The sequence below is a fragment of the Aphis gossypii genome, chromosome 1 (genome assembly GCF_020184175.1).
Source record: "Aphis gossypii isolate Hap1 chromosome 1, ASM2018417v2, whole genome shotgun sequence".
Lineage (NCBI taxonomy): Eukaryota > Metazoa > Arthropoda > Insecta > Hemiptera > Aphididae > Aphis > Aphis gossypii.
The window spans coordinates 53880866-54025044 of NC_065530.1; the positions used below are offsets into that span (position 1 = coordinate 53880866).

Genomic DNA, 144179 nt, shown 5'->3' on the forward strand with positions numbered 1-144179 from the left:
TGAATGATTTTGGTACTCATTACAAAAATTTAATATGGATCATCCTAAAATTTACTAGTGGTTTCTTTACCATGTAACCATCGGCATCATCATCATGTACTTAAAATAGTAGCAATGTAGCATTGATTATAAATGCTTCCATGGTGTTTATATAGGTAATCAATCAAGGCCGTAGCCGGAAAAATATTTTGGAGGGGGTTAATGTATAAATATGTTATATTATGTAATAACATATGAAATTCTAACTATTCAGTCTTATTTCAAAAATAATTTCGGGGGTTAGGGTTCAAACTACGACCTTGTAATCAATGGTAATTGTTGATATACGATATACCTAGGTACTGTTCAATGTTTTTATTACATTGCTGCTATCCTCGTGGTGAAGATTTTTCACAAGAGCACAAATGCATAATTTGAGGAAAAGTGCACAATAGCACAAACATACAAATGTATAAAAACATGTGCGAAGTACTAAAATACTATACAGCTGTCATTACCCAACTTCGCCCACAAAAAAATAATTAAACATAAATACGGCGCTTTATTGGTTTTATTACCTATCTCAGGACTCAGTTAACGAGCGAGTCGGCATCGGTATAATATATTGTAGATACATTTAAATATTAATCCCGCTTTTTAATTTATAAAATAAATATGCAACGAATAATTCACGCATGCGTAAATAGGTATCGATTTAACTAACGAATTTAAATGAGAGACTTGTCGCTAATATGTGTTTTAAATTGTTTACACAGGCGAGATAGCCTATGGCTCTGTCCATAATACGTGAGCTAAATTTTAAGGGGACCATATTTTCTTGAGATCTGGATGACTTAGACGAAGTAGAAGTCCTTATCAAAATGATTACCGGTGTCTTGATAACCCGAAATCAAATTGTTATCATACTAGTAACTAGTACCTAAGTATTCTTATGGTTTTTGTAGTAACTAATAGGTATACTTAAGGTGGGTTTTCACTACACACGTGTGCGTGTACGTGCGTAGAAAATTATTTTCTGTGATTGGTTGGTATACACTATACATGGTAAGCTTTTGGTATACCAGAAAGTTTATACGTTCCAACCTATCACAGATTCACAGAAAAGTATTTTTATGCACGTACACGTATGTAGTGGAAACCCGCCTTTAATAAGAATTTTATTGAATAGCGGTAAAATAGGTATCTAGGTAGATATATATTATATTGCGGTTAAGTGTTTGTGATGAACCATGACCGTGTTAAAGAAATATACATTTGAAATTATTAATCAATATTCAATGCATTATAATTAGTCATCACTCATTATTCAGTTATAGTTTATTTTTATATGTTATAATTTATACGAACAAGAGAACATTTAATAAATAATTTGTCTTATACAGCTTATATTATATGATTTTAATACCGTAGAATAGAAATATATAAAATGCCTAAGTTACTTTCTAAAAAGAAAAAGAACGATAGAGAGCTTTGCCAGATAATTGCTACTTCAATCACGGAAATAGTACGCGATAGTTTAAATCCAACATTCAGACAAACTTATTTCAACACCATACAAGTATTACAAAAATCGTGAATAATTGATAATATTATATTAAATACAAAATTATAATTAATATTATAATAGTTTTTAGACATTTAATATTACTAATATGATTTAGATTTTAGTATTTTATATACCTAGGTATCTACATCTAACATTATTCAATCGAAATTAATTATTTTTGTAATCTATATACTTATTAGGTTACTAATTCAACTGACGCTCAAGAGTTCTTGGAAAATCGGCTTTTAAATGTATTGGGTGTAAATAAATCTTTCGTAAGTACCTACATAGTATCATTGATTATATAGAATAGTTTATTCTTATTTATAATATGATAATCTATTTATACCTATTGGCTATTTATAATTGTCGAGCTGTAATAATACTACCTACCTACTAAAAGCTAAATAAAATAATAATAATAAAAAGAGTATAGTAGGTACTTTAATAATTTTTTAAAAATATATTTCGAAATATATATTCTTTCCAGTGATTAAACAATGATTGATTCGATTTTAGGAAAACAATAATTTTGAGACTTAAATTTTGATTCCTTTTTAGTTTAGCGTATGAAATATTTATAGTACATTTACATTGTTTTTATTAAAAATACAGCAATTATTTAGTTTACTTATAGAGTTTATTTAGAACTTAGGTATTCAGTTATATATATTATGAAATTTATTATTAATATAGTTAATACTTTGTACTTTTATAATAAAATAATTTTTTGCCTTAACGTATATTATTATAATATATTAATATGTATTATAATTTACGTTACGCAATACAATTAAAAAATGTATGTATTTAGATTAATTTTAAATCATTATTTCCTAACTTTCCTATACTTTCGGTGTTTCTTAAGGAAGCGACATTGTTCCTATTCTTTACTCCGTCTAGCCCATGCGTCTCGAAATCGTTCCACATATTACTAAGGTACCTATGCTAACGATATAAATGTACAATAATTCTGGCCGCAAACAGTGTCTGAAATGTTACAATTTTCCTAAGTATGATCCAGATCGGGTCTAAAAGATGGAAAATAAAAATAAACCATTCCAAATATTCTTTTATTACCTTTTCACTAAGACCAAGTGACTATCTCACTTATTAATTAATAACATAATTCAAACAACTTCTGTAGTCAAATACTTAGGTTTAAGTGGTTTAACATTTGACAAACTACTAACTCGGGTTATTATACATCCTAAAAATAAAATAAAATCATTTAACTCTAGACTACATTTGCTCTGCCCACTTCTTCGTTTCAAATTAAACATCAGCAATAAATTGTCAATTTACAAAGCTATTATAAATTTATAAGACTATAGTGTGGGCTAATGTCACTTATGGTATTCAGATAAGGTGCTCCGCCAAACCCTCAAACTTGAGAATTATCCAAGCTTTTCAGTCCATGTACCTTCGTCAAATCTTCTTTGCTCCACAATGCATACAATAAAATACCAATTTTATAATAACGATCTAAAAATCCCAACACTATCTCAATTGACTTGTACATGCAAACAAATGTAAAGATTGTAATATTATACTTTTTTATAAAATAAATAAAAAAAAGAAAGAAAGAACTTTACTATACTAACCTATTTGATATTTTGGGTCTGTGTACTGGTTTATACGGTACGTCGGCACGTCGCACGTCGGTGTTGACTTATAAATTTTTAACTGCTCCAATTCTCGAGATAATAGTAACATTATAGTACGAAGTAATGTTATAATAATAAATTAAGTACTAAATTATAATATGTAATGTATACGATTATTGATGTTTGCTTTATGTAAAAATTAGCTTAAACTACCGTATTTAAAATATAGCGTATTACCAATAAAAATATGCGATGTAATATTCTTAAATAAGTAATGTATATTATATGCCAATAAACTGGTCATCTCCACTCAGAATCGTTTTTTGTATGAAATGATTCGTCATTAAATGTAAATTTAACACATCTGTATTAAAGTGAATAAAAGTGAGTTAATACTCAATGATGATTATGCACTTAAGCACTAGTATAAATAGCAGAACGAGTATCTCGATTTTTAATTAATATACCTATTATAGTCAATAATAAATTAATATATTAAGCTATAATGATAAATTGAAAATAAAAATTTGAATTCTTCGGAGTATGTAGTAGCGATCTATAAACAATAATTAGTAAAATCGTCTATAATTTTTATCAGCAGAATCAAAATAATATGAACGTCCGTCGAACATATGTCATTGAAGATTATATTGCTACAAAAATGTTGTGTTCATCCGATACAGTAAATAAACATAAATATTCAGAAATGATTTCATTAATAAAACATCTTATGAATATAAATTCCTGCAAATCAGATTAAAAAAAAATGAAACTTTTCAATTATCAGATGTGTATCTTTAAATTCTAGAGTCTAAAGTCAACGTCTAGTTTATGTTTTATTATGAATCAAGTTAGTGTTAAATTTACTTTTAAATTAAAAATTACCTCAAAGAGAATGAATAAGATAATTTTTATTGAAACTTTGAAATTTGAATTTTGTGTACCTACAACATTTAAAAATCCTATAGGTACATTTAAGACGATAAAATTGATACTTAATAGTGTATATTATATATTAATATGATTTTATAACTTTAATTTATAAACAAATAACAATTGTTAAGTAAAGACATTTAGACATAGGTACCTACTACCCAGTTATAAATAAAAATTTAGGAGTATTCCTATAATGTACAACAATAGACAATATAGTTAATAAATATATTTATGTAAGACGGTCAATTGTATATACTTGTTACGATTTAATCATTATTTTTATAAATTCTAAACTGAGTGATAAATGTATAAATGTAGGTTATACAGGTATCGATTTTACAATGATATATATATATTTTTGTACATCGTTTTCATGTTGTATACAATGCTTCAATATTTAACACTGAAAGTAGTTTCTGATATGATAGCAAATTGTATCTTATTGGTATTGTTGGGAAGTTAGAATTTAAAATTCTCAATACTTACGTAAAATAAACTACAAACATAAAAAACTCTGCTGTACAATTGATTACTATTATTTATGTGTTAAATTTGAATCCAATATTCCAATGACAGGTATCAATGTATATGAAAAACGATTCTGAACGGAGATGATTTCTCAGCCTACTATATAATTTCTATTTTCCAGAGGTTGCCGGTTGGTATAAAAGGTGGTTTATGTTTTAATGGCCTGAATACACCAAAATTTAAGTCCTTTATAATTTTGTAAGCCAAATTAATGGAAAATCTTGTATTAAATGTTCAACTCTTAGCTAGTTATACAAAATTTTTTATGAATTATACCTACAAAATAATTTGCAAATATTCATGAGTTTGATGAATTTTTGTCAATATTTGAACTTCAAATGTTAATAAAAAAAAAATGTGGCAATGTATTCTTATAATTTTTTAATCACTATAAGAATAACCTGCAAATTTTCCCGATTTTGACGTATTTCATGAAAATGTAAACTTAAGATAACATTTATGCATAATTAAAAAATAAATATTAGGTATACATTGGATAAAAATAAAATATACCAATTTAAATGCATTGTTTGTACTCACTTCTTCTTAATTTATAATATGTCTCAACAAATATAATTATTATTGATGACAGGTGATTCAGGACTGCCAAATTTTCATACCACCTTAGGGGTATTTAGCACAAGCGCATTTTTTTATAGTAGTATCACCAGCTGCCTTATTCCACTTATACCACTTATATATAAGTAGTATATATATCAGTGACTTATACTTATCAAAGAAATTCTTGATCATTGTTTTTGGTTAGGTTTATTATGGCTTCGCTATCCAATAAATAATATATCACAATAAATACATTAGATAAGTATAAATAATTAGTTTATTTATTGATATTTATTAATACATATAATAATCTAAAATAATAAAATATTAATATAATAAAATATTAATAAAATTATACGACCTAACTATCCGTTAGTTCACTTGGAAAATCATATACGACTGAATTAATGAATTTAATAATAATATGTGCAAGGTATCTTATGAACAAAAAAAAAATATACATTTAAAATTAAAAAACTTAATTTTGAATTTATTTGCTTGACTATACTATCAGTATGGTGTAGGTACTGAGCAAAATTACAATATCTTATTTATAATAATGCACTGTCAATCGACGCTGTTTATCGTTTCGTAGTTACTTGATTTTGTGGCGAGATTAAAAAAAAAAGCATGGTCAAGTGGATACCGCTCTGCTGTACATTAAGTGCCACGTGGATCACTATTATACATAGGAGTATTAATTTTGAATCCAATGAATTTTTAATAACAAAATTACTTGTAAATTTTAGTAATTTTGACGTGTTTCGTAAAAATTTGAACTAACAACGCTTATAAAAAAAGAATTGTGACTAACGACTTTTGATTTTTTTTAACTACAATAAGAATAATACTTATAAAAACCCTTGTATTCAATTTTTAAGTTTTTTTTGGGCATCTAAAATTTTTTATAGCTTAAAAAAATCCAAAATATTTTGAAAATTTAACTGTATATATACAAAACTAATGTAAACATTCGGTGAAAATTTCAAGTATTTATAGTGATTAGTTTTTGAGTTACAACTATATAAAAAACTCGATTTTTTTGAAAACTACTGGAAAATGTATAATGCAAAATTACTTTTGACCTCGATAATGCACCAAGGATATTTACTTTGTCATCGGAAACTACCCTCGAAGTTTGAAATTGAAGCATTATTATTTATTTCGACAAGTTATGCTGTAGGTACACAGACACAAAAATAAAAAACACACAATATCATTGTAAAATCAATACATTCATCACTTCGTTCAGAATCTAAATTGAAGAAAAATAGGAATTTTTGTACAAAACATTTTTTGAAAAATCGATTTTTTTTTGATTTTTTTATAACTCAAAAACGAATTATTGTAAATACTTTTAATTTTTACCAAATTTGTATACTAGAATTTTCTATTCTTAGTTTAATTACGTAATTTATAGTCATTTTAAATTGTTGAGTTTTTTACGAATGTAATAATTTCAAATATGAATAATTTTAGTAATTTTATGTAAAATTATACTTATTATTATAAGTGGAATGAAGTGATGATAATAAGGTGTATCAAACGTTAAATGCATTTTATACTAATCTATAAAACAACTATTCGTTCAATATGGATATGAATAAATGATATAATATTATATCTGCCTATAATATTTTTTAAATGTATTCTAGTATTTAATAAATGTCTGCATAAATCTATAAAATGAAAAATATTGGTAACCACTTACCTATAGTAATAAATATTCTTCTTTTATAATTATCTCAGAGGATAAAAATAAGGATAATATAAAATTTTAGAATTACAGGCATCATATTATATTGAATTTTCATAAATACTATAATACTTTTTAAAATTATGAGTGTTTCAGTGTTTGATGTTAGAAATATAATTATTAATTACCTTATATTGTTAAATATACGTATAGGTATAATACACAGAATAATTATTTTATCGTTAACTAGGTAATCGTAATATCTTACCTAATACTTATAGTGTTTATAAACTATTGGTATTTTACAATAATTTAATATTTTTGTTATAACTATAAGTAATTTATACATGGATACCAAAAAAAAAAAAAAATAATAAAAAATGAATTTCAACTAGAGAAGATGCGCTACAATTATGCATTGCATTTGCAAGTAAATGAAATCCAAATTTCTTTTAGGTATATAAATGTGTCTGATAATATGGATATCTGATAAGGATTAAGGTAGTATATAAAATAACAATTTACATTTTTATTTAAAAGTAATCCCTATAATAATTTATTAAAAACAATAAATTAAAATAAATAAAGTATAAATAATTAAAAAAAAATATACATAATTAATAGGTCAGACTACTATGGTACAAAGTGTATTGTTATACAAACAATAGGAATAAATATAAAGTATAATACTCAGTAAAAAAAAAAAAAATATTTATAAATGTAATAAAAGATTATCCTAATAATCCTAATAAGAAGCCAATGCGGATCTGCTGTGTACGTTTAAATGGTCAATTTAAAAGACGAGATCTTTGTTTTTGATCGGATTGAAATCAAAGGAGAGCTATTTTAGACATCGAAATATGAAACTGATCAATTAAGTTATTTTTAAGTGAAAAAGTTATTATTTAATTTGTATGATCGGTGGAAACTGGAATTTAGACTTCATTACAAGCCAAATAGAGTTGACGACAGTCATCTCCAGATCGTCCACGTCTTCCGGCGTCATAATATACTTCAAAAGGTGCATTACCAGTTCTTTGCAGCAAGAAACTTGTTGCATATCTAGAATAATAAATTATTTATACTATTATTATTTTGAAACAATCAATCTTATATAAACCAGTATAACCAATACATTAAATCAACACCTAATATTTTCAATAAAAACTAAAACTTAGATATATTAATAAACATTATTTTCTTACGTTCCAAGCTGACAATATATGGCACTAGAACTTGATGTTTCGCCTGAACATTCTTTGTTAGCTTCGCATACAAACTTCTGAGCGCAAACATCATTAGCCGTATTCATTGTTTTCACGTATCCCTAATTTAATAAAAAAAACATTATTATTTTTTATTTCAAAATAAAACACCAATATAAAATATCTTACTTTGAACATGGATAAGCTGGCTACAGCAGCATCGGACATAGCGTCCTTTTTACCCAAAGATCTAGCTGACATAGATCTATGACTGAATGATGTTTTCAAAGCATCCAAAAGATTCACAACGATATTGATAAACTGTTAACATTACGTATTTATTTAATACATTTTAATTATAAATTAAGGTTTGTAAAAACATTTGCCTATAAAATGTTAGTTTGGGTGGTAGCTAAAGCAGTGTGTGGGTGTCTTACCTCTCCAGCTTGTTTGGCCATGGTGGCCACTTGATCGGGATCCCTGCTGCCAAGTACTGTAGATAAGACCGCCGCCAATACACCCTACGTACCGTGCCACCATATACCAATTCATTAAATATTTATAAAAAGAAGGAAAGCATGTTTTGATCCTAAGGACCGGGGACTTGAAGCTTAATATTATTTTTTTTATGAATATTAATTTATTGTTCACATATTATATTTTAATTTTAAATATCAGTGAGTATATTTAAAATGTGTATAATTTACATTTTGTGATATATATATATATATACATAAAAGTAATAACTAAACTTAAATACTTAATACTTCGGAAAAGTAATCTAAAAATAACTACATAGAAAAGATAAGCAAATAAGTATAATTTATCGATTTTCTTCACTAAAAGCCACAATATTCAAATTTAAAACTATATTATGATATATTTAAATAAGCAATTATTCGTTTTTGTTGATCTAAAAGTTTGTTACAAATATATTATATTTGTAACAAACTTTTAATGAATCTATTTTACTCATTATTGACATCTGCAGTAGAATATCGTATTAATGTAAATTTGATTCAATTTTGGAAATTGAAATTAATTTACCTACCAAAATGATTTCGATTGTATAGAAAAAATAACAATTACCAAGTTTATTGTATTAAAACAAATTTAAAAAAGTAAATTATAACATTTGATATAGTATTCAGATCATTTAAAAAGCGGAATGTTGTTTTGAATCATTTACTTAATACTATATACATTTAACGACTTACCTAATATTAACGTATTATATAGTCAGAAGCTAAATATTTATACAAAATAGTATTTTAACATTAATATTTAATATAGTGACAGATTATAGAAGGTGTATTTAAGTTCTCATATACCTATTTTAACCCCCGGTCCAAAATTATTAATTTATACATTTTATTTTATTTAATATATGGTTCAAAACTACGGAAGTATTTGACATAATATTTTAATCAAACGATAAATATAAATAAAATTTATAAATTAAAGCATTTAAATATATTTTTTGAAAATTGAACCATCTATTATAATAAGTTTTAAATAATATATACATTATACATAATACAGTGTTTATTTTAAAATTATTAATTACCTGCATTGGAGAAGAGTTATCAACTTTATCAATTCCGTCTCCCGCTGCATTGCCACCGCCCAAAAATGCGGTTAAAATTTTCAAACCTACAGATAACAAATTAGCCCAAGGTGATGTTGGAGCTATAGCCTAAAAACAAAAATTATAAATTTTTAATAATCATTAAAATAATTACACATTATTATATTCCGAAATGTTATAAATCTTATTTATTTATAATATATCAATTTAGATTTTAGTTTATGTATACCTGATCACCGTCCAAAACATCCGATTTGCTAGGTCCGGCGGCTGCACTTGCTGGATTGAACAGCATTTGCATAATCATTCCCAAAACACTACTCCATGAAAAACCACCTGCGGCATCTTGCTAAAAGGTAAAACATTATATTGTATTTATTTTATATTTTTTTTATTTTTACAATCGTGTTTTGTTATCTAACCGATATAGAATTTGTTTGTACATCTTCCAAGTCATTACGATCTTCTACAACTCCTGCAGTCGATGACACTACTTTTTTGCTGGCGTTTGGTTTTTCCACAAATTTTCTTGCGTCTTGTTCAAGTTGATAACTTTGATAATTTCCTTGATAGACGGGACGTTGTTGTTCATATTGATTTTGTGCTTGGGAAGAACGATGTTCTTGTGGGTAGGTTAATACGGCAGGTGCCATCAATGTGGTTCCCATCAGGCACAGGAAAGCCCATCCTATAGCCTGTTTGTTGGCCATAATTTGATCTGTGAAAATAATATTATATATTTTTAACATAACATTTTAAATCTGGTAGATGGTAGACTATTAGTTAACTGCTAGCTATCTACTATTAATTTCGATATAATATATATATTTTACCATCCATGCATATTTAAATTATTAAATAGATACAGCTTACAGATGCGGATTAATAAAAATATAAAAATTCAAAAAGGTATTGTTATACCTAATTATAAAAATTAATATGTTTTTTTTTAATATATTTATTCATACTTAGTTTATCATTAAAAAGTATTATAATAGAATCTTTCTCTTTATTTTAATATTGTTATATATTTTTATACATAATAATAAAGTGATAATACTAAACGATATCTGCAAACCGGTTTTACAGTATTACCCAATGTATATTATTTGTGCAACTTTCTTCTAGTCTTATAAATTGTTTTGTCTTATTAGTTATTTAGAGTTCAAAAACCTTGGATTTCATTCTTCACATTTCAACGTCAATGACCCTGATCATTGAAATGTATTATTATTAATAACATATCTTCGTAATGAATATTACATTTAATACAACAATAAATAATAATTATGACCTACGTTAATATATTATGATGTATAGGTATACCTATGTGTCTTAATTCTTACAAACTAAAACTATAATAAGTTTATCGGTACTAACGAATTGTAATTTCTTCTGAAACAGTTGGTTTTGTATGTCGTGGGTTAGATAAATTCACACAATTCATGTACAATTTATTTATTTCAATAGTCGTCATTTGACATTTATCATAGCCCATAGGTACCGTTAAGATTTGTCTTGATAGTTTAAAACAATAATTTATTGTTACATGTAATAATTATAAATAAATAACATACAAATGTTATACGAATTACTAATGATTAATGAATATTACGAACTATATTTTGCATAATCGGTTTAACCGCCTGTAATAGGTATAATATGAACAAGATAATGATCCACCAATCACCATTATATGTAATTTTAAACAGTAATAAATACCGCTCGGACATCAACCACTTAGGTTAATGGGTGTGTAGGTCAAGACTTATTAATTTCATTTTGCCAATATCTACCTACTTATCGATTATAGTATAGTGCTCATATATATTATTGTACCAATAAAAATTATGTTTATGTGGTTATGTACCGATCTTCGATAAGAGAAAGAAATACTTTCGTCGTGGTTTTAGCATTAGACCGTGAAACATATTAATATAAATATATATACAATTTTTTTATCGTGGATAATATTTTAGTAGGTATATATTTAATTGTATTGTCTTGTTCTGTCTAGACGCTTAGAAAGTAAACATGATATGTAGGTGATCCTATCTAAAAAGTAAAAACGTATCAAATCAATTGTTTTAAAAGGAAAAATAGACGTATATCTATTTTTTTATGCATCACACACTGCAGTGGATGAGCTTATACCTATAATAACAAATAGCAATAATATAATAATATAATGTAAAATGTATGCCATGCAGATTTGGATTATACGTACATTTGATTTCTATGGGTTAATTTTTATGGTAATGGAACGAAATTACTAGCTATTATAAATTATAATTTATAAGATGTATTAATGTTCGTATAAAATTACGCTATGCGCTCAGAACAATAGATTAGATATTATGCACTGTGCACATAGTATGAACAAATATAATTCTAATTAACATAGTTTTTTCTTCATTGTCTTTATACTTATAACTATTAAATATAGCATTTTTAATTAACCTAATTCAACGGATTATACTGATAAACAATAAAAATAAACTTATTTTTTTTTTGATCGGCGTTTTCGTGGATGCTTTTTATATTTTATTTACATATTTTTTACTATTGTAATTTAGATAATTATTTGTATTTATAAATACAAATGACAATTATACATTTTTTTCAATTATAGGAAGTTATTAATTAGTTGTCAAATAATTAACTTTTTGACGTCCATATAAAATTGAAAAAAAAAATGATAAAATAAAATAAATATAATTGTGTATTAAAATAGATTCGCAATTGAATACTACTCAAATTTTGATAGTAAAATTATCTTTCGGATTATTTTTCGACTATTATATGTACACTTGACATTAAAAAAAAATTACAATAACGTTTCAATTCAAAACCATTTTTACGGCCATTTTACTTTAATTTTTAAATCGTGTATTCTTTATTTACTGGAATATTTTTTAATATAATTTTAAAACAATGAAACTGTAATAACTGAAATGTAAAATAAAATTTTGTATTTAACAGAATATGCACTTAAACATTTATATCATACATGAATTTATACATGATAACAATTCTAAATATTAGGTACTATAACCTAAAAAACGATAAAAATTGGTATTTTTAAAACATTGTAGTGTCTGAGATCCTGGAAATGCAACTACCAACCAAAAGTGGCCCACGATTAACCTTGACCACTATTGCCTGTGTCACGCACACGCAACAATAACCAAGTAACCCACATAGTCCGGTCAGTTACTTTCATTTAAATAGTAAATACCTAGCATACTTTTTCTTATTTAAAGACTGTCCCATCATTGTTTTTACTTCCTCATATATTAATATATAGTTCGTTGACCTAAATTTTGATAAGTTTTTCTAATAACTTGTAAATATTTCCGATATTATATAATATGTATATTAATATTATAATATTACATTCTATAACTCATCATATCTCTGTAGTATTTACACATACTTAGGATGATGATCTTATGATTTAATTTCAATTATATACAAATACAAACTATATTGTAGGTATATTATGATTACATAATGTGATATATATATATATGTATATAAAGTAAAATTAACATACATTCAAAGCTGAATTTATGCCGACAACGTCTAGTATTAGTCATGATAGCAACTTTGTCGATAGATGTTTTCTTTGTACAAATTTCACTTTGTAATTGGAACCGATATTTATGCCTATAGCCTATGACACATAGTTGTTGGGAGAAAGTTCGGTGAAATCATCTTGCCGACCTCATCGTATAGACCGGTGTATATACGGCGTCGAGTGAATCATAGATATAGTATACACGTAAAATAGGTATTACATATTTTATAAGAGTAGGTACATACATATTATAATAATTTACTGCAGTTTTCAAACGTTATACATACCTAAGTACTATATTATTATTATTTTATTACTGGATTTTTATAATTACTTTATAGACCGAAGTGCCAAATACCTGAATAGACTGACCGTTTAATATATATACATATATAAGTATATAGTTATAAATCGTAGTAATACATACCTAAATAATTAAAATCCGTTTATTTTATATTATTATCGTATTAATAGCGCAATTACAATATGGACATTTAGAATATAAATTGTATTATAGATATTTTACATATTATAATATATAAAAATAAAACACGTAGATTTAAAACAAAATTTGTATACACACATAGAAAATTTAATGCGCATATTTTTAGTCTGAATGTAATATAATAATAATTGATAGAAAAAGTTTCTTATAAAACTATAATACAAATAAACCGTTTAAGTAACAACATAATGTATATTATAACTTATAACTCATAATAATATTATATTTTATTTTTTTGTTAGTTGTATAAATATCATAAATTTTTCGGACATTTAACTAAAATATTATTTATATTATATAAATAAATAAATAAAATATCTACTCAATACCATACCATCCATGTTATTTAATTTTAAATGTATAAAAATCCTTAAACCTTTATAAATAATAATATTATACTATTATTAGTGTATTGAGTATTTTAAAATCGAAGTAAAGAATATGATTATTATTGTCTATTATAGCAGTGAAAGGAAATAGGTTACTATTAAATTTATACTGCGTTTAAAATTTAAATATTAATATTAATATTATATTATTATTGGTCTTACCTGCGTTAAAGTCTCCAAAATATATTCTTCTCTCTGTTGTCAAAGACAATATTATTATACTTATGAAACTATGCAGTAATATTTAAAAATAAAATATATTAACTTGATTTTAAACAAATGTATAAATTCAGCAATCTTGGAACTACCTTTTTTCTCGGACGGTTACTGCGACGCGACTGACGGAAGGTAAATGGCCCCTGTATAGAGTGCAACCGGTTCTCATTCCGGCAATCCCTCCTTGAACTTGTTCCGGCCTCCGCGGGTGACCCACATTTCAAGACCACCACTACCATTATTTATTCTTAACAAACGTATCGTAATGATGGACGTTATTAATTTTATTTTTAAACAATTTCTTCCGTGTCAAAGATTAAGACATGGATAAATACGAATTGATTATAAAATAGAGACCAAAAACAATAATATTAATATAATTTTTTTGTTCTATATAATATTATATTGACAATAAAATAATATATAATTAATTAATCGTACGAACATTATTGTTATGCTGCAATTATTAAACATTTTATCAAATTTTCATGACTAGTAAAACTGGATATTATTTGCTATAAAACAATTATTTTTTGTTCTCGTTTATGCAACTCCGTATACACAGTATATAGTTACATATATATATTTTTAAATTTTAATTAGGCTATAAGGGTACAATCATTACAATCTTCAGTACAGATTTTCGTAGATTCATTGTATTAATAACTAATAAGTATATTATACATATTATGTATATTATGGCAAGAAGAAGATAAACAAAATGGGAAATACATATATATCTATGAACAAGAAGTCATCGCCCAATAATGACAAGCATAGCTTGAAATTAAAAGATTAGTAAAAATTATATTCCATTTGAATCTATATATATGATGATAAAGAATTACAAAGAAAAAGGTATGAATAAGTTTATACGATATGAACTTAATGAACACTGTGGAATGATTCCAGTGGTTTCTATAGTCTAGGAAAAAAACGTCTGTAGAAAAGTACAGCTACACCCTTGATTGGTTTATTGGATATTATTGTCATGAGCATTGTGAAGGATTATTTCATTAAGATAAAGTTTGATTATGGTTTGAAATATTTGAATTTTATTTTAGACAATCTATGCAATGTACCTAAATAAAATGTTTAGTTTTTAGGCTATAGAAAATTTATTTTTTGTAAAGTATAAATTATTTAAATTACAAAGATCTTGGAATATGACGGTAACACATACTTAAATTAATAATAGAACTGAAGCATTTATACTGCAGAAAATCATAATATTATATTATATACTTTAAATGTTAAAATGTATAGGTACATATTATGATTAGTAATTAGTATTAAACATTTATATACTATATTCCTACATTTACATGACTGTAAATATATTAGGTATATGCAATTGTAGCTATAACTGTATATTATAGTATACTAGAATAATTAATATACATAGGTAACTATACTCTATAATATTCAATACATATCAAATATATAATAATGCATTTAATTATGTTTATAAATACTCAACAATCGCCTTCAATTACATGCTTCATCTTGAATTTAAATTCAAGCTATAAACCAATAAAAAATTCACATTGTACAAATTTCTAATGAGACCTTTTTGGACTTCCAGACTGCAAATCTAAGAATGCGTCAAACCTATTCAAACGCGCATCATCCAAGTCTTTCAGTTAATCATTCTTCGTCTAATAGCCTCTGCACTCTGGTACGTAATAAATGAATTATTATAGTATTATCTATATAGGTACTTAAAAATGGAATCTGTTATCTGTTTTAACTAAAAATTTTAAAAAATTTTAACATTTTGTTTTCTCGCATATATATTTTTTAGGTTTGTAAATAATAGGTATATACTGATATATCATTTTTTAGAAAATATGTAATATTAATAACATTTTATATCAAAATAATAAAATTTTATGATATTATAATTATCCGACTATTATTATAAATGCAATATAATGTATTACATAATATATTAAATTCAACAATTAAATGAATTATAAAATGAATATTAAATATAGAATTAATATTAAAAATATATACATTATACATATTATTATTATATTATATAATTATATCACAGTTATTTATTATTATACAAAAAATAAAATAATTTTAATAACCTAATAAATTGCTAAGAATTCTACCTTTATTAAATATTTTATTTTTTTTATAATTAATAACTGTATTTATAAACTATTTATTTAGTCACAGTTTTGTCTTTATTGACTATATGATTGTTATAATTATTAAACTAATTTTTTTTTACAAAAATTGTTACAGATCATGTATTCTTTGCAAATTTATAGTAATAGCAAAGTAACGTTTATTAAATGTACACCGGATAGGTATACCATATGTAAGTATAAGGCACTAACATTTTTCACCTACATATAATATTTCATGAATAAAGTCATTATTTGTATAGGTACAGTTGTGGAATACCGTAACTAATATCGTTAAATTATATTTTTAATTTTATTTCTATGATATAGAAAAATAACTGGAATTGTATTGAGGACGCGGTTTTTTCATGCATTTTAATATCCATCTAAATCTGACTGTAGCATAAAATACTCTTATTTAATGAAATAATTAAACACCTGCAGTGTGTAACGAGGGTAAACAATACACAACAACAATACATTTTACAATGAGTATAAAAATATAGAATAAATAATTGTAAATTAAAAACAGATTTAAAAGTAAACAAATTTCATGATAAGATCATCACAGATAAAATAAATATCTAACTGAATCATTATTATGAACCATATTATGAAGCCACTCAATATGATACTATCTGTCTACCTATACGTATTGTATGTTATTAAGTTATAGGTAACTATATGTATATTATATAGTAATATGAAGAAATTAATGAACTTAAAACGCATATTATAAGTTGACTGTAATGATTAATAGTCTAGTACGTATGTACTATTTAAAAAAATAGTATTACTGATTATTATAAATGATAATACATATAGATTATACCAAATCAATAATATATTTACATATTATACTACTAACACACATTAGGTATATTCAGTATGCACATTAGTGCATTATATATTACTTAATTCAAGTTATATATAGTATAGTACTCTTTTCTTAGCACATAATTATTATCTGGAAAGTAATATAATTTTAAAAATATAATAATAATAATTTAACTAAAAAATAATAATTGTTTTTGCAGCCATTATATAATATTATTTGCATAATCACCATTAAATATTTTATACAATTGTTTTTGTTTTGTTACTGCTGAAATATACATATCTAAGAGGATGTGGGATGTCCCACATATATTATGATGAAACAAACACTATCACCGAAAGTCAATCAGTGGAAAATTAACGCACCGAATAATAATAATACATTAATATCAAACACATAACATATTTTTCTTGCAGTGAACTTCCTTGTGATTCAAAACACAACAAAAGTATGTAAGGTATGTTATGTATTTAAATACAAATTTTAATGGTTTCTCTTTTTTCTGTAAATTATTAAAAAATATTTGAAAACAATGACAAGTAAAAGCGTAACATAGGTATATGTTTCATAATAGTAAACATACATTGTATTGCATGTTAACATATTTAAATAATTTAACTAATTTGAAAAAATGAACATTAAAATAATCAAGTTATGTAATCAACATATTTTATTTAAACAATAATAACGATATAAACTTATTAGAACACGTTTTCTAAAAATTAAATTAAATTTTGGATAAGTAATAATACATAATTTCAAACTATTCAATATACCTAATATATGGAGAGATCATATTTTAAAAGATAATTTCAAAATTAACTTCGCACGTAAAAATATTTTTTTTACGTACGATATAATTAACTCGAAATATAATTGTGTTATTCGTATTAAACACCATAGCGTTACGGTACGAACGAGACAGGCACATTAATTTCACAATTCTTGAATGAGAGCCATTATACCAAATACGTAGTAATAAGTAGTAATATCTGTATATAAAAATATAATAATATAATCTTTAAACGATTTATTATGTCCCGTTTCCGTGTATAATTTCCGTCACTTTAAATAATATATCAATTGACAAATAACGGATAAAATAACTAATATTGTAGATATACTAATAGACATTAGTATATATATATATTATATATTCATACTACGTAATATACTTAAGTAATAGGATCTATTTTATTACAGTGTTTAACTATAAAGTTAGTAAATTACTAAATTATAAATATAAGCCAAAAGTATTTTAATTATTTTATACCTAAGCCACTAAGTATCTCATAAAATGGTTTTTAAGTATTGGAAGTATCAAGTAAGTGCAATGATCGCTTCCTACCCTCATGGCTCATGCTGTCTAGCATAGTTATAGAGTACCAGCTACTATATGTATATGCATACAAATCGCAAAATTGTTCTATGTTCCTTATAAAAAAAAAAAAACAAACATTTGGCCGTTTTCACATTTAAAATAAAAAATAATAGATATATAATTATACAAATCAAATAAATTATAAGAATCGCATCGTCCACTCAATCAGTGTGAATGGTTTCGAGTTTTCAATTAATAATTTTAAGAAAAATAGTTTATATAAATAAACTATTTATTCATCTACTTTACCTACTTTCCAGAATTTAAATAATTTAATGGTAAAATTTCAAAGTTGCTACTTAACTCAAAATCATTAAATACTTAAATAGAATAATTATTTTATTGAAACTGTTAGTCCACAATTCCATTGAACAATCGAATAATTTTAAAAATATAAAATAAAGTAATGGAATTACTAACAAAACGAAAAAGAAAATATGAAAGCAAAAGACTATATCTTTGATAAGGTCAAACAGTTCAAGTATCTAAGGAGAAATAAAATCCTGAACTGGGAAGATTGAAAAATAGTGACTGTGATAACTAAAATTCTTACAGGCCTGTGAAGCAAAAAAAAATATACATATACGAAACAACGAAACCGGAGTTTGTCAATAAATAAACTGTAGGTACAATATACAACAATATTATATACAATATAAATATAAAAAAAATATAAACATTTTGGCATTAAAATTATATGTGTTTCCTTTTGAAAGTTGATCAGTTATGAAGGATGAACTCGATTTTGGAAAATATTTCAATTATTTTTGACTAATTTATGTTATAAAATAATCACTTTGTAGTAGGTATATAATAATATAATATTATAATGTCTGTAATAATATATTAACACATAAAATATATTATATAAGTAATATGTGTATTATATAATAATAAACAATAAACATACAACAGTTATACAGTCATACTCATACATCATAAATGTTTAAACTTATCTACATTTGGAAAAAGCGGATATAGTATTGGTAACCTGTAAACATATTATATCAGTAATTACTTTTTTGAGTGGGCTTTATTTAAACGGAACTATTATAGAAGAATGATTCATTAAATTTGAAAGCTAATATTGTAACATTTTAAAGATGATTCAGAAATTCAGAAACGTAAGAAAGTAATTAACACTGTTACCAATTTTTCAGAAAAATAATTATTATACGATCATGGTACCTATCATAAGTCCAACTTATAAAGCAGGTATTTAAAAATATTATTTAATTTAAATTTCAAGTAATCTATCTATATATAATCACAATTTTATTTAAACTAAAAAAATATGTTAAAAACTTAAAAATAATATTTTAAATTTCTATTTTTATTAACATTTCACAAGTATAGTTACAATAAATTTCTCGACAATTAACATTTTTCTTAATTTGTAATTTTATTTCATTTATTGTTGATTTATATAATATGCAAGAATAACGTACTATAATAACGTAACCTTTTAGAATTATTTAAAAATATCTTCTTTGAAAAAACAAAATACGTTTCGCTGTGAATTCAAATACAATAATAATTTTTTAATCGGGAAATTAAGTTTTATGAATGATTTAATACATTTCTACTTACATTTCATACAATTATTGTAAAATAATTGTAAATAATAATAGACAATAGTTTTATTGTTCTAAACTTTTAATAAATCCATAACGACCATCTTTCGATCATAACGATCCATAATTTAAATTTATTTATGTACTTATAAGTATTAATATTTTGTTTAGAAATATTTAGCGCTAAGTAAATAGGTATCTGAAATCTATATTCTTTAATTATAATTTATATAATGTATTGTCAGGTCAACTAATTTAAGACTAAACTGTATTAATAAAAATTAATATAATATTTCATTTTCTTGTAAAGATGAAGAATATTTTATTAGCCGATGGCCGATTCTAAGGCTGATGCATACTATATTTTGTTTCGTGGAACGAGGGAAAGCGATCATAATGACTTTCTTCAGTATAGACCGGTATAGATGTATAATAATAATGAATGGTTAACTTTTTTTTATTTTTATTTTTTATGACAAATCAGAAATTCCTATGTGGGAAATCTGTATAAACCCGTACGTGAGTTTAGCTTTCTTATGTTGTAATTATCCATGTGCAATGTGCACCCATAAGTTACATTTACGGGTAAAAATTGAATTTTTAAAAATAAAGAATTTTTTTAAATCATATAAAAAAATATTTTGTAGATATAATTATTATTTAATTATAATATACATAAATTAAAAAATATAATTATTCGTTAATTCTTGTATTCATCTAATTATACAAGTATTAAATAGGAACTTACATATATTTAACTAATAAGATCTTGTAGTTTTATTATAAACAAAAAAGTAATTTATATCATTACGAAATTGTTAAACCTAAAATAGTCATAACTATGTTGTAATTGTAACATTATAATATATATATTATGTTCTAAAGACATAATACTATCGAAAACATGAAATTCCGGGGTATAAAATAAATTTGTAAATATATTTCACCTGTATGTGAAATTTCAATTTTCAGTCCATTTAATGTATTATGTTTAAACTCTGAAATATACATAATAGGTACACGTATATTCTATATAATACTTTCAAATTCCAGGAAAAGTGTGAGTCAAGGATTTTTAATGAATTCCAAATTTATTATTCAAAAATTATACAATTAAATAATTGATGATTAATTTATTTTAGTAATCTATCAAAATGTCCGGTACCTACTATAGATTTAAAATGTTGAATGATCTTATGTGTTATGAGTTTATGACTTATGAAACCATTTCCATGTAATTTACATTTAATATTAATAATTATTTTAGTCTAAATTAGACCGTTCATATTTTATAGCATTGAAGTTTTTGACATAGCTTATATAGTTATACAAGTAAAAAATGTTCTTTAGTCTTTACTAACTATTTCAATCAAAAAGTTCTAAAAAACATTATAATGTCTTAGATTTAGATTTTTAGTATCTTGTATATTATAAGTGTAAATACAGATTTAGTAAACATAGTGAATAACTGAATATTATGTATATTTGTACACTGTACAGTGTAATTATCTGAATTGACTGAATTAAAAAAAAAAATTATTCGAATATATACCTATACAATATACATATATTATTACAAATTCAGTTTGATTTTTCTGTACTAATGCATAAAAGAGGTTTAAAATAATACCTAACCTAACATGAAGTTTGAAAGAGAATTAGTCAAGTTGCACGAGAGCAGTCCGGCAACCGCTAAATAGTGCGACGAACTCGCCATACGTCTGTGATACTACCTTACTTGATAATATTGATACCCATTTTACACTTACCATAATTACCGCTGTTAATGTTGTTATTATTTATTTGTTTTTTATTATTATGACTATTATTTCAATGTTACATGTTCTATGTGACTATGTACCTACTAGCTATTTATTAATTTATTCAGTATTCACTATTCTCTGTTGTAATTATTATTTTTACTTGTTTTATTGACAAGCTGAAATAAGCATAAATAAAAATATTATATTCATTTAAATAATGCAATTTGTTTATACCTACTGCTGTAAAGCATTTTTGTTATGCTTTAGTATAAATGTATAATTATTATTGTAATATTTATCTGGCCCGTTCTGGGTGGGCATTGTAATTTTAATAACGCAAACCCGAATCTGTAGTTTTCTGAATAGTGAAGATATTTAAACGACGAATAAAACAAAAATAATATAATAAAGTAAAAACTTACAATTTTATCAATTTTAGTATAGTAAATAGTTATACGAATCTGTTGTTTTATTGTATACATATTATATAGTATAAACATTCAACATATTATACGATATACCTATTTGTATACCTCTAATAAGTAGGTACGTGTAACAAGAGTGCACGACGAATTATCTAACAATAAACACAAATTTTACGTAAATCGATTGGCGTTTCAAAAATTAATTTTAAGTTATTTATTTTAGTTTAATTAATACTATTAAATATTTTAATTTTGAATACGATTATCCTCATAATAGTATGGACATTTAATCTTCCACTTTTAGCCTATGATGCTTGTTTCTTACATTAAACTTACTTCCTATAGAATACATATAGAAGATTACTATCTACTTACTATATAATAAAGGAATTTTTTATTTATATAAATATATTTTGTATTATATATTATACTATATCAACCTAGATTTAATGGTGTTGTGGCATGCGATCATTCCGTATTACCGTTACGAAGCTGACCCACCTATGTGTATATGTGTGTAGTGTGTATCTTCAAAAAGCGCTTGTAACACACATTCCATTCCTTCCTCTCACCCAAACACAACCGGTAATCGTATGTACGATGATAATAATTAGTGTGTGTGTGTGTCGCCTCGCAACCTAAAGTGATGACCCAGAAGTAAGTATATATACTATAAGTATAGGACATGGGTATATACGTATTATGTATAATCGCCGTTGTGATTTTCTTTTAGTACACTTAATTTCGACGGAACGGCATTAACGTTCCGTAGTCCAACAATTTTGAGTGCCGGTTACTATATATTATATTTTTATATATGTATAATGTAATATTAATATAGTATAAAATATAAATACTAAATAGTATATATATAAGCTGTAGCCCGCTGGAGCGCAGTTTTATCAGTGTCAAATAGTTTTATAAATAATTCTTTAAAATTCACCTACATATTATATTATTTTAGAAATATTTTGATATAGATACGTTTTCTATTTGTTTCAAATTGTACGACTTTGTTAATTTTATACTATATATATAGAACAGTTATTTTATCTCTTTCTTTATTAAATCCATTAATAATAAAACGTTTTATATTATTAAACCATAATCATACTGATATTTAAATATTTAATATTACTAATCGCGTATTGATGTATACAGGAAAATTTTTTTTTAAAATTTCAACGTTTCAAAATGTATCAAAACAAATTGAAACACGAATTACGGTTACAAAATAAAATTACACACAATTTACGTCGAAATTCTTATTTTACTTAATAGAAATATTTTATAGGTATTTAATTTTTTCTGCAAAAGTTTTACTCGATTAATAAGTCTTCATAATATTATTTCATACAAAATCATTGTAATATCCTATCGTATTTCTTTATTTTTTTAAACCTATAAAGGTATGTACTTTTACACAAGCAACTATATAGTATAGAAATATGTGAGTATATATTATAGGTATATGTACCTAAAATACCAAATATTATATTATATTTTACTTATTTCTTTTACGGTCTACGCAATCAAGTATCAACTATCATTATAGTTGAAATTCATTTATAAACATTTTAGATCATTATTCTATTCTGTGTTATTATTATATGAATAAAAAATAAATTACCCGACAAAAATGATTTAAAAAAAAATATAATGCGCTTTAAGTTCAAACCAATTACTAACATACATTATTCGAAATTAATTAAGGTATAGATATTTTGGTTTAATTGTGAATATTATTATTATTAATAATAATATTATAATCTGTATTTCAATTTTCAGTTACAAATTATAATATAGTTATTCATAAATGCGTGTATTTTAATATGATATTGTAATAACATAATTAAAAATATAATATTAATGATTTTTTTATTATTCCCCCCTTGTATTAATCCTATATGATGGTCAATGCTACCTTAGTTAAAAACTTTTTTAATGTTTCATAGTTTCAATTTTTATTCTTTAGAATATTATATTAACTGCATTTTTGGTTATAGGTAGGTAAATGGAAAGTTATTTTTTATAATTTATTTTAAATTTTAAAGAATATTATATCATTTTTTTAAATATTTAGATTAGTATAATATATTAAAAGAATTTTTGTTGTGATTAAATTTACTATATGAGTGTTTATGGGCATACTATACAAAATAATTTTACAGTAGCATACATACAACATGCTCATATACTATACACTGTCATTGAATATTTTGATTATAAATTGATCGTATTACCTCGATAAAAGAAAATTGTATTGAAATTGTTGTAGTTTTGATAATTTTGAAAAATGTTAAAGCATTTTTTTTATAATTTATACTTCTTTAAATTATTAATTTTTCCTAGTACTTTTTAAGGTCTCATATTTTATCTTAACATACTATTAGTTTCTTATAAAAATATAACGACGATAATTTTTAAATTTAATAATTTGCTTTTCAATTATTCTAAACATTAATTCCTTTATTATATTCGATATGTGAAATATAAGTATAAAAAATATTCATAATAATATGTATAAGTATTTAAGTTATTTAACACTGCACGAGTGTTTACAATTTTTTTCAGGTGCACAGATTTACCGTTTTTAATTTTTTAGTTTTTTTTTTTTATTATTTATCAAATAACAGGTATAAACTCAATGAACTATCATGAACAGGTTACAGCGATCATAATATAACTGTCCAAACGCGTAAAATAATTATAACCTTCTAAAGTAAAAAACATCAAGTATCTGCTAACACTTTAAAAATAATAATAAAATATAGTTACCCTGATACCAGACGGCAGGCTCCATAACTATTTAACTATATATTTTATTGATTATATATTTATACCTATATGAATATATTAATTAAATATAATGATGTACAATATTGTGTTAAAATGTACCATAGTGTACCTAATACGATTAATATTATGAATTAATATTGTTCAACATAATATAACCCATATATAGGTACCCATCTGCCATAATATAGTCATATAGGCTTTAGAGTTTAAACAATAATATACTATCAGCAGTTATTCTAAATAAGATCAATTTTAAAATTAACGTAAGGTAACGTTAATGATAATTTCTTTTTTTATAAAATACTATGTAGCACATTTTATATTTATATAAATAAGTTCCTATAATAATAAGTGAACGCACGTACAGATATTTGTAATTACAAAATCATTACGTTAATGTCGTTAATATTTGTTTTTAAGTTCTACATACTTACGATACCTACCATAATATAATAATAGCTGTTTTTCAACATAATAAAATAATACTATTTGGGTTAATAATTAAATTCACCGACTCGACCTATAGTGGATAGATAGGTATTCTGTAAACGGTATATATATAGCGTACCTATTCTACTTTTTATTTAATTAAAGAATAACGGTGCATCATGTTGATGGATTTATAATTTAATTTTTGGATATACTTTTTATTCATCAATAAAATATACATGTACACAATAATATTACATATGTTGTACAACACCATTAAACTAACTATATCAACACTGAATTTTATTCACAAATTAAAAAAAAATATCTACTAACTATACTAAGTCAATATGATACTACCTAGGTATATTATGATATCCATCCAGTATTAGATCAGGACATGGCCTGACCCGAAGTTTCACCCACGAGTATTTATGAAAAAGTACGGGTATTTTGTTTTTATCTCACTTTGCCGTCGTTGCAACAACATACCTATAAATTATAATACCTGCAGTGCAATGGTACCCACTGATATTTTTATTAAACAAAAAAATCATAGCTGTGTACATGAGATTCATAAGTTTATTTTATACAATTTCAGCGTTCATAAAAGCCCGTGTTAGTGAATTATCTACTGCACAAATAATGTTTTTGATAATCTTAGTTCTACCAAAATAACATAATGTTGTTGCGAGTATGTGAATACATAACATGCATTTAATTTTGCTCCCAGTGAGCTGATTTTCTTCAGCGGGCGCCCCTGAATTATTACCTTTTTAATATTTAATTATTACACTACATCATTTATAATGCTATTATTAATTTTATACTTATTATAACTTATGAACTTTAATTCGATTAGGGTAAAAGGTGTTTTGGAAAAAAAGATTACGGGTTTACGGACTTTCGAGAAAAATACCAGTAGCCTTATATTATTATTATTATAATAAAAGAATACAGACGATGAGTTAAAATTTTGATTAAAATGGGATCTTGTTGTTAGTCACTATTAACCCCTTTATAGCGTGTATAATGTTTATTATTTATACGTATATGTATCAAGCCACCAGAGAACATACAAATAGGTAATTGTTTTTGGGATGTCATAGTAAATATTGAAAATTGATTAAAGAAAGGGGACAATTATGTCATTCTTCTGTGGGATATTTGCTTTACTTGCAGCTTTAATTGAATGAATAAACCCTTTTGAGTGCTAAAAATATGTGTGAAAAAAATTTGCGTATCTGATATCTGAATAGTTTAATGTCTTATTGAGTAGGGTATCATAGGAGGAGTACACAAAATATATGTATTTTTTTTTTAAGAGACATTTTCATCCCCGCGTGACCCTCATAAGTCTTGGCACCATTGAACAATGTTTGGCACTTGCATTGGTATCAGTTAAACGATAAAAGAACGATTGGTTTAAATCACAGATATATATACTACATTAGTATATATATCTATGGTTTAAGTATAAATGTATATTAAATCTTTATATTGATAAAGCATCTTTTTTTTTGGTTTTTAGCATTACACTTTTGCTTATGAACATGCTTTTTTTATATACGTACATTTTTGTTTAAAAATGTCTACTATACAAAGACACAAAGTGTACAGAAATTATAACATTTTTAATACACGATTATATTTTTACTTAAAATACTTAAAAAAAAAAAAGTCACTACTATAATATTTTAAATGACTGCAAGGCACATAATAATGCAATAACCTGTGCGGCTGTGCACCAATCCGAATCGAGGATAAAATTATTCATTTAAAATAATCGGTATGTTTAAGGTGATCGGATACTGTAGAAAGTGTACAGGTACCTATACTTAAAAACTATTTCTATATTATACAATGCATTTATGAGTTTGTTCATTGGACAAATAAAGATCGACCAAAAATTAAAAAGCGATAGTACTTTCAGCTATAATTGTAAGTATGAGTAATAGCCAACAGGTAACTAGCTATATATATATTTTTTTGATTCCGGTGAAACATAATAGTATAATATGCCATAATAACGAATAGTTTAGGTGCTGACAAGTCACGCGGCTATTATATTTATATAGATATACTTACCGACAAATTTCACCGTAGAACATCTACGGCAACTATAGGTCAATGACAAAAATCGGAAAATTAATGCATTAATAATATAATTAGTGTCTATATTGGTTTGTAATTTAAAATATTCGTAAACTTTGAAAAAACATGACAATCGAAAATTGTAGAGTGAATAAAATAAATGTACCATTCTGCGTTACAGTTTATATATATTATGTATAATAATATTATACAAATAGTTGGTAAAGTGGAGCATTATAAAAATAAAAATAATTTATTTATTATTTGATAATACAGTAATGAATCCAAAAGGGTTTCATTGGGAAACCAAGACCCTCTTTGTAAAAACTAGAATTGTTTATTAATTAATTGTATTATACCTACCTATTACATTTATATAACATAATATATATTTCATTATAAAATATCCATCGATATTTATCATTTTTAATTATACATATCTCCACCGTTATGTATGATATTGGTTTTTACATAATATTTTTTAATCATGAATTTCATAAAAAAAATAATAACAATAGTATAATTCTGGCTATATATACTTTTCTAAATATTTTCAATATTTATATACAATATATGTTTTAAATCTACAATAATAAATTGTATTTTCTTATACTGCTGCAGCGTGTTCTACTTTTGTGACACAAAAAGTGAGTAAGAAGATGATGTATCACCACCACGTCATATATCCTAATATTGAAATGTGTTGATATTTTTTATCCGTCATAAAACTTCTTTATTTCTAATATAACATATAATAACAACGAGTGAAGAAATTGATCATTTACACATTTTATACCTACATTATAAAATATAATAATAATAAGTATTCCTATAATAGTACATATATTATAATGCAGGTAGGTATAATACATTTTGTCACATTCGAAACACGTGATACCGCTATTTTTCAATTGACTTGACGGACATTATCCTTATACAATACAACTATACACCCTAGAATCCTACAATAAAATGTAGAATGAAAAATATAATATAATATGCTATTTTGGTGGTACCTAATGTTACACATAATATTAATAATACCTCCCATTAGTCTGATAATTTTTACAAGCAGTATAATTTATAAACGCCTATGCCATTGTACAACGAAATACCCATCTACATCTCGTCATGACTAATTTTAATTTCTATTTTTAAACACACCACAAATCCGCAAAAACTACGTTTTTTAAAACAATAAAATAAATACCTATAATATTTTTAACATATTTGTATTATTATTTATTGTATATTACACATTTACTTAAAATTCTACAAGTAACAAGTCTACACACATTTATTGTTAAATCTGTATATTTGTATAGAATGTAGTCTGATATTTTATCAGGCACACTCGCACACTACTGCACCAGGAAATTACATTAAGACCAGAATATATTGTATAATAATATTATATTAATATTAGTATTGAAATGAGCTACGAAAACGTACAGACATTTTATGGTAGGTATACTATAATATTAATATAGTTGTAGCTTCGTCTAAATATATTTTAATTTAATGTAAGTTATAATAATGAACAAATAGTTATTATACTCGTATAAGCAATATTAAGTTAGTACATAGGTATATGTATTTAATATTTTTATTTTTTTCTTATGATTTCTTATGATATGCTCATTTGTCATTATGCGATTATTTGATACAGACAATTGATTATTGTTACTGTTACTTGGCTAGGTACTTCAATGGGATAATAACAGTATAATATTATAAACATGCCACGTTTACAGTTGTGGGCTTGCAGCTATATTTTGATCATTTTCATATATCACAAATGAGTGCAACCAGTGCAATGAAAATATTACAAAACTATATTATTTTGGAAAAACAAATTTCTTCATATATATACTATGTATTTTATTAAAACATTTATACAAATACCTATTTGCAACTTAAGTTGGATACACTTTTTATAATTTTTCTTACACAAAATTTTTTTTAGTATAAGGTAATTTATAATAAGATGGGGGGAGGGTATGTATAAAAAGTAACTTTTAATTTTTTTTTAATTAAATTATCTTAAATAAAAGTTTAGTAGGTATGTACCTAAAATATATTGGCGTATCATATTTTTGTATTTATAATACTGGACACTGGTATATAAAAAGTCTATAAAAACGAAACATGCATATAATTTGATGCATATAATATATTACTGTATAGGAAAATTATTCTAATATTTATATAAAAAACCCTTACTTCGAACCAATGTAATTTTTTTTAATAATATTATTTAGGTATTATTTATTATATATAAGTACCTGTATTAATAGTATTATTATTTAGGTTAAATAGGTTGATATTAAGTAGGTGTCTTTTTATTTTTATTTTAGTTATAAAAAAAACAAAAATGATTGTATGAGTTCAATAGGATGAAAATTCTTACACACCTTGCAGTTCGTAAACATGGTGTAAAAAAATATAGAAACGTGTATTATTAAATTTTGTTTTATTAGGTAGGTACATAGTATATAACTATCGCTTAGTAGTTTTTATGATTATATTATTATTATTTGTTATTAAATATATTTTTCATTATTTAAAAATATGGAGCACGTGCCTATTTAAATCTCTAAACGTCAAAAAAAAACATACCAATTTTTATATTATTCTACAGGTATAATAGGTATATATTTTATAAATATTGAATAACACAAAATATATGATTTAGATTGGTACAAAAACATAAAAGTGATCTCATTTTTACAATAAAATTAGTCTGCAGATGTCTAGATGGTACATATTTTCAGTAAGTTATCTCGAAAAATTATTGGATTAGTTATGCACCAGTACACTACAGTTGTTATAATAACAACAATAATATAAAAATTATTATGTTTATAGCAGTATGAAATATAATTATTTTAATAATATAATATGTATACCTATAGTATTGTAAAAATGTACATAAATATAGTGCAGATGTAAGTGTAAAAAAAAATTAAATTGTAAACCTTTAATATAAGTATTTATAGCTTTTAGATATGATAAATACTATATAAAATATATTTAGATTCCTATCACCTATATACAATAATACAGTTTATTGTATAGTTCAACTTTCGTACCGTTTTATATATGACATACAGTCTTGTAAAGTATTTGAATAAATATACTGTCTTAGACATATTTATATTTGAAAATCAAATATTTTTCGAAATTCAAACAAATTATTCGTCAGTCGTCAAATATTTTTCGGAAAAATGTAATACATCATTTATATTTGATCACTCATAAACGAACGATACAAAAATGTCTAATAATACCTAATTAAATGTAAAATTACAATATTAAATTAGTAAATATAAAATTAATTCTCGCCAACCGATTAGTAAAAGGTAACATGATAAAAGCATTTAAATACTTACATGCCTGCAAATATTTGTATTTGTTCTTATATACTTTCTCAATGTATCAATGTATATATAATCACTATTTAAATACAATTTAAAAAATATTTGTTACAAGACTGATAACTTATGTATTATAATGACAAATAATGAAATGTGATAAGGCATTTAGGCATGTAGTAGGACTAGTAGGTACTTCTGACTAGGCATAGTGTATAAAATGCTTTAAATGTACTGTTATATATTTTCTAAGATAATACATATTAAATATAATAAATGATAAGTCGTATTACCCTCCTCACGTTTGAGTATTATATATTATAATACATTATCTAATACATTTAATATATAATACAGTAGGTATATATATAAGTGGCACCTACTCCATATATCCACTAAAGTACTAAACTATACCGAACACAGGTACTTATTGTATACTCGTTCTATGTTTTTAAGCTTTTTAACTAACAAACATTTTCACAGTGTTTATACTATTATTTTTATACGTGGAAAAAATTTAAAAATATTCTGATTTTTATGAAATATTTATAGACAGTTGAAAATTTCCTTTTTTTTATAGTATTTGATAGGTACATATTTCAATAAATATCTTTAACTTTTTGCTCGGTAAAAAAAATTAAGTTGTTATTAATATATACTCGATATATTATAAATCTAAACAAAAATATTTGTAAATTATAAGTGTTACTCAAGTGTTATTGTAACCCATTTCGTCAAAATTACGAAAATTAGTTAATTATTTTTTAATTAAAAATGCCTAAAATGTTTTATATTCATAAGTACCTAAAGGTTTAAAAATTAAATGCAAGATTCTTTATAACTTATATGTTTTGTTATCTACATTAAAAAAAAAAATTCTACTGGAAAGTCAAATTAATTTTTATCAGTGTTTGAAGTTCAAGTTTTAACTATATGTCTGTATACCTACGTATGTATATTCACCGTAAGATAATAATTTCTCCTTAAAAGATTCTTAATATATTTGTATAAGACTATTAAAAAAACAAAATGTTCAATTTTTTATAAATATATATATATATGCATTTTAAGTTCACAATTTCACTTCATTTGTCAAAATCCTAAAGCCTATATAACCTAAACCAGGTTAGGACGGTTAGGTGAACATACCTAACATTATATAGGTAATTATAGAATTATATCATAACAAGAAACCTAAGAAACTTTAAAAAGATTTAAATATTAAGCACATATTTATTTTGTTTAATTGTTTTCTTATGACCGTTTATTACAATTACATTACCACAAGGGATTAGAATTTAGGTACCTAAATATTAAATTATTAATTATTTACATTATTCTATTTAATACATCACATCATATTATATATTATGTGTATTAGGTGCAACTGTCAAATATTAGTGTCAATTATTATAGTTAAATACCCATGTTATTATATGTTAAGTGGTATAAGTAAAGGATTGCCGTTTTCCTTGATTATTTTTGTTTTTTTCCATTTTTTTTTTTTTTTTGACCCTCCGAAGGAAAACTAGATACCGTTTGCTTACATAACTATAACATAACTAGAGTATCATTTCCGGCCAAAATAGCGAAACAATAACCGCAAATTAATAATATAGCGAAAATATTGTATATTTTTGGAATACGGTTAATTTATTATATAATATTGTTAAGTTATTATAATAATTTAAGTACCTAGATATTTAGTAATATTAATATTTTAAATAAAACAATTAGGCATTCAGTGATAAATTATATTGTAATTAATGGGGATGTCGCTCAACTGTATTATCACTATTATCTACAAAGTATTAAAAGTAGGCATCATTCCTATTTTCCAACTGTAAACAGTACACATTTTTACAGTATTAATAACTAGTGACGTATTTATGAGAGACTTTGAGGATAGATCTCACGCATGACTTTTTGTTTTACAATTTGTATCCCAAATAAATAGGTACATATTTCCTTCCTAATATTACGGTCATAATTACATTGATTTATAAATTATGAAAATTAAAGATTTTATTTTATGCTTAGAATTATGACAAAAATTGTTTAATTAGTATTCTTAATTCTTATACAATATAAGTATATCATATAGGTACACTAGCACACTACAAGTTAATTTAATAGCATACCAATTTTTTTATCATAATAAAATTTAATTTAAATTTATTTCATATTAGATGTTTACGTACGCTAGAAAATTATAGGTACAATTATTCAAATTAACAATTTCTTATTTTGATAATGTAGGAAAACCTCATCTAACGGCCGACAATAAGCGCGAAATATTAGATAATACGTCCTCACTCCTCACGAAAAATCATTAAAATATTACATTATGGGTATATTCTGTTATTTAGATATATCAATAAGTACACATATTTTATTATGCTTCATTTCTCTTGCCAACCGGATTCTCATATATTATACAGCCATATACCCCCACCTAATAATACCGTTATGGTATTATCAGCTTTAATAAAATATCATTGCTGCAGATCCAGTTACTCAGCATGTATATATTTATAGATACACGAATACACATACATATTACATATACATCTGTATACAATTGAAAATTAGTGTTTAGTATTTGAAAATAAATCATTAAAATATTATTAGCTAGAAAACTTATATAATTCACTATAATATACTAAAAACAATATTAATTTACAAAATATTATCAGCATTTTCAAAGTATAATCGAACAAAGTCGTGGGAAGAGGACTGCATGAAGTTGATCTCCAGAAATGGATTTTAGCTTATATATATGTAATATGTATACCTACCTATAAGTCCCGGCTATAACCTATGTATGTATCTACATTAGATACATTATCTCTCATTAGAATTTAAAGTGAAGATGCTATCTTAATTACCATATTGATCTTGCACTAAAACTCCATACATAAAAAAAGAGCGATCAAGTGAGTAACGCTCTGCTGTACAGTAGGTCACTATTATTTAGGTATGTGTTAAATTTGAGTCCCATGATAGATATCATTTTATACGAAAAACGATTCTGAACGAAGATGATTTGTCAGCCTAAGATATATTTTCCAGTTGGTGGTGAAATTTTATAAATGTTCTCAATTTTGACATTGTAAAAAATTGAACTTAAAACGCCTATAAAAAAAAATTTGTAACTAACGATTTTTTTTAACTACAATAAAAACAACTTATAAAAAACCTTGTATTAAATTTTCAAGTTTTTTTGAGCACCCAACATCTTTTTATCGACACTTAAAAAAAAAAAAACTTCAAAAAATCGAAAATTTCTGTTGTTTATAAATATAATTCAAAAAAGTCAAAATATTTTGAAAATTTAGCTGTGTAATAGACAGCACTAGTATAAACATTTGCTGAACATTTTAAGTATTTAGTGATTCAATTCGTTTTTAAATTACAGCCATTTTTTTGAAAACTGTCGGAAAAGTTTTACTTTTAACCTCTGTAATACAGCAAGGATGTTCACTTTGCCATTGAAAACTACCCCCGAAGTTTAAAATTGAAGCATTATTTCGACAACTTATGCTGTACACACACACAAAAAAAACACATCATTATAAAATCAATACATTCATTACTTCGTTCAGAATCTAAAAACAAACAAATACCATAAAAAAGATTCAAAAATAATTCTTTTGAACTACCTACCTATATAAATTAATTAAGTGTGTAATAAGTTCATACCAAAATATTGTTTTTCATGCACATAAATTGGATTACCTTCCTAAATAAATTATAATTATATGAATAGTGGGATAGTGGGTACCTATAACTGTTCATACAAACATTTACGTGATGGTTTTAATAAATACGATACACGTACTCACTTAATATTATATAATACAGGGTGATTTATTTATTCTTTTTAATGTTGGACTACTCATTATTTTAGAAAACATAAACTTTTTGAAAATACTTAATCTAACAATATTTTATCATTATCATTTTTAAATTTCATTCTTTTAAAGCTTCATATTTCGAAGCAGAATTACTGAAGGATTATTTCAATCTATACAAATTAAATTAAGGACAAGTATTTTATTAGCTATAAGTACTTTTAAAGTTTTAACAGTAATACGTAACTAATAAACGAATGTAGACTATGTGTAAGAAGTACTCCTAATAATTTCTACTTTGGAATAATAAGGAATTAAAAACGTATATTGTCTTAACAAAAATTTAGATATTTAAAAAATAATAATATCAAAATACATTTTTAACGGCTAATGAGTGTCTTACATTAAATGAATCACCCAGTATAACAATTTTAATTTATAATTAAAAAACTATATGCGTATATAGTTCGTAACCCAACCGCTATTTAGGAAACAAAGTATACACATTACACGTCCTATTGACACACTTGTTAATTATATTATTATATACTTTTATATAGAATATACACTAAGTGTCTAAGCAATACACCATGCCATATTAAGAATGGTTTATGCATAAATATACGGCCTTATTGTATCTTTAAGATACGAACAATTTTTTCACTATATTGGCCATATCCCGGGAAATATTATAAATCTATAAAATTATTATTAAACCATAGTAATATATTGACTATAGATAATAGATAATATAAATTGAAATTATTGTTGCATTCACACTATTTACAGCATGGAGTTTAGCATATCTAAGAACCTTCCAAGGAATTAAACCTCGTTCTTGACGAAGCTGTAAAATTAGTCAATTTTATAAAGACAATATCTACAAATTTGAGAATGTTTAAAGCTTTATATGAAAACATTATGAGTCTTCTTTCAACTTTACTTTTTCACGCAGAAGTTAGAAGGCTATCACGAGGCAAGATACTTACCTGTTTATTTGAACTAGAACATGAAGTCCAAATAATTTTTGAAAATATTTTTTCAATTAATTTACGAATAACACGACTATAATTGGCTTCAGGCATTTGCGTAATTACCTAATATTTTTTTTACAAATAAATAATTCAGATTTGGCTCTTAAAAAAAATTCCCTAACAATTTTTTGGATCCAATTTCATTGGATAAAATTAAATCTATGGTTGAAAAAAATATATTTTTGTATGTATTGAAAATGATTAACCTGAGGTATTAGAAACATTAAGTACACAACATTACACAATTTTCTATTTGAAAATTAATTATAAATGATTCAGAAAATTAAAAAATCATAACCAAAAATCTGAGGGCTAAAATTATCATTCGAAAAATAATTTTCCAAACCTGAATAAATAAATAATTTGTTTTTAAAATCCATTTAATGAAAAACTTTTTCAAAAAGCCATATCTCTATCAATTGTAGAATAAGAAAATTTGATAAAATTGTCATGTGACATAATTTTAAAAAGTGAGCTTTTAAGGAAACAATCAAACAACATTCATTTTTGATAGATATTAGAAATTAATATGACCAATTCTCTAAGATAGCAATTGAGTTCCTATTATCTAATAGAGTTGATCGAAAGAGCGTTTTCATTGTACATCTTTATTAAAAATAAGTATAGAAATAAAATAACTCCACTCCAGATTTAATTTTATACCTAGCTTCATTTGAATCTGATTTTTTTTTAAAAAAACTATGTAATTCGAAATAAGGTCAAGGATTACACTACATTTTTATATTACAATTTTTTTTATTATTTAAATAAGTAAAATAATTAGTTAATTTTTTTTTTGTGTGTGTCTAATAAGACAAAATGTAAAGATATATATTATATACATTACCTATAAACCTGTAAAATATTGTTATTTTTTATTTAAATATTAAGAGTATTTATATGAAAAAGTTTAAAATTTAAAATGAGGGGTACAATTTAACAAAATATTAAGCTTACAGGTATAAAACGAAAAAAAGATTATAGCCTAAACGCCTATTACTTTAATATAATTTTTATAATTAGGTAGGTAATAGGTATCAAATTAAAATTTATTTAGTGTTCTGCTCAAAGCAAATTGCTGGAAATCGCCAATTTCCATCAAAACACTCCATTGTACCTATATTATTATTTATTATATAGCATAGATATTTACACCCAGTAAAATAGTTATTATTTAATATATTACATATAACATGATCAATAATATTTTTGTAAAGCAAATTTAACTAACTGAATTTTGAACAGATATATCACCACTTACAGACATTACGTTTGACGATATTATAATATCATTTGACTCGCATCACTTGGCCGAATTTAGTTTAATTATTTTATCACAATCGTTATGTTTTTCAACGCAATGCTTTGCATTTCCTTTGACTTGCTGCCAGTAGGACATATTCCACGAAAGCCATTTGTGGGGTGGACTGTGGCTACTTTCCTTCACCTGACGCTGCATATAGTGTATGATTGGTGACAAGCGACAAAGCAGTAACTGAACACACGGCATGCCCGACGTCAATTGTTCAATTAATAGATCTGGTAACGTTTCGTCAGTTGCATCGTCCATCATTGATTTGATCTAAAATAGTTATAAATTTATAATAGTTAGGTATACTTACAACATATAGGCGCAACTGGAAACGAAATATTGGAACTGTTGAAGGTACTAAAATGATGACTCTCAAAAAGCTGACTAGCTGAGAACAAAGCCTCAAAAAAATTGTAGGTATATAATTATTAATCGATTAAAAATGTGTAACTTGTAATTTGGTCGACTTGGGAGTGCTACTATCCCTAGTTGCGCCACTTAATACTACTACAGTAGGTACAAGATATTTAATATATTGCGAGTGCAATTTTTGTATACGTGCAAAATAATCAGATATAGTGTTCATTTCATACATATGGATTATTCATAATCCAGTCGATCGGACGGCCATCGGGAAAAATCTGATTTTTTTGGCTAGTACCTCTATAATTAGTTGTTCCATAATCAGAAACAGTTAAAACCTAAATAATAATTATACATAATATATAAATATTTATATTTATACAAAACACTGTTGTAATTCAATAAAACAAAGATAACTTACAATTTGTGTTAGAAGCACTAATCCGTTTACTATAAGAGTTTTTAGAGCATTGGTGCCATGTCCGATGGCGCCTGATGCTGCACGAATCAACAAAGTTAACATGTTAGATTTTGTTTCGACTTTATTATCAACGATTGATCGACCCACTAAGTCGGCCACAAGTACAGACATATTTTTCCAATCTTGACATTTATCTACATTTTTATTTAAAGACAAACACTGAAGTTCACTGACTATACATTTCAGGATTATTGATAAGACACAAATTTTAAATAAGAATCGCATAATATATTCTTATATATTTTTTAATATTTAAAAAAAAAATCAAATATCTGAAAATTATATTATAAGTATAAAAAATACAACTCCTCTGACCATTTGTCATTGCATAAATGAATTATGCTGTACATTTCTAGCCATTTGTAACGTCCAATTATTTAAGCCACCAAACCATATGAACAGTTATGTTTATAAAATACATGACACTGTCAATTAATATTATAATGTTCATAAGTTCATAACATCATTTTTTATAAAAATATATACAAATAATTTTTACATAGTTTTTGTTCTTTATAACTATAATACATTTTTTTCATTTATTAATAAAATAAACATTTAAATACTTTCATTCCTAAAATTCATTATAAAAATAAAATTGTAAATTAATGTCAAAAATATTTATTGTAAACATTTAATATGGAATAATATATAATAAAATATAAAAATGATTTAGAGCAATACAGTCTTATTAAACTACTAAAGTACAATGGCAGTATGGCACAACATCAAAATGGACGGATTTGTATTAACCACTATTTTTTAACTAGTTATTATTATCATTTTTCTTTTTAATAAAATTGACTGTTGTGGACTATAAACCATCACAGATACATTAGTTAATTTATACATCAAAAATAATTAAAAATACTTTTAACAAGATAATTGATACAAATTAAGCAATGAAGTAATGCAAAATTGCTTACACATATTATAATACCTTGTTTTAAATAATATTTAACATAAAATAACTTATAATTATTAATTCTAATGAATGGCATAATTCAATAATTGTTTCCAACACTGACTACATACAAAAACGATTGTATTCATTAGGAGCAGCGCTTTTCAACCTATGGTACGCGAAGAAAATCTCCCCTTATAAAATTCTATACATATAGCATAAAAAAAAGGTCAGGTAATACATTCAAATGTTCAAACTGTGTAAGTGGTAAACAAATTTAACAAGGCTGAGAACCGCTGCATTAGAGAACCCATACTCAAGCTAAAAATATACATAATTATGATTTTTAACAAAGTGAAAAAATATCAAGTGATAATGTTATATAAGATCTTGTAGCACAAAAATAAAATATACACTTCTATTGCTTTGATACTTGCTTTCCATAATTTTGATTTAACAATAAAATATCACATTAATAATTATTAAATATTTTTTTTATATACAACTTAGTTATTAAAATATTATTATTATTATTTATAATTATGATTTTTTTCATTAAAAGTGAATCACTTATAAAAAAAAAAAAATGTATTAAGTATGCACCATCTCTATGAATAATAATTACTCTAATAGAAATATTGACATGTTAAAATAAAATAGAAGTAAACACTTTATAGCATTGTTAAACATTGTAATTCATCTAAAAATTTGTGAAACGAATACATAGACTATGAAAAATGAAAAACATACAGACACAGCTTTTGTTTAAGTTTTTTAAGACATTTAAATTTCAATTTCTTATGTATTTAGATTAAAATTTTGATAACTCAAATGATATGTCTTCAAAAAATCTCTTAAATTGCCATTGGGAAAGAATACAGAAGCATATTTCTAACCTTTTTATTGATATATTTCATCCATTAACTTCAATTACCATTATACTATATAAATTTTAAATAAAAAGAAGTGAAGTTTTGAGGATATTACTTTTCAATCATTCCCTCTAATCACAAACTTAATTTATAAGTCACAATTAATGCATGTTATTCAAGAGTCCTTCAGCAGGGAAATTTTAAGTTTAAATAAAATAAGATTAAATGTATTATAAATTATTTTAGGTTTATATGTAAATATAACGTTTCTATAGATCTAAATATTTTCATTATTTAAAAAAATACAATTCACATCAATAAAACAGATCAGATTCATATTACAATTATAAAAATTTAAGTATTCTATTGTTATTTTATAACTATATTAATTTGTCTAAATATTTTATCATTACCAATCCCATTATCCTACAAAATATCACAGTTATTAGTTTTGAAAGATCATCAAAGGTATTAGAAGAATAGTAAACAGAAATAAAGGAGTTATGTTCAGCTTACATAATATTATTGGGTTCTTATTTGATACTTAAAATAGTATTTTTATATATAAAATATCCAACAATATCAGCCGTAATATATTCACAAACTAGTCATAGCAGGTGGATGAGCATATGCTTTAGGTATGAAACCGTATTTTCTTGTTTTGGGAGCATAGGTCCACAACCATCCTTCAACCATTTGATTGTCAAGATCTGCATATATCCATTCACCACGCTTCACTGACAGATCATCTGGGGCTTGAGGCTACAAAAAATGAATGGATTCATAAGATTTGAGCAAACCAAATGTTGGTTTTAAAATAAATGTATTTAAACATACCTTATAATCATACAGCATTACCATTTCAGTACCATGAATTGCTGGATCATCATCAGCCACACAAGAGTTTTTACGAGGTCGTGCTCGTGTAACTGGAGGTAGTCCAGTATTGGTTGTACCAGCACACTGATTATTATTCATTTGATTTATATGCCCTATTCAAAAATTACTATTATAATATTGCAACATAATACATCATAATTTATTAACATTATTTAAATTATGTACCTTGTATTATATCAGCTGGGTATACAAACCCACTAGGAACAAAACCTTCCTGTCCATCACTACGAATAATCCAATACCAATCAGGGTCTTCTCTGTTTAATACAGTCACAAATTCTCCTCTCTCAACACTTACATCATTCTCATCTCTTGCTATGAAAGTATATAACACAATGTAACGCCCTGCAGGATCCTAAAAATATTTGTCAAAGACAGTATATCATATTAAATTTAATTTTTGTAATTCACAGAAATAGTATGTTAAAAAAGATTTCATTTTTAGACCTAATAATTTCATAATAATCAAAGAATATTATTTTAATTACTTTAAAAAAAGGTCGAATCTCAGGATGTGAAGAGGCACTTAACAAAGATGCCCTAGAGCTACTAATGTTCTGTTTGTTTTGATTTTTATTGCCAAAACTTTCACAATCAGATAAATCACCACAATTGCCTAGTAAAACAATAAATTCTGTGTTATAAACAATATTGTAAATGCTAATTAATTGTATATACCATGTTTTTGTTGCTCATTGATTTCAACTTCAACAACAGTTTCAGTTGGTGTGGCAGCTGGAGCACGTGGTAATTTCTTTTTGACATTATTTAAAGCTATTTCACCAAGTTGTGAATTATAAGGAGTACAATATGAATGAGGTATAAAACCTTCTTGACGACTGTCTTCTGCAATTACATATACCCAGTCATTCTCTCGATATAGGATGTTGACCACCTAGAAAATAATAAATAAATAAATAACTTGTGGATAAAGAAAGGATGAAAAAATAATTATAAATTTATAAAACGTTAAGTAAAATCTAAAAAATCATTAATACTTATAAGTTATTTAAAACAGATTTTTTAGTTTAAAATAATAAATTGAACAAAATAATATCTAAATATAGTAAAATTATAAACAAATACTAAAATCAACATTTTGATTACAGTCATATTGTTTTAGTATTGAAATATTATATAAAAAAAAAAATAAACGTAAGTATTAAAAAAAATCTTTTACTGTTATAACAATAAATAAATACACAAATAATAAAATTAATATGTTATGCTAATAAACATAATTAAACTTAAAAATTATCATATAAGATTAAAATTGATAATATCTTAAATGTGTAGGTAGTTAAATAATGAGATCGGGAAAATTATTAAGCCAACAAAGTATTTACTATTTAGTTAGGTAATATAATTATTTATGCTAGGCGATAGTGTTACCTACCTACTTCATAAACATACAATATCTAATGTTTATTAATCAACTTAATACTTTTTAATTTATCATTAGCTAAAAATGTAGTGAATAGTTCTCAAATATTATTTCGTGTAAATATATAATTTACGTTATAATACTTATTAAACATAGTTGATGTTCTAACCTGGCCTCGTTTCACAGTCAGCTCATCATCAACACACGGTGTGAAATCATGAAGTACAACCATTTTACTATCAGGCGACAATCCATTTTCTTTCTCAATTCCAACACGCACTAGTGTTTCAATCGATGCACTACCAGTAATACGCCCCATGCCAGGAACCGGTCCATTAGTGTTGGTTCCTCGTAACACTTCTTTATCTAAGTCACTAGTAGAACCACCTGCAAACAACAATTAAAATATAGTTGGATGAATATATTAAGAAAAATAAAAAAAAATAAAGCAAAGGGCCCCAGTGGAAACGATTGATTATGTTTAAGTTGAGTTGATAGAAGGGTAAGAAAGATTAAATATTGTTGTTCATCATACTTTTTTTCTTCTTGCCTCGGCGTATTCTCACGGGACACAAAAAAGCCATTATTGTTTATTGGCTACCGCGCATACTAGTCGTATACGAATTTGTCATATAACTGATCTCCTGAGATGTGAATCCGTTTTTCCGGCTCGGGAAAACCATATAAACACGAAAGGAATCCAAGAGCAGAAGCTAAACCAGCCAACTGGTGTAAATTATTTATTGACAATCAATCATCATTATTATTATCCGAAGGCGGCGGTGGTGGCAGTCGAACAGGTTTCCGGAATGGTGATAATTATTATTATGACCTGGGAATTAGATGAGCTTGAGCTGCTTGTACAGCTACTACAGCTGGATGCTGGAGCTGGACAGTGTATCAGCATTCAGCATTTATGCGCGCCCAAGGAGATTACGAACGTTTAGCCGCCAATTACATATCCATAGTCTTTGATTCTTTGGTGTTCCAACGCTACCGATGACGTTGCATCGATCTTATGTTTACGTACACCGTTATTGATAATAACAATCAAAACGTGTCACTACTTACGACAAATAGCAATAGGTAAATATCCAACGATTTATGTGGAACAACCAACGTTGCACATATTACATTGTAAACTCTTCGTGAAACGTTCCCATTTATTCACATTTCACTTCTCGAATTTCTTTCAGTACTGTCACTCATCGTTCTTTTAAGTAAATTAATCTCGGGTATAAAATTGTCACGTATACTAACGAAAATCTTGTTTAATCCACAGAGCACACGCAGAAAAAAAATATGGATCAAGTAACAAAAGTGTTGGAACCTGGACGCCAGTTTTCTAAAGACTCTGTTAGGCTGGTTAAAAGATGTACTAAACCTGACCGGAAAGGTAAGCACGATTTTTATTCCATTTAATAACTCTTTGTTATTTGCATGATTCACTTTTGTTTTAGAGTTTCAAAAAATCGCAATTGCCACGGCCATTGGTTTTTGTATTATGGGTTTCATTGGTTTCTTTGTCAAACTTATTCACATACCCATTAACAACATCATTGTGTAAGTACTACCTTTTTAAAATAATTGTCTACAGTTAATTTTACATTATCATGGGTTTTTCTATTATTAAGTTAAAAAAAGCTCACATATCATCAATAATTTTTTTTCACCATTTGATTTCATTCATTCAGATAATGAAAATATTTTACTGTATTAAATAGTATAATTTTAATATTGAATGCTCCCATAAATTGTATCCGTTAAACAATTAATGTTCAACAGCAAATTTGCGTTAACATAATTTATTTATTGTAATTAGTTTTAATACTTTAATAATACTTTAATAAATTCAATGTTAACCTATTGTTAAATTTGAAGGTGAGAATATTATTGATTTTATTTAATAATAAATATTTATTATATAATATTATAATCAATGATATTATTAATGCTCTTTGTTTTTCTATAATCTATGTCTTATTTTTTAAGCGAGTTTTAAGCACGAACTACTACACAGTAGTAGTAGTTTGTGGTTTTAAGTATGTACAATATTAAAATTCTCTTCATTCATTAAAATTAAATTCAAAAGATTTCATAGGTAATTGTCTTACTTAATCTGTTAATGCATAGGCTATTTTACTTAAATATTAAAACTAACAACACAAACTCAAATTTATTGTGCTGTGCATTTGTTTGGAAGATTAAGACAACTTAAGAGGATGTCAGCGCACTATTTGTTTTCTCTCTCAAGCCCACGCGCAACATAGACAAAACACAATTACACAATCATTTTTTCCATGTTTTTAAGTAATCTTAAAGTAAAATCACCCATTACCAAAAAGATAGATAATAATACTTTTGAGGGAATGACATATCGATTGTATATTTAATTCTTATTTGACTTTCAAAATAAACAAAATAATGTCGTAAATTTAAACAATGTTTAATTTGTTTTAAGACCACATTTTGACAAATTGATATGTCATTCCCTCAAAAATATTATTCTTTATCTTTTTGTAATGGGGGTTTTTACTCTAAGATTACTTAAAATCATAGAAAATATGATTTTTCGTAAATGCGTTTTGTCTATGTTGTGTGTAGGCCAGAGAGAGAAAACAAATGGTGCGCTGACATCCTCTTAAGAATTCATCACAGGTTCTTGTTAAAATTTTCTCATATTTTTAGAAATTATAAATTTTCGTATTGTCTACAATAATCAGAACTAGATTTTTAATAAATTCCTATTATTAACTTTTTTTTCAAAAATTATAATCCTTATTCTACCAATCTAATTTGAATTGTTGGGCTGAACATGAAGAAAAGCAAAGTATAATTTTATTTAAATGAATGTATGAAAATTAGATATATTTATCGGTCTTGTAATATATCAATTATATTATTATATTTCATTAATTTTTAACTTTTTTTGATATTTTTTCAGAGGATCATGAAGTGTTAGCGATTCAACTTCTCTATTTCCTGAAAACAACCTTTCTTGATGATAAGATGTGTATAATTCACAATTTTTGTTTTTATACTGTGTATTAAATATTTGTGAACATCATTTATATTTCCCTTGTTCATTTTAGTACATAGAATTTATATATTTATTTATTGTTTCTAAATATGAATTTTAGCATAATTTATAATAATCTAATTGGCATGTAAAAAATAAAATACTTTATTATGAACAATAAAATTAAAAAAAAAAAACAATTTTCCACTTAAACTTGTCTAACAAATTGTATAATTAAATAGCTGAATAATCCATGTAACACATATCACCCTAATCTTCCAGTTTCTTATAGACTTAACTATTATGAAGATCCAAATATTGATGTTCCAATTATGTACACTGGACGGTTTTTATACTTTTTTGATATATCAAATTCAATCTGAAATAAATATTCATAAAATAATAATATACTATTGTAGATTATGACGAACAACAAAAATGTTAGAGAAATAACAATTTAATTCTAAAAATTACTTCAGTTATAAGTTGCTTGTTTTTTTGTTGAATCAACTTCAGCTTTGGAACCAATTGTTCATATTCTTGAGCTAACTCTTTTTTTTTATTAGAAACGGCTATTTGAGAATTAATCATTTTCTCGACATTATTGACTTTTTGAAGAAATATTGACTCCAATTTATTTAGATATCTGTTGGCATTAAAACAAATGAAAATATGAATTAAAATCCAATATACAGAATAGTAAATGGGGCCATAATATGGTATATTATAAGAATTATTTGTCTATGGCCAAAAAAATAATATTTATAATAAAATTAACTGTTAACATAATGTTTAAAAATATTGATAATCAAGAAGATTGTCTTCCTGTGTTGATTGAAAATTCTTCAATTACATTATTATAATAATACATTTTGATAAGGCTAAATCACTTGATATTTTATTATGACTAAGCTATTTATGCCAGTATTATAATTTATGGTAAAATTAATAATATAATAAAAATATATTGTATTAATTGTAAAAAAATAAGCAAAGAGTAAAACTTGAGACAATGATAATTAAAAAATAAATGTCCACTAGAAGGCAATAATGCAACCCACTAATACGGCTTTGATGGTATATTAAATTTACCTTGGTGAATGTTTAATTTGCTGCAAATGTTGTACAACTGGATCATTAAGCTTTTGTTTCACTACTTTGATAATGTCCAACATGGATGTAATCTCAGATTTAGATTCGTTAATTTCTCCACCAGAATGGACTGATAATGCAGAGTTTGTTTCATTTGATAATTCGAGCAATCGCATACTTAAAAATGATTCTAACTATAATACAATGGTAACAATATAATTCTACTACATGATAAAAATGGTATCATATTGTGTGGTGTCTTACTTCTAAAATATCATTCATAAATTCATTTTTTGTTTGAAAATTATCTAATAAAGTCAAAGCTTCATTTCCTCTGGCAATACTACCATCAGTTTGTACATTTTCAACAACGATTCCACTTTCTTCAAGAGAAATACCATAATCAATGTCCTATATACACAAACAATAAATATAAATGTTAAAAAGTAAAAACAAAATTAACTCAAACAAATTACAAACCTCAGATACATTTTCCAAGTCACCCCAATCAATTTCTTCATCAGCAGTTGTATCCTATAAATTTAATACTCTCATAACCTTATTCTTTATTTATACACAAATATAAAATTGCATACTTTAATATCTTCTTCAATTGTCAGTACAGGCTCTTCTATTTTACTTGGTTTTTCTCCATATAAATATTCATAATAGGTAGTATTACCATTGTCTGAAAGTATATACTAATTAAATATCACAAACAAACAGCATAAAAGAAAACAATAGTTACTCAAAATATATTGAAGCATTGGTAAATTTATGTCTGAACCTTGAATATTTGTTATAAATAAAGAAAAATATGTATTGGCTTTCTTTAAATTTTTTACATGTTCCATAACATCATCATAAACTTTTTGAAGTTCACATAGCCGTCCTATAAGAGTGCGTTTAAAACTGCTGTTGTCATCAACTATAGAGAACTGTTTCCGCAATGTTTCCAAATCTTTTTTACAGGTTTGAATAGATTTAGTGTAATCTTCAATCTTTTTATCACAATCCTATATAATATAAATTATTAGCTTGTTAGTTATAAACATTAAAGTACCATATTGATAATTGTAATAATTTACAGTTTGTCCAGACTGTAATTTAGCTATTTGTTTCTTAACCGCTGGTATATGATATTTGATATTTTGTACAAGAAGATCACAAGCCTCAGCCAGGTAAACATTATCTTTTAAATACAACTTTTCGATTTCTAACCAATCCTTCATTCTTTGTGAGCCATATGAGCCGAACAAATTTTTTGTATCTGCTTCTGTTTCTTTCAATATTTCAATTATACGTTTACAATAGAAATAATTAATATCTAAAAAAAATTTAAAAGAATTAATAAATAATTAGGTACCTAAGATTTGCAAAAGTTACACTTTAAGTACTTACATGCCCCAGACAACAATTGTACTATCTCATTGTTTTCAGGCATATCTTGTATAGCTACATTGATTTTTTCTCTTATGGGTTGTATGTGTGAATGCCAATCTTTTTTACAATGTTTTCTGCTCGTAAGCCATTCGCTTAGTTTTTGAGCATGGATTTCAATTGGAATGTGACTGTCCTAATTGTACATAAAATAATTATGTAATAAATTCAAAGTTTAGTAAATATATCCAAAAATATGTAGTGGTAACTATAATTTTAAAACTGATCCACTCACCATACTTTCTGAGTTCAAAAACAACAATAGTATTTAATGATATCAATATTGTAGGTCAAATTGTAAAACGAAAGGAGTAAAGACTAGGAATATTTTTGATTATGTTTCAAAACCAAGACCACAAATTCATTAAATTTATGGTATTCTACACTATATCTGGCATTTGATAAATGCAGTGATTGTGAATGTGAATGCGAACGACGTAAACTGCCAAGTGCCAACTGGTGACTTGTCAGCGTCTCAGAGTGTTCGTGTGTTGAAGTCGGCAGTTCGGCACAAGATTTCTTATCAATATTTTAGTAGTTACTAGCAATCTGGCAAACTACGTCAAAAAGTCACATGACAAAATATAGCCACACTAGAATAGATAATAAATTATATATATATTATATCATGATTTCAACCATGGTATGCACTATTTGCACTGTGCTCAATGCTGTTGCTGTATACGTTAACTTGTGTCTTGTAAGTTGTAACACAGAATGTGGTTGTAACTTCTAACTTGTAGTCACTACAACTTACTCACTAACTACAAGGCATCAAACCCTAGGGTTGTTATATTTTGTATTCGATTACTTTGCTTAATCAATATTCAATACACATTATAATTACAGAAATCTACAGACTGTACTAAATTATATTATATACTTTATTAGTTCATTATAGCGTAGTGAAGTGCAGATGAATACATTGTACATTATTAATATAATTATTTAAATAAAAATACTTTTAAAATGATTTATTTATGGGCCTAATATATGCAATATTATATAAACAAAATATTAAATAGGCCAAAACAATGATTCTTCATTCTTATCTGTTGTCGTTATTATGTTTATTATTTTCGGCGTAAAATTGTAATTTGAAATTTCATATTTTTACTGGAAACATAACTAACTGCTGTTGTACAGTTCAGTTCTTCATTTTATTTGCATTTTATTATAATTTATATTGTGTTACCATGAATTATTCCGCCTCGAAAACTCGAGTAAAAGAGAAGATTCGTTATGATGTAGATGCCCATCGTCAGAAAAACAAACAAATACTTTTGAATTCGAGACGAGGAGTTAAAGTTGAGAAAGAAGATAAAGAATTGACTACTGAAGACCTGCAAAATATGGCACTAGAAATCAAACGTGGAAAAAAAATTACTGTTAAACAATTAAAATTGTTACAAAATGCTTTTCTGGATTACTTAGATTTTACTGTACTGTTTTATAATACTCCAGGGGCCGTTGATTCCTTACTTCATCTTGCCTCTAGTAAATTAATATAATTATTGTTCTGATTATTTTTTTAATTTATCTGGTTGTATATATATACTTAGTATTGTTTTATTTAATTCTAGGTAAAAATGAAGAATTACAGTTAGCAGCAATTGAATGTTTTGTTAACATGGGCTTAGGAGAAAAAAAAATATGTTTCAAATTGACAAAATTAATTGCACCATACTTGATGATGTACATCAATCATTTGAATTTTAATATATCGGTAAGTTTATGACTTAATTATTTACATTTTAATTAGCAAAAAAAAAAATTAAAAAATACTTTAAGACGTTGACTGCAAGCGGTCATCTGTAATTCTTAAATTTTATGCATTTTTGACCGCCGAGGACCATAAATGAATTTGGTTTTATACTATTAACTTTTCTATGGCGCTACAATAATAAACTAGAATAAGGACCGTGGCGTAGCGGGAATCATTACAATATTTTTGAAATAATACTTTTTTTTATTTTTCAATTTTTTTCAAATATATTTATTATACAAATTTGGAAGAAATTGAAAAATATGCTTGGCGTTAGCGTTTAACAAATATCTATTGAATTACGGTAGGCGGCCATGTGGCGGTCAACGTGTTAATATAGTGAACTCTTGGTTATCTGTGGACCATGATTTTCTGTAAGTTATTACAGTAAATATGTACAATATACTCAGGGAATATCTTTAACAATTTCATTAAAGTGGAAGAAATCTTAAAAAATTTGAAATTTTGAACAAATTTATTGTGTCTACTGTAAGACTAATATTGTTACTGATGTGTACATATTATTACATTGTAATATTGCATATAGATTCAACAAATCATTGTAGTAAAATTAAAACTGTTTAATAATAATATATTGTTTGTTTAATATTATTTTATATTAATTATTATAGCATTTTTGTTTTAATTTGTGTTCTTCTTTTGTTATAAATATTAATTGCACAATTCACTTATCCACAAGTAGGTAATCGAGAGTTTAATATGTATGGTTATTTCATTAGTTTTTATTTTATAGCATTAAATTAATTTGCTCATTAGTTTTTCCACTTATAATTATTTAAATGTATTTAAATAAATGTTCAATTTAAAACAATAATTATATTTAATGTGATGTTAAATGTTGAAACAAATAACTATACTCTGTTTGCTGAGAGACTAGTACTACTTAGTGCATACTTATGACAAAAATATGGGCGCTCTGTCAAAAATGTTTTGTATACATAGTGTGATGCAGAATGTGGTTGAACACAACATATGGGTTGCAATCACTATAATAAAACGTGACACAATCAAATATTTGTTCAAAATGTTTCAATCATTTGTTGATTGTTTACATCAAGGTGTTTATAGTTTAAGCAATTATTAATTAAATATTTTTATTTTTTAGGCTAGGTCTATATGGACTCTTGGTAATTTAAGTGATTCTAGTCCAGGTGCATGTAAATTGCTTCAAAATCAAAATTTCTTTGGTGCACTGATTGATCGCTTAGAAAATTCAACCTGTGATCAAGTCATTTATGATACCTTTTATACTTTAAAACTTTTTCTTAAAAACTACTTGCAACATTTACCGTAAGAAATATATTTGAAAATTAATTACTAAAAGGTATAGTTTATTGTTTAAAATTAACTATATATTTTATGTTATTAGGATTGATGACTTAAATAAATTGCTACATGTGTGTTATAAACGATTGGATACATGGAGAGAATCATTTTGGATAGTGTATCAAATTTCTTGTTTTCAAGACTCTGGCTTGAAAGATTCAGATTGTATATATAATTTATTTGATGCTTTAACTGAAGATATCATCGATATAACATGTTTAGTGCCTATTTTAAGAACATTTGGTAATATTATAGCTAAAGATTCAACTGATAATTCAGCACATAAATTTCTTCATAGATTACCACATGGAGAAGGATCTATCATAAGAGATATTTTAATTAATAATTCAAATTATGATTTAAGTGATGAATGTGCTTGGTTGTTAGGTAATGCTTTTAAGGCTATAAAAATGAGTGAAGTTATTACGAACAAAACTAATGCCTTTGAAAAAATTTGCGGTTACTTTTTGTTATGAATTTGTATGTATAAAAATTTTCAATGTTAATGAATTATGTATTGATGTATATTTTTTAAATTGTTTACCTATTTATTTAACTATTTATACATGGTATGTTAGTACATATATTTTTTATTATTATTATTTTTAAAACTACAATAAAATATGTATACACTTTATTTTTATACATAAATTTATTATACCTAATTTTTTTTTTTTTTTAATGTTTAATCTAGTTAATACACTATACTCTATGTTGCAAAAGAATACACACGGCTTGCTCATCTAAATAACTACAACACATTCAACTCCTCTATCATGTAGTTACCATTTTGTGTAAGAATTTGCAGCAAAATATTAGTTTTGGTCGCTGCCGTATTCATGGCACAAAGCAGGGGCGGATTTAGATATGTAGTAACCTATGGACAAAATATGTTATGGGGATCTAAAATAAATAAACAGGACAATAGATTTTTGATAATTGTATGGTATTCAATTTGTAAACAATAATTTGTAAAATTCTTTAAACTGAATTGTTTTTAAAATTGTTATCTATGTCCTATTGTCATACTGATAATTTTTAACAAATTAGATTGTTTCATTTTCAATTTCTATATCATTTGACTGTTTATTTTTTAAGAAAACCAAATCATTTGTTAACCAATTCATAAGAAATATTGAAACTATGGGGCCCTCACGACTGTAGCTTCTCTCTATATCCAGCCTTAGCACAGAGTATATGTAATTTATATAGTGTGTGTTATAATATATTTTAATCTGTATTTATTTATTTTTATTTATAAAAATTATACAATATACTCATGTTGCGTGTAATGATACACTATGCTGAGGATAGCCAACTTGTGGCTCATGTTTTATTTATAAAAAATCAAAATTGACTTATTATTGTTATGAGTTTAAATTTTATTGGTGAGGATTTATAAAAATTTATCAAATCATAAAAAATTTATTTATAAACATTTTGGCTTTTGGCATTATTATATTTGTTCATTTTGGTCACATAATATATTATATCATCAAATTAAATTTAGGTTTAAAAAAATAGATTAAATATTATAGTAAATAAGAATTATCGATATATATTTGATTTTTATAATAAATAATATTAAATAATGTGAGAATGTTAATACTAAGTTTAATAATTTAAATTGTGAATTCATCTGCCCCTATGAACCGGTTCAATGGGACACTTTCTTTCATTTTTGAAGAAACAATAGTAGTGAGTGGGCTGTGGGCATGTATGGTACACTTATCAATTCTTAAAAAAATATAGACATTACAAAAAACAAACCTTAAGTATATTCAAGATAAGAATAAAAATAGTTAAATTTGGAATTAACTAAAAATATATTGTTTTTTTTATAAATATCTATATTTATTTATATTGTTATAAAAATTTGTTTTTCTGATCAAAAATAATTAAATAACAGAATTTATTAGAATTTATGGGTTTTTACACAAACCCTGACATTTGAAGAAACAATTAATTATAATTATTGTAATTTATTAAAATGTAAAATCTCAATGTTTTTTTGTTTTAATAAGATTAGGATTTTCACTGAACTTGAACAAACTTACAATATATTTCACAAAGATATTTTAATAGTGTTGCCAATGTTTGAGTAACTATTAAAGTCATCGTTTTCAACCTATCCAGCATAATGAGTACCTAGCAAACCTGTATAATATGAGAATCACGAATGGTTATAATCACAGATTTATAAAAATATCTGTGGTTTTAATAGTTCACTGCATCTGTTAGCTGCTGCTACATCCATCAACTGTACTTATCAATTATATCCACGATTAAGAATATCTTTGATCATGATTACCTGTATCCGTTCAATTTATTGGTTAAACACTGCTTTTCTAATAAACGCAACAGCGTGACCATAACCAAATTATAGTCCTTAGTCCTAGCCCCTAGGAGAAAAAGAACAAGGATGTTACAAGGAGCTTCTCAACACAGCATTGACAGATGTAGGACCTAGCCAATATATCTCGGCACCTTCACGTCACTCACTTTTGTACAAATGCTATAACAAATAGCAAAAATATTTCAGCTGTAAATTGACTTAACAATCATTGCAATAGGTACCTATACGACTCAAATGATAGACAGTAATCACTAAGCACGCATGCTACACTATATTAATGACGAAAAAAATTCCTATTTGAAAATACAATTATTTTTTAAATAGGTATATGATTTTATCTTAATCACAAAGAAACGAACTATTGGTAAATTTAACATATAAAAATTGAGTTGTAAGTACTTTTCTGGCACACTATCCGTTAAAATTGTTTTATATTGGCAAATATTAAAACGTTTATTCAGTTTTGAAATAATTTATTGTGCTTCTATACCTACTTTATTTTGACTAATGCCAAATCTGCATTTAAAATTAGCTTTGTAAAAGTAAAACTATAAAATTTTGTATTTTCTGATTTTTAACTAAGATCGTATATGGTAACTTATATTTGTATATATTTGTATTTTTATATTTGTACCTATATTATAGGCTTATAGCCGTATAACCCGTATAGGTATCTTAGTTTTAAGCAATAAATAGGTAGGTAATAATCATTATTTCAAATAATATTAATAGACTATACGTATTATAATTTAGTACTAGGTAGATGTTTATTTATCTCAAGGCTCAAAACACGGTAATGACATAATGCTTTTTTACTAGGAAATGAAAATTTAAAGTTAAAGTAGGTTCAGTACCTGTCTGACCCAAATTACCTATATAGAGATTTTGCATTTCATCGAGTACCTAGGTAACCTAACTTATTAATCTTTATTAGGTAGATAAGGTAAAATATAGTTCTAAAAAATTGTATAATTATTCCTACAGAAATAATTTAAAAGATTTAATAAATAGGTAAGTATTTCTTTCTTTTAGATTATTCTTGTAGCTATAATAAATTAAATCTCTTTTTGATTGGAGTGGTTGAAGGGGGGGATTTTGTCCCCTCACGGCTAGGTATTAGGTTATCATCTGCAGCTGAGTCCTCTTCTAGTTTTGTTTTCAAATCAAACATTTGTATATCGTAGGTTAGCACCAAGCTTTTTTAAGATTTTTTCACAATAAAAAAACAATTTCACTAGAAATTCTGTAGAAGACTATAACAAAACTCAGAGGAATATATTATTTATTCCTCTAAAATCAAATTTCCTAATTGCAAATAGATTAACTATAAAACATTTTAACTGATTACGTATATACATACTATATAGGTAATAAAAACTAAACGTGATTTGGGTATTACAAAAACATAATTAAACATGACTAGGTTACGTATGTAAATACTATTAAATTAAAAGAGGGAAAATAATAAGTGGAAATTTTTCTCATAGTCTTTGAGTCAACGGCAAAATCAAAACTTTCTCAATTTAAAGTGTAAGATATGTAGATTACCTACCCCGTTTACCATACCTTCCAATACCTACGTCACTGAGTTGATATGTACTATAGTACTATATATATACTAGATTGTCTCTGTCTGTATGACTTAAGTCATTTATTAAATATACAAATCAATGCTTAAGTATATAGAAGTATATAATGATGTATTTACTATTTTCTTACATGATGCGATTCACTAGATAAACTCGCTTCTTTTTTCTCCCCAACAACGAATCTATTTAAATTATAATTTTTTAAATTTGTAAAATTGTATGTAGCTGGTTTACTGAAAGACCATACTTTCAAATATCTAGAAAAAAAAAATATTTAATTTCGGTCATTTAGTTTGTCCCGGTTAATAAAAATTGAGAGAAAATAATATTTAATATTGTACCAGGTATTTAATAATAAAATATAGAATAATATTGTACCTACTGTGTATTTTTATGATTATTTTATATTATTAGGTAGTTATATTATATAAAAGGTGTGTTACTGTGTTCATTTTTGAAAAAAACGAAGTTGATGTTATCATAGGGATGGCCATTCCTTCGATGGTATAAAAAATAAGTTTTTAATAATACAGTATATTATAGTACTAAGTATTCTTGAAAATTCCAAAAAATCAGAATTTAAAACAATTTAGTAGGTACCTACTTACAAAAAGTAATAATAAAACCTCATTTCTCCTCCGACTGATAAGTTTTAATAATTTACTGTCAAGTATTTGAAATTAAAAATAATTAATCTGGTATGTAATCAACGCATATATTAAAGACATGGCTAAGTATATTTAGCCATTATTAAAGGGCGATTCATTAAGTAGCAAACATTCACCTCATTTTTCCTTTAATAATGAATTTAAACTTTTTCTCTGGTAAAATAAACTATTATAGATATAGTATAATAGTAGGTAGGTACCTACCTAAGTATGTAATCGTTTTTTTAATTTTATCATACAATTTATCGATAATATAAAAACCAATCTATACAGTTTAAATCGTTATAATATCAATAACGATTTAATGTAGGTAGGTATAATTATTTAATAAAATAATGGAAAGAAAATGATGTTGGAAATTTTGTCCGTTTTAACTTTTAAGTTTTAAGGTTTACGGGTGGAGTAATTAGGTATAATGATACATTCCTATAATCAACCATTTGATGCCACCTGTCTGTTTATTGTTCAAAGTCGTTGATATTTCATTCGTCATTAGCCAATATAAATTATTAATACTTTATACCTACCTAATTAATAATTTGATCTAGAAATAATTAAAATACAGTACTTGAATATTATGATCTAGAAATAGAATACTTAGGTACATAAAGTATTTCATTTTCACTATTTTTTGTTAATTCAGAAATGATTATTTGATTTTAATTAATGAATGATGATCTTGATTATTATATATTGATATATTCTATATTATGTCTATATCTATTCAGATTTCAGATAATAGGTAAACTATAAAAACTTAAACCTTGGATACATCCACTGGATTTGCTTAGAAGACTTGAAGTAGTAATGTTGGCTTCGTATTGATTATTTATAAATATCGCTCAGCTTTGTAATGAACAAAGAAGACCCACCCTTTCCCTTTATGCGGAGTTCAAGTAACTATATGGGGCGATTGTAAACTCGGCCCGTATATTTTTTTAGGTAAAAATACTATAGATGAAAACTCGGCCCAAATTAGAATGTACATATAATTTTCTTATAATATTTTTGAGAACCATTTAGCATTACTCAAAGGATACAACAAGGAGACGATTCTTATTATCCTACAATAATTATTTTCATTTTCATATTATTTATAGTGTGAAATTCGTTATAAAATGTAAGTGTGTACCTATTTGTAAGTGTAAAAAATGTAAAAATATAAGTAACACTGTTGTGTAAAAATATAAGTGAATAATTGTAATGTTATAATGTATAAATTTATTTTTTTTAAAGTAAAAAGCCATGTGTTTAAAGTATTCATTCACTGATATTTCCTTATTTTTATATTTTGTAAGTATTCTTTCTAGGAGTTATTTTTTTAAAATTAAATTATGTCGCGGTTATTATATTTTATTGGTAAATAATATCGGGCCGAGATTACAACGGACATTTTTTTACCTGAAATTTCCGAGCCGAGTTTACAATAAAAAAGGTAATCGTGGACTCAGTTTACATGTGCCTAAACATATCCTAACAAAATGCCTCACATGCAAGGAATTTAGGGAAAAGGCTAAACTATCAGAATACTAGTATATTAAGCTATGATTACAATAAAATTTATTATTTAATAAAAAGATAGTTTATTATTTACGTATGGATAAATATCTAATATAATACATACCTGATAAATATTATATGACGTTTTTACATTATTAAAATCAAAAATAATAATAATAATAATCAATAACATATGTACCTATAAGCATATAATAATACTACCTAATAATATTTATATAGTTATATACGTAAAATTTTGGCAATGGTCAGTTTCAAGGTTTGTTCAAGATCACCCAATTTTGAAATTGGCAATAGCCATCATATCTATAAATAATAACACGCATAAAAATAATGAGAACCTCCTAACCGTCGTGCAGTGACTGGCCACTGCTCATAACATTGTAGTAGGTCCCGCGTGAAAAATAATTATCTACAAAAATGACGACCGTCTTCGCCCGAATAGTAAAGTTTTCAATTGCCTACCCAGTTACCAGGGGAATGGCTTCGTATGCAGTGATATGGCCAACCGGATGTCTAATACAACAATTGGCTTTTGGAGATGAGAAATTTGATTTTGCCAGGGCAGCTCGGTTTGGACTATTTGGAGCATTTTATGTAGCCCCGACTTTAAACGCATGGCTTACTGTTGCACGTTACTTATATCCAAAGAATGATCTTCGTAGCGCAATCATAAAAGTGAGCTAACAAGATTCAATACCAAACAAATAGTTTCAATAAATAAATATATGCATACAAATAATATTAAGATTTATATTTATTAGGCACTTTTGGAGCAAGTAACATACTCGCCGTGTGCAATGGTGAGCTTTTATTTTGGTATGTCTTTACTAGAAGGGAAGACGGTCGAGGAAGCAAAAAAAGAAGTAGAAAAAAAGTTTTTACCAACATACCAGGTACAAATTTGATAATTGTTAATGGCTACCAAAACAATAACAATATAATTCACAAAAATAATCAAATTTTAGTTTAAAATCCTTTAAAAAAAAAATTAAGATAAATATTTATAAAAATTAAAGATTGATGTTGGGAAATTTTTTTTAAAGCCATTATAAAAACATTAAGTAACTGAAAATAGTTTAAGTGCTAGTCTGAAGTTATTCAAAGGTATCTGTATTATCAATAAAACTATACATTTTAGTGATATAAAATACAATTTTCTTTAAGTATTACAGTAGATATAATAGCAATAAAATCTATAATTTTGATTATTTTTCTGTGGCCTATTATAAGCCACGTCTTATTATTATGTATACACTGTATACAATATTACAATATACACATGTGTACTTAAAATAATTTTATGATTTTATTACAACTATTAATATCTATTATAAATTCAATGAGATAATAAATCGTCACTTTTCCTGATTTAATTAAAATTATTATTTATAAATTATTTTTATTAAAATAAAATGTTGCTCTATAATATCAAATTTGCTTAGATTTATTTGTGAAGATAATGGTGAATGGATATAAATAATAGATACAACCAAATTCTGTATATTGTAAAACATCAAAAAAATATTATAAAAATTAAAAAGTGACTAGAACAGAATTATAAATTTAACTTAAATTAGTTAATATTTAACAGTCATTACTTATTAGTTACCAATATTTATAAGTAATAAACTCATTTTTACTTTTAAAAGAATGAATCAATTTTTCCAATTTTCCATTGCATTTTTATGGTTTATTTTCTTGTTTTAAAAATTATATTAATCAGTAAATTGATTAATACGTCATTATTTATTATATTACATGGTTACAACTCTATTTTTCAAAACAGGTTGGTGTAGCAGTTTGGCCTTTACTACAAGTGTTCAATTATACAATGATTCCAGAAAAAAATAGGATTCCATTTGTTAGTCTATGCAGTTTAGCTTGGAGTTCATTTTTAGCTTACATGAACCACTGTAGTGTTAAAAAGGAAAACATGTTAACCAACAAATAAAGAAACAGAAGCATTCCAAAAAAAAAAAAAAAATTATATATATATTATCATAAATATAAATTGTGTGTATTATGTATATTGTATATTAAAAAAAATAACTGTTAAATAGTAAACATATTTTTAATTGTTATAATTTTATTTATATACTTATGGTTCTGAAAACATTGAAACCTGTTTGAGCAGTACTTATAAGAACACCAGTTATTTGAGGATGCCAATGAAGTTCTTTGATATGTTCTTGTCCTTGATGAATGAACAAAAGCTGTGGTGGAATTTCCTAGATAAAATAATTGAATATTTAATACCCCAAATATTATTCAATGTAGAATACTTTTGATTTACAAGTCTCTTTTTATAGAATATCAGATACCTGTTTACAAGGTCTGTACACTTTTATGTTATACTTATAATAAAATACAATATTTATTATACAAAAATATAATTTTTATATTAAATTCATTTTTAATTAATTTAAAATCTGTACTTTTATGTCATCTTGGTCATTAGTAGTATCCCTTTCAACAGCTAAATCCCAAATTGCTATTTGATCATCATCACCGCCAGAAGCAAACACAGAACTATCATCTGGACTCCATTCGACTGTTGTAATAGCACTAGTATGGTGTTTGAATATAGCTAGTTCTTTGCCTTTCTAATTTAATGATTTACTATTAGAATTATAATATTTATGTGACATATTAAATATACTATAATATAATTATATACTTTAAATTGTCTTAAATCCCAGATCATAAGTTTTCCATCATCACCACCAGAAACAATTAATGGTTCTTTCTTATTCCAGTTTATGACATTAATATCATTATCATGAGCATCAGAAATTGTCAACATATTAGCTTTGTTTGGTGCTAACCGTGTATCCCATATTCTTAGTCTGATAAAAAAAAATATATATATATTAAGATGTAGAATCATTTGTAAGATTGTTTTTTTTTTTATATAAAATATAATATATATTTATTTACTTACGATCTGTCAACAGAACAAGAAGCAAGAACATTAACTTCATTTGGAGACCATTGTAAATCTTCAACAGATTCTTTATGTCCACCTAATGAATGTAAATTAACAACCCAACCACTTTCACTTGGTTTCCATGTATGTATATTTCCTTTGCAATCACCACTAGCTAAAAATCCTGATAAAATAGAAAAAAAATTTAGTATTTATTTTATAATAGCAAAGATAAAAATTGAATTAATACCTGGTGACTTGGAAGACCAATCTAAAGCAAAACCTTCATCTCTATGTCCAGAGTATGAATACAAAGGTTTATGTTCAGACATTATTCTCTTGGGAGCAGCTTTACCAAACTTTTTTTTCTTTTCTTCACTTCCAATTTTACGATTTCGATGAGCTTTTTCAACTTCTTTCAATTTACTATTTAAATCATAAATATTGACAATTCCTCTTTCTGACCATACAGCTGCAAATACTTTGTCATCAACTGTAGTATTCTATTAAAGATAAAAAATAATAAATATTTTATACTTTTAGTAAAGAATATGTTTTAAAAGATTGGTTTGTGGTATTTTAAATGAATATGTAGTACTATTGAAGTAGAAGTATATGAATACAACAGATATCAATAACAATAAAAAATGAGAAACGGAGTAGGTAATGTACTTTTAGTGTCAAACAAATAAATATATTTTTTATTTGTTCATTATTGGTAAGTATTGTGTTTATAATATAGTTGGCAGTGTTTGAATAACAATAGACCATATAGTGTTAATATTTAACAGCCATTACTTATTAGTTACTAACCCTAATACGATTAACAGTGCCCAAATGAGGAATTGAAGATATCTGTAACACAGGTTGATCTTTAGATTCATCATCACTACTGTCAGACTCAACATCTGAATCATCCGATGAACTACTTTCTTCATTTTTAATCGCATTTAAGTTGGATAGCTAAAACAAATAATTATAGCATATTATATTATAATAAAATAATTTTCCAAACAAAACACTAATAATAATTTTTACATAGTTTAGTGTAGACATTTTAGAGTTGTCAACATATTGACAAAATTGTGTACATACCTTCATAACAAACACACAATTGTCTTTGGGTTTTTCTGCTTGACTTCCAGCAACCAAATACATAGAGTGTGGAAAGTCACTACGGCCACAACCCATGTCATCAATGATCACGTCAAAACTCAAACACGGCAAACCTAATGGTTATCACGGAAAGTAGATTATTAAAACAGTAAGAACGGACAACTGTGGTTAATAAATTATCAAACTCCCAAATGATCAAATGTACCGGAATCGATATCATGTAGCATGTGGTAAGCAGATGGATCGAATACCAACGACTCGTCTTCCTGCATTTGATGACCGGGCAAGTATACTTGTCGTGGTTCTTTTTTATTAGCTATGCCAGACGATTCACCGGTTTCGTCGTTTTCATCTTCAACGACCATTTCTTCTTCACTTTCATGCTCCGAGTCAGACATTTTTCAAGTGGCTGTTCTTACGACGTCGTTCCCACCAAAGAGAGTAAAAAACTAAAACTAGTTACCACTACTCACTAGCTTTCCTATAGAGTATTTAAATTTGAAGGAAGTGTGTTGAATAGTGAATAATATTTTCAACTTTAAACCACACTACCACAGTATAGATAATATTATAATTTAAACCACGCGGACACACGGTAGCTCGTGTAATCAAAAATTTCACTATCAAGTATCAATCTACACTATCAGTTCACTGAATTTCTTCAGTTTAGCCATCCCTAAAAAAATGACATTGATTTTGGAAGGTAGCAACTATTTTTTGATATATTATTTTATTTATTTTTGCCCTAACGCAACACTGTACTCAAAATGTTTTGATGTTTGTATTTTGTACCTCCATTTAGTATTTTATAGATTATAGAATAGAATAACACCGCTATACTGCATGTTCCAGTCAAGAGTCTATATGAAGTTGATTTAAAAATCAAATTCACGCCTTAATTATTAAACGGTTGTGTTTTAAATGTTTTTTGAGAATTTCAAGTAAATATTTATTGACATTTGACATTTTAATCCTTTAGTTAACGCTTAACGCAATAAAAATGGCTGCAGTTGAATCACTTGTAAAAGTTGAAGAGAAACCTGTTAACAGAGAAAAGGTTAATACTTAGAATAATATTGGTTTTCTAATAAATATAAATTTAAATATTTTATCATTTCAGACTTGCCCATTATTATTAAGAGTGTTCTGTGCCATGGGACATCATAATAATTTATCGGAATACTATCGTGGCGCTGTACCTGGAAATGAACTTCAAATATACACTTGGTACATATTGTCTAGTTCCTAGAGTAACAACTTAGTATTCTGCTTTTTATTCTTATCTCTGAACTGTATGGAGTTGCCCACTTCAGTCTTACACTTCCATAATACTATATCTCTCATAGATAGGTAAAGTATTAAACATTATTAATTTTAATTTGCTCTTAGGATGGATGCTACACTACGTGAATTGACTGGTCTTATTAAAGAGGTCAATATTGAGTCTCGAGTTCGTGGTACAACATTTGATTTTGTTCTTGTATCACCAGAATATAATTGCCCAAGATTTAATGCATTTGAAATCGGACTTACTGTTGCTGGAAATAGATCTCCAGATGATTCGAAAACATTGGGAAACACAAGGTATATGAGAGTTATTGTTAATATATATTTTTATAGCTCTTAATCAGGGGGTCATCAAACTTTAATCAGGATACTATGCATTGAATATTTTGTTTTTGAATTATTTGCTGCGGTTGGCATGCTTGTAAAAGCTTGACTCTGAGCCGTAGTTAGAAAAATCTAGCTTATAATATTCATAATAGCTGATTTAATCATTGTGTCAAAAATAAAAATTACCAACTTATATTTTGACAAACTGTTTTTAGAAAACCTATATATATCATACAACATTTTGTGTTTTTAACTTTTAAAACATAAAGTTATAATAAATATAATATGTTTTTACCTATAATGCTTATTTTATGATTTCTAGTAAAATAAATATAAAGGTTATATTTTAATGTATTAATTATTATTATTTATAATTATGTTACAGATTTACTATTGGTGATTATTTAGATGTTTGCATTACTCCTCCGGAACGTTTTATGAGAAGACCAGCACCGATGCGTTACCGTAAATAATTATATTTGTAATATTGTAATTCTCTATTTAATAAATATTAACATTTTTGAATTTATAAATGAACCTTATTTTTATTAAATATTTTGTTTTCTTCAATAAATAATATTTAAAAATTAATTTTCAGCCATAGAAAAAAAATCAAAACGTTAGTAATTTTTTTAATATATTTATGATTAAGGAAATATTAAAATAATATTAAATATTTTACTGCAAGTTAGAAATTAAATTAATTTTTCAATATTGAAAATGTGAACCTTACAAAAATCGATTTTACTATAAAATTCCTGTTTAGATATATTTGGATTTAAGAATGACTATAGAGGTTATATTTTATACTAATTATTTGGTAATAGTTGTTATATTATCATTTTTTATTTAAAAGTAAAATATAAAATTATAGTTACACTAAATCATTTATTCATTAGAAATACTAAAAGTCCTAAAATATAAAATATGTATAAATTTAAAATAGTTATAATTAACTTGTAAGAAGTTCAAATATATCTTAATTGATCTAATCATTTTTGTTTTACTTTCAGTTAAAAAAAAAAAACCGTTCAGTCATTGAACAATAATTTGGTATACTGAATCATCTTTAAGAAATCGTCTCAGCCTAGATAAAATGTCAATTGCAGTCTTTAATATTTAGAAAACACGGATTGAATTGGTCAAAATACAATTTCTGCATGAAATAACCTATGTTTATTAATTACCATAATGTAAAAATTGTAAAATGTAATTTAACAAGATGTTTATGTATTTGTGTATTCATTATGAAATATACTAATGTCTATATAATTATTATTATTAATTATATTTATATTGTACATGACAGATTGAATAATTTTTACTTTTCTAAATTTATATAATAAGTAGAATATTACAAAAAAAAAATGTTTAGTAAATAAAATGTGGTGGTCGATGTCAAATAAGTAATATTTTTATATTACAACAATTTTTCAAATTCTCTTTTTAAATTTATCTTCTTGCGATTTAATCTCTTCTTTTTTTCTAAATAGAACTTAATTTTTAGACGGTAATTTGCCACATAATTTTATGTTACACTGAAAATATTTAATTTTAATTAACAAAAGCTCTGGTACTAATGATGATAAAATATTATGATTACAGTGTTAGTAAGGTTTCTTATATTGATGTTGGTGTTGGATCTATTTTTCCAGTAATTGTGTTTTCAAATATTTTAAAATAATTGCACAGTGTAATAGACGTTTAGTGGAAAGAATGCTTGTTGTCGGTAACAAAGTTAAAAATTGTTGTAACTCTTAATCTATAATAACCCATTTCTTAAAACTATGTTCTTAAGGAAACTAATAACTACAAAAAAAAAAAAAAAAAAAACAATTCTTATTATAAGAACAAATAGTCTATTTATGTGTGTGAAACAATGAATACATTACAGACAAGTATACATTGTGTTTTAGTCAATTTTTGTTAGTGAAATATTATACTCTGTTCAGGTTAAGAGTATTCAAACTCGCACATGCATACTGAGTATGCCGACAGCTGTTAGACCACCCAGATGACATCAGATGCCCTGTGTATGGTCGGCATTGTATGACACATGCGATACATGAGTGAAAAGAACTAGTTTTCGTCCAAAAAACTGGGCACTCTTACCTGAACAGAGTATAGTCACTGTGCCATATTCAATGGTAGTTGCAGCAATTGGAAAATACTGTACTCTTAAAATTGGGCAGTATTACACATTTTAAGATGAAATATAATAATAATACACAAAGAAACAATATAATTTATACATATAATATATATATATACGTTTATATATTGTATATTATAAATACTTAGTAAACTTATTTACATACTACAATATGATTTCTATTTCTTAAAAGTAAAATACAATGTAATTTTACTAACATTACTAGTTTAAGGTTGTTGAAATAAAATAATATTTAAAATCTACACAAACTATATTATATAGCTATATTATAATAGGTAAATGATTTATAAGTGAACACCTAAAATATTCAGACATAAACTGAACAATTTATTACAATATATTATTTTAATATGTTTAACAACCAAAAAGAATTAGTTTATAATATACAGTTAATTGAATTATACAATTTTAGTTAATATTATACAAATAATGTAAAAATAGAAACAAATGCTAACAAAAGGTACTGATGCAATTATTACAATTAATATATAAATAACATAATAACTACAATTTAGTCATTTCAATTGGTATTGTATAAAAGTGTTGATCGTATAAAATATTATTTATTTCAGTCTTTTTGTTTTGAAACAAATTATTTTTTTATCATCAATAATTTACAATATATTAATACACAGGTTTTTGGTAAAATGTAATAATTTTTAGTTTTTAAATATTTCTTTACAATAACATTGAATAACATGTATAATACAAACTAAATTAAAGTTGTCAATCATAAGAAAAATACCATTAAGACGTGTTGTAATTTTATTATAAATATTTTTTTTCTATGTTAAGTCCAATAAAAATTTAAAGATCTTATATATTTTTTTTTTTTTTTTTTAGCTGCAACATATCTAAAAATAAATATTTACTTCTAGTTTCCTAAATATAATAAATATATTTGAAATCTATTCAATTAGGAATACAATTGAACTAAAATAATCTAGACAAATCTTGGAACAATCATCAAAATATAATTAAAAAAATAGGACTGCAAAACGACAAAACAATTATGTTACAAGATACCAATACAATAAGTTACATATCTTACTAATAACTTTAAAAAATAACTATGACCCAAGATAAAGCCTATGGTAATCATTAGCTCCAAATGTTGCATTGCATTTAGGACATTTTCTTTGTCTTGTTTCATAACGAGTACGTAAACAATCCCAGCAAAACACATGAAAACATTTAGTCAGTACTGCATCTTTTCGTTTAACTTTACACGATGGGCAAGTGAGTGTTTCTTTATACTCCCTAATTTCTTCCATCATAACTTCATCTAACGTACCTGCTTGTTCAATTTTCTTCATACGTTCAGTTTTTCGCCTCAATTGTACTATTTCTTCCTGTAATGTATTCAATAAAATGTAGTTTTATAATAATAATGATATCTATAAAATAAATTAGAAATTGTTTATAACATAAATAAAATAAAACTTATTGTCCTAATTGTGAAACTGTTTTTAAAAATAAAATATACAATACATTTGTTCAAGCTGAAAATGATTTTAATTAATTTAGTTAAGACGACATCATCTTACCAATACACACCAAATTTTAAACCCAAAATAATTAATTTAACTCTATTTTTTGATTGTAAATAAATTGATGATCAAATTAAAAATGATTATCTAAAGGACTATATGTACTTTTTGATGTTTTAATTTTATTTAATGCATTTAAAAATGTATAAAAAAATTTAAAATGCATATAAATTGCTTTAAAATTAAAATATGAAAAAAAAAACTGTATAGAATGTAATAAATAATAATCATATAATAACCTTATATTCATAGACTAGAATTGCCTATATTACTAACATTACGCGTCGTGAGCCGTGATAGAAGGAACGATTAAACGACTGAGTGACCGATGTACTCGCACAATTAAATAATCGTAATATAATTTAATATAAATTGTGTACTCATATTATATAAAGATCACAATAATTTATATACATAGAACAAAGTAAATTTAATTATTCAGAATATTTTTTTTTTTTTTGTTAAGTAAGTGTTTATAAAATGGAAGAACCTCCTTTTAATAAGACAATTACCTGAAGTCTTTTGGTTTTATATGCTTCAGCTTCAAGGGCACTGGTTTTTTCTGTTACTACTTGTTGTGCTTCTTTCATTTGTGCATGATATTTATCTTTAAAATCATTAACAAATATTAAATAAGATATTGTAATATATTATACATGTATTTTTTAATAAAATAATAATTAATTACCAAGATGTAATTTTAAATCTGCTGCAGACTGAGCACTTTCAATTGCTTTACGTTTGTGCATTTCCATAGCCTGTTGTCTAATTGAACATTCTTTTTCAACTGTTGCTAAAGAATTTTGCAGTATACGTTCTTTTTCTTCTAGTTTTCGAACTACTGTATTTGTCATTTCTACTTGATTTGTTAAAGTTTTAATCTAAATTTTTAATTATAAAACTTAATTATTTTATACATATATTCTATAAAATAATTTAAAACTAACCAATTCTTTGAGAGTATCAGTTTCTTCACGAGCTAACTTATGTAATTGATTAGATTTTATACGTTCTGTCATTAATTTAAAATTAGCATCATCTTTTTCACGTAATTGTTGAATTAATCTTGAGTTTTGTTCTTGCATATCTTCAAATGCTTGACCTGTCACTTCCATTTCACTTAGCATAGCTTCTTCTTCCTTAAAAAAAAAAAAAAAAATCAATTCATTTTTTGGTTGACAATAGTGTTTAATATTTAAAATTAAGATATACTTGTTTATGAGTAGCAACTTGTTTTTGAAGTTGAACAATATGTTCTTCCAACTGTTTAATTTTTCGTAAAGCATCTTCATCAGCTAATTTCTTGCGTTCTTCACGCTTGCCTTCCTAAAGTAAGTAAAAATGTCAATGTAATTGTTATGTTAACAATAGTAGTAAAAAAAATAATAAAGTGTCTTACTTGTATTTTTTTTAAGGCTTGTTTAGCTTCTTCAAGTTCTGCTCGAAGTTTTTTTTCAGCTGCCATTAATTGAACTTTGTCTCTTTGGTCTTTACTAACTCCTTTATACATGTCTAATAATAATTTCATTTCTTTTTGATCATTTACAGCTTTTCTGTAATATAAACACATTATTCCAATTATTTGTTATAAATTATCTAAACTCAATAAAGTGAATGCAATGAAAAAGAAAATATATTGTAAAAACAATACAAAAATAGTTAAGTTTATTTATACAGGGTAGACAACTTAGTGTTAACTAATTTTTTATATGATTCATATTTACTTAAGTTGAGTTTTCAAATCTCTGAGAGCTTCACTTTCCCAATTCCTAATGACTTCTTTTTGGTTAACAGTCTTTTGATCTGGAGTAGTAGCTGGGCCTGTAGTTGTTTTATTAGGTGTTTGTTGTCCATCTTTTATCTGTTCTTTTTTAACATTTTTGACATCAATTTTTTCATCGACTTGAACATTTTCATCCATTAGTTGAGATATGCCCTTAAAAATTAAATATATATGATTGATAGATACAAATTATTTAATTGAATAATTTACTTCTAAATCTTCTTCTTTTTTCATAATAACTTGAGATAATGAAAATTCTTCTTTAATATTATCATTTACTCCACATTCATCTTCTTTACAAGATTCTAATAATCCTTCTTTTGTATCTAAGACAGGAGTTGTAATTTGTTGTCCTAACTTTAATTTAATATCTTCTAGTTCTTTTTTTAACTGTAAAAATGAAACATAATTATAGTATTTAACAAAATATGATTGTATAATTTATTCTAAATATTAACACGGTGAAGTAATACAATTTTTTTAGTAAAATATATCTAGGAATACTCATGGTATTTATATTTAGTAGATAAATATTTTTATACATTTTAGTAAATTGTTTACTCATATGGATTCATTCAATTTCTATTTTTCACAACATTTTATAACATTTTGTTCATATTTAATAGTTATTACATGATGTAGAGGCTAACTGTAAAGATATAAATAAATTTAATACATAACATAATTAGCTTAACTTTAAAAAAACAAGCACCCACCACTAAAAATGTATGATTTCCATATTACTAATTGTAAATAAAGTATATAACAATAAATTAATTTTTACCTTTGGTACTTCTGCATTGGCATCTTTATATTTACGCTTATATCTATGCAATTCACCCTTAAGCTGGTTATTATGGTTTTGTAATGATGATAGTAAATGTCTCATTTCTCGATTTATGGGACCAGTTTGTTCATTAGCAGCCAAATTCTGTTCAAATTCAATACGTAACATTTCATACTCTTTACGTAATTGAGCATTGACATCTTCAGAATTCATCAATTCCGAACGTAATTTTTTTTGAGCTGATAATTCATCACTCTGTTAAAATTAATATTATAATATTATATGTTATGGAGTAAAGTAAAATTCAAAAAAAAAAAAAAATGTAAAACCCAAATCTTATTAAAAATAAAATTTTAATTTTAAATAAACAAAAATTATTAACTACATGGATGTTACTATCACTAGATTAATTAGATTATTTTGTTATAGTAAAGCAAATAGATTTAGAATTATTCATATTTTACGTATTTTTAGGCAGAATAACTTACCTCCATCACTTCCATTTGACGTAAATGAGTATTTTTACTATTTTGAAGCAATCCTGTAGATTCAAGTAGTTGATTTCTCATTAACATAAATTCACTATATAATACAGAAAAATGTGATTGTAAACATTTATATTCTGTTGTTTCAATGATTACACTTTCAGGAAGTTGCCTTAGCTAATAAATAAACAAAAATTAATTATTCAATATTTAATTATACTCATAATATACAGTAGAGTTTTGATAATCCAGCACTTGAGTAATAATCTAGTATTTTTAATAACATCTAACTTTATTTATCATGATATTTTGTATGTAGTCATATTAAGTATACAACATCCACACATTGGGTCTTCTTATAAATGTACAACAAAATTTACATACAACTAGCTTTAATATTAGTGAATGGACATATTATCAAACATCATTTGAGTCTGTACTTATTATTTTTTTTTTAAGATATAGGCAGATTATCCATAATTGTCTGCGGAATGATCTACACACATATTAAATGTATACAAAAATTATAAAATATTTTTGTAATATTATATGAATGTTTAAATAAAAATAAAGCATGCTATAATTTAATTTTCCTAAAATACTATATAAAATTACATGATTTTTTTTTTTTAATAATACACGTATGTAATTATAAAATTTTCGTTTTAATTTTGCGGATTGTTTGCGGAATTTGTTTATCCATGAATTCCAAGCCACCCTATTTCAGAGATAATTGAAACTACACTGTATTTCTATTTTTAAGTGAGTTATAATAATGTAAATAAAAACAATTTAAAAATGCTCATAATTCAATTTAAAATTAATCTATTGTATAAACCAATGTAAAAACACAAACTATGTCTTAACTTAAGATTAGGTTAATTTATTCTAAAAATAAAGTTAATTGCACTAAATTAGTTTTCCTGGCTGCAAAATTTTGGTATATTATATATACATAACATGTTTTCAAAATATGTGATAATGGTATTAATTTTTAACAATATTGTTGGGATTTTATTTAACATGTCTGTGGCAATTATTATATTGTATAAACTACCTCTTCATGGATATCAATCTTAATATTATTTTAAACCAATACATTCAATTATTACACAAATCAAATATGTTTTGATCTGAATAAATTTCAATGAAAATAAATACATTTGTAGTTTTATTAATAATTTAGCAATACTATGGAACCATGGTAGTGGTGGATTATCAAGACTACTGTATACACAAAAATACATACATCCATTTTAAATTTTTCTACTTCCATTAAAGCCTCCCTATGTTGTTGATGTAACTTATCAAGTTCTTGGAGACGGTTATTATTCAACTCTCTAAGTTCTTCATTTTCTTTTTGAAATTCTTCTATCTATTTTAGGTTATACAATGTTAAATATATAATACATGATATACAATAAAATAAGTTAAAATAGAAATATTAAATATTTTAATATTATTTAAATAATAATTGCCTGATAAGATTACGAGATGGTTATTAAATTATATAATAATAAAATATTTTCTGTTTATTACAAATGACTATATATTATATATATAAGTAATTAATATATTATGCGTTGGTATATTATTTTGATAAATCATATCATTGATTATATTGTAAAATTTATTTTATTATACTGCAAACAAAAATTTAATAATATTAGTAACTTATTCCAAAATTATTCATTGTTCTATAGTTTGAGCAGTCCTTTTGAGTTTAATTTACTACGTAGTACTATTTCTTTGCAAGTTATAGGTTTTTTTTTATTTATAGGATAATAAACCTTTTAAAATAAGGTTAATTATATGACATACCTTTTGTAATGATACACTTGACTGTGCAATTGATGTATCTGGTTTTGAAATAACTCTGTCATCAATTTGCATTGCTTCCAATCCTTTTAACTTATCTCTTGCTTCTGCTAAATGTGTTTCTAGTTTATAATTTCGTTCAAGAATTTTTTGATATTCATATTGCAACTCTTCAATTTGGTTTCGCATTTCAGCAACTTCAGTTTCTTTGCAGTTTACATTATCTTGTAAGCCTGCCAGCTATAAAAATAACAAAAATGAAATTAATTTGATATAAATCAATTATTTTATAAAACTATTATAAATAATTTATAATTAAAATTATCACCTTCAGTGACATTGTATGATACTTTTTATGTAAAGAGGTATTTAATGTTTGTAACTTCTGATTCTCGGCTTGAAGTTCACTATTTGCTTGTCGAATTGTTTCATCCATACTAGGAGCTTCATCTATTAAAACTCATAATTAGTTAATTTTTGATTATAATATCAAAAAGTATAAATTATACATCTATGTTACATCCTTATAATAAAACTATTATCTTTAATAATTAATAATGTTGTTAAGTGTAATAAAAGAATAATGGTATAACATTTTAAATGACATCATCAAAACTTTTTTAAATTGTTCAAGAAAAAAAAACCAAAGCAATACTATGTATGGGAATGAGGCATATCCTCACCAATGGCTACTATGGACTACCACCACTTTAACCAAAAAAGACTTTTGAAAATACATTTTGGAGGACAATATGTGGACCAATTTATGATAGCAAAATGGCAATTTGGAAAAAAAATTAACTAAGAATTTCAAGAAGATTTGGTAATTGTATAAATTATTAGCTCCATAATCATAAGGAGACAAAGGATCTAATGGTTAAGACACATGATATGAGTAGAGCAGTAAGGTTAGGTTAGTTTAGAAACCAATAGAAAAAAAACTTTGGGGGGAGATGGAGAAAATTAGTTTAGGATCAAGAGAAATGGAGTGAGATTATGATGGTGGCCAAAACTCTTAGATAGTATTATGTAGCAGAAGAATTTCCATATTCTAGTATCTAAAAATCATTTGTTTTATTTTGATTTAAGTTAATAATTTATTAAACTCATACAATTCTTACCTCCTTCAAACTCTCCTTTTAAAGCAAGTGTAATTTTTTCATTTCTTTGCATAAGTCTATCAAAAGCTTGTATAACTTTTGCTACTGCACGTTTTGATACTTGTACTCGATTAGCTAATTTTTCATCTAATTCTTCCTTATCCCATGTTGATAACTGTACTAAAAATGAAGTTGTAGCTTCACTTTCATCTAAAAATAAATGATTTAGTTAAATATATAAATCTATTACGTATTTTGAATAAAAATTATTAATTATTATGCAGTAAAATAAAATTACTTTTGCTTTCTAATTCGTCAGCAGTTTCAGCATCAAACCTTTGTAACAGTACTCGAATATCTTCATTTAATTGATTCCAATAACGATTTACTACATTTAAAACAGAATCATCTTGAGTTTGTCGTTTTTCTAATTGTTCTATTCTATTTCTTAATTCTGCTTCAAGTCTATTTCGTTGTTCTAATCTCTAAAAGTTGAAATTTTTAATAAAACAATTATTAAATCTTTTTAAATTGTAAATTATATTTTTAAAATATTATACTAACTTGAGCTAATTTTTTGTTTTGGTATTGTAGAACTTTCATATCTAAATCTTCCATAGTAGAAATAGGGCCAAGTCTAACAGGCTCAAATTGAACTTTTTTCATTGGTGGTTCTTCAGAACCCCCTTCATCGTTGTTTCTTTTTGACATTTTTAATTTTGTACAGTCTTATTTAAAATATAATTTCTAGAAAAATAAATTAGATCTATTTTATTTTATAGTTCATGTATTCATTCATATTAAATGCCAATTTATCAAAAATTAATACGGTAGACCACTAAATTATTGTATTTATTTGTTTATAATTCAGACATATCAGACTATTTCTATAGTATAAACCGGCCATATTTCAATATTTTAAATTACCTAAACTACAATATTAATTTTACTTGTGTTTAAATACCTACTATTTATTTGTTCTTTAATGATACATTGAATGAATAATATTTTCAATTTTACTATACTTCTAGTACTGTATAGTACTAACTATATATTATTTTACCTATTGTTTGATGATCAAGATTTAAACCAAGATTATTTTATACATTTTGAATAATTGTCTATAGTGTTTTCACATCCAAGATGAGAAACTTTTTGAAAGTATTATAAAATCCACATAATTTGACCTCCTTTAAATAAGTAGTTTAACACAATACTTTGCCGCACGATACTCAAAAAAACTGTCGAAAGAATTGATAAAATTACAAAACCAAAAAAGGTATTTCTTTATGTACTTGGGGCGGCTCACGTAAATCTTCACAAATATAATTTTAGCATTTTTTTAGGACCATATTTTAGTTGACAATATTTTTAATCCGTTAACAATAATAATTTATAATGCTTGTAATAACTCCTAGAAAGAGCATATTATTTGTAATATCTTTCGTGTTATTTCTAGTTAATTTTTTTTTATAAATGATGTCATAAATATTATCATTAGGGCTGGGATTTTAATGTCCATAAAAATGCAAAAATGCATTAAAAATTGTCTTTAAAATTAAAAAAATTACATAACACATTCACAAATATTTTATTTCACTTCATATATTAATAATAAAAAAAAAATGATTGTTTATTGTTACACTGAATCACAAGAGTGTGCTTCAGGTTTTCAAATAGAAATTATATGGTAAAACATTTTTCACTATGCTAGTTAATTATATATTTAATACATAAGAACTGTAGATAAAAAATAGGTCATTTGGGTTTTCATCTATTGTTAGCATACCTATAAATATTTTATATTATAAATCTATGATAAAATTTTGAATTTGAATTTTAAATTTAAAAACACCAAAAATTACTTAAAAACCCCTAAAATGCTCTAAAAATGAGAAAAATTACCTTAAAATCAAATATTGTCAAAAAAAATGTAAAATAAAATTTCTTATTCTAATTTAAAAATACCTAAAACATATTTGTAACAAAACGAGCATCATACAGAAAGTTTCAGAAAAAAATGCAAAGTGCATCAAAATTTCAGCCCTAATTATCATATTTAAAGGAACAGTAGCTCACTACTGATGTTAATTAATTGTTTATTCTAACTGATATAATATAGATATTAACTTAAAAAAAGCAATAAATATTATTTTTTCGAACAAATACTTAGGTATATTACAACTATAAATGTTGTATACTATATGATAGAACGTAATAACTAGTTATGTTTTCATATGGACGACATAGGTCAGGCTAAAAAGTTATTGATAATAAAATATTTATCACAAATACCTTTTAATTTATATTAATGAATTCAATAAATTATAGTCAATGAATAATTTTAGGTAATATTTTTTAACATAAAATTATTCATATTTCATTCACAATCTTAATATTTGAAAAAAATTCAATGGCATCTGCTATACTTTAAAACTGATTCTTTGTTTAATTCTATATAACATTAAATATTGGATGTAAATATATTGCCTATTATTATTTATTACATTAAATAATAATTTAATTTTAAAAGAATATTTCAAATTTAAGCTAAAACAATTTATCTAGATAAAATAAAAATAAAATCTTTAAATAAAAATAAATAATTGAGTTGCAGTACCACCATTATGGTGCACTATGCACTGTATAATGCAACTTTTTTCATGAAGGAAACTAGAGATTATATTCAAGAATAAAATAACTCAATGAAAGCCTTTACTATTTAAATGCATAATTTGTTAGTAGATTATAGTTTTGTCCCTTATTTATAATATTTACTTCAATCAATTATTAATTGTTACAATATTGTATTAGAAGCGCTGAACGCCAATTAATTTCATTTGTTTTTGAGTATTACAAAACGTATAAAATATAAGAGTTAAATACATACCGATATTCCAATACATTTTGAATTAATATTGTGAAATGAAAATTGTAAATTTGTAAAGTACATTAGTAATATTCCAATTATTAAATTATAAACGTTGTCGGCTGTAGTTGTTGATATTCATTATTCTTCAGCTTGCGATTGTTTGTGTTCTGAATTATGATAATTATTTCTCAATAGTTAGTAAACAAGCTGCAAGATGGCGTTAGTATGAGGTGCCGTGGAAATATGTTATCTCCTTATCAAAACAAACACACACAATAAAAGAAATGTATGATACAAGCCCTAAAAAGTAGAGTATTTAATATTTATATTAGTAATTTGGAAGTTGACGTTATTACATGCTATTGCCGAGCAGAGTACAATATTCTAATTAATTGTCTAAATGATTAAATATGAGGCATGTTTTTTTTCCGAACTATGTAAGTTATTTAATTAATGTATGTTTTAAGTATTACTTATATTAAATGGAAGCATATTTTAAATGAATAGTCTAATCCACCCTATTTTCATATCGCTCTAATGTTATTCAATATATATAATTAAATAGCTATTTTTTAAAATTGAATTTTTGTATACTAGTGTATTAGTTGTGCATGTAAATATATTTGTAAGAAATAATTTTAATATTTATTCACGATTTTGTATTTTCAGAAATCAAAGGAACTTCTAACCTTTGTTGATTTGTTTTATGGAAAAAGATGATAGGACCTGAAAAATGGCAAGATGTACAATTACGTGTCCGTGTTGTTGGCGATTCAAGTTCAGTGCTGAAGAAATGGAACAACGGTATAGAAGTAAAGAGATTGACAAACTTATAGACAAAGATAAACACCTGTTGCGTCGACAAGTAAAGTTATTATTATTGGGAGCCGGTGAGAGTGGTAAATCAACGTTTCTCAAGCAAATGCGCATTATTCACGGCATACATTTTGAACCTGAACTCGTCATTGAATACCAGCACATAATCTATCAAAATATATTAAGAGGTAATAATAATCGTCACTATAAGTTTTACAAAACTATTTATTTATAACTTTTATTTTAAATAGGTATGAAAGTATTAGCAGATGCTAGGCAAAAGCTGGGTATACCATGGGAAAACCCTGATAATAATAAAAATGCTGAATTTATTTTGAGTTTTGACAATCGTACCACTTTGGATACACGATTATTCCAATCATATGCTCCATCAATGTACTGCTTGTGGAAAGATGCTGCTATTAAAAGAGCATTTGAACGAAGGAGAGAGTTTCAACTTAGTGACTCAGTACAATACTTTCTTGATAATATAGAAAATATTGCTCGAAGTGTAAGTTTATTTATTATGTAATTTAATTTATAATATTAATTTAATAAATTTATATTTTAATATTTTAGGACTACTTACCAACGAATAAAGATATTTTACATGCTAGACGAGCTACTAAAGGCATTTATGAATTTACTATTCCAATAAATAATATTCCATTTCGATTTGTTGATGTTGGCGGACAAAGATCCCAAAGACAGAAATGGTTTCAATGTTTTGATTCTGTCACATCAATACTATTTCTAGTATCCTCATCTGAATTTGATCAAGTTCTTGTTGAAGACAGGTATGTTTTGTATTAATTTGAAATATATAAAGTACAGTAATCTTGCTAAGAAGGACTTTGTTAGAGTTATGCAAAATCAACTTTAAAATGTCTTATTCAATTAAAATCATTGATTTTATCATCTTATCATAAAAATAACTTTTTCAATCTCTATTCTATTTTTTATTAAAATTTCTAACCTGTGGATTAGATTAGTTTAAAAAACAATTTTTTTAGTGTAATCATCTTATTTTTTTAAAAATAGGAAATTAATATTTATAATTTGTGTACAATATGTATTATAATTAATCTAAATGAATAAATCAAATAGACAGTGTAAATAAACTAGATAAAAATAATCATTTATTATATAGTATAACTTAAATAAAAGGTGGTTACTGGTCAAGTAGGTAGGTTCTCCTGTACAGTAGATACAGAGTAGTTCACTGTAATGGATATATTAAATTTAAATTAAATTATATATCATTGTATACAAAAAACGATTTTGAATATAATAATACACATAAAAAGATTTAGGTTCTCCTGCATAATGCTTTTTAACTATAACAAAATAGGTAATGAATATTGTTATTCATAACTTAAATACGAGTGTGTAATTTTCTCCAAATTTGAATTTAAATATCTATAAAAAAAATTATACTTATGTAATTTTTTAATTAGTTGGTTTAAATATGAACTATTTAATATTAGATCTTTATGTTATGTTTTCAAGCCTTAACTATGAAATTTGCACTTTCAATAAATTTTCAACTTCTAGAGGATTTGCAAACTTTCGTGGTTTTGTTAAATTTTGAATTTCAAATTTTTATAAAAATATGTAGTGCCTTTGTTAAGTTAGGTAAATATTTTTACAATTCGATAGAAATTTATGTAGAATCATATAAAAATATCTGAAGCGATTTTACTCAAAAAATATTTTTTTATCGACAATTATAGAAAACTAAAAACTTAAAACAAAAATGGTAAACTTTGAATGTTCATGAGTAACAAAAAAAAAGTAGAAATATATCAAACATTTTATCATATATAGAAATTAATCATATAAACTTTAGTTGAAAATGTCAAAATTTATTCATTTTTGAGTTCTAAAACACAAAAATAATATTCATTAGTAATTATATAATTGAAAAAAAATCCTAAAACTACAATTTTTATAAAAACATTATTTAAGAACAATATAAAGTAAGCATAGTTGGTGAAATATCTAATAAACAAAATATTGACATGCAAACATGAAAAATTGAGCCATTAATTTACTTTATACTTTGTATAATATTTTCATATTAAAAAAAATTAAAAACCAACTAAGTTTCTTCAAGTTAAGATATTTATTTGTAGTTTTGCTATTGTGTGGGTAGGTATTGAAATCGGTATGTATTGTCTCCGTCTTAATTGTGTATAAGCAATTTTGCATTCAGCAAAATTAATTTTGTGTTGTTACCTTAAATATTAAAGTAAATTTATTTATGATTAATCATAAAGGTAAGAATGTAATTTAGAGCATCTCGTAAGGTTATTAATATCATAGTTTTTATGTGAGTTATGAGCAATTTAAAGTTGTAAACATTTTATATAACTACTAGCTATCCATATGTACTTCATTGCTCATTAAAAAATTAATAATGCCAACTTTATATGAATAATATGTTTTATTTTATAATAGCTGAATAACAAATAAATAAAATTAAATAACTATCAAAGACGATTTTCTGTTCTTTTAGTAATAATAAATAATAATAATAATAATTTATTTCTCCCTTATTTGTATTACAACTAATTATTATTATTATTATAAACCAATAGCAACCATTTATAAACAAAAATGTGCACCGTAAATCTCTAAACCCCTCTTTAAACTCCTCTCTTGATAGGACTGTTTTTGTAAATTAGCCTATCTTCTTCCCAAAGGTCTAATCTATCTCTGTACCAAATACAATCACAATTGGTTGAATGGTTTAGGAATGTAAAAAAGACAGACAGACATTAATTTTTATATACATAGATTTTTTAGTTATCTTATATGTGAATTGTAGAATAAAATTCCCTGGTAAATAATAAACATATTTTCATAGAGAGAAAATCTAGATCTTAAGAAAAAATATTCCCAATAAAAAAACAATTTTTTATAATTAAAACTACAAAAATACTTTTGTTTGACATATACTGTCGCTGACTTTTCTGTAAGCATTATCAAACTTAATAATTTTTCTCTAGAACTCAATCAAATATTATATCTCTCATTGCTAAGGCAGCGTTCGTAAGAAACAATTTTGTTAGACCATTTTTTCTCCAACTTACTGTGCAAATCTGACTACCACTAAAAAGTCTTTTCATTTTCGGGTTAATATTATTTAGCCTATATTCTGCAACACAGATACAGTGGCTTTCTATTGGTTAGAGAATATTAAAAATCGGTTTAGTAGATCCAGAGATTACCCTCTACAATCTCACAAAATTTATCTCGTTATAATAATGTATAAGTAGAGATATCTCACTTTATAATATTTATATAAACTTATGAGATGCCTTAGATAATATTTTTACTATTCATTTTAATTATGGGTAAATATTCAAAAAAATATTAAGGAAACACATCATACATTTAGTACTTGATTATTTTTGGGTATCTAAATGCATTTATTTATCATAATTTTTAACATTATTATTGAAAAACTACAACTAATTATTGTTTATAATTACTATTTTAATAGTTATAATAGGTACAAATAAAGTTATTATTCTTTTTTTTTTTTGCAAATCTGTATATTATATTAAAATTTAAAGTTAAAAATACAACTTTTTCTACAAATACATCATAAATTAAGATGAATTTTTCTACTTAACCTTTTTCTTTTTTTTTTTTAGAAAAACAAATAGATTAGAAGAATCAAAAGACATATTCGATTCTATTGTAAATAATGTAATATTCCGACGAGTTTCCATAATTCTTTTTATGAACAAAACTGACTTATTGGCTGACAAATTAGAAAGAAGAGAAACAAATATTAAGCATTATTTTCCACATTTTACAGGTAAGTTTTTCTATATTAAATATATAAAGTAAAGGTTTAAAATAATATTAATTGATACTGATGTTTTATTAATATAATTGTTTATGTATATTTAATTATTTTCAAGCTTGCCCATTATTATTTGTTATACAAATGTGTGAGTTTCCTTTTTTTCAAAATACAAATTATTTCACTTGTTTTATTCATACTTATATAAATACTAAGTTTAACTTTATGTATTATTTACATTCTTTTAGGAGATCCTCATAGTTTGCCTGATGTACAAACATTTTTATTGGATTTCTTTCGTCAAGCGAAACGTGATCCTAGAAAATCATTGTTTCACCATTTTACAACTGCTGTAGACACAGAAAACATTAAAGTTGTATTTAATGCTGTTAAAGATACAATTTTACATAGAAACTTAGAATCATTAATGCTTCAATAACTTTTTTGATTTTACTCAGGTTTTTGTTAAATATTTATATGGTTATGTTCATTGTAAACAAAACTATGAACTTTTTTTTGTAATGTTTTTATTTTCAAATTTCATCATGAATCTTTCATTGTATCTCAATTTACAGTTATCTTCCTCTATGCAAGGTACATCTTGCTATCTATTCCTAAATCTTAAATCAAATTTAGTAACTATTTACATTTAATATGCTAGTTATCCAAAAATAAAATAAAAGCAAACAAATTATGCCATTATCATTGTTATAACTTGATAAGATAAAAATATTTGATCTAAAATTCAACTTAAACTATTATTATTTTTTAATCTCAATTCTTATGCATATTTATTCTCAACCAAAAATTCTCATTAATGAAATATTATCTTTATTATTGTTTATATGTTAAACAAAATTGTTTAAATGCATTTATTATTCAACTATGTAAAATATTACTGTTTATTGTTATAAGCAAAATTTATATTTTTGTACAAAATTATTACTGATATATTTATTTATATATATATATTTGATTAATGATTAGATTAGATTATATTTTTATTATTGATTAGTTATTTATCATTCAAACATTAATTTATTAGTTAATAAATATATAGAGAATATTTTGTTCTATGCACTATTTTATATATACATATACATTTTGATTTGTATATTAAATGTAATTCACTGAAGTTAACTTTATATTTATTAAAAATATCAACTGTTTTTGTTGAACTTAAAAATGTTTAGAATCAACATTGAACAAGACTCGTGATTTTTTCTACAATTTGTTTTTTTTTTTTTTTAAATAATTTTTTTAGTTTTTTAAGATGGATTGATAATGTTTAAGATATTTTAAACAAAATATATAATAATATTGTTATTAAAATAATATTTTTATTTAAATGTGTAGGTGCAATAATAAATTAAAATAACAATATTATTTCAGATAAATACTGATAACAAAATATAACAATTATAAATCACATTTTAGTATGCTATTTTTACAAAATTTACCAATCTAATGTAATATTAGTGAGTGGTACAGCTCATAGATTTTGGTATTATGTTGCATACATTTTATAATACAAAAAAAACCATATTGATTAGTTTTATAAAACTATCTTTTATCAAGAGACTGTATTTGTTGTTGATCAACTGAAGTTGAAGTGTCTTCTGATGCAATCCAATTATTATTATCACCAGTAACAACAACAAATAACTGATTGTCATTTATATGAAGTTGGTTCCTGAAATAATTATATAGATCTTCTTCCTATAAATAAATATATTAATTTATAGTAGTAATAGAGATAAATAAAACATAATAAAGCCATGACATACATTTCCAATTTGTGATGGTTTAGGTAACTTTGAATCTAAATTGTAATAAATTCCATTAATATTCTTGATAGATATCCAATGTCTTCGTTTTAATGGTAACCATAAAAATCCTAAACGACATTCACTGGGTATGTTCATAACAAACCCAAATATTTTATCCAATTTCAACATTTTTGGGTCCCTAATGAATAGAACATCATTATTAAACAACATTATTATATATAAGATGCAAAATGATGTTCCATATTCAAATTTTTAATAAATTAAATCTAAATTATTTAAGCTGAATATGTTAATTATTAGAATCAATATTTTTTTACTACATACAAAATGTAATAGTATTACATAATTTATCTATCAAGAAAACTTTATTAAACCAAAATATAATATATTAATATGATAGATATTATTATTTATAATAAGCAAACGATAGACTAGTACTAATAAAAATTTAGTCAAAAAATCATAATGTATTTATTAAAACATACAACTATTCACCTACAGATTTTTGGTAAATTACTTTGAAGAAGTAATAAAATGAAGTTACTTTTACATTATATATTAATTTTAATTATTTTTATATCATTCTTTAACATTATTAGTAATTAGTTAATTTAATAAGTTGGGTTTTATAAATATCTTAATTTATAAGTAAAAACATACTTATAATTAAAAAATGTATAAAACACTGTTCCACAGCTTAGAAATGATTTTATACCTTTTTTTTTTTAACTGTTAGTATTTATATTTAAAAAATAATTCTCTAAATAGTGATAAGTTAAAAAAGATAATATAGTCTTAGGTTGGTTATTTATTATTATTAACCATACATCAAAATTACAAAACATATGAAAAGTTGTATATTTTTATGATACTAACTTTCTTTTATCAAACCAAAAGGCACTATAGCCTTTGTTTTGTAATGCAGCAATCAAAACGTTGACATCATAGTTACCGATACCTAAGATCGAACGATGTGGATTTATATAGTTGTTGGGTGACAGTGAAAAACATATAGCATCAAGTTCCATTTGTTTGAATGCGTCTTTTGATTGAAACAAATTGTTGAGAGCGTGTAATGCACATAATTCCTTGGACTTAATACATTAAACAAATATTTTTTAGTTAAATTGTATTAAATAACAATGTTTTTTCATAATTACTTGTTTCTCATGATAAATAGGAGTAGATTCTGGTAACATGATTCATTTAGTCTAGATACTTTCTATTTTTGATGAAGTTTTTCAAACAATTTTGATTTAATTTTTAAAGGAAATTGTAATTACGAAATTTTAAAAGTTAAAAGTAATAATTATTGTTGACTTCTTAATAAAAAAAAATTTCTTAAATTATACAGTGTATAATGTAACATACTAACATGTCATGTTGATCGTTGTTATTTGTTTACATAAATATAAAATGTTGTTAAAATTTGTAGTTATCTGTGTGGTATCTCCGTGGCAGTAAAATGTAAACACTAAATAGAGATATAAATTATAATAATCGTAATCATGAACATATAATAAGATCGTAACACACAGTCATATATATCATACTGTTGTATATATATATTCTGTGGTAATATATCGTTGTGATAAGTGATAAGTGATATAAGTCGCACATTATCATTGGATAATATTTAATATTGTTATATCCATAGACCTTTTACTCAGTAAATATTTAATATCCAATATTCATAGACATATTATTAACATATAGGTACTTAATAGCATGGCTAAATAGACCAGCTATGTCTAATGTCTATGTAGCCATGCTTAATAGTATGCCTATGGTTCTATCACAGAATAGATTAAACAATAATGGTTTAATTCATGAACTAAGATTAATCTTAGTTCATGGTTTAATTTCTTATGTGGTTTTATTATATAAGTTATTTTTTAGTTTCTCACTAAAATTTAAAACATCGATTACTCAATCATTATAGCTTAGATCGTTAATTTTTATATTATTGGTCTAACCCAGCCACTGACTATACTATACATTTGACTTAACCTACCTTTAATTAAAAAAATTCAACATTTTTCCAGAATTCAATTTTATTATTTTTTTACCAATGAATTTTTTCTTTTCTGATGATTTTTCTTTTAGATATACCTATAATATAATGTTGCACATTGAATCTCTTTTTCAATTTATAAAAACATGTTTGAGCGGGCGGAATAAAATTTTGAATTAAGTTTTTACTTAAATAATTTGTTACCTATTTGTTTTTAAGTAGATAAACGTTCTGCTCACGTTTTTATATGGGTTATCACAGTCATAACTTATTATATATTATTAATATTACATAATTGCATAGTGCATACCTATATCAATTGGATAATAGAAAAAAAATAAAACTATGACTATTTACTGCGTAAAAGTCAAAAGATAAGCAATTTTATAGGTAGATACAGCACTACTGCAGATCATGAATTCGAAACATCATCAATTATTATACCCACAATTCACAAATATATAAAATATGAATCTTCATGATATTATGTCTATTAATTGTGCATGACTATACCGAGCATGACATTAAAAACAGCATAGATAGGTATTAAGACTAACTTCTTACTATAATCATCATGAACTACCTATACTACTACCTACTAGAAGTTCATGCTAATTATTTGAATTGCGGAAAAAAAATCCCCGCACTAGGAAAATTATCTCCAGTAGCATTATACCGAGGATTCTTCACCATCAAATTCCTGTAGTCGCTAACCAGCACATATCCTTAATTCAGCCCCACCCCTCCCCTTCGTCATCTTAAAATACTTTGGTATCGTGATATTTTAATTGAAAACATCGTTATAATCGTCTTCTAACTAAATCTTGCCAAAAGGGCCTATCATTGGATAACTTACCTACTTACTTATCTACTCATATTTTTAATGTACAGATTGTAAATGTTATTTTTATAGAAAAAAAAACTATAGTGCTACACGCCTATATACACAACTACACAGTACAGTTACATTCATTGTACCTATATACTATAAGACGACTACACACACATTAAATACCAATTTGAAGTTTCACATTACCAATACAAAATAAATACAATAAATTGTTATTCAATTTAAAATACAATAACAATTTTCATTTTTTTGAGACATACCTATTAAGAATAAAAAAAATGATCAAACCCTCAAAAATATTATTGTTTATAATTGCTATTATATAGGTGTGATATAAAATATTACACGAAATCTATAAAAAAATAAAAACGATTTAACGCAACCTTATCTAAACACTCTTATATGAGTTAAAGACCGAATGATTTTTGTGCAACTAACTACACCTAATAAATGTGCAATTAAAATTTTAAAACGTGCAAAATTGAGCAAAAACAAAATTTTTATTATAAGTAGGTACTTCAAATTATATTTTTAATGCTATTCCAATATTATTACTTATTTGTTGACATAACTATTATGTATTATATTAAAATATAAATTAAAAAAAAAAATCAATTTAGTTTAAATAAAATAATAGTAAATTATATATAATATATAATAATAATAAACGGATTTACAATAATTTATTAAAATTTATTATCATGTACATTTCCAAGTTTTTTCCTGTAAAATTATGTATCTGTCTATAGTCTATATGGACAATATGTAGTATCAAGTATCAACTTGAAAAGTAAATTGACTACCTACGGCTGTTGCGGATAGACTGTAATATTGCATGTATATAATACGTAATCGACATTCGATAATCGTTGTAGTATTATCATTAACTTAATTACTTCGGATTATATTGAAATATAACATATAATTATATTATTATTTATTAGATATAAAAGTCCAATACTTTATATTATAACAATGATAAAGTAGATGTATGTTATAATATAGATTACAGAGCAAAAATATTTGTATTAAAGTACTAATATTAGTAAAATTACATTAAAAAAAAACCGAAACGTGCAATTTTGTGCAAAATAAAACTTTCTTTAAATTAATCTACATCTCTTATTAATTTGGATTTGTAGCTTATGTTTCTATAGGATTTAGAATATGCAATAAAAAGATGCAATTTCACAGGAATCCGGTCTTCAGACACGACTGTTATGGGTTTTCGTCATTCGCTAGTATTTCACAATTTTAATTATGATAGATATTGGTACACGATGATGCATGGCTTATTCGCTAACTTATTATACACTATTTAACTATTATAGTCTTAACATCATGTCCACACAATAATTAATAACAATAAGGCAATGAATATTGTGAGGGTAATTCTAAAGATTTTGTTCAAATTAATTTTAGCCTTTAGGTTTATACTTTAATAGTTTAATTGTGGACAATTAAGACAATATTGTTCTGTAGTTCTCCATTTATTATATACAATACAGTCAATATTTATTGTGCTCATTATAACGAAATCTAAATGTCTCCACTAAATAATCAAATCTTCCAGTTTCTGTGTTAGGTTAGGTTAGGAAGATTTAAAGATAATAATTATAAAATTAAATTCATCTTTGACTCAAAAAAATTATTTGTACAAAACATATTATATTCAACTATCAATTATTTATTGCTTATATAAAAATATAAATTAAATTCGTAAATTTATAATTACTTTTAAAGTTTTAATGATACAAATAATATTATGACTTACAAGTAAATATTTTAAATTTGTACTTTGATCCCACATTTTAAAATATTAAACTTTTTATTAATGATAACATTATAAATTATTGTGAGTACGTCTAAGCTATATTTTTGTTTTATAATTTGATAGGAAACTATTTGTCTATGAAAAATTAAGTTGTAGTCCTTAAAATCTAGCAGATAGATGAATAAAAACGAATGAGTTAAAAAATAAATTACGTATAAAATGTAAATAATTTTCTTCAAAATATACATTAAAAATAATAATTTTCATAAGAAAAACGCGATTACTAAAGTACGTAAATTTTTTTTTACAATTAGTAACTTTCTTCAACAGGTATTTCTTTTTTTTTCGGCTGCGGTTTTTTTTTTCGTCCAAAACATCCAGTAGTGAAACATGTATCACCTTTTCCAAATTCTTCACCATCTTCCATGGTTTGTGGCATTATTGTATTAAGTGTCTCAGGAAGTAAAGTACTTAACACTCCAGATATAAGGGTCACCAGAGCAAACGTTATTGCAGGGGCTCTTGCGTCATATGAGTCCTATAATTTAATATCATAAATACAATTCTAATGTTACTAAGAATGTTTAAATCAAAATATACGGATTCTAAATATTAAAATATTTATTTTAACTAACCAATAGGGTAACCAAAGGAGTAAAACCACCAGCTAAACGCGCAAACATGCTTCCAAGTCCAATAGCAGTGTTTCGAACAACAGTAGGGAAACGTTCTACAGTATAATTATAGATAATAGCAAAAGCTCCAGCTATACAAAACTTCCCAAGGAACACAATACCAGTAGAAATTGATTGTGATAATGGATCTAAAATCGCATGTTTTTTAATATCTTAATATACAAAAGTCGAGGAATAAAAAAAAATTACCCGAAGGGAAAAATGCAGAAATAAGCAAAGCAGTTCCTCCAACTATCATCATTGAGCTGCTAAGAAATCGTCTTCCCATACGATCCATTGATAACGTTACAAATATGTAACTAGGTATTTCCACAGCAGCCATCACAAAGAGCATAAAATATGGGTTACCTGGTAGGTTTCCAGTTCGAAGTGAAATACCATAGTACCCAAAACTAGCAGCAAACCTAAAATGTTAATATAACAATTATTATGTTTGAATGATGATATTTTTTAAATGTATATAATAGTAAATAGGTATTATTATCTTAATTCTTAGGTAAGTACTTATTACCAAGTATAATATAGATTTCAATAACAAAATCGATTTACAACCTATCTAATATATTTATATTATCTATCCTATATCTAATTACTATATTTTATTATATAATAGTGACTTTACCAATAAAGACAAACGTTGATAGTATTATTTCTCAGGTTTGGTGTTTTGAACAAATCTATTATCGAATACGATCGATTTTGATTGCTTTCTTTGACGGGCTCATCATTATTTAATGAAACCATTTGTTCTTTTTCTAATAATATTGGCATTGTTTTATTATTTGTTTTCAGTGCTTTTTGTATAATTTTAATTGCTTCTTCTTTCCTTCCTTGACCCCATAACCATCTTGGAGACTCGTCAATCAACCTAAATTATATTTAAATAAATACATATAATAATAGCATGTAAGTTAATATGAGTTTATAAAAGTATACTTATATAATCATGGTAAACAATTGTATGCCAAAAACAAATTTTTTTCCACATTAAAATATAATTTTGTTAAAGGTAGGTAAAGATCAAAATAAAAGTTTCACTGAATCTATTATGTTATATTGCGTCAGAATAAATTTAATGTATAGTATTAATAACTATTAAACATACTTTGAATGAAGGAATAAATAAAATTTTTTAATTATAAAAACTAAGATAATAATAATTTATTTTATCTTCTTAATTATCAAGACTATACATTTCTTATTATGAATTATTTCAACAATTTTTGTCACCCCTATTAACTTAAAAGTATGAAGAAAATCAATTTAAATTACTCACCAGAAATGAGGAATTAGTATTAAGCTATGTAAACCATATATAATTTGTAGTAAAAAGGTATCCCTGATGAAATATCCCCATGCTGCTACGGCCATAATACCAGAAGCAAATGTAGTTTGAAATAGAATTCCACACACTGAACGTTTCGAGGGTCCTACTAACTCCATAGCTATATAAAAAAATAAAACAAATGTTAATTAAATTAATTAAATGTCAAGTTTATTGACGAAAATGTATTTTTGGTTACACATACTTAAAACAAATCCAGAAATATAAGACCCCGATGAACCAAAAATTCCATATACATATGTGGCAGCTATAAATATCCAATAATTATTAAGAAATGCTACTCCGATACTAAGAAATAATTGTGCTACAGCTGAAATGCAGAAAATCTTTTTACGGCCAAATCTGTTAATATACATATAAATTATTCAAATTAATATAATTATATGCATAGTGTATTTTAATACATTATGATAAATCAGATGTAACGCATGTATAACTTGTAGGTAAGATTATAATAAGTTAATACCGAATACAAACTTTACAAGATATTAAATTTTAAATTGTTAGAATAAAAAATATTGAATGTAATAAGAACTTATAACTACGTTACGCTTTGTGCATCAATACATATTAAAATATAATGACATTTAAATATTTATAAAGTTTTAAATATACTCAACGAATCACATATCAATTTATTATTTTAATATGTGAGAATGTGACTGAATTTGGAATTTGAATTTAGTCTAATATCTTAAGACAAAATATATCAAATATTATATGATACCTAAGACAATTGTATATAGGATTGAATGTCATCATCGTTGAGGTTATAAGTAATTAAAATGAATAAAATTATAAAATACACCACCGAAAACTTTTGGAAATTATAGGTAAGTAGGTACATATTATCCCATACATCGTCTGATAATCACTACAGACTTATACATAATTGTATAGTTGAATACTTAATTTATAAAATTATAGAAGATAATATTATTTTTTTTTACTTTTCTTTTTTAATAAAACAAAGTTTATATTACTGAATATAATTATTAATTGGGTCAGACTATTTACTATTTTAATTATAGTAATTTTATTTAACACTACCTACTACAATAGTACAATATAATATTTATCATATGAATATTTTTATATTCTTTAAATGTTATTTTTAAAGACTATTAAAATCTACGAAAAGAAATAGAATGCCTTATATTATCACCTATGCACGATATACCTATCTGGCTTATATAATACATTCTAACTCTTAATTAGATATGTATAGATTATAGGTAGATTAAACTGAAGTTCAATAGTACATATCCATAATGGCTAATGGCTATATAATTTATAAAATAATAATATACATAATATTATATTAGGTAAGTAAATAAGTATGCCTACTAGTATTCATAAATACTTAATGAAATGTATTGTTTTTTTATTTCTTTGTTATTAAATATCAAAGCCAAACATTTTTATTTTAAATCTATTAAATTAAAGTATTATATCTTTAAATAATATTTTATAATTTTAACATCCAGTTATTCAATATATTTTTACCTAACTCATGAAGTAAGGTATCGACGTAGATATCGTATATAAGCTACGTTTCGTCATACTCGTGTAAAATAAATGTAAAAAAATTAAAATAATTTTTTTTGATGATGATTAAATTATTATGTCATGAGTAGGTATATAGTATTATTAAATAATATATTATAATATTATTATATAGTATAATTATGAATGTATATAAATGCACCTATATTATGTTTAACATTAAAATATATATTTATTTTGTTAGTTTAAATAAATAAATTATTAAAAAGAATATTTACAATTTGTAACAATTATTTGTAAAATAAGAAAATTTGCAGACTATTTGTACGTAAAATTGGCATGAGGAAGGAAACTATATAGTATCTATAGTAATAAAACCCTCAGTGTAGGGTCGTACACAGAGAGGTGTTTTGGGTGTTCAAACACCCCTCGAAATCTTTGGTTTTTGTAATAAAAAATTAATACTAACAAATTAAAATAAATAATACAATTTGAATAAAAATAAAAATACTTAATTAGAATTTATAAATAAAATAAAATTATACCTATTATTGTGTATTGACGTGATGGGTACAAAAAAAATTTGAAAAAAAATGTTCTACTTTTCAAAAACACCCCTCAAAATTGTTTTCTACGTACTTCACTGTCTCAGTGAGATATTCAATTTTGATTATGCTTACCTATACATACTGTTACTATGAAAAATAATATTTTAAATTTTAACACTAGGTAATAGGTTCCTAGTTTCCTACATAAATAACCGCATATTGTATATTACGTAAATAGATAATTATTTTAATCGATATTTATTGTAACCTGAAAATTCGCATATCAACAAATAAAGCTAAAAGTACTTAACATAATAAAATTTTATATATTTTAAACATTACACACGTCATTATATTGTGTTAAATAATAATTACTAGGCAACCTGATTTAATTTATATTCAATCTTCCAACAAAAAACTACATATTCAGAAATGTATGTTTGATAAAAAAATCACTAGACTTAATTATTATAATAATTAATTAATCTTAGTCCACAAATGAGTTTTACCAACCGATAAAAAGGTATAATGGCTTGTAATGGTTTATTATGTGGTAGCAATTTTAATATTATTATTTTTCTCCTCGACCCAGCAGAAACATAATCAAAAGGTTATCAAACAACTAATATGACCGATAATTTAATATGTAGGTACCAACTAAAACGTATATAAAACCAATATTTTATTCATTTACGTAATTATATATTGTTTAAAATATAACTGCATACTTATCAGCAAGACTACCAAGCACAACTGAACCGGTAAATACTCCAAACATGTAACTCATCTGTGCTAAAGATCCCATCCATCGATTATCGCAAATCATATTCCACTAAAAATCAAAAAATAAACATATATAATTACAGTTCTAACGTTCCAATACTTAAATTTGTTTTACACTTTAAAAAGGTTAGCAAAAATAAATCAAAACCCATAATACGATTTCATTTACGATATCTTCAGTTGAATTTAAATAACAAATGATTGTCTAAAATACAATGGATTTCTAAAATATATGATGCAAATTGGTTTTCATTAATTATTATACCTGCGTAGCTCTAGTGGTCCCATAGTATGTTTCATTAAATATCCATTTTTCACAATTTACAGTTTGATTATAAGTATTTATTGCTTGACACGAATCGTTATTAAATTTTGGTGCTACAATCCAATTTGTGATATTTGATTCTGATTCCAATTCCGGTATCAAACATCTGCAGATAAAAACACATTTGAATTATATTTTGATTTAATTAAAAATTATTATGTTTAAAACGAAAAATTGTATTTATTTCAATAATCGTTATTATAAAAATAACATATGTATTTAAAAGTGATGTCTATATAAAATAAAATAAAATAATAATTTATGAATTAAAGGTTAATGATTTAAACGATTTGAATAGATTAATCATTCATTATAGGTTTATCATCTTACTTCTTGTAAAAACATAAAATACATCAATAAATTAGGTACGTGAAAATAGTGGGAAATTAATAATTCAAATTAGCTTTCTTATTCCTGAAATGACTGTAGATATTATATTGTACTATCCAACAAAAATCTAATTTTGCTATTTATAAAGGCTCATTTTGAAAAAATTATAATATTTTACTTAATAATACAAGTTTATACTTTCTAGTTTTAATTTTATGTAATGTGTAGGAAGTTTCTGAATCTTATTTAACGTAGGTCGAATAGATCCCAGGTGAATAGCATAAGTATAATAAAGTGGGTTGAGAATAATTTGGTTTTTTATTACATAGGTACCTATAGTCTGGGTGTCTGGGTGTTTGAATTTATATTTTAAGATATTTGGCAATATTTTTTTAATAGTTTGAGAAAACGAGTTGACAATTTTTATGTATACTTGTATTCAGGTACAGCAGCAACCGTGACTAAAACCATCATGTGTAGACCAGCTGTGAATGCTGACATTAAATTTAGTAAAAACTGCCTCAATTGGTATGATCCAAAGTCCCCTAAAACATATGCACATGATATATTCATAAAATATACGTATAAAAAAGTTTGGTATACGTCATATACTATATATAATATACAACAATATAAAATTAATGAGGAACACATTAAAAATATATATCTAAGTATAATTTGACACCATACAATATATTATATAGCAGGGGTGGCTAAATTTTTTTTGGTCACAATCTACTAAAAATATACTTTACCTTTGAGGATCGACTTCCATAAGAAATTTTTTTATTATTGAATAACTTATTATTAAGAAACATATAGGGCGCGTGGCCCAGAAAATAAATTTTAACATGATCGATAATAAAGTAGGTATAGTAATGTATATAGTATATTATTTCAACACACACGCATACATTAATATATATATTAGACTATATACCACCTTAGTAATGACAACTATTGAACTAAATAAACACTTCAAATATTATTTTAGGAAATCAAATATTCTTAATTTAAACAAAATGTTTAATAACTTAAATTCTAAGTAAACTTATAACGCTAAGTAGAATTAAATCTCAAATAAAAATTTCTTTTAAAGGGTTTTTTAACGGCGTCTTTGTAGAATTATTAATATAAACATGTATTACATGTTTCTAACAAGAACAATTTGAGTTATATTACTTATTGTGATTTAAATGAATCCTCTTATAGAATTTAAATTTTGACCAGTTATAAGCAAAAAAGTAAATAAATAAATTACTAATAGATTTTAATTTTTGTACTTATTTAAATAACTTCAAAATTAAAAATACTAAGTTTCAGATAACAACCTTATCTTTATACACGCGACCTTACGCATCAATATCTTTAAATTCTACGGATATTTTAAACCAAATTTTATTTGTTTTATACTATCACCAAAATGTTCTTGCAGACACAGGTAGGTGTTTGCTGGACTATAGTTAAGTGTAAAAAATGTTTCGATTAGATTAGGTTTTTGTTGGTGACAAGTATTGTAAGTACCATTGCGGCAAAAGCTGATAAGTGGAAAAACTAAATTGTACATTATAAAATTTATTCGCATTTCTGTTTAAACTTTTTTATTGAAAATATATATATATTTTTTATACGATATCTCATTAAATTAAATTATTTATCATTTCATATTGATAGCATTAAACTGTACTTAAATAAGTGAAACCCGATATTCATGGTATGGAATATCTTTTTCGGGTTTTTTTATTTTATCATAATTCATAATAATTCATGTACCTTATACACATTTTTCCTATAAAAAAAATAAATAATTCTATATTTTACGATTTAAATTTTATTAATTAAGTACTTGTGTACTATATTTATTAAGCAAACTTTATTCTATGCCGATATACCGAAAACTTAAAGATACTTAGATACTTAAATTAAACATATAGGTACCTAATAAATACATTTTACGAAATACCAATAAGGGGGCAATTGCCCCCTCTCGCCCTCCCCTCAGTTTACGTCTATATACCTACCTATATGATACAATTAATTAATATAACAATTATTGCCAATAAAATATATTCAAAAATTCAAATAAAAACTTGATGAACTTGAGAGTTAGGTACATACATATGAGTATTATGGAGGCCTTTTCATGCCGTCTATATACTGTCGAGCAATAGCTTCTCGATGTTACTCTACATTGGTCATGATCAAGAAATTGAGAATAAACTTTTATTTATCATATTTAATCTCACCATAGAAAAAAATTAGGTAGGTACCTACTTGTTATAAATTAAATCTTGGAATATTTGATAACATATGAAGAGTATTATAAGCAAATATTATTTTTATCATCCCGTATTAGAGCTATCTAGTAGGTACCTATAGTTATAAATATCGATACTTATATTTTACCTATTTATAGTAATCAATGTTAATAGATAGTATACTTAACATTTGGTCTGTAAATTGTAAATCACCAACTAATAATACATATATTCAATCTTGGCTTTATTAATATTAATCTAAACATGTTAAAACACTATGAAGTACATCTCGTCACTCGTCAGATTGTAATCTTATTTTAATATTTACATGCATTTGTTTGAATTTTCTGTAAATATAAGTGAAATCACAATAAATAATTTTTGATCACTTTTGCATCGTTAATAACCAAGAACTCTAAATATCACTAAACTAAATAAAATATACCATCTTAAAACCAGAATGTGGATAGTAGATTGAAATGTAGAATATGAAGATTATTTTTTTATAATTGACACTTTGTATTTAGTAATCAACAATTTCATATAATTTTTCGTTTTATAATTATTTTTGTTGTTGGTGAGATGAAAAAAGGCTTCAAAAATCAAAAAACCGAATTCATAATTCTTAAACATATTTACCTAATTGTTATTTATTATTTATAAGGCTTTGTTTTTCAATTGTTATAAAAGTTATAATTTTTTATGTTATTCAGTATTTAAATTTGAAAATTTAATATTAAATAGAAAATAGTTCAATGATGATTAAAAAAAATTTAAAATTGGTAGTATTATTTATTGCTAATAACTAAGCATTTATTAAACTAATTTATGCTAAATACATCGCATATATTATGTTATTATTATGGAATTTTAAACAGTGTTGTAATCATGTTTCCCGTATGTTGACTTGTGGAAAATTTCTGTTTTCACTTAATTACAATGTAAATTATAATTTTACTAGGTAGGTAATACTATAATAAGTATGTCAAACAAGTTTTATTAAAATACTTTAACATAATTTCTTAAGAGTTAAAGAAATATATTAATATTTTAATAACAAAATGTTGATACACATTCAATTATTAATTACCACTAATATGATGAATAAAAATATTCCTGAATCTCGATAAGAAGTTATAAAAATAATGAATTTTAATTTTATTTATTTAAGACAAAATCTGCTATTGTGGTCAAAAAATTAACAATAGGTATCCTGTTGGCTGTTGCGATAAGCTTTAGCTTATTAGAATATACATAACATATTTTACAATAATAGAAAACCTGAAAACGTATATTATGATAAGTATCACCGAATCAATACGCACGCAATAATGCTCGAAGTTCATCGTTTGCATCGAATTTTCTAAATTACTTAAAATGTATAATCTTTTGTACTTTTAGATTTATTACAAATTAAAAAGATATCTTTTGCTTAAAGAAAAAATATTAGCCATACTCCTTTAAATATTTTCTCTTAATTAATTATACAAAAAACCAAAAAAAATAAAAAATAAAAACAATACAAATAATAAATAAAAAAATGTTCAAGTGTAAAATGTCTAAATTGTTATATAAATCCTAATAAATCCTAATCAATTATAAGTAGGGCTGGGATTTTGATGCAAAGGCATTTTTTTCTGGTATTTTGAAACGTTGCTCCGTAAGTATAAAATGTGTTTTAGTGTTACTGATTATTTTAAAGTAATATTTTTTTGCATTTTTTGACAAAAGATATATTTATTCAAAAACACTATTCAATAATTAAATATACCTCATAATATACTTATGTGTACTGTAGATACTGAATATTATTTAAATGTAATTGTATTTATTAAAATAAAATAATACACATAAAATAATAAGTCATAATTTAAGTAATTGTTTAACGTTTTAAATTTCTACAATGACATTCCAAGTAAAAAAAAATAAAAAACATTTATTGTAAAATTGTTTTGAACGTATAATTATACAACAATAATAACGTCATGATGAACGAATTTAAGGAACTGTAATTAATTTTGAATAATCACAAAATAATTATAATTGTTAAAGTAATAAATATTATTATTTTTCATTTAAATATCATCGAATTTTTTCATAATTTTAACTAAAAAAACTTATAAAAATATTCACCCAATTGTATTTATTTTGATACTTTAAAATTGTTGTAATTAAAGAGTATGAGCTTGTGTTATATTGTCAAGCTTTTTTTACTTTAACAAACATTTTTTAACCGAAATGAATTTAAAAAAAAAAATTCAAATTCAAAATAAATAGATATCTCTAGAAGAGTTTAAATATTTTTAAAATTACTTACTTTAACATCTGGTAGATATCTTAGATCTATGTACAGTTATTCAAATTTGATATACGAAAAAATAATTAATTTTGTCGAAAACTCGTGTTGCATATTATATATACTTCAATTTTTCTTAAATTTTTTTCGACTATTTTGAAAAGTATCTACTATTTTTTTACTTTTACCCCTCAAAAGTACCAAGTAGATCAAGTAAATCCTACTTTTTTATTACACCTAAAGGTAACGTCATAAAAAAATACACATCGTCGTAAAATTGCTACACTCAAATTTAATGTGAATATAAATTAAAATTAATTCAATAGAAATGTGTATTTTTCAAGATTCAGGGAAGATATATCACAAATAAAGTGTACATTGATCTTTAATATGATAATATTTATCAGGGCAGACAAGGCAGTATTTTATTATATAGGTATACAATATAATATAACGTACAAGAATTATTGATTATATAATATAAATGTACTGTACTAAAAATGATAACAAATGACATTTTAACTATAATATTCATTTCTACTAAACATTGAATAATAATTTTAAATTAATATAGGTATGCGTCTTATACTCTTATTATATTTATATACACAATGTAAAACAAGAATGAAAAGAAAATTGTAGGTAGGTAGGGAATTGATTTCTCTATATTTGTCATTCTAGTTATATGAATAGCGGTCAACGAAGCCCCAAAGGGCTTTTAGAATTCTGATCAAAATAAATTAGAACTAGCTCAATACTTTGCGTCAATAAAGTATATATTTTAAAACTGCGACAAATGTAAATTGAGTTACTGGTAGTTGGGGCATTTTTGGCTTCATTCCATTTAAATGAGATGAACAAAACTATTATGCACAACGATAAGATATATACTCGCTTAATGTTTAAATCATTATTATTAGTTTAAATTGTTCGATAACATAAAATAAAGTATTTGATAATCACGAAAATAATTGTCCGATAATTATAAAATAATTACGTGTTAGTATAATAAAACACGACTAGTACATATTCTAGAACCAATTTATTTTATGTTTATTATTATTGATGTAATGATATTTAACTTTTAAACACATTACAATCGTCTATAATATTTTATATGCGATTTAAAATGTATAGACTTTCAATGTTAAACATTTTTATTTTACAAAAAATCGTTCAAATAGACCTAAAGTTTTATACTTTTTAAATTTATAACGTACCTACTATTAACTATGATAATAATGTAGTGATTTCCAAAACACCTATTTTATGAAAACTCTATAATACATGTCTTGGCTTTAAGTATACAGTTATAGGAAAAAAAATGATGAATATAAAATAACTTAATCATTAACATATGTTTTATAAAAACTCAGTTACATTTATTTTATCTGTCCAATAATTATTTATTAGGTACCTATGATTGTTGTGTATTTTATAATTTTATAATACTAACCATACTAGCAGTATAGGTATATTTCTTGCAATGAACTCAACAGAGGAAATTATTTTGTGTTTTTTATTAAAAAAAATATATATATATATATTTCTATTTGTTGATATTAAGTCTTGTAAATAGAGATAAATAACACGTGTTCAGTAGATTTAAAGTTCAGTTTCAAATGTTTAATATAGATTATAAATTACAAGTCATTAAAATTGAGGTCTTGATAACCCGATAAATGTATGTAAATGTAAGTAATATACCAGGTACCTATATGATATATGAAGTCATAATATTATATTTTAGAGAAAATACACCGAAAAAATGTAAAAGACTACAAATTGTAATAACCTTGACCATATTTTAATACAATTATTGATGTCGCCATGTGTATATTATACGCATAAAAAAAAATTCATCGATTAATAAATGACTGACTATAATTAAAGTTTTCCTATTAATTACAATTTATAAATTAGTAAAAAAGTTGAAATTTGAAAGCTGAAATAAAATAAAATAAACTATATATGTATTTAATATTATAAATTATAAAATTAATAGATTGAATTCTATTAAATTAATTTTAAAAGCATAAGTAGGTACAATTTTACTATTTTAATTTGCGTGTCATAACTCATAATAATACTAGTCCTTAGTCTATTTAAGAAGAATGATCAAACTAAACATAATATATTCTATAAATAATACACAAAACATTATAAAAAAAAAATTTATTTACGAAATTGTATTCTTTATAATATATATTTTACCAACTAAGATAAATAACTAAATAAATAAGTATAGGTACTTCTAATTTTTAACATTTAAAATAATTAAAATGTACTTTAAAAAGAGAACATCTGATATACATTTTAATTTAATATGCTTATATTAATTATAAATTAATTAATCAATATTTAAACATTATTTCTTACCTAAATGATCCATATAAAAATCAATATTTGTACTTTTTTCCATTTTTGATGCACTGTTTTTATTATTGTGTTAAAACTGAAAAATGACAAAGTTCAAAAAAAAAAATAATGACTACAGCAAACAGTTTAAATTCATAAATGTATTAATGAAGTCATTTTTTAATACTACGCTAGGGAATGTATTAAGGGAAGTGATTGAGCTGTTTTGAGCGTGGCAGTCAAATAGAAACTATAGCACCGAATACTAAGTCAGCACTGCTGCCAAAGTGCCATGCAGGATTACTTAAGAGAACACATGGTACAAGAATATACCACTACATTCAACCAACCGAAGCATACAGTGTGATAACGTTTTTAATAAAATATATGTTATGACTCTTTTGTTATGCTTACAGACCGCATTGGACGCAAAAACGTAACTGATAATGAATGTAAGGTAAGCTGATAAATTAGCATCTAGTATATAATACATATTAAAATGTTACTTAACAGATCGTACTTTTTTTATTGTAAAAATATATTATTTTTTAATATTATTAAATAATAATAAACATTTAAGATATTTTTTTAAACTATCAATACATTTTATATTTTATAGGTATTCATTAAACTCTATCTACAACCACTATAAAAACATAGTATCTTCTACATGAAAAATATGTAAATTTCAATTTAATTAAAATACCTTAGAAATAAATGTTTTAAAATTATGGTTACTTAATAGTTTTAAATAAATCATTAATAGATTTTCATATGAGATTTTTTTAAACATTATTCTGAATGATTCAGTGACCATTAAAATGCTGTATTCTTTGGAATTTCTAAGTATACTTAAGGAATATATTTTCAAATATATAGAATATAGATATATAATTAAACTTAGTCTATCAACATATTGTAATTTAAAAAAAATATATGACTATAATAAATATTAGATTTAATAATCGCAAACTAGGTAATACTATTATTATAAATATTTTAATAACTCGGAAACTATTCGTTCGAATTTCAATTTAAATAAAATGAAATGTTCATAAAAAGTAATCTGCTTAAAAGTGCTCAATAAAATAGATTGGTTATTTTTTAAAAAAAGGAAGTTTTTACTATCACAGTACATGTCTTAAAATTTAAATAGAATAACGATTTAAGAATTGAAAACATGCTCTATTTTAAGAATACTTACAAATTCCAAAAAACAGAATTTTATGTAATTCTATTATAGAAAAAAATTTGGAACATATTCATCTAATATGATGAATTATCCTGTATACATAATTTAAAATGATAATATATTTTTCTAAAAACTATACGTAAAAAAGTAGAAAAATTCATTTAATTATTTTGAATTTTTATTAAAATTAAATAAAAGTTTTTGTTTTTTGTAAAAAAAAATAACGAATTATTTATTTTTATTTAGGTTATGCAAACTGTTTTTGGTTGGGACTTGTGGGAATAAAAAAACATTAAATCTATTATTAAAATTTAGCTACGATTTGAGTTTTATAAATAGGCATTTTTGAAAATGTCACCATTCTCACTATACCATTGTATATTTTCTAATGTTATATTCTTATAAAAATATTGTTCTAGAATTATTTCTTTAGCCTGATTTAATTATTAGTCAGTGGAATACGTAATTATTAAATTTATTAATATGTTATTAAACTAACTTTTAAAAACATTATACATTATTTTATTATTTAATTAAATACTCGTTTTTTGATTACTTTTTTTCTAAATATTTAAATATTCCATACACAATAATATATTGTTTTTAAGATAACATTGCATAAGAATAAATTAGTTATGTTTAGACGTATACCTAGTCAATTTATTCATGTTCTATATAGACTATAATGATGAGCAATTAAGAAGCATCGGATATGATAACTCAAGACTTACGGATCAGCGGATCATTCCTTATTAGTAATAACTAATATGTAATAATAGTTATTACCTACATTGTGGTTTATTGGATGATTAGTATAAAATTTGTGATATAGATTATAGGTACATATAAATTAATGAAGATAACTAGTAAGTTTTTGAAATTATGAACTATAAAATGGTTTTAAATTATTACGAGGAATTTTATAATATATTATTAAATACATTTTTTAAAAACCATCACGTAAATTTTTTTATTAATCATATAGAATAACAAATTTTAAAAATACTAATTTTCTTTATCTAAGATTTTTGTATTGATGTACGTATTACAATACATAATAATACAACACAGATATTACAAAATACTAATGAGATAGATATAATAGGAACTCGAATATTTTTGCATATTTCGTGAGACCTCAACACATTATAATATTGTCTTGAGATATTTTTAATTTATAAAATGTTTAGTTATTTTATATTTTTTCACAAACTTTACTTGAATCTAAGTAAAAAAATTAATTCATCTACAATAGATTTTTGATATTGATATCCTTTAAACAATTAACTGATATATTATCTTCTAATCAATAACTATACTTTTATAATGAAAAATATCAATCTCTTTTGTTAATTAAATTTTTTGTAAAAAATCAAAAAAATCGAGGAATACAGCTTAGAAAATTTTAAAAATGTTTTATGTTAAGTTTAAGAGCAATTTTAGATGACATTTTATATAATATGATTCATAGTCTTATTTAATTTTGTTTATTTGCTTATTTTTATTTTGAAAAAATATATTATACAGTTAACAGTTTATACATTTAGTATAATGAGCGAAAGGGATATATATGAAAAAACTTTATTAGCATGGGTAAGTCGTAAGTTGAAAGTTTAATATAAGTTCTTTTTAATAAATGTCTTTCTCATTTCAATTTTAATTATATTTGATCAACATATGATATTATGATTTCTTTATTCCTTAAAGTACTTATTAAATATTAACTTGAAATATAACATGTAATGATTATATTGCAGGCGTACGTGAAATATAATATACGATAATGAATACGTGATAATACGTGAATAACTTTTATTAAATATGAGATTATTAGTTACTAGATTACTAGATATATTATAGGTGTAGGTAACTTACACGTTTAAAATATTTAAAACTGTCTAGTGTCAAGTATTGGATATAAATATTGAAATATTCAACAGACATAACAAATATTAACTTACCAACTACATGATAAATCATACAATATATTATATAGGTACCTATTTGCGCAAATATCAAACAAATATACCATTATAGTTATAACTAGTAAAAAAAGATTACTTATGAGTTATGAGTTATCCATACTGTTATAAAAGCCGTTTGGCGTTAATTAGTATATTATATATATATATATATAATATAAATAAATAAATAAAAAAAAAAACATTTTAAAATATTAAGTTTCTTATTTAATATTTTAATCAGAATTATATAATGAAGAAAAAATTGACCACAGTCTAAAAATATATACGAAAATGTATTAATCTAAAATTAACGTTAACCTAACTTTACAATAAAATAAGACATTTTTCTCCGTGGTTCTCTCACGTTAGAACTTTTAGCTGATATATTTAGAATGTTATATATTGATGAATATGTTTTAAAATATATCTTAACTAAAATTATTAAAATTAAAAATTAAATATATTGTAGAAATATATAGAAATCTATGTAACAAAGATATTATGATAAATTTAACTAATATCCCCATATAATCAAAACCTTAAATTAATTAGTATTTGATTATTAAAATATAATTAACATAAAATATCAACATATTAATCTGTCATTAATTATTATAAATAATAATATCTCTATGTAAACAAAAATATCATGAAAAACTACACTTTTTAACATTTTGAGACTTTTATTATGTTACGTTTATAAATTATAATTAAGATTCAAATTTGATAAATATTTTTCAAATATAATAGATTATAAATTATAATGTGTTATTTTGCTGTATCGATGTCATTTTTCTTTGAACCACAACAATTTAAAGTATCTAAAATACAACGAAATTTGGAAATTCAATGTTTTCTCAACAATATTCATACCATTATTAAATAATTATGAAATGAACATTATCAGTCAATCAAATTTAGATTATAAATTATATAATTAGTCTTTTTTTCTTGAAAACTAAATTTGTAAAAAATTAGCTACTATTTTCTTTATTCAAAATAGTTAAAATTCCTCGATACTTTATAATGACATAATATTTCCAATTAAAAAGGTATAAAATCAATTTAACTGAAAAATAGAACGCCTGAAAATGTACATATAAGCAACACAATTATGTTTCATGAGTCATGAGTCATGAGTCATATGTATATTTACTAAGCATCTGTAAAAATCAAGTTCTCAAACATAGAAACATTTTTTAATTCTGATTTTCTGAGCTTTGTCTGAGTTTATGCTTCTACTAGTTATTTTATTTAGGTAGTATAATGTTATTTTGTGGTTCAGTGATTTCATTTAGTGGGTTTAAATACATGGGCATTTTGTCGCCTATTTATTTTAGTGTTATATAAATAGAATACATAAAATTGTCGATTCTAATTTTAAGACACGAAGGTTTAATACAAGGTTAAATACACACACATACACATTTCGTATACTTGTATTATTCTAATCCCATAACAATCATAACAAAAATTCCAAAATAAAAAATGTATTCATTAAAAATTGTTATTTTTGACATGGAATGACATAGAATTTCTCCAAAGAAATCCAAATATATAATCGGCCCTCTCCGAAATAAAAACCTATACCTATACGCCATTGCTACATGTGCATGAATACAACATCCTCATTTTTAAAATAAAAGCAAACTATAGATACATAATAATAATCAAAAATAACAAAAATACAATCTTAGAGTAGTATTATTTTTTATCTAAATCTAAATCTAAATTACCTATTACTTTTTCTGATTTAAAATCAACTGTATACTTATTTTTACAGACAATTAAACAATTTTTAGGTAGCCAAGTAACGAACAATTAAACATATATATTAATTCTCTATTTAACTCTTAAATTTATTTTAGATACCTACTGTTAATTGTAATACGAATTATTTTAAAACCTTTATGTCAACTAAAATGAATATACAAGTTGTAGGGTGTATATTATCTAATTCTTTTCACATAACTAAGTATTTACTACTTGTACGTTCAATTTTAAACTTATTTAAAATGTAATCATTGAAATAGTTATTAAATTTTAGAATTTGGTGAAATATCGACATGATCTGATTAATAGATATGTTATTAAAGGTGTTATGGATATTGAATGGACGAGATGTTTATGGAAAATAAATCAAGTATAAAAAAAAATAAATTACAGTTAAACAGTATACTTAATGACATTTTTGTAGATATTCAAACAAATTTTGTTCTTAGATTCTTGGTGGTGTGAAAAGACAAGATACTGTAGCTATATTCATCAATGAAAACTATATAGGCACTTATGTAGAATTTCAAAATTATTTAAGCTTCAAATATAATATTACTATGAGTTTATGGTCTCTGAATTATAAACAACTTATACTAAATGATGTTCAATATTATTATAACAATAAGGTAAATATTAAGCACTAATAAAATGACTTAATTCGTTCATTAACTTTAAACATAATAATATGAGTCAATACGCCTTGTATCTCAATCTTTTTAGTATCGCGATCCCAAAATGGGTAGAAAATAGTCTGTCACTTCAAGCTCTTTAAATTTTTTTTCGATTTTACCAGTTTCAATTATTAAATCACTCATAGAATAAATAACTAATATATAGGTATGGAAAGAAAACATTTCGATTGTGTGTTGTATTTACTATTTATAAATACCATTAATATGTTAATGGGTGGATGAGAGAGTCATTGATGGTGAATAATGGTTCATCGTGTTTGTAGTTATGTTTTAATTAGTGACTCAGTACTTATGTAATAATAATAATATATAAGAATTTTAATAATAAAGTAATAAGTAGAGTTAGGGTGTTGATGACTTTTTCATTTTTTTCCCTTTAATTCTATACAATGCTATCTAAGCTAAAAATTTATTTCATGCTACCCTGATGCAGAATATTCTAATTGTATTTTACATTTTTTTGTATTTTTGGACATTTTTAGCTATAAATGCATTTTTTGTGTTTAACGTTATTTTTTCATTATTTAGGTCATTTTATGTAGTTTTGTACAATGTGGAGTCATTTTTCACAAATTTTAGATTTTAAAGAAAATTTGTAAAACATTAAAAAAAATTAAATTTTTTTATTGTGAGGTTTTTGGTGTTATACATTGATAAAACAAATGCTCTTTTAGACATACGCCGATCATAAATGTTTATCGAATGTTAGGTATATTTATAAATTGTATGGAACAAATCTGATAAATAAGATTAAATTGACATAGAAATTAGACGTATTAATTTTTGTGCTTATAATAATTGCAGTAAAAGGAACTATAAAATACATCATTGTAGTGATTCGGCATTTGCGTTCACCATTTAATCGATATTTTTCAAATTTTATATTTTAACGATTTTAAATATGCCGAAAGTAAAATCGTCTGTTTTATACATCGTCAATTTTATATAATGCTTAAAATCTAAATGTATACTATTATCTATTGTTTATTTTATTAATATTATAATTCGTATTTTAAATTATAATAATAAAAATTATTATTTATAAATAATTTTTTTTCACTTATTTAATTAGACTTTTTAGATAATTTTTAAGTACATTTTTTGAAGTTTTTAGAGCATTTTTGCATTTTTTAAAGACATTTTTGTGTGTTTTTTAGGTCATCAACATCCTAACTCTAGTAATAAGTAAATAATATAATACAATTAATAACACTCATATATTATTTGTATATACTAGGGGTGACCAAACTTTTTTTGATCACGATCTACTAAAAATATACTTAACCTTTGAAGAGCGACTTCTATAGAAAATGTTTTTATTATGGAATAACTATAATTATTAAGAAACATATAGGGCCCTAAAAATAAATTCTAACATGATCGACTTTGAAATTGTCCACGATCGACTGTTTGGTCGCCCCTGGCATTTACTATTTACCTACCCAAATAAATGTTTTATATTCATTGTCTGACATTGTGGCTTAGTAGTTTTATAGTGGTACCTACTATTATAGTATTCAAATTTAATCTATCGAGTATAATATGATTTCTCATTTTGACCACTAAATTCCGGTGTTGCATACAATACCTTATTATTTACATATTCTATAGATACTTATTCATATATTACAATATTATACAAACATACAAATACAATTAAATGTTTATAATACCTATAATGTTTAGTCGACATTCGTACGTATGGTTTTTGAAGTTAATAATTGGGAAATTGGTCACGTTGTTTTTGCTGTTAGTATACACTATTACCTATCTATTTACTTTTTTACAAATGTCTCTAAAAAAAATAATAAATTGTTTAGTTGTTTGATAAACTAGTTCCAAAAACATGTAAATATTTCAAACAATTGTGTAATGATAAAATTGAAGGATACTTAAATAGTTCTGTTCACAGAATTGATATAAATAATGGTTTCATTCAAGCTGGGCGTAAGTAAATGATTTATTTTATCAGATAATCCGCTTCGAGTTGTTTTATTCTTATAAATTTAATTTTTAGGAATCTTAAATCAAATGGCGTATTTAAAAAAAGAAAACTTCTTAGTCAGTCATGATAGAAGAGGAGTGTTGTCATTAGCTAGTAGACAAACATATTTCAATGGGCCGGAATTTATTATTAGTTTTCAACCAAATCCTTGGATGAATAATAAATATGTAGCATTTGGGTAACTAAAATAAAACCATTAAGGTCAAAAGCATAAATAATAAACAACAATTCTTAACGATGCAGACATGCCGTTGAGGGTGAAAAAACCTTAAAAACAATTGAGAAATTGTCGAACACACATGAAATTATAAACCAACAAATACGTATCACGTCGTGTGACGTACTACTAAACTGCAGTACTCGTTCAGTCGTTGAAACAAAATTAGACAAATTTTTATATTCTATTGTTGACAAAATTATATTCAAAGCTATGTATATAAAGGCATACGGCAAACCCAAACCTCTTCATAAACCTATCATCACAAATCTTCAGTATATAGAATCGATTGTCCAGACCATAACAAACAATGTTATGGATAAAATTAAAGATTTTGCACCATCTCAAGAAAATAAACCATTTATGAATTATTCAAAACACTTAAGACTACCTGGTTCTATATCTATTCCAAGCGCGCCACCTATCTGCAAGGATGAAACAAAGAAAAAACATTCACTCATTAAGTTGATGCCATATGCCATTAGTTTTAATGGAACTACAAGTAAAATACACAAAATTAATAAAAAAATATTGACAATCAAATCGAAACAGTCAAAAAACATAGGCGCTAGCAGTAAAATAGAAATTGACAAAAAAGTCAAGTATGGTATACATTTACCAACAGATCATAAGGACTATTGGAAATATAAAAAAATTTATGATGGTATTGCTAATTGATAAATCATAAGTAAATAAGTCATAATCCATCAATCGCTTATTACATTATGTATCATAACACGCGTGGTTAATAAGCATTGCACATTGCACATCACACAGGTAGATATAATAAACAAATGTTTATTAATTGGTTCAGAGAAAATTGAGTAATGATAAAAGCTACTAAAATATCTGTAAACATGTACCCCTATTTAAATGTGTATTTTAATATTTTAATAATATTGTTTATCTACATATTAATACATTATATTATTACCTAATGGCTAATACCTACTAAAAAAAGAAAATGCGAGAAATAATAATTAGTATAATGTATTATAAGAAGCCTATCCAATATTATAGCAGGCGCAATAATTACAATATTACGAGCACTATTATAATATCTTATACAATTATACTATTAACTATTACATGGTAATTTATAAAGAAGAAACATTTAATAAACTCATGAAGAAGAGGTTATGGTCATAGACAATTGTCATCTCAGAAAAAATTCTCAAAAAGAAGCTCACTCAAGATTTTTGACATTCGAATATAAAAAAAAAAGCCTGAGTGCAGTAACTAATTTAAGTGAGAAATCGAGAAGGAGGGATACATATGGTTATTTAATTTTTATCTATGAGCAACAGTATACCATTGCTAACAAAAATGATTCTGAGTGAAGCTCGGTGGATAGCATTACATTATCAACAATCTATAATTTGTTATATAGTAAAATAAATAAATAGGTACATCTAAAATACAAAATTAGTAGGTACTTATTAAAAATATTTATATAATTCTAAAAAAGCACAAAAGTCGCTCAAATGATTTGAAAATTTTACCATGTCTAGGTAAGTCTAATATAAGTAAACAACCCAAATTTAAAGTTTTTACGAATGTTTTTAACCAAATTACAACAAAAAAACTCCCAGAATAAAAATGTCTAAAAATAGGTATATTATTAACTGTGTATAGATAACACTAACATAAACATTTACTAAAAATTTAGTATTTACAGTGATTAGTTTTTGAATTACAACCATACAAAAAATCGATTTAGTTGAAAACTGGTTTTGCGTAAAAATTCCCACTTTTGTTTTTGTTTTTCTAGATTATTTGAAAACTGTTGGAAAATGTTTACTTTTGACTTGTATAATGCACCAAAGATATTCACTTTGCCATAGGAAACTACCCCCAAAGTTTGAAATTGAAGCATTATTTTGATTAGTTATACTGTACACAGACACAAAAAAATCACACATCATTGTAAAATCAATACATTCATCACTCCGTTCAGAATCTAAAATAATTGTGTGTATATTTTTTAGATTTTTTAGTTCTATTATAAACTACTTATGAAGAACATTTTTCATATCTTATAATATTTAGTTAGTTATAATAATTGGAAATTTCATACATTTTTTATTGGATAATTTTTTAGATTGAATTTTAATTAGATATAAATTTTACGTAGGTATGTATATATTTTTATACTTATATGTTTATAATTTTCAAGAGTTTTGACCCAGCAAACAGGTTTGGAATGAGAGGTTTGTGGTAAAATCAGCTATTTTATACTAGGTACTTACTACTTATGTATCTATTTAACCACGTTAAAAATAAGTTTTTATATAGGTTCATTTTTATTTTATTTTTTTACTGATTGGATATATATCGTTATAGCTATTGAATATTTTAGATTTTTTATGGTGTTATACATTTTATAAAGATCATTCATATTTATTTTTTGTGATTGTGATAATTATTATAACTTAAAGGTAGGTAATTACAAAAATACTAAAGTGAACATACCATGACGTGTTAAGTAGAAAATAATAAATACCAATGAATATTAGGTACTAGGTATATAGTATCTATATTGTATACAGATATAATACTTGTAGAACAAATAATTTTACTTTAGCGTTCAAAAATCGTAAGGATGTCAACAAAAAATAAAGCAATACAACCGAAAAGAACCGGATGGTGTCAACTAATCCATGTGTTGACACTTGACAGTTGACAGATTTAAGGGTAGAAGTACCCAAAATGTAGTATGTATTTTATTATTTCAATAACAAACCATCGTGCTATACATCTGGCATACTAACGCATTTTTAAAACTCCACCATCGACTAACTATAGTCTACAATTTGGCTTACACAATACGCCTAGTTATGCATACAAGTATAGCTGAGTAATATTGCAATTTGGTATTATAGATTGGTATAATACTATAATCACAATATTGTAATATGCTCATGTAAATTATACAAAATAAGTTCTATAGGTATTATGAAAGTCATTAATATTGGCTACATTTCAATTTACCATACAGATAATACGAGTATACCTATATTTTATGCTTGTTGTGAGAAATTAATTTTTTTTTTTGGATATTAACCAAATATATTTTAAACATACTTTTAATGATCACTGCATTTAATACAAGTTCGAAAACTTATTCGAGTTTTGCCATGGACATAGTTTATATTATATATATATCATAAGCATAACACATTATTAATTTTTTTATTTTTCGAAATTCTGTACCCTAACAAGTAACTACTAATAAGATATTTGTACTTTATAGAATGCAACAGCCGATAATATTATTGTAAAATATTATATTATGTATAAAAATTATAAAAAATTACAATAATTAGAGGTGTAATAATAATTTATTATACACTATAGTCTAGTAGTTCTTAACCTTTTGTAGATTACGGACCCGTGATGAAAAATTTTTAGATACTGCGGAGTGCGGACCCCCTTACCAATTTTTTTCGAATACCTTTTTTTTACATCTGATGTTAACATAACCAAAATTATAATAAATATTTTACATTATACATAATTACATATGTAGACATAATAAAACATATTAATTAAACATTTATAATTAATCTTGTCACGACGAATTAAAGCTGCCGCGGACCCCAGACATAAGTATCACGGACCCCCAGGGAGCCGCGGACCACAGGTTAAGAACCGCTGTTATAGTCCATGAATAATACGATTCAAAAATCGTAATAAATTTTGAAAATAGGCATATTGTGAAATTCTACTATTATCAAATTATTTAATTTAATACCTAACCTCCTCTTTAAAAAAATATACCAAGTACCAACTGATTCAATAAAGCTCACCTCTATGTTTCAGTCGTATATAAACATAATATTATATATAATAATATAATTATAATAATAATAAAAAATAATAAAAACATGACATACCTAATCCTATAGCTATTAAATTTGTTTCCTGGATTGATCCTATGAATCTTATAGATTGTAATTTTGTAGACGAATAGCAACATTTTAGCAAAATCGAACATCTATTTTGGAATAAATACTTTATTTAATAGATATATACATAATATTATACAGAATCTTTAAAATTATTATTTTTTTCGGTGAAATATAACCCCTAAAGGAATTTCAGTAGTGGGGTAGTCGAAATGGATATTCCCGCCTGTATCGCATTAGTAACAACTAACAGCTTATAATATACCTATTATTGAGTGTTATAGCATTGGTCACGGTAGTATTTTTTTCAAACCAATGTATTTACGAATAAGTGAAGACCCTTTTAAAAATCTTCACTTACAGCCTACAGGTCACTGTGACGCCTGCACTATATAATAACATTAACCTGCAAACACTTAAAACGCCCTGCAACCGTATCACTTCACAGTTAATAACACATCATATAGTTAGGAGTCGATGGCAATTATTGTTCGAAGTCTATACTCGGTGTTTTCATGTCATCGGGCATTTATGCGTGTAAATGAAAACACAAACCTATCTATCTACACGAAGTATAAAATGTCAAGAATATTAGTATGTAGCCGGTATTATAGGTATCCTACTCCCGAGCAAAACATTTTGAGGCGCCCTGGACACACGAGTTTTCCGACCCCGCCCACTTTCACGGTGCAATAGACACACAAAATAACAAAGTACCTACGTACAATACACGTGTATTATATAGACAAGACGTGTATGCCGTTGGAGTCGTTGGACGATCGACGACAACTACGGGATGCGGTAAGTCGGTGTGTCTCTTTGTCCGGCGGACGCACGACTACGACGACGGATGCCAATAATAATGTGCGCCGTGCGCGGAATGGCGCGATTTTATCACCACTACAACCACGGCCGCGGCCGATTACCTATATAGAGTTGGTAGTCGTAAGTCGTGTGAATGAATAATTATAAAATTATTTTTATCTGAGTCATGTACCTATTCCTACTATCCCAGGAGGCAGGAAGGTATTACACTAAGTAATGATTAAATTAAATAGAACGCGGAGGGTACGGTCTTGTACTATTGTCAACCTGCAAGCGCATGGACGATCCGATCACCATTGATGGTTGCGATCGTAGTCCGTAGGTGCATAAACAATCATAATGTTCAAATATTATTATTGATATAATGATATAAATAGTTGGTGCCAACTCTGTACATTAAAGCAAATAGTCAATCACGAGAATTGAATTACCTACAAGCAGGAACTGTATAAATGTAACTATGTTAGCGATTTTTAGGATAATATACCGACGTCATGCCTAGGAGATAATGGAATTTAAAGTAATTATATACCTATTTCAATCATACAAACAATTTCACTCCAACTCATTATTTGACGAGTACTTATATTATTTTAAAATTATTAATGAATGTGATACAATTTAACACCAGTCAATATTATTTACCTTTCATTTGAGTAACCTCATTTAGGGAATAAAAATAAATAAATTTTCTTGAAGATACGATAATCATTGAAAATGAATAAATAAAAAGTGAAGTAAACACATTTCGATGTTTTGCTAGGTATTTTAGAAATATTATTATGTTTAATTATTATAAACTGTAATTTATAATGATGTAAATAGTAAATACGTAATATTGTTTATTGAAAAGTAGCCAATTAGGCAGTTGTAGGTACCTATTTAGGTATTTATGATAAAGATAATAGGTATGGTACTGTGGTATAATATTAAGAGAGAGGTATGGTTATCCGAATTTGTTTACTATTTAAATTTTTAATGTTAATTTAATTAAGCAAAAATAACCCTATGATAATTTATTATTCGTATATTATTTTATATATTGATCAAAAATTCTGAATTCATTAAGTAACAGATAGAAAACTATAAAACATACCCCTAAAATTCAAAAACAGTTTTCTAATGACAACAGCATGATTAATAAATATTTACGCAATTATGAGCTCATCTGCTTAAATTACTAAGATTAAGAATATATTTTTTATTTAAATTATCTAAAAATAAGTTCCACTTACCTCAATCAAGATTAAATCCATTTTTCAAGTAGATAGTAATGTCACCTAGGTATGTATTATTATAGCTGGAATTCGTTTGATTTTTGATATTCAATGATATATTATTTAAAATAATTCAATTTTGGAGTACTCAAAGTACTCTAATTTTATAGGTTAGAGACAAGGAGAATTAATATCCGAATATTTATCGTCATCGTGTTATATAGATAATCAGATAGGTAATCTTAATTATATATTTATATATACTTTCATAGAATTTTTCAATTGCACAATTAATATATAAGATATTTCCAGTAACATATTTTAAGTATACCCATTACAATAAAATTAAATAAATTTTTCTTTATTTCTAACTTATGATATGATGGAGACTGTAATATATTATAAATATTAAATACGATTAAAATGGTTATATTCTACATTTAAAACAAAAAAAAAATTAATTTTATACTGTCGAATTGATGATAACTATTTACTAATTATAATAGTCTATTGTCAATAAATTCATATAACAATAGCCATTAGCCAATAATTACATGTACATATTACACTTTCATAATTAACACAATATTTATGTTTAGTAATTAGTAATTACTATTCATAGACAGTAAAACTTTGAATGACTTCAAATAAAATAAAATAGGTTCTCTTGAAAAAGACGAGTATTGCATAAATCTAAACTATCGTTATTTTTTTGTTTTCATTCTCTATAACCGTCTCAATATTTTAAACACATTATTATATCCAATAACGATTAAGAAATAAATTAAAAAGTTGTCCAGAGATGTTGATGAAGATTTGTAAATAAGCTTGAAGTATTATGTAAAACCGGTTGTCAGATTTGGTACAATGACGAGTTATTCAGTATACTAGTCCCAAAGCCCAAAGCTGGTCTACACGCCCTCGCAACGCTGTTTGGCAATAAAGGTACAGCGAAAGATGCAGCGGTTCAATTTTTGCTATTAGTATCTTAACCCCCAGGCACGCGCTCTTGGACACTTGTAGTTCGTATCACAAGAGTTTACTACACTCGCGCACCTTGTACTTTCTATTACCTCCCACGCACAATGGATCGTTTATATTTTTACAAGCAACTACCAAATGTCCCACTTTTACTTTTCGTCGTTTAAATACTGATTTGTTTTTCACCTTCGTATTATTACCTATAAATTACATTAGGCAAATAAGGACAAGGACAGGATCAGATAATAAATAAAAAATACTAAACAATTACATATACATTTATATATTTTTTCATCTCCTCTTCATCAATATTTAAAACTCTACTTAGGACAGAATATAAAAAAAAGTATTTACAAAATACAAATACAATATATACTTATATATATTTAAAAATACTATATATAAGTACACTAAATTGGATGATCACAATAAGTAAATAACAACATGATAAAGGTCGACTATATATATATATATATATTTTTAGTAAACATTCCTACTAAAATTAATCTATTAATGAGATTTAGTTTTGTCTGTAAGACCAGGGAAATTCTTTAATTTTCTTTTTTTTAACTCAAAGGAACTCATTTAAATGCAAATTGAAACTAGGGCAAGAAGCAATTCTACTAAATAAGTCATAAAATCCTAATAATAGTTGATACTCAAGTTAATAAAATATCTGAAACAAAAACAACATTATAATATGTTAAATATAATAGTGGGTACCGTTAATATGATCGTATTATCACAAATAAAAATAGATTAATTCTATAATAAGTAAATTTCAATAATATCTATATAAGTGGAATTTGGTTTCATAAAAGTAGTTTCATTACTTTTTTTTTAATAAACATCTTAAGGGTATTATTTTATTAACTAGTAATCATATCAAGCGGTATTTACTATAATATTAACTATTATTACATACAGTGTTGAAAATGTTATAAATCCATGTTAAAAAATTAATATTACAGTCCGTAATCTAGCTCCATTTAAATTTATAAGAAATTCATAACATGAGTACCAATATAGACGGATTTATGGAAAAATATTTAATCTGGGACGGTTGACATCATTTTTTGACAATAATAAATATTTTTAAAAATATGAATGTTATAAAATGTTACTAGGTAGATTTTGTAAGTACCTATGTAAAAAAAATGGCACAGACATGTTAGTAAAAAAACAAAGAAGCTAAACAATTTTTTAAGGATTAAATAAATGTGTTAAGTATAGGCCAATTGTATTGTTTGTTCAATAAAAAGTATGTGATGTAAAATCAATGTTAAGTTTTTATCTCTTAATATTTTAAATTCAAGTATGTAAACTGTCATACTGATACTACATTTGGCCCCTAAGAAATAAAGCAGTCTTTGAAAAAAAAATCATAGGTAATAAGAAACGAAAATGTTATATAATGGAATGTTGTTTAAGCTAAAGGAACACATTAAATTTAAACAGAAAAAATTACATAAATATTCTATGTACAAAAATAAAAAAATAAAAAAGAATAGTCAACTTATTTAGGGTCTATTTATTAAGTACAACAGTTATCCCTGTGATGATGAATTTTGATCGGATACATCTGATCTTCTGAATTACGTTCATCAGCTAGTGATCTAAACCTAACAAATCCATTTTCAGCAACTAACATGGACGGTGAAGGCTGTATGGCTGCTCTCTCTGCATACGCGTACATACTTCTAGAGTCATCATCCATTCGTTTTAATGATCTCCTTTCAGTAGTGTGCGCAAATAACTGATGGTTAGCCAATGGTGGACCACCCATTGAGTATGTGTCATCATATATGTGTTTTCCCGTACGTAATGTATAATTGTGTACAGCTTGATTGGCACTGCAGATGGCTGGATAAATGTCATCTGATGGTGGATCACTCCGGGATACAGTACCACGACATGGGAATAATGTTAAGCCGGATTGATTTTGAGCTTCTTTTTCACTAGTATATCTCAGTGGCTGTATGGATGCCCAAAATATCAAAAAGCATGTTGATATCTCAATCACACGTACAGAGAACTGATAACCCCACCATAACCATGGGTTAGGCTGATCTTTACCAAGCATTTCATAGACACCAACCATACCATATAATTGAATTGATGCCATAAGAAGACTCAGCATACTAGTGGCTAATGTCACACGTACAGAATGAGCCAAAGTAGGACGATGTTCATGGAAGCTAGCTCCAAATATAGTTCCTTGTTTCCTTAAGGAAGCATTAGTCATAGATCTATATAGACAAACATAAGTCACTCCGAGTATCACACATAATAGAATGTAGATACATTTGGATACTAATGAAAGTATATGAGCTTCTGAATAAAACAATACAATAATACAAAATGCCATATAGCAACAAATAAATATTGCTAATAATGATGATTTTTGTAAATTATAAAAAATTGTTTTTACATCAGTGGCTCGCAACAGAAACAAAAATAAAACTGAATATACAGTCAGTAAGAGTGGGAATACTATGTTCAAAGCCAACCCAGACACTTGAATAGATAATGTTCCATTTACGTTATATGGATCATATAACAAATAAGCACTCCTTACACAGCCTATGATTATTAATAAACCATGTATAGTGACAAAGTAACCACATGTTAATAATTTTTTAAATGCTCTTATCCTTGCTATACTAACCATGGAACAAAATACTAATATCAAGAAAAGTATAGCAATTAAATAAACATGAACATCCCAAAAAACTCCAAGAATATACCTGGCTCTTGGTTCAGGATGATCTGGCATAGATACAATCTCTGGATGTGATTCAGGTATATCAACATCATTTTTTGACTCCGTTACTTGTTGCTCTTTAAATATTGAAGGTTCATTTTCAGTTGTTTCTTCAGATGTTGTTTCATATACTTGTGATGAAGATGTGGTTTCGATTGGCACTGTTCGTTGTGTGGGCTTGGGAACTTCTTGTTTAACAGTTCGAGATGGTTTAAGATCCTGGTCAAAGTTTGGCTTATCGTTACCTAATATTCCATCCATTTTTTTACCGTTATCATCAAACAATATTCTAAAAACATTTGGGGTTGACAAGTTTTGTACTTGCTGTACCACAATACTATAAGTATCGTTAAGGCCTTTGAATCCATTAACTGCTGTAGTACTAGTTGGTTCAGAATAAGTAGATTCTGGTACTCTTAACTTATTCAAACTAGGTGTGTTAATTGTCTTCTTTTTTGTATCTGCTACTGGAACATCTACAGGTCTGATAGGTATAAATTCTTTTTCAAATTTTGGCTGCACAATTCCTGGCCGCCTAGTTTGCAATGGCTTTTCTGAATTACTACCCCTAAGTGTTGGTTTATCAGCAAATGGGTTGAACCGCTCCGGTGGTAGGGGTGGAGTAAAAGTATTTCGATCTGGAGGGTTGTAAGCAGGTATAAGACGATTAGTTGGACTAGTTACATGCTGCTGTTGTTGAGATGAATTTGTCCGTGAAGCCCGAGAGCCTGATCCTGGCTTTGACGCTAGCGTCTTATTGAACAGCTCATAGTCTACACCATCGGTTAGCACCCGTCTGTCTAATACACCCATGTCATGATCGAACATTTGTGCATTGCTGTCAGACACCAGGAGCCAAAGCATTGCCATAAGCAATACCTGTGGCATGACTGGTCGCATTTGCGTGATATCAGATACGGACTCCTTTCATTATTATAATACTGTCGATTTAGGTTTTATTTTTCAAAAAAACACTAACTCGGCCGTGTAATTAAATGTAACATGTCAACTTACGATAATACCCTGGACATTACAAGACGGCCGGGTTCACAGGTGTCGGCGGCGCACAGGATACCGATGCAATCCTTTGTCATGATATGCTGTCGACGCGACCACGGTAGCTCCTAAGTGTGTCAACACATTTTTACATCAAAACTCGCGCACACCACGTCGTACTACGTTCGAACGATCACGACAGACGAATGTATACTTATTGTACGGACGATACGGCACCTACGAAAATCGCACTTACGAACAGTGAATATACGCCCGGAAACAATAAACATTCCTAATAAACCATTACGTCTGGTGCGCCAGCCATTTGCATTTTGTTATAATGAATTTTCCAAAGACTACATAATAATCATATGGTTCATGGATGTTATAAACAAACACATTAAAATCGATATAAAAATGTTTGCATTTATTTATTTGAAAATGTTAAATTTAATGAAAAAAATTACATTCTCATATTTTATACTCTATTTATAAATCTATAATTAATAATTAGATACATTAATTGTTAATTAATATTTGAAAAATAATTTCTAGGTTGCTAACTTGTATAATTATGTGATAAGCGAATGTGCTAGATACTAACTTGGTATTATTATTATGATCTTGGTTTGGTATATTGATAATGGAATAAATTGTATCCTAGCGCTAGCGCGGCTGTTAACATGTAAATGAGATACAGTTACTGATGTCTGATATCAGTTATTTAAAAGAGACTCAATATTAAAATTTAGAATATTTAGGATAATTCGTTTAAAAATTGGCAATATGATTTTGAGATTTAAGTTTATAAAAAAAATGTTTTTCTATACAATTCCTTAAATCTATTTGTTTTTAATATTGATTATCTCAAAATAAGCTAATAATGAGTAAAAGACCGAGAACAGAACCACCAACTAATGGTCAAGAAGATATTTGGGGCGATGATTTTACTTATGACGAAGTGAATTCTATTGTTAACATTGAGTCATTAGCATCACAATCACATTTTCCCGGTGAGTAACTTAATATTAAATCGTTTAAACTATAATTAAATAATATAGGTAGTTATAATTTTGTTTTAAGTTAATGTGTATCCAAACAAATCATTTTGCCATTTGTCTCAAGACTAATATTGTTGTTTTATGGTGAATACATCATTATGTTCAAAATAGTGTTAAATTATTAATTAAATTTATGTTTTATATTTATGTATATATTATCATATTTTAATTATGTTCACTTTACAAATTAATATGTAAATATGTTTTAGTTCAATCTAAATATGACTCCCTTTATTTTCCAGTCAATTTAAATAACCCCAGAAATCAAAAAGATAATCAGATTAGAGAAGGAGAGATTAAAAATTTAAAAAATAAAATTAAACAATTAGAAATTCAACTAAGCAATACAAAACAAGAAAATGATGATAAATTTAAAAACATGAAAAATATTATTGACTGTAAAGATACAGAGCTTAAATTTCAGGTTAGTTATCTATAGATTTAAGTTTATTCACTTATCATATTACATTGCAATACTTATTTTTTAATAGCAACAAGAAATGACTGCTCTTAAAAATAAGATAAAAGAAATGAAGATAATTAACAAAGTTATCCCTCAGAAAAATGTATCATTTAGTTGTATGAAAACTGGAAGTAACTCAACATTATTGTAAGAAAAAAAAAATTTTACTAAAATTATTACTAATTTTAAAAATATTTAGGCACAATGCTTCAGAACACAATACAAAAAAAAATATATCAACTCAAACAATTCAAATAAAGAGCAATGAACAATATCTATTTATAAAGGATCATTTTCCTGAAATAAATAAAAGTTATGAAAAGCTGAAAAAATGTTTGTATCCTGATTTATTTGGTATTCAAAATAATCAAAATGGTAAAATAAATATTTTTATTTCTAAATGAGTATATCAATTAGCTTCATTTAAAATTCTTTATTTTTTCATTTATTAGATGTAAAAAATTTAAGTACAATACAAGATTGTCATTTAATTTTAGCTAAATTGATGGTGTTAGAAACTTTTGATGAATTTCAATCTTACTCATTAATTGAATTGGTAAATTAAAAAAAACCAATTATAATTTAATTATTAAAAAATATAATTATTTTAATTTTTCTACTTTTTTTCAGTTATTTGAAAACTGTAAACATATAATAGAATCTACAGTTGAAATACTTCAAGGGACAATAGATGATGAGGATTTTGTCATCAGAGAAAAACAATTAATTTATAATTACTTAAATTCAAATAAACAATATTTAAAAAATAGGTTTTCTATGTAAGACAGTTATTTAGATAGATATTTTAACCTAGTGAATTTGATTTTTAGCAAATATTTTTTTAGGTTTGATCTTCAATTCTCTCATTTATTGGATTGTATATCAGTATTAACTACTATTTCTAATATTGTTCCAAGAATTGTAATGAATCATACAAATAATTTATTTCAAACTTTTGTACACTTTTTACAAATAATTGGTTCACAAGTAATATATATTTACTTTAAATAATTTTGATTTTAACTATCTAACTATTTTGTTATCTTATTAATATAGAGTCGTACCCTAGAATATGTTTCTGTAATTATAGCATTGATTAAGTTTCTTACAAATTTATGTAGTTGTAATTGGGAAATAACGAAACAAAAGTGAGTAATAAAATAATTGAAATGTAATTATATTTATTTTTCATAATTATGATTACTAGGCAATTAGACATTTATGATATAATTAAAGAAATAGTATTCTGCCGTCCATGCATTAACATTATAGAAGAATTAATCAATTTGTTAAGCAACATTTCTATGTATACAGAGATAACAGACAACCTATGTCAATTATCTAGTAAGTTAAGCAAGTTTTAAAATCTTTTTGTATTTAAAAATTAATTAGATTTATAAAGACAATTTTTTTTTTTAACGTGTATTGAACTAAATAATCCTATTTCCTATACAACTTTATAGTAACTAATTAAAAAGTTATGCATTTCTATTTTATCATTTAAATATCACATATTTAGAACCTTTTATATCTTATTAAACTGTATATATTTATATAAATTTTATTCAATATTATTATTTTATTTTTAAATTGAAATAAGTATTTAAAAATAATAATTGGATTTTGTATATTTCAAATTAATATTGAATATTGATATTTATACTATGACATTCAACCAAGTTTATTAATTTAATAGTTAATACTTATACTTATTCCAAATTATAGAAATGTTAAATGTTATACATTTAAATTGAACAAAATTTAAATTTAAAATAAATTAACAAGCATAAATGTATTGCTAATGATCTCAAAACTATACACCTAATGATTAACTTATTTAAAAAATTAAAATACTTGTCGTATAGTTAAATATCATCTTATTTATTATTAATACTATATATATTTATTTATTTTTAGCTCCTAAAACATTTATTCTATCTGACAGAGTTAGTACATTTACAACAGGTAGACACTTTACATTTTTTTATAATTTATTTAAAAAATAATCTTATGATTATTAATTTAGGAACATGTGTTCTTCGTGTCCTTTGTCTTCAGCTAGAACTCCTCAAACACAGCAATCATCTTATTACAAACTATTTATATTTTGTAAATACACTTCTAAATAGTTCACATGTACCCAAATGGATGCATAAAATACCAAATAAAACATGTGATTGCACTGCATCATTTATAGAATTAACTATACAATGTTTATACATTGTCTTCAACATCTATGAAAAAGGTAAGTTTGTGGTCAGTAAATTTTTTTTAAAAATTAATTTTGTCTTTTTACATGTTTATTATTTAGAAAGAGAATCTTATGACATTGGTTTATTAAAACTTGTGGATGAAATTGTTGAAAATAGTTACTCCATTCTTTATCGTTTGGGAAAGTTAGATGAAGAATTTCGACCTCACATAAGTAAATGTAAGGGTCGTTATGATGTTATTGTACGAAAAATTCAAAAGCTTGAATTTGACAAATCAAACAGTAAGAGATCCTTTTTTATTTATTGAATTAATTATAATAATATTAATATTTGTATTCATAAAGAATTTTTAGTAAAAGAATTGAGAAAATTTGAATTCAAATCATTACCGCATAGCCAATACATTTCTTCTGTAATGAACGAAGAATTTCCGATTGATAAACCAAAGTTTACACAAAAATCACAATACCAATTTGATGAACCTAATGAACAAATTGTTGAAAATAATTAGATCGTATAGAGAAATATGCTGGTGTGTATAATAATTATTATTATCTTAACAAAATATAGAATAAAAATATTTATTATAGTTGTTATTCAATAAGCTCTTCCTCATCACTGAAGTATGAGTTTTTACGGTATACTTTTTTATTTTTATGCAATGCTTCAACTTCCATAGATAAGTCAATATTTTTCTCTTGCTGAAAAAAAAAATAATTTTGTCAAAAACATATTACATATTAGCTTATATTAATAATGCTTACTTCCTCGTGTATTACTGCACTTAATGTCTCCATATGAGATAAATCACATTCTTCTTCATCGCTTTTTCTTTCATTATAATTTTTAGTTTTATCGTAAAATTCTGTATCCTCTTCTGAACTAGGATAAGATTCTTGATTCTGTAATAGAAAATTAAGAATTTAATTTAAATGTAGTAATTTGTTATTTGTTAAATTAAACATTCTTCTTACTTTGCTACATTCTTTGTTACTATTTAAGTTTTTTTTTTTCTTTTTTTTAGGTGGTGGCTGTCGTTCACCTAAACAATTTTCAGGACATTTGTAACTAAGATGGCCTTCTTTGCCACATTCATAGCAAAAACTTTTGTCAGTATACTGACGTTTCCTGATAAATTCTGTACTACGACCATTATCTAGTGCAATAGAACTTTTTAATGTTCGTCCAAACATCTAAGACACAAATTATAATAGTTTTTTTTAAGAGTATCGATAGGTAAAAAATTTAATGATGATATTTATATCATTACTTGTATGCCATTTGTAGATTTAACACAATCATTAGCTTCATTTTGATTGAGAAATAATACAAATGCCACTCCTTTACTTTGGCGAGTTGTTTTATCTTTAACTATAGTAACTCTAATATAACACAATTATATTAATCATAAATTAAAGTGATTTATTTAAAATGGTGCAAAATTTAAGTTTAAAATTAATGCATATTTATTCAATTTATTTATTATTGATATCATTTGTATATTTATATTTTTATATTATTGTTTTTTTTTTTTAATTTGTTGATTTTTGAATAAAATAAGTTCACATTTGATTTCTTTGATTCAGCTATACAGTTACCAATTGTTGGTTATATATTTATTCATCATTGATGTTCATTTTTAGAGAATTAGTTTTATAAATCTCATTAATTCACTAAATACAAAATAATTATATTTATATTAATAAATCTAAATTTACTACTTAAAAAAAAAAAATAACCAATCTTTTGTTTTAAATTGTTTAATGTGTTCCCATACAAAAAAAAAAAAAAATTCTAGTTCATATTTTATGAAAATGGAAAAGCTTCTTAGTACTATCTAGCTGCTTCTGGAAATCGGGTAGAAGCAAATCCAAATTTTCATTTTGGTTTAAATAGTAAAACAGATTTTTATTTTTAGTTAATTTTATATAAAATATAAATTTATGCAATTTTGTTATTAAATAGTATTTGTGTATTTATGTTCTTTTTAACATTTTTTTTTCATGATTATATTTTGCAAATATTATCTATACTAAAGTAATGTTTATTTTTGTTAATTTGTCTTATAGTCCAACATGATATGTATACATATCATTTTAAATTATCTTAAATCACAGTATGAGCTATTAAATAGGTAAGAAAAAAAACATTTTATTAATTTAACTTCTAACTGATTAAAAAACAATTGATTTAGACTTATTAAACAAAACAATTTTATAAAATTATTTTTTATTAACCCTGTCTTTAGTACCTATATTATACTAACACAAAAAATAAAGAATATTATTAATTAAGGTCTGCACCACACTAAAGCGATTTTGATGAGGGTTTTCACCGCTTTCAAAATCATTAGATGAAAACACACTCCATATAATACTATAAGTAATATAATAGAGTGCGACCAAAACACAAAAACCATAACAAACAACAATGGCAAGGGGTAACACGCGTTAAAATCACACAAGTGTGGCTGCTCAGCCCTAATGTGGCTAAATTTAGTATTCTATTTGATACCCACACCTCATAAATATTATTTATCATAAATACCAAAATTAGTTCAAAAAATGATTTAGTTTATAGTTAATGTTATTATATAATTGTGTACTTTAACTTTAAAGAGTTTAAGATATTGTCAGTCACACAAGAAAAAAATATTGTACAAGCGTGTATACCTACTTAACTACTTTTCCATATTTTTCAAATACTTTATGTAAATCGTTGTTTGTTAAATTGAATGGAAGATTTGAAACATATACTGTGCATTTGCTTGGAGCTAACTTATTCATAATAAATGATAATTAAAAATAAAAACGAAGTACTAACTACTAACGTATCATTTAAAAAAATGGTCTTAAAACAGTTAAAACTGATAAATCGAAAACAGAAAATCTTAAATCATAATATTATTATATTATATCATTGATTATAAATAGTAAATAGTAATATTTATTATCAAGATTATACAAGTCTCTTGATGATACGTTCTAAACACGCATGCGCGAAGTTACTTATCGCATATTTACCAGTTATCAGTTATTCAGTTAAGCAAACAATATTTTGAATTTTGATACCAAAGTAACAAAGTTTTGTTTATAAATTGTGTTTTACTTTTGATTATATATTATATTGTTTAATGTTTTATTCAGACATTCAGTGAATATTGTTCAGTGTTCTGTGGTAATGGGTACTACGATTTAAGATGGTCTATCAGCTATTTTAAATCGTGGTAAGTAGGTACTTGTAATATAAAGTATTAAGTAGTATAAAAGTTAAATTTAATTAAATAATAAATATAGTCGTCGATCGAAAGTCATAATAATTAATAATAGTAATACAATATTATACTTATCAGATTCTATGTACAATATTAAATAGGTATTAATAAAAAATAACTACTGGTTTTTAGAAATCAATTGAAATGAAATCAATTTTGTATAATGTCGTCGTATATTTTTGCTAGTTCTGGACAAGATATGTGCCATTGGGCATTGACCATTCTGAAATGATTTACTTAATCTCAAAATTATATAATAATCTATAACTAATTTTAGTGACTGATTTCGATGATTATCAAATGGATCCTGATTAAAAAGGATTTTTCATTTTAATACTATTAAACAATGAAAGGTCTAAACATACTTCGTTCATGGTTTTTACTAATTTACTATCAATATCAGTTTAATGTTATTTTAATTTACTGAGCAAATTCTCTGTATTCATCCTAAGTGTGTAATCAGAAACTAAACAAACTTATGAACATCGGATGAAACATTTATAAGTCTACTTTTGATTTTAATTTAAGAATTTAAGAAAAACAGAAGAATTTTCGTTATTTAAATCTATTAAAAATGAATCACATACACTACATGTTTTTTTTTTTTTGACTACGTACTATGAAACCGCTTATGTATTTTACAAATAGTTTATCTATGCATTCTATAATTCTGTTATTCCAACCGCGGCGCATGCATGTGGTGAAAATTTCAAGTATTTACAGTAATTAGTTAATATAAAACAATCAATTTGGTTGAAAACTGGTTTCGCGTAAAAATTTCCGTTTTCCGTCACTTTTTTTTTTTTGTTTTTCTCTTTTTTTTTTAAAACTGTTGGAAAAATGATTACTTTTGATCTCTATAATGCACCAAGGATAATCACTTTGCTATCGAAAACCACCCCCAAATTTTGAAATTGAAGCATTATTTCGACTAGTTATGGTGTACACACACAAAAAAAACACATATCATTGTAAAATCAATACATTTATCACTCCGTTCAGAATCTAAAATCTAAAAAGATCGAAAATTTAAAATGTCTATAAATAACTTGCGGTACCTAAATTAAATGTTTATTATTACTATTAGTGAACATTATTAATCATTTTAAACAGCAAAAAATAAATGATCAGTCTTAATTTTAAGTAAATTAAATATACTCAGATAAGATAAATATGAATTAACAATTGAATAAAAAAAAAATATATATAATATGTACTAAATAAATGTAGGAAATAATAAAATATAATGTCTTATAAAAATAAAACAATTATCACAAAATATAATTTTATACATGGTTAATAAACAAACAAAAAAAAAAAACCAATTATAATCTAAAAATAAAATTAGGTATATGGAATAAAAAAATTGATACTTCTGGGGTGGTCTATGTGAAAAAAACATCATATAAAATATTATTTAGTTAAACTCAAAATTAATTTTATGTAGAAGTAATTTTAATTTTAATATGCCAACATGTTAATTATTTAAATACAATTTGTATTGTTATTATCAATCTAACATTTTAACTGTGTTAAAAATTATTTCATTATTTGGAATGATAACTTGGAAAATATTAATAAATTACCCCATACAATTATATAATAATAATTTTCAGTCCTTACATTATTAAAATTACAAATATCTATTAATAGATTAATTAACTACATCACATACAATAATCATAATTCGTACATCTTAGTTTTATAACCGTAATTATAATTCTCTTTGCATTAAACAGGAAATTATTTTGTTGTTTCAAGAGAATTCATGACAATTCAAATCCAGTATTTGATGAAATTGCATACCTAAGTTTGTCTCTAAGGATACTTTTTTTTTGATAATTTGGAAGCTTGAGCAAGTTGAAACATGTAGAAGCTGAAGGCAGTCTAAGATTTGGATCTTTTTTACGAATAGTGAAGAATCCTCGAATAACACTAACTATAAATAAGAAAAAAAAAATCCATTAAGTATGAATGGAAAAAAATTACTTTAAATAAATTAAATTGTATTTACCAAGTGTGTCACCAAAATCTTCGTCGTCCGCTACTTGGACACATCTTATGGAAAATGGTGGCTCCAAGTATGCAAATCCAAGTAAAGGTGGTTTTGAACAACTTGTTACAAACTAAAAGGTAAATATTTAAAACATTTATTTTCAAATATAGTTTAAATTTTTAAAAATTAAGAGTAACACATACTTTTAGGAAAAGTGATCTTTCTTTTTCTGTAAAATCTTTTTGAAGAACTTCCCATAACCACAGAATCACACGGTGAGAGTCATGGAATCCTCCATAATATTGTGTAGTTCTTCGAAGATCAAGTAAATCAATAGGAGCATTGTCTCCAGATATTAGTTTTTGAAGCTAAAAACAAAAAAATAATCGATTAAAATTAAAATAATTAAAATAAATAATAATTGTTTACTTCAGGAGTAGAGAATAATGATAACCATTCAGGATTTATAACATATTTAAATCCTTTAATAAAAGCTGCTGTTTGTGCTTTGATCTGTGTATGCATAACATAATGTGCCATTAAATGTACATAATTAATCCTGAAATCATTAATTGTAATAATTAGTATTATACTATTATGATTCATTACAATTTATAAATCAATAAAAGTTTGTTTATTAGTTAATAAGTAAATAGTTTTTTTTGCAAGTTAACTTTGTTTTTATATAATAATAATATAACAATAAGTTAAGTATTAGGTGAATCTTTCAATAGATAAAATGTTTTAACTTTAAAAGTACTGACAAACAAGTATACATTTTTTAAAATCTAATTTGAAGTCACTCTTTCTTTTTATAAGAAAGTATTACATTTTTAATTTTGTACACAGAGTCAGAATATTTTTCTGAAAATGATGAATAAATATTAACAATAAATAAGCAGAGTAGAAGACATTTTGAGAAGTACACCAGGGGACAAGGACAGTTCTTAGTTCAAGTTAATTTTGTGTCTATCAACATTTTCAGAAATAATTTGTTTAAGAATTTTAAATAAAAATATGACTTGTTATTCTAAAAGAAGAACTTAAAGATTAAAATAATTTTTTTTTTTTGAATGTTGTTTTAAAATAACTTCAAATTATGTGGGGAAAAATATATTTTAATTTAAAATACTTATATTTTTTGAGGTAATGAGTGTCAGGACGTACTATCAGGGGGGATGAGAGTGTCATATCCCCCCATGAACTTTTTTCTTATACATTTTGTGTCTATGACAATCAACAAAACAAAATACAGTTTATCCCCTAACCTCCCCCCCATTGGAAAAAGCTGAGTACGCCCCTGATGAGTATTGATTTTATAAAAGAATCACACTGTATGAAAATAAACTACTTATCATAGCATGATAACTAACAATATAATATATAATACAAATCAAAATATTAATATGCATGCATTAAAAACATATATTATCAAAAAATAAATAGTAATTATATTACTTGTTTTGGTTAGTAACTGATATGACTCTTCCACCAGGTATAAGATCATGTGTAGTCAATTGACCAAGATGATTATCAACCACTGAAAAAGTCAAATCTAATTCTGAAACATCACCCTCATAATGTTTGACAGATGTTAAATTTCGATATAATTCGTTGTCTAATGAAGGTAATTCATCCATTGAACTATACAGTAACTCTTGAGTTTGTCCTAATAATTGACTCAAAAAAAATGATGCAAATGGAACTTCAACTACAATACCCTAAAAAAGTAGTACAAATTCTGTTTTATTGAGAATTAAATAATTTAAATTGATTGTGTAAAATATGTACCTCATAAACAGCTTTACCCAAAATGCGGCCAACAAATTCAAATAAGTTCAGATGGTTTTCTTGAATATATGATGAAGGTGATGGATATAATCGTTGTTCATCTGTAGTACGAAATAAATTTAACGATGGATCAAATACTCTCTTTATAGTTTCTTCAAGAAATTCTGTAAATAATAGTTTATTATTATCTAAAATATTAAATATCAATTTTTTTAAAATAGACCTTTAAATACACCATCTTGATCAATTCCTGCTTCGTCTAATCCCTGTTCATTTATAAATTTTACTCTAATTACACCTTTAAAACGTTTCAATGACAATTCAGATATATATGTATAACCATCTTCAATTATTCGATTCCTACACATTCATGGTAAAATAATTAAATTACATTTTTTAATTATTTTATTAAATTAATTTTACCTCCGTATAGTGATGATTGGTGGCATGAAATTGTCGTTATCGTGCAATTCATGCACACCCAAAGCAAACTTTTCACGAGAAACATACTTTCTAAATAATCGAATACGTGTTTCATGAGAAACTATGTGAGGAATTTCTTGAATTAAAGTCTAAATACAAAATATATTAAAAATAGTTTTGAAATAAATTAAAAATTGAACAAATTCAATACCGAGTATATTTTACGACCCTTTTTGAGTTCATTAAAAAACGAAGAAGTTTTGAGATCACCAATCAACCAGTGTCCTGGAGGTGCAAAAGATCTACGACAATCTCTGCGATAAAGAACCATTAAAAGAGTGCGGCAAGATCGAAACAAGCTATAAGACGAAGAAGCTGTATCTTGAATATCTAAGGTATCCAAAACATTAAATACATTTTTATTAAATTCACATTTGTTAGAAATAAAAATAAAATTAATATCTTACTAAATAAATTTTGAGATATTCCTTTATAAAGAAATATGTTCAAAAAACTAGACATTAAAATGTAGTCACGCATAACAAATGGTTTCTGTTGCTCATACATTTCTATATCATCAAGAATACTAAAATAAATAATAAATATTTATTTTTCTTGTATCATGAATAAATTATTATCTTAACAAATTCTTACTTACGTTATGTAATGTGACATACTATCACAGAATAGTTGTAACATACGCAATTCTCCTGAATTGCAATTTTTATCACATTCTAGAATATCCAATAAGTTCTTGAGACCACAATGAGAATCTAAAAACGCCAAAAACCTCCACAATAGATATAATGTGTCTTTGTGATAACATAAACCTAAAATGAGAAAATAATTATAAATTTCAACTTCTAAATAATTATTGAACAATAAGTATACCAGTTATTATATCTAGTCTAAGTTGTGTGATTGTTTTAAGGCATGTAAAGTATAAGTTGCAAGCAGCAACAACCTTTGTACCATGAATTCCAGTAAGTTTATAACTTGGTTGATTAGTGTTGGATAGTCTCAAATCAAATGCCTTTCTATAATGAATAATAATAATTATTACTTAAAATTTATATGTAATAATTAAAATAACAAAAAGCTAACATGATTATTGCTATTGGATTATTTGTTTTAGGGGGAGGTGATGGTACTTGTTGATTTTCGGGTATTTGTTCTAAAACATTAATAAGATGACACCGTAGTAACTTAGTACATAAAGTTCCACACCATAATGGAATTAATTGATTTTTCAAAGGTGGTATATTAGGAGAACATTGACAATTTGAATTTGCTGTAAACCAACCAAGCTCAGGATGCCAAACACTAGATACGTTTGAATGTTTTTTAACAACATTAACTCTAATAGTGTCCAAAAATGTTGTTAAACCAATCTAAAAATAAAAAAAATATATTAGGGAGTAATGATTAAAATATACTACAAATTATTTATTTAAATATTAATTTTTGCAAGAGGTGTATTAATTAGATTAATATATAATATATTATATATTATATGTATAATAACTATAAATATTTACAATAAAACAAATATTCTACTAAAACTATTTGGAAATTACAATAATTACTATTTAACTTATTTGATCGAAAATCATATTAATAACATCTAAATGAAGTTTAAACAAAAGTTGTTGTGTGAGTACATCAATTATTATAAATAACTTAACTTTAAAATAATTCATGAATATTATCTTCAATAAGAATAATTAATTCTTGATTATCATATAGTTATGACAGTTGTAACTAAACGATTGAAATTTGATTGAATGTATTTAATAAAATTATATAAATATTTTTCTGATTTATGATACTTAAAATTTAAATTTGGTAATAAAAGCCAATGTGCACAAATAGTATTATCGATGATTTGGAAAGTGACGATGGATACTCCATTCTCTCATATCTAAATATCTTTGGTCTTATACTAATGTTAACTAATTTATTTATTATATTGATTGTATGTATAGATTATAAATGTCTCTTTAAAAGTTTAAATATAACAAAAGTTTGTTAATAAATCAATTCACCTTAATATTAATGGTAACAACACAAGATCAGTTTTGTTGAACACAAATGTTATGTGTTGGTCATAGAGAAAAAATCAAATATTTAGACATCTACTTAACATTTAAATAATTTATGTAAAGATGCTTTTTGATTAATTTAAAGGGAACCTTATAAAAAAAGGACTAATATACTTATAATAGTTGGATTTCTTTTTATACATGCAAATAATTTTATAATTCATTTTTATTCTAAATATTTTTATCTGCTTCTTAATGATTTATACATTTAATTAAAACCAACTTTGAAATTTAAAATACAAAATCATTTTAACATGTATATAATATTTAAAAATAATCTAATCTAATTCACTTTTTTTTTTTTTTGTTTATTAGAGATCATATTATATTGTCATAGTTGGTTTTGAATGTGTTTAAATAGTTATATATATTATATAACATTCATATAAGTACATAAAATCAGTTTAGTAAAAAACTAATGTTTGAAACTTACAATAAAAACAGATGTAGAATTATTTTCAAATTGACCTGTTTCAGCACTTAATTCTGCTAAATGCACAATATTTGCAATTAATGACAAACACCAACTTGGATGTAAACAATGAAATATTTCATCACATTGATTTTGATCATTTAATAACTGCATTATTTTCTCAAGTAGGTTAACAGAATTAAATGTTTCAATGATCTAAAATATATTTTTGAACACAATCATTATGATCTTTTAAGAACTACCTAAAATAATATAATTATTAAATAAAACATAAAAATACTCACTTTAGATGAGAGAGATATTAAATGCTCTACTAATAAGGGTATAGAATAAATTTTTATAACAAACAGTTGAAAAATATTCGTTGAAAAGTTGCTCAGAACCAAACATCTCCAGCAAATAGTCATTATAGCCGTCATTGCCACAGGTTTTAATAAGATTTTAATGCCCAATAAACCAGTAATTAACAATGTCTAAAAAAAAATTTGGTAATAAATTTGCAACAATTAAAATATTTTATTATTTGAATACCTGCATAGTGTTAAACACATTTTTATTCAATAAGTGTGCTATTAAGTTTTCAGTTAAACGCTCTAATCCAGGTTTTAATCCTTGTAAAGAACTATTTGAATGTATGGCGCACCATCTTGAAGTTGATGTAAAAGATACAATCATATGAAGTAAAGTGTGTAAAAAAGAAGAATCATCCAATGATTTTGGCTGAAGTTTAGTAAGATAACTAAGACAAATAGACAAAATTTCTTTGACATGATTTATCCAGTTAACTGCATGCTCACTGGTCAAAGCTACCGATATGTAGCTATGTTTGATTGTATCACATTCTAGACTAAGAATTATATACCTAGAATGTTAAAAAAAAAGGAAAAAAACATATAAAACTACAGGTCAGTTAATAACTATATACAATATGATGAGATGTTACCATAAGTAAAAATTAAAAGAAATTAAAAATGAATTAAGTTTTAAGATACATACATAATTTTAAATAAGTTATAAATTTTAGGAAAGAAATATGAATCAAAGAATCAAATTGTATGAATGATAACTCCAATAACTAATATAAGTTAAATATATGTATCTGACCTGCAGAGTTTTTCGAATCTTTGTCTATCTTGCTTTTCGTCCCAATAAGTTAAAAATTTTTTCACAGATAAATAAACAGCAATAGCAGGTTTCAAATCATTGATATTCTCAAAAGTTTCATCAAATTGTTGCCTATAAACATATTAAAATCATATACCTAATAATAGTTTATTGTCATACACTAATGAGTCAAAATTAAAACTGACAGTATTAGATATCGAGTGCGCTTGCGAACTAGCCATCCTCTGACCAAAGATTGGACAAGAATAATTGATTGTTCACGTTTACGATCATTTGCTCTTTCTATTCGTGCAGCTCTTGTTTGTTCAATAAACTGCGTTTTAGAATCACCAAACATCATTCTGGTTAAATAAAGGCACAAAAATACATTATACAGTTAATTATTTACGCAATTGACTTTGATAAATAACTTACTTAGTTACTTAATTAGATATAATATTATATGCTCATACTTTATTTCCAAACTTTTTACTCGAGTAAGTCATAATTATAGGTATGATACTATTAATCATGATATGAACTGTGAACTTGGGTGACCAAATTTAGGTGATTCTTTTTCGTACGCCTACAATACTGCGTCTGCCTAGTGAATAGTGATAATAGAGTACTCTATGCAGCCGAGCATTCCAATATAATGTACAATATATATATATATCAGGCGCTTATGAAATTTAACCACAAGATAGCGTCATAATATTTCCCGTTGTCTATAATGCTCCATATTTGACCGGAACGAACCCAGGTCCAGGTGAACAGATTTTCAGATGATTTTCCGTACGGCGTACGCCCACAGATATAACGTGTATCGCGGTGTCCACAATGCATTTTTTTTTTTTTTGGCGGTGTTCCGGAAGGGCACTTACCCAACATATTTTTATTTAGAGCCTGTAAAACGTATTACCTATCCGCCGAGACTAGTTACGTACGCACAAAATGCAGTATTACCAGTATTCTAATATAATTTCAAATTCAAAGCCCTTATTACAAATAACTTGAAATCGATGAGACTATTTTAAGTAGTCCTCATTGGATAGTAAATTTTTCAAGCTCTACTAATATGCACTTCACCACGTTAGTGCCAACTGCCAAACAACATTCCGGTAACAACGTTTGGATTTAGTGCATTCGAAACGTATTTTTTAGAAGACTATATAGTATAAGTTACAGTGTTATCCAGGACAATACTATCGTACAATTTTACCAAGTCCGAATTCCGATAATGTTGAGCTGGAACGTTAGAATGCGACCTAATTAAGGGTCCATTAATAGTGCAGTATTCAAGTCGTGTCGGGGAATGGTCGAACCATAGACATATTATATATTTATATATTATACGGCAAGTCCGGTACAATACAAAAAAAAAGCAGTCTACTGTCTACTTATCAGAAGGGACTAAGTACACCTGACAGATTAAATATTATTCGTGCGCAGAATGCTGAGTTTTTAATAGACATTGGTTGACCGTTCGATACTTAACATGCGAGAAAAATAGTCACTTCCTATCGGGGTACCACTCTACACATTGGTACTGTAACCGTCGGATGTTGATCGTTTCGAACGACTTATAGGTGCATCACCGGGGTCCGGATCCTTGGACCGTCCCTCCAGTTACGGCCTTGAACACAGTCAAAGAAACCGGAAATGTCGAAAAGGGTTATGCCTTACACTTGGTCCAACCAAAATTCTAAGGAAAAGCGACACGAATTGACGGTTTACAATTGTCCATAATCGATGGATGATGCGTATATCGCTGACCGAGAATTACCCATTCCGCCAAAATTTGAAATGACCTTTTCCGCCATCGTCCATTTCCGCCAACTAAAAAAAAGGTTTGATTTCCGTTTCCGTCAATTTATACCTGCTATGGTAAAATTATTATTCATATAATATAAATAATTTAACGCATAATATTTTGTCATTTATAATAATTAGTTTTTCCGTTTATTCAACACAGTTTCCATAAAAACAATAATAATAAATTAATAACTAATAATTAATGTAAAAAAAAGTCACTATAGGTAGAGCCATATTTAAATTTACGCCTAGAACCGTGAGGCCCGGGCCTAGGGTGGCAAATTTTGTAAGAAATGGAAAACAAAAATCATATAAATATTTACTAAATTTTTTTTCTTGGGGTAGGTTAAATACGATTAATCATTTTGGAATTACATTTGATCGAGAATTAAATTTCTGTGGCCTTATAGAAAAATCATGTTGTATTGTTGTAAGGTTCTAAAAACACTGCTTCATAAAAAGATTCTCTAGAGACAGTGTTGAGGAAGTTAATGTTTTTTGGTAATTAAATTACATTACTAATTCCTTATCAAAATTGTAACTAAATTATTTTTAAGTTACTTTTTTAATTTTTTTAATTGGTCAAGTTACATTTTTTTGAGTTTAAAAAGTAACTCAATTACAATAAAAGTTACTTTTTTTTCAAAATTATCACTGGAGTCTAGAGCTTAATAACCATGTGTTTAATACCACAATACATAAACTTAATCTTAAATAATGACAACCAACAATATGAAATTATTAACAAATACTTATTTTTCAAATTTATTTTAAACAAAAGTGTATATTCAAAATTACAGTCACTAATTTTAGATATATTTGATGTTTTTTAGTGCATGTATTAAATAAAATAAAGTAACGAGTAATTAAGTAATAATTGCTAAAAAAAAGTAACTCAAATCATATATAAATTACTTACAATAAAATGTAATTAAATAACCATCAAATTACTTAAAAAGTAATTTCGTTATAGTAACTTGTAACTTATGTTAAGTTACTCCCCAACACTGTCTAGAGAATATTGTTATCTAGAATATTAATGTTATCCTTTACATATTTTTTCTTATATACACATACATATATAATATGTAAAATGTTTAAGTGTATCATGCTTTATACCAATACCAGGGGCGGCCAAATAGTCGATCGCAGACAATTTTAAAGTCGATCATGTTAGAATTTATTTTTAGGGCCACGCGTCCTATATGTTTCTTAATAATTATAGTTATTCAATGATAAAACAATTTTTCTATGTAAGTCGGTCCTCAAGGGTGAATAATACTTTTAATTGATCGTGACCAAAAAAAGTTTGGCCACGCCTGCTTTATACATATGCTATGTATATACTATTATAATGTATTATTATATTTATATTTGTAATTATCTGTAGGTACTTGGGCCACGGCTCGTTCTGTAATAAAATAAAATAAATTGGTACAATTGGTACCTACATTTGATTGGAGCAACGGGTACCTACAATGAATGGTACATGACCGCAATAGAACATTCCTCGCTGCGGATGACAAAAATTTGTTTATTGACGTTACGTGGGACGAATACGGGTCCGCGAGTGCGAGATCGGAATGAATGTCTTTCGAGGCAGATTCCCGGTTATAGCCAGCAATACTCACATTCACGTGTATAGAAAGTATGGGCGATTAAGGTGCAAAATGCGATTGGGGAACACATTCATTTCGGCCCTAGACAATTACTACCGGAACACTGGATAAGCTATACTAATCGTAGAAGTCCACCGAGGGCAATTCAGTTTCATCGGTCTTTACAACTATATATGCTATGTCATAGTGCTAATTTTCTATATGCAGTCGATCATGGCGTATAGGTCTGTGGACTGTGACGATCCGGATTGATCTCACATTTGCACCATGAATAAATGCGGACAGTGCGGTATGTAGGTACCTATGCGGCTATATGCTTATTACAGCTGGTTAGGTGACAGTGGTTGAGACTTGTGACTTGCCACTATGCCACTTGTGGTATACGGACGTCGGACACGCACAATTCGGCAATCAAAGACAAATAAAACAGAAATATTATTACGAATTGTAGAATATATTATACCCAAATCTATAAAAAAAACACAAACACACAAAACCAATAAGTAAACTGAAAAACTCATAAAAAAAAAAAATAATTATGTAAAAATCCACTATTTAAAAGAAAGAATACATAATTGATATTATACAATACGTATCTAAAGCTTAAACTTAAAACTGACAAATTGATAAATTGGATAAATTAAACATTATATTATAAACATTTGAGTGGAAGTAGGTAGGTATTTATATTTCATAAAATTAGAATAATTTTTTTTTTTTTTTTGAAATCATCGTTATAAAATTTTTCGCATACTACCAATATACATAAGCAAATTATTCAGAATACTTGGTCCAAAATAATGCAAGTATTCTAATTATCAATATTAAAATTTGAATATCATTCTAGGCTCTAGCTTTAAGTAACATTAGATTTAAAGATATGAAATCTTCATAAATAGTTTTTCGGGTACCTAGAAAAATTTTCTTGTTTTTCCTAGTATTCAGAATAAGTTAAAAAATTTTTTAAAACGACAAATGGATACCGATAAGCGTATTGCGGCCCTCGAGACCCGGAGAATCAAATAGTAAATACTATGAGTAAAACTCTAACCCTAGTCTAACCTATACTTTTTGCTTTTCAACTATAGGTCATATATGTTTATTATAGGATGCGGACAAGTTTCAAGATGCTATACTGTATTACCTGTGTTTAGGACGTTAAGGTTGCACTTGCAAGTTGCATTTATTTACAAATTTACAAATGCTTGGCGCCTAATTTATTGGAATGCAATCAAGTGTACAAGGTTTTTTATCACTTGTACGAAAAACAGGTCACCCAACTTCACAACTATCAATAATTGAACAAACAAACCGATTAAACTTTTATTAAAAATTTGTACTAAGTTACTTATTTAAAATTATTTACTTAATTCATTATGCGCATTTCACATTATAATTGAACAATTTAAAATGTTAAAATTGTGAGTGTAATATTATTTCACTCATAACATATTTAAAATACAAAAAATTATTATCATATTTTTTACGATGAAAATAAAATAAATATTTATATTTTTTAATCATTGAAGTGTACCGATTATGTTGGTAATGGTATTTAGGTTATGTTAACGCTTATTGTAATGTTATCAATTTTAGATTAATAATATAATATTGAACGTTTTTAAAGAAAGTTTTACTTATTAGTTAATATATGTAATTTTTTACAGTTTTATTGTAATAAGAGTTTAAAGTTATTACTGTTATTTTGCTACCAAAAACGGCTCATCATGGAAACCTATGATGTTATTGTTAACCAGCCTGTTGTCATAGACAATGTAAGTCCTCGTCATCACTATATGATTTTTGCTTTATATTTTATGACTATGAAAGCATGAACATTTTATTAATTATCTTTCTACCTACGTATTTTTCGTATAGGTAACAGGAAACGTATTATTATCGTGCTTCTTCTGTGAATTAATTGAAGTTTTTTGAAATATTTATCTTTGCACGATTTATGTTAACCTTATTTTATTAGAAATAGTAACTGTAGGAAATTATTTAATATTGAATTTGTACTTCCATATTTGTATAAATGCTTTTTGTAATTATCTAATATTATTTTAATTATCACCAATTAGGTTTAAGCTTATTAACATAAAAATATATATCTATATAACATAAAACTGTACTTTTAACATTAAGTATAATATATATAATTTATTCCCAAAGAACTAAATTTAAAATATATTTTGTTACCTATTAGATATGTCAAATATTGTTAATTATTCTGTAGTCAGTAGTCTGACATTATACCTATCAAGTATCAAGGTTAAATTAGTTTTGAAAACTTGTGAATTTTAGAATAAACCATCAACTAAATAAAGATCATGCTTACAATGTTTACATTTATTATTAGATACCTTAAATTATGCTTTAAAATGAAATGATGTTTAGATTAAAGACAATATAATCTTATTTACCTACTTATATCTTCGTAGAATTTATAAAGTTTATTTGAATATATTTAATTTTTTTTTGAAATTTATTATTAAATAAAAAACATTTATTTATTTATATTTTATAACTGTTATATGTTGAGTTGTTATTTTTATACTGAGCAATTTTGATTTAAGTAGGAATACATGTAGATACTGCATGATAAATTGCAGAAATACATTTTACCTACATGCCAATAATTATTTTGGTTAAAATGTTTTATTTAACTGATGTTTCTTAAAATGTTAATTTTAAGAAACTTGAATGTCTAAGTTATAGTTATAGGTATAAATATACAATTTACCCTTTATTAAATTTTAAAGTTTCTACAATTATATCTTCTGTATAAAGTACATAGTATATAACTATTCATTGTTTCTAGATTATAATTATTTTACTGTAAATAAGTGTTTTAAGTTTTTTTATATTAAATAAATTTATAAATTTAATATTCAAAATATTATTTCTCCATTTTTGTTCTATTAAATCTTATTTCAAAATTTTTATTTAATAAAATTACCAATATAAAGTTATTTTTATATTTTTGTGGATATTTAACATCTACATATTATTATGTATAACCAGGCACGGCACTAGAATTTTTTTCCAGGGGAGGCAGAGTGGGGCAAATATTTTTTTTACGTGGGCTAAAATTGTTCAACAAATACTGAGGTTATTTTAATGAAATATAAATATTTTCGTATCATATAACATAATATAGCTATTATCTATATAGTACATACGTTTTATATTGTATGCTCTAAGAGTCTAAACAGATGATATATACAAACTTTTGAATAGTTAAAAATGTTTTAAGAATAATGTCAAATATTTTTTTTTGTACCTTATGTAATAAAATGTCTAATCACAGACCTTCAACAACTATATTCATAATGATGACATGATAAACAAAAATGATAAGTTCTTTATGACTTTAATATTACATACCTTTGTGAATGAATAATTATGTTTCTTTTACTTACCTACATTTCATAAATATAAATTAAAGTAATTGTGTTTAGTAATGAACAATTTGTTTCAATCATCTTTAATGCAATGATTTGGGATACGTTTATTTGTTCATTTTCATCTAGTAATTAGTACTCAATAAAGGTAATAAAAAATAAATAAAAGATTTTTTCTTATTTTACAAATTTCAAAACACATTTTATTGAAATTGTAGTAAATTTTTTCCTTATTAGACAAATAATAAATTTAATTTATTCCTCAATTTTTTTAGTTGTGACAAATATATTATATAAGCTAAATATTGATATTTTACACAATATCTATCGTACATATTTTTTAGTGGGGGGGCTGGCGAAGGGGCTGATCTGTTTTCTGGGGGGGCTAGAGCCCCACCTTGCCCCCCCTTGGCGCCGTGCCTGTGTATAACAAACTTATAAACAATTCTTATTATTAATTTTTTATTTACTTGTTAATTAAAACTAAAATTACTTTAGATTAATCAAGTTTTAATTTCTATAAAGTTTTAAAGGCTTACTAAAGTTATAAACTAATTTTTTAAATTATTTTTACTTATAAATTATATTTTTGTAGGGATCAGGCGCCATTAAAGCTGGATTTGCTGGAGAACAAACACCAAAATGTTGTTTTCCAAATTAGTATGTATTAATTCAACATAAAGTTATAATCTTACACTTATTAGTGTATATGTGTATACATTTATAAATAAACTATTGTTTCATAGTATTGGACGACCAAAGCATGTTAGAGTTATGGCTGGTGCTTTAGAAGGAGATACGTTTATTGGACCAAAAGCAGAAGAACATCGTGGTTTGCTATATATCAAATATCCTATAGAACATGGTATTGTAACTGATTGGAATGATATGGAGAGAATATGGCAATATATTTATGGTAGTGATCAACTTCAAACATTTTCTGAAGAACATCCTGTACTGTTAACTGAAGCTCCTCTAAATCCCCGACGAAATCGTGAAAAAGCTGCAGAAATATTTTTTGAGACTTTCAATGTTCCTGCATTTTATGTGTCAATTCAAGCAGTTCTTAGTTTGTATATAATAGTAAATGTTAAAAAAATAATAAATATTAAAATTTTTTTTTATTTACAGATATGCTACTGGTCGTACTACTGGAGTTGTTTTAGATTCTGGCGATGGAATTACTCACACTGTTCCAATTTATGAAGGTTTTGCTATGAAACACGGTATTATTCGATTAGATTTAGCTGGCCGAGATATATCACGTTATCTTAAGTAATTATACTTATATAATTAAAATTAAAAAATATATTTATATTACATTTTAATTTTATACTTAGGTTATTACTAAGAAAAGAAGGTTTGAATTTTTCAACATCTGCAGAATTTGAAGTAGTTAGAGCAATTAAAGAAAAAGCTTGTTATGTAGCTCTAAGTCCAGTTAAAGAAGAATCTTCTGATAGTAATGTGTATCAATATATGCTACCTGATGGTAACAAAGTTGATGTAAGTCTATACTTGTTAATTAAAATTAATTTTTGTTAATATTTTATTTACCTGATTTTCTTTTTAATTACTTTGACTCATGAAACTAGTTATTGATTTACTTATGTCTGTCGTCAATAATTTACATATTATATAATATAAATGAATGAGATTACTATTTATTATAATAGATTAAAATATATACATTTTATATGCAATTTATAATGAATATTAAACTGAGTTATAAAGGTATACAATGAAAAATAGTAAATGTTATATTTTACAACTTGGCAATTAATGTATAACATTTAATACAATTTGATGAAAATACAATACAAAACTTAAATTAAGATGAAAAAAATTGAAGATAATTTTAACATCTATCAATTAATATACTAATTATTTATATTTATAAAATGCTATTATATTATATTTAACTGAATTTACTTTATTGTTTGTTTTTATAAGATTGGCCCAGCTCGTTTCCGTGCTCCAGAAGTGTTATTCCATCCAGATTTAATTGGTGAAGAATGTGAAGGATTACATGAAGCGTTAGTATATTCAATACAAAAATCAGATTTAGATGTACGGAAAAAATTATATCAGAGTATTGTACTAGCTGGAGGTTCAACTTTATTATCTGTAAGTGAAAAAAAAATGTAAATCAAATAGTATTTTATGGATTGTATTTTTTTTTCAGGGATTTGGTGATAGATTATTATCAGAAATTAAGAAACTAGCACCTAAGAATATGAAATTAAAGGTAAAGAATCAAAACTCTTAAATCAATATAATAAATTATTATATATTATTATTTTATTTTATTTTACCTTTTATTATTGAGTACATTGTAGTTAATTATTTATACACACAACAGTAACATATTAACAGTATATTTTATGAACAGTATCATAGTTATTACTTATTACTATTAATTTCATTATTATGGTTGTTAGTTATGGGTTTTGTTGAGACATTATTTGATTTGTGATCAATGGTGCAGGACTATGGAGAGGAAATACAAGTGGAATAATAATAATAATAATAATAATATATTATATATTATTATTCTATTTGTTATTTAGTACGCATAGCTTTTGTTTGTTTGAATGTATATATATAGGTACTAGCTAGTAGGAGGTGTTAGATGTGAATGATTGCTAAAAAAGAGATTTGTGTATTATATTAAATTAACTAAAAAACTACTTTTGAAATCAACAGTTTTAGAAAATTATTATATGCGTTCAAAATATGTGACTCATAATGTTATATGAAATGCAAGCCTATTATTGTTATAATATAGTTCAAGGTTCAGTAATAATTTGATGTATGTCTATTATCGAGATAAATGTGTGCAAATTGTGTCAATGTTGTCAAATCCCATTATGTTTGTCGTTTATTAATTTATCTGTTTATCACTCATATTATCTTGTATAAAAATTTTTTAATATATTGATATAAAAAAGTTTATTTTTTGAAAACGTTCTGTATAATATAAAACTGTTATTTGTTAATTCAACATCCTTCGTTTATCACCGTGTTATAAAATCATTTCCATGTTATTGTTCCGAAATATACTATATATTCCTTTGCAGATTTTAAGCTTTTGTTTTGGAAATGTGCTGCTCACATAAATTGACATAAATAATTTTTTTTTTTTAAGATTTTGGCGCCTCAAGAACGTTTATACACGACGTGGATTGGAGGTTCAATTCTGGCGTCATTAGGCACATTCCGCCGGATGTGGGTGTCAAAACGAGAATTTTTCGAAGAAGGCTCGCGAGTGATACACAGAAAGACTATGTAATCGCCTAACCTAATCACCATTTACGACCCTTTCGGTCAAGCTTCACGTCACACTAGGTACACGGTCATAAATACCTTACGTGAATCAATTATCATTTATATCGCCTTTTCAAACAACGTCTCGTATAACAGAAAAGTATACTATTCCACGTGAACAGTGTTACTCAAACCTGTGGTTTTTAACACGGTTTAACTTGACTTTTTTTAGTCATCCTTATTCGCGCGACTCCCAAACACCAATAAAGAAGCTCTTGTACAAATACTCATTTTTTGTCATCTGCAAATTTGTTTTCTATATATTTTTTATTATTACTATTTGTTTCGCTAATCGATTTGTATTTAATAACGATTATATATATATACATATATATTATTGTAGAATTAATCTCCTTTTTTTTGATATTTTAAATACTTCACTTCTGTATAAATCAATATGATATAGACAAGAGTCTATCGTATTAAAAGTAATTTTTAATTTACCTATGGATATTTTATTGTTCTGCAAAATTAATTTAATATATCGACGACGTCGCCGCAGTCTTAATAGTTAAGCGGGATCGGTTAATATCGTCTGTAAATATAATATAATTACTAAATTAAATTAATTTATTTTTGCTATTGAAATAAAAAACAATGTTTATTAAAAATTTTTGTTACTATATTATGTTTATGTGAAAATACCAACACTAACTACGTATAATGTTATATAGTCGAATCTTCGCTGCTACAATTTGATTGACAAGATTCGTATTCATTTGCCAAAAATAAATAAAGTTATTTAACAAACAAACAAAATTTACGTTTACAATTTATTTTTCTATTTTAACGAATCCATCCCATTTCCGCTCAACTTTTGAACATTATTATAATCCAATGGGTAACTATGATTATGTATAATATGAAAAACTTCTAGAAATAGAATCTATCGTAAGGTTAGGTATTAAAAAAAATGATAGACGAGATTTTGAATTTTTAGATTCTAAGCGTATTAATAAATAAATTGATTTTATAATGATCCACTTTTGCTTGTTTTCTCATCACTTTTTCAAACAGTAAAAATGGTTAAATTTTAAAATTTAATACTTCTCCTCTTTCTTTTGCAGGAACAAAAAAACCTTACCTTAATAATCAAAAAAGTAAATCATATAAGTTGCATAGTAATCGAAAAAAACATTCCAAAAGCTATACCTAACTGTTGGATACACCTGTCAAAAATAATAATGAACAATAATAAAACAATATAAAATTTCATTGATAATTATTATAATATTATTTTGATTACACAATCCGATTACGTATTTAATAAAAAATAATTATGACTAGGACTGGGGTTTTAATACCCTAAAAAATCACAAAAAATGCAAAAATAACTTAAAACCTAAAAAAAAATGCGTTTAAGTTATATTTTTTGTATAACATTTATATATATATATATAATTTTTTATTTTTAAAGTATTTTTACTATAGTATTTGTTACTTGTTTAGTTCTGGACGTAATAATTGGTTACTAATTCAGTAATACTTATCGAGGCCTAGATATGATAAAATTATTATCGACAATAACTTGTGGTGCCTTATAATTTATTATTCGTATCGACGGCAGTTTGCAGAAAGTCTCTTGTTAATTGCAACAATTTTCGTTCATTTTAATAACAAAATTGTGAAAAATGTTCTAAAAACTAAGATAATGCACTAAAATCGTAAAAAATGCATTTAAAAATAATTTTATCAATAAATGCAAAAAAAAAGATAACTTTAAAATAATCAGTATCACTCGATACATATTTTATACTTGCCGAGTAACGTTTTAAAACACCAGAAAAAAATGCATTTGCATCTAAATCCCAG

General features: G+C 25.1%; 19 protein-coding genes and 1 long non-coding RNA gene across 29 annotated transcripts; 8 read left to right on the forward strand and 12 right to left on the reverse strand.

The window, feature by feature from the left end:
- Positions 1–7400: 7400 nt before the first annotated feature.
- Positions 7401–14497, reverse strand: LOC114131180 (uncharacterized). Of its 2 annotated transcripts, XM_027996340.2 has the most exons (8): positions 14304–14497; positions 10090–10385; positions 9897–10016; positions 9647–9775; positions 8517–8600; positions 8269–8400; positions 8080–8201; positions 7401–7936 (listed from the first exon to the last, which is right to left on the reverse strand). In XM_027996340.2, the coding sequence occupies exons 2-8, from the start codon at positions 10375–10377 to the stop codon at positions 7810–7812; spliced, it is 1002 nt and encodes a 333-aa protein (XP_027852141.1). In that variant the 5' UTR covers positions 10378–10385; positions 14304–14497; the 3' UTR covers positions 7401–7809. The 2 variants fall into 2 exon arrangements, with proteins under 2 accessions (XP_027852141.1, XP_027852143.1); XM_027996342.2 differs by lacking the exon at positions 8517–8600.
- A 22725-nt stretch (positions 14498–37222) lies between these two features.
- LOC114131186 (uncharacterized) lies at positions 37223–38690 on the reverse strand. The gene is made up of 3 exons (XM_027996348.2): positions 38160–38690; positions 37969–38076; positions 37223–37645 (listed from the first exon to the last, which is right to left on the reverse strand). The coding sequence occupies exons 1-3, from the start codon at positions 38442–38444 to the stop codon at positions 37367–37369; spliced, it is 672 nt and encodes a 223-aa protein (XP_027852149.1). The 5' UTR covers positions 38445–38690; the 3' UTR covers positions 37223–37366.
- A 134-nt stretch (positions 38691–38824) lies between these two features.
- On the reverse strand, positions 38825–43183 carry LOC114131150 (SH3 domain-containing protein Dlish). Its single transcript, XM_027996298.2, has 7 exons — positions 42815–43183; positions 42449–42666; positions 41574–41790; positions 41384–41511; positions 41061–41250; positions 40833–40987; positions 38825–40757 (listed from the first exon to the last, which is right to left on the reverse strand). Exons 1-7 carry the CDS (start codon positions 42861–42863, stop codon positions 40593–40595), a joined length of 1122 nt encoding a protein of 373 aa, XP_027852099.1. The 5' UTR covers positions 42864–43183; the 3' UTR covers positions 38825–40592.
- A 157-nt stretch (positions 43184–43340) lies between these two features.
- Positions 43341–45350, forward strand: LOC114131152 (protein transport protein Sec61 subunit gamma). Its single transcript, XM_027996300.2, has 4 exons — positions 43341–43499; positions 43562–43675; positions 43740–43842; positions 45224–45350. The coding sequence occupies exons 2-4, from the start codon at positions 43582–43584 to the stop codon at positions 45231–45233; spliced, it is 207 nt and encodes a 68-aa protein (XP_027852101.1). The 5' UTR covers positions 43341–43499; positions 43562–43581; the 3' UTR covers positions 45234–45350.
- A 97-nt stretch (positions 45351–45447) lies between these two features.
- LOC114131148 (CDK5 regulatory subunit-associated protein 3) lies at positions 45448–48324 on the reverse strand. Its single transcript, XM_027996296.2, has 10 exons — positions 48066–48324; positions 47792–47966; positions 47479–47717; positions 47139–47406; positions 46987–47078; positions 46871–46924; positions 46655–46801; positions 46391–46584; positions 45773–45944; positions 45448–45677 (listed from the first exon to the last, which is right to left on the reverse strand). Exons 1-10 carry the CDS (start codon positions 48066–48068, stop codon positions 45600–45602), a joined length of 1422 nt encoding a protein of 473 aa, XP_027852097.2. The 5' UTR covers positions 48069–48324; the 3' UTR covers positions 45448–45599.
- Positions 48325–48536: 212 nt separating this feature from the next.
- On the forward strand, positions 48537–52306 carry LOC114131151 (uncharacterized). 2 transcript variants are annotated; one of them, XM_050197495.1, is made up of 5 exons: positions 48537–49327; positions 49414–49556; positions 50722–50906; positions 50986–51422; positions 51637–52306. In XM_050197495.1, the coding sequence occupies exons 1-4, from the start codon at positions 49027–49029 to the stop codon at positions 51416–51418; spliced, it is 1062 nt and encodes a 353-aa protein (XP_050053452.1). In that variant the 5' UTR covers positions 48537–49026; the 3' UTR covers positions 51419–51422; positions 51637–52306. The 2 variants fall into 2 exon arrangements, with proteins under 2 accessions (XP_050053452.1, XP_027852100.2); XM_027996299.2 differs by having other exon boundaries at positions 50986–52306.
- Positions 52307–53326: 1020 nt separating this feature from the next.
- Positions 53327–57471, reverse strand: LOC126549083 (uncharacterized). Its single transcript, XR_007603228.1, has 3 exons — positions 57180–57471; positions 55018–55144; positions 53327–53457 (listed from the first exon to the last, which is right to left on the reverse strand). It is a non-coding gene; the product is annotated as an uncharacterized LOC126549083 (long non-coding RNA).
- On the forward strand, positions 57455–59165 carry LOC114131170 (PXMP2/4 family protein 4-like). Its single transcript, XM_027996330.2, has 3 exons — positions 57455–57751; positions 57838–57969; positions 58863–59165. The coding sequence occupies exons 1-3, from the start codon at positions 57494–57496 to the stop codon at positions 59025–59027; spliced, it is 555 nt and encodes a 184-aa protein (XP_027852131.1). The 5' UTR covers positions 57455–57493; the 3' UTR covers positions 59028–59165.
- LOC114131169 (glutamate-rich WD repeat-containing protein 1) lies at positions 59048–61797 on the reverse strand. Its single transcript, XM_027996329.2, has 8 exons — positions 61324–61797; positions 61098–61231; positions 60816–60965; positions 60253–60505; positions 60018–60186; positions 59754–59922; positions 59512–59679; positions 59048–59304 (listed from the first exon to the last, which is right to left on the reverse strand). Exons 1-8 carry the CDS (start codon positions 61514–61516, stop codon positions 59167–59169), a joined length of 1374 nt encoding a protein of 457 aa, XP_027852130.1. The 5' UTR covers positions 61517–61797; the 3' UTR covers positions 59048–59166.
- Positions 61798–61887: 90 nt separating this feature from the next.
- Positions 61888–64005, forward strand: LOC114131171 (histone deacetylase complex subunit SAP18). 3 transcript variants are annotated; one of them, XM_027996331.2, is made up of 6 exons: positions 61888–62027; positions 62098–62175; positions 62239–62345; positions 62508–62702; positions 63118–63197; positions 63746–64005. In XM_027996331.2, the coding sequence occupies exons 2-6, from the start codon at positions 62119–62121 to the stop codon at positions 63772–63774; spliced, it is 468 nt and encodes a 155-aa protein (XP_027852132.1). In that variant the 5' UTR covers positions 61888–62027; positions 62098–62118; the 3' UTR covers positions 63775–64005. The 3 variants fall into 3 exon arrangements, with proteins under 3 accessions (XP_027852132.1, XP_027852133.1, XP_027852134.1); XM_027996332.2 differs by having other exon boundaries at positions 61947–62175; positions 63118–63221; XM_027996333.2 differs by having other exon boundaries at positions 61948–62175; positions 63118–63213.
- Positions 64006–65228: 1223 nt separating this feature from the next.
- LOC114131158 (E3 ubiquitin-protein ligase Bre1) lies at positions 65229–75471 on the reverse strand. The gene is made up of 17 exons (XM_027996312.2): positions 75319–75471; positions 72993–73175; positions 72727–72913; positions 72450–72638; positions 71657–71778; positions 71332–71568; positions 70760–70885; positions 69514–69687; positions 69023–69280; positions 68449–68628; positions 68180–68391; positions 67855–68008; positions 67668–67781; positions 67403–67594; positions 67144–67336; positions 66968–67062; positions 65229–66257 (listed from the first exon to the last, which is right to left on the reverse strand). The coding sequence occupies exons 2-17, from the start codon at positions 73137–73139 to the stop codon at positions 65976–65978; spliced, it is 2862 nt and encodes a 953-aa protein (XP_027852113.1). The 5' UTR covers positions 73140–73175; positions 75319–75471; the 3' UTR covers positions 65229–65975.
- A 106-nt stretch (positions 75472–75577) lies between these two features.
- On the forward strand, positions 75578–81114 carry LOC114131159 (guanine nucleotide-binding protein subunit alpha homolog). 2 transcript variants are annotated; one of them, XM_027996315.2, is made up of 7 exons: positions 75578–75737; positions 75970–76304; positions 76368–76627; positions 76696–76913; positions 79779–79945; positions 80052–80081; positions 80182–80328. In XM_027996315.2, coding segments are annotated over exons 2-7 (948 nt in total). In that variant the 5' UTR covers positions 75578–75737; positions 75970–76033; the 3' UTR covers positions 80184–80328. The 2 variants fall into 2 exon arrangements, with proteins under 2 accessions (XP_027852116.2, XP_027852114.2); XM_027996313.2 differs by lacking the exon at positions 80052–80081 and having other exon boundaries at positions 80182–81114.
- A 139-nt stretch (positions 81115–81253) lies between these two features.
- LOC114131172 (josephin-2) lies at positions 81254–83241 on the reverse strand. The gene is made up of 4 exons (XM_027996334.2): positions 82884–83241; positions 82600–82817; positions 81721–81901; positions 81254–81652 (listed from the first exon to the last, which is right to left on the reverse strand). Exons 1-4 carry the CDS (start codon positions 82920–82922, stop codon positions 81497–81499), a joined length of 594 nt encoding a protein of 197 aa, XP_027852135.2. The 5' UTR covers positions 82923–83241; the 3' UTR covers positions 81254–81496.
- A 3316-nt stretch (positions 83242–86557) lies between these two features.
- Positions 86558–99105, reverse strand: LOC114131187 (organic cation transporter protein). Its single transcript, XM_027996349.2, has 10 exons — positions 98827–99105; positions 92327–92438; positions 91504–91669; positions 91184–91287; positions 88586–88743; positions 88333–88501; positions 87679–87924; positions 87246–87460; positions 86997–87184; positions 86558–86899 (listed from the first exon to the last, which is right to left on the reverse strand). The coding sequence occupies exons 1-10, from the start codon at positions 98867–98869 to the stop codon at positions 86672–86674; spliced, it is 1629 nt and encodes a 542-aa protein (XP_027852150.2). The 5' UTR covers positions 98870–99105; the 3' UTR covers positions 86558–86671.
- A 4673-nt stretch (positions 99106–103778) lies between these two features.
- Positions 103779–107362, forward strand: LOC114131188 (probable inactive peptidyl-prolyl cis-trans isomerase-like 6). 3 transcript variants are annotated; one of them, XM_050198016.1, is made up of 7 exons: positions 103779–103949; positions 103995–104104; positions 104184–104363; positions 106116–106178; positions 106250–106376; positions 106447–106612; positions 106678–107362. In XM_050198016.1, exons 2-7 carry the CDS (start codon positions 104063–104065, stop codon positions 107327–107329), a joined length of 1230 nt encoding a protein of 409 aa, XP_050053973.1. In that variant the 5' UTR covers positions 103779–103949; positions 103995–104062; the 3' UTR covers positions 107330–107362. The 3 variants fall into 3 exon arrangements, with proteins under 3 accessions (XP_050053973.1, XP_027852151.2, XP_050053974.1); XM_027996350.2 differs by having other exon boundaries at positions 104009–104104; XM_050198017.1 differs by having other exon boundaries at positions 103779–103936; positions 104009–104104.
- A 6487-nt stretch (positions 107363–113849) lies between these two features.
- On the reverse strand, positions 113850–117685 carry LOC114131165 (uncharacterized). The gene has a single exon (XM_027996324.2). It carries the CDS (start codon positions 117244–117246, stop codon positions 115117–115119), a length of 2130 nt encoding a protein of 709 aa, XP_027852125.1. The 5' UTR covers positions 117247–117685; the 3' UTR covers positions 113850–115116.
- A 226-nt stretch (positions 117686–117911) lies between these two features.
- Positions 117912–122215, forward strand: LOC114131182 (uncharacterized). 3 transcript variants are annotated; one of them, XM_027996344.2, is made up of 14 exons: positions 117918–118355; positions 118646–118827; positions 118895–119013; positions 119066–119241; positions 119319–119422; positions 119497–119645; positions 119712–119853; positions 119923–120014; positions 120074–120210; positions 120784–120831; positions 120893–121111; positions 121178–121360; positions 121424–121611; positions 122104–122215. In XM_027996344.2, the coding sequence occupies exons 1-13, from the start codon at positions 118226–118228 to the stop codon at positions 121588–121590; spliced, it is 1848 nt and encodes a 615-aa protein (XP_027852145.1). In that variant the 5' UTR covers positions 117918–118225; the 3' UTR covers positions 121591–121611; positions 122104–122215. The 3 variants fall into 3 exon arrangements, with proteins under 3 accessions (XP_050054777.1, XP_050054778.1, XP_027852145.1); XM_050198820.1 differs by having other exon boundaries at positions 117912–118355; positions 120893–121360; XM_050198821.1 differs by having other exon boundaries at positions 117913–118355; positions 119364–119422; positions 120893–121360.
- LOC114131184 (zinc finger CCHC-type and RNA-binding motif-containing protein 1-like) lies at positions 121597–124006 on the reverse strand. The gene is made up of 5 exons (XM_027996345.2): positions 123756–124006; positions 122350–122461; positions 122054–122272; positions 121844–121981; positions 121597–121780 (listed from the first exon to the last, which is right to left on the reverse strand). Exons 1-5 carry the CDS (start codon positions 123863–123865, stop codon positions 121673–121675), a joined length of 687 nt encoding a protein of 228 aa, XP_027852146.2. The 5' UTR covers positions 123866–124006; the 3' UTR covers positions 121597–121672.
- Positions 124007–125381: 1375 nt separating this feature from the next.
- Positions 125382–132805, reverse strand: LOC114131174 (ubiquitin-protein ligase E3B). Its single transcript, XM_027996335.2, has 19 exons — positions 132638–132805; positions 132409–132564; positions 132203–132334; positions 131630–131960; positions 131383–131571; positions 131099–131293; positions 129668–129954; positions 129455–129600; positions 129222–129393; positions 129031–129149; positions 128775–128953; positions 128564–128712; positions 128364–128500; positions 128141–128304; positions 127808–128070; positions 126779–126908; positions 126553–126717; positions 126368–126479; positions 125382–126292 (listed from the first exon to the last, which is right to left on the reverse strand). The coding sequence occupies exons 2-19, from the start codon at positions 132561–132563 to the stop codon at positions 126120–126122; spliced, it is 3198 nt and encodes a 1065-aa protein (XP_027852136.2). The 5' UTR covers position 132564; positions 132638–132805; the 3' UTR covers positions 125382–126119.
- Positions 132806–137233: 4428 nt separating this feature from the next.
- Positions 137234–143126, forward strand: LOC114131168 (beta-centractin). The gene is made up of 8 exons (XM_027996328.2): positions 137234–137411; positions 139636–139700; positions 139787–140113; positions 140172–140315; positions 140381–140546; positions 140994–141167; positions 141226–141288; positions 142189–143126. Exons 1-8 carry the CDS (start codon positions 137364–137366, stop codon positions 142330–142332), a joined length of 1131 nt encoding a protein of 376 aa, XP_027852129.1. The 5' UTR covers positions 137234–137363; the 3' UTR covers positions 142333–143126.
- The last annotated feature ends 1053 nt before the right edge of the window (positions 143127–144179 follow it).

What these genes read in the sequence shown, in the direction of transcription:
- LOC114131151 (XM_027996299.2), top strand. Translation starts at nt 49,027, where the DNA reads ATGAATTATTCCGCCTCGAAAACTCGAGTAAAAGAGAAGATTCGTTAT. An exon ending in CTTACTTCATCTTGCCTCTA is followed by an intron (nt 49,328 to 49,413) that starts GTAAATTAATAT and finishes ATTTAATTCTAG; the next exon opens with GTAAAAATGAAGAATTACAG. An exon ending in ATTTGAATTTTAATATATCG is followed by an intron (nt 49,557 to 50,721) that starts GTAAGTTTATGA and finishes TTTATTTTTTAG; the next exon opens with GCTAGGTCTATATGGACTCT.
- LOC114131159 (XM_027996313.2), top strand. Translation starts at nt 76,034, where the DNA reads ATGGCAAGATGTACAATTACGTGTCCGTGTTGTTGGCGATTCAAGTTC. An exon ending in TAGAAAATATTGCTCGAAGT is followed by an intron (nt 76,628 to 76,695) that starts GTAAGTTTATTT and finishes TTAATATTTTAG; the next exon opens with GACTACTTACCAACGAATAA. An exon ending in TTATTTTCCACATTTTACAG is followed by an intron (nt 79,946 to 80,181) that starts GTAAGTTTTTCT and finishes ACATTCTTTTAG; the next exon opens with GAGATCCTCATAGTTTGCCT.
- LOC114131184 (XM_027996345.2), bottom strand. Translation starts at nt 123,865, where the DNA reads ATGAATAAGTTAGCTCCAAGCAAATGCACAGTATATGTTTCAAATCTT. An exon ending in AAATATGGAAAAGTAGTTAA is followed by an intron (nt 122,462 to 123,755) that starts GTAGGTATACAC and finishes GTGTTATATTAG; the next exon opens with AGTTACTATAGTTAAAGATA. An exon ending in AATCTACAAATGGCATACAA is followed by an intron (nt 122,273 to 122,349) that starts GTAATGATATAA and finishes TTTGTGTCTTAG; the next exon opens with ATGTTTGGACGAACATTAAA.
- LOC114131152 (XM_027996300.2), top strand. Translation starts at nt 43,582, where the DNA reads ATGGATCAAGTAACAAAAGTGTTGGAACCTGGACGCCAGTTTTCTAAA. An exon ending in TACTAAACCTGACCGGAAAG is followed by an intron (nt 43,676 to 43,739) that starts GTAAGCACGATT and finishes CTTTTGTTTTAG; the next exon opens with AGTTTCAAAAAATCGCAATT.
- LOC114131174 (XM_027996335.2), bottom strand. Translation starts at nt 132,563, where the DNA reads ATGATGTTTGGTGATTCTAAAACGCAGTTTATTGAACAAACAAGAGCT. An exon ending in CGCACTCGATATCTAATACT is followed by an intron (nt 132,335 to 132,408) that starts GTCAGTTTTAAT and finishes ATATGTTTATAG; the next exon opens with GCAACAATTTGATGAAACTT. An exon ending in CATTATTCTCTACTCCTGAA is followed by an intron (nt 126,718 to 126,778) that starts GTAAACAATTAT and finishes TTTTGTTTTTAG; the next exon opens with CTTCAAAAACTAATATCTGG.
- LOC114131188 (XM_027996350.2), top strand. Translation starts at nt 103,872, where the DNA reads ATGTCAACTAAAATGAATATACAAGTTGTAGGGTGTATATTATCTAAT. An exon ending in AATATTATTATAACAATAAG is followed by an intron (nt 104,364 to 106,115) that starts GTAAATATTAAG and finishes TATAATGTTTAG; the next exon opens with TCGACATTCGTACGTATGGT. An exon ending in TGGTTTCATTCAAGCTGGGC is followed by an intron (nt 106,377 to 106,446) that starts GTAAGTAAATGA and finishes TTTAATTTTTAG; the next exon opens with GAATCTTAAATCAAATGGCG.
- LOC114131168 (XM_027996328.2), top strand. Translation starts at nt 137,364, where the DNA reads ATGGAAACCTATGATGTTATTGTTAACCAGCCTGTTGTCATAGACAAT. An exon ending in AAATGTTGTTTTCCAAATTA is followed by an intron (nt 139,701 to 139,786) that starts GTATGTATTAAT and finishes ATTGTTTCATAG; the next exon opens with TATTGGACGACCAAAGCATG. An exon ending in CTAAGAATATGAAATTAAAG is followed by an intron (nt 141,289 to 142,188) that starts GTAAAGAATCAA and finishes TTTTTTTTTAAG; the next exon opens with ATTTTGGCGCCTCAAGAACG.
- LOC114131172 (XM_027996334.2), bottom strand. Translation starts at nt 82,922, where the DNA reads ATGTTACCAGAATCTACTCCTATTTATCATGAGAAACAA. An exon ending in CTATTTATCATGAGAAACAA is followed by an intron (nt 82,818 to 82,883) that starts GTAATTATGAAA and finishes TAATGTATTAAG; the next exon opens with TCCAAGGAATTATGTGCATT. An exon ending in TTTTGGTTTGATAAAAGAAA is followed by an intron (nt 81,902 to 82,599) that starts GTTAGTATCATA and finishes TCTATTCATTAG; the next exon opens with GGACCCAAAAATGTTGAAAT.
- LOC114131187 (XM_027996349.2), bottom strand. Translation starts at nt 98,869, where the DNA reads ATGGAAAAAAGTACAAATATTGATTTTTATATGGATCATTTAG. An exon ending in ATACTAATTCCTCATTTCTG is followed by an intron (nt 87,925 to 88,332) that starts GTGAGTAATTTA and finishes AATATAATTTAG; the next exon opens with GTTGATTGACGAGTCTCCAA. An exon ending in ATCAACGTTTGTCTTTATTG is followed by an intron (nt 87,461 to 87,678) that starts GTAAAGTCACTA and finishes TTAACATTTTAG; the next exon opens with GTTTGCTGCTAGTTTTGGGT.
- LOC114131170 (XM_027996330.2), top strand. Translation starts at nt 57,494, where the DNA reads ATGACGACCGTCTTCGCCCGAATAGTAAAGTTTTCAATTGCCTACCCA. An exon ending in TTCGTAGCGCAATCATAAAA is followed by an intron (nt 57,752 to 57,837) that starts GTGAGCTAACAA and finishes TATATTTATTAG; the next exon opens with GCACTTTTGGAGCAAGTAAC. An exon ending in AGTTTTTACCAACATACCAG is followed by an intron (nt 57,970 to 58,862) that starts GTACAAATTTGA and finishes TTTTCAAAACAG; the next exon opens with GTTGGTGTAGCAGTTTGGCC.
- LOC114131165 (XM_027996324.2), bottom strand. Translation starts at nt 117,246, where the DNA reads ATGCGACCAGTCATGCCACAGGTATTGCTTATGGCAATGCTTTGGCTC.
- LOC114131148 (XM_027996296.2), bottom strand. An exon ending in ACTTGGAAAATGTATCTGAG is followed by an intron (nt 46,802 to 46,870) that starts GTTTGTAATTTG and finishes TTGTGTATATAG; the next exon opens with GACATTGATTATGGTATTTC. An exon ending in CAAATTAAACATTCACCAAG is followed by an intron (nt 45,945 to 46,390) that starts GTAAATTTAATA and finishes TAATGCCAACAG; the next exon opens with ATATCTAAATAAATTGGAGT.
- LOC114131180 (XM_027996340.2), bottom strand. Translation starts at nt 10,377, where the DNA reads ATGGCCAACAAACAGGCTATAGGATGGGCTTTCCTGTGCCTGATGGGA. An exon ending in TACAAACAAATTCTATATCG is followed by an intron (nt 10,017 to 10,089) that starts GTTAGATAACAA and finishes TTTACCTTTTAG; the next exon opens with CAAGATGCCGCAGGTGGTTT. An exon ending in ATAACTCTTCTCCAATGCAG is followed by an intron (nt 8,601 to 9,646) that starts GTAATTAATAAT and finishes CACGGTACGTAG; the next exon opens with GGTGTATTGGCGGCGGTCTT.
- LOC114131150 (XM_027996298.2), bottom strand. Translation starts at nt 42,863, where the DNA reads ATGGCTTTTTTGTGTCCCGTGAGAATACGCCGAGGCAAGAAGAAAAAA. An exon ending in CAATGAGCAACAAAAACATG is followed by an intron (nt 41,512 to 41,573) that starts GTATATACAATT and finishes TTGTTTTACTAG; the next exon opens with GCAATTGTGGTGATTTATCT. An exon ending in TAATGCTGTATGATTATAAG is followed by an intron (nt 40,758 to 40,832) that starts GTATGTTTAAAT and finishes CATTTTTTGTAG; the next exon opens with CCTCAAGCCCCAGATGATCT.
- LOC114131171 (XM_027996331.2), top strand. Translation starts at nt 62,119, where the DNA reads ATGGCTGCAGTTGAATCACTTGTAAAAGTTGAAGAGAAACCTGTTAAC. An exon ending in AACCTGTTAACAGAGAAAAG is followed by an intron (nt 62,176 to 62,238) that starts GTTAATACTTAG and finishes TTATCATTTCAG; the next exon opens with ACTTGCCCATTATTATTAAG. An exon ending in ACCAGCACCGATGCGTTACC is followed by an intron (nt 63,198 to 63,745) that starts GTAAATAATTAT and finishes TTTTACTTTCAG; the next exon opens with TTAAAAAAAAAAAACCGTTC.
- LOC114131186 (XM_027996348.2), bottom strand. Translation starts at nt 38,444, where the DNA reads ATGCGATTCTTATTTAAAATTTGTGTCTTATCAATAATCCTGAAATGT. An exon ending in TAGTGCTTCTAACACAAATT is followed by an intron (nt 38,077 to 38,159) that starts GTAAGTTATCTT and finishes ATTATTATTTAG; the next exon opens with GTTTTAACTGTTTCTGATTA. An exon ending in GGATTATGAATAATCCATAT is followed by an intron (nt 37,646 to 37,968) that starts GTATGAAATGAA and finishes TAACTATTTTAG; the next exon opens with ATCAAATCAATGATGGACGA.
- LOC114131169 (XM_027996329.2), bottom strand. Translation starts at nt 61,516, where the DNA reads ATGTCTGACTCGGAGCATGAAAGTGAAGAAGAAATGGTCGTTGAAGAT. An exon ending in GCTACATGATATCGATTCCG is followed by an intron (nt 61,232 to 61,323) that starts GTACATTTGATC and finishes GATAACCATTAG; the next exon opens with GTTTGCCGTGTTTGAGTTTT. An exon ending in TCTTGTTCTGTTGACAGATC is followed by an intron (nt 59,923 to 60,017) that starts GTAAGTAAATAA and finishes TTTTTTTATCAG; the next exon opens with ACTAAGAATATGGGATACAC.
- LOC114131158 (XM_027996312.2), bottom strand. Translation starts at nt 73,139, where the DNA reads ATGTCAAAAAGAAACAACGATGAAGGGGGTTCTGAAGAACCACCAATG. An exon ending in AAGCCTTAAAAAAAATACAA is followed by an intron (nt 67,782 to 67,854) that starts GTAAGACACTTT and finishes TACTTACTTTAG; the next exon opens with GAAGGCAAGCGTGAAGAACG. An exon ending in ATAAAACCAAAAGACTTCAG is followed by an intron (nt 66,258 to 66,967) that starts GTAATTGTCTTA and finishes AATACATTACAG; the next exon opens with GAAGAAATAGTACAATTGAG.
- LOC114131182 (XM_050198820.1), top strand. Translation starts at nt 118,226, where the DNA reads ATGAGTAAAAGACCGAGAACAGAACCACCAACTAATGGTCAAGAAGAT. An exon ending in ATACAGAGCTTAAATTTCAG is followed by an intron (nt 118,828 to 118,894) that starts GTTAGTTATCTA and finishes ATTTTTTAATAG; the next exon opens with CAACAAGAAATGACTGCTCT. An exon ending in GGAAGTAACTCAACATTATT is followed by an intron (nt 119,014 to 119,065) that starts GTAAGAAAAAAA and finishes AAAAATATTTAG; the next exon opens with GCACAATGCTTCAGAACACA.